General features: G+C 40.6%; 2 protein-coding genes across 2 annotated transcripts; both read left to right on the forward strand.

Moving 5' to 3' along the window:
* Nucleotides 1-5,012: 5,012 nt before the first annotated feature.
* Nucleotides 5,013-88,606, forward strand: PEX7 (peroxisomal biogenesis factor 7). The gene is made up of 10 exons (XM_055433132.2): nt 5,013-5,280; nt 7,320-7,377; nt 8,394-8,544; nt 29,838-29,915; nt 30,302-30,410; nt 38,785-38,891; nt 40,489-40,602; nt 42,839-42,894; nt 68,797-68,896; nt 88,256-88,606. The coding sequence occupies exons 1-10, from the start codon at nt 5,151-5,153 to the stop codon at nt 88,322-88,324; spliced, it is 972 nt and encodes a 323-aa protein (XP_055289107.1). The 5' UTR covers nt 5,013-5,150; the 3' UTR covers nt 88,325-88,606.
* Nucleotides 88,607-95,337: 6,731 nt separating this feature from the next.
* On the forward strand, nt 95,338-99,048 carry SLC35D3 (solute carrier family 35 member D3). Its single transcript, XM_055433315.2, has 2 exons — nt 95,338-96,307; nt 97,307-99,048. Exons 1-2 carry the CDS (start codon nt 95,866-95,868, stop codon nt 98,134-98,136), a joined length of 1,272 nt encoding a protein of 423 aa, XP_055289290.2. The 5' UTR covers nt 95,338-95,865; the 3' UTR covers nt 98,137-99,048.
* Nucleotides 99,049-144,179: the final 45,131 nt, after the last annotated feature.

Consider the following 144,179-nt stretch of genomic DNA (forward strand, 5'->3'; position numbering starts at 1 on the left):
AATCATACAATATGTAGACTTTTCAGATTGTCATTTTTCACTTAATAATATGTATATATAGTCTGTCCATGTCTTTTCAGGGCTTGATAGTTCATTTACTTTTAGTGTTGAATAATATTCCATTGTCTGGATACACCACAGCTCATTTATCCATTCACCTATTGAAAGACATCTGGGTTGCTTTCAGGTTTTGGCAATTATAAATAAAGCTAATATAAACATCCCTGTGCAGGGTTTTGGCTGGACATAAGTTTTCAACTCCTGTGGGTAAATACCAAGGAGCACAACTGCTCGGTTGTACAGTAAGAGTATGTTTAGTTTTGTAAGAAACCACCAAACTGTCTTTCAAAGTACCGGTACAATTTTGCACTCCACCAGCAATGGATGAGAGTTCCTGCTGCTCCACAGTCTCACCAACATTCATTGTTGTCAGAATGAGACACTTTGATCATTCTTATAGGTACGCAGGGGCTTCCCAGGTGGCGCCGGTGGTAAAGAACCCGCCTGCCAATGCACAAGATGCGAGAGATGCGGGTTCGATCCCTGAATCAGGAAGATCCCCTGGAGAAGGAAATGACATCCCACTCCAGTGTTCTTCCCTGGAGAATTCCATAGACAGAGGAGCCTGGTGGGTTACAGTCCATGGGGTCCCAAAGAGTCAGACACAACTGAAGCAACTTAGCACATACATAGGTGTGCTAAGTGTACATACACATAGGTATGTAGTGGTACCCCAGTTCTCTCGACAAATCTCTAAGTCATATGGCTTCCAGATCCCTCATTGCTCTGCTTGCCCTTCTCAAGAAGTTCTATTTTATAAAGAAATTGAGACTCAAAGAGATAAATTATTTGCTTAAAATCATACTGTCAACATCTGCACTAAAATTTGTGTTCATCATTATTTGCAATGAATTGATTCACAATGTAGAGAATTCATCTTCTTCTTCTTCTTTTTTTTTAACTGTGAATAATGCTGTACTTTAAAAAATGTTACAGCGCCTGGGGGCTATGAGAAGAATGCTAGACAAAATCTAAGATTCCTCTTTCACATGAAAGCATGCCTGCCTTTTTGAACAGTTAAAATCAGTGTTGTTTCTACTTCTCAGTTAATGAAAAGTATCACTTTTGAAGAATATGCTATTTTCCTGAGCTAAGAAATCCAAGGCAGGTAATGAAGATATTAAATTTTCAAAGTCTGATATTCACATTTAAGATGATCTGTATATTCCTTTTGTATTTGGTACAAAAGCTGAAGCCCAGGTGGCTAAAGGGTAAACAATTTTCCTGCCAATGCAGGAGATGCAGGAGATGTGGATTCGATCCCTAGATCAGGAAGATTCCCCTGGAGGAGGGCATGGCAACCCATTCCAGTATTCTTGCCTGGAAAACCCCATGGACAGAAGAGCTTAGCAGGCTACAGTCCAGGGGGTCGAAAAGAGTCAGACATAATTTAGCAACAGTGTTGGCATGCACACACAAGCTGTTTCTTTATTTGATCTTATCTTTCTTAAGAATATGTAAACATATACACTGCATATTTGCCTGAGAGAATGAAATATATATAGTTACCTAGGTTTGTGTTCATTGTAAATGGTAAGATTTATGAATTGCTGAATCAACCTTACCAGGAATCCGGGAAATAAGCGATTCTAATCTGTGATTTCTCCCTGAGGTCAGCTCTAGGTCATCATATTCTGAGTCTTTATGCCACTAAGTCATGATGGGAATTACAGTTGACCTGGACTTCCTCACTGACATTTCCATGTGATTAGCTCTGTTTCATTCTAGACTTAAGCAGCAAGAAACCTCTGCTGTTCTTCTCAAATATGCCCTCAAATTTATGGAGTCAGAAGTCCCAGTCAAAAGTCACATCACAGACATTTCTGGCATATGATTCACCTATTGGGACTATGTAGGCACTGCTGCTGCTGCTAAGTCACTTCAGTCGTGTCCGACTCTGTGCGACCCCATAGACGCCAGCCCGCCAGGCTCCCCCGTCCCTGGGACTATTAGTAAAGGAATTTTTCACAGGTTCCCAGGGTGTACTTAACAAATTAGAACCATTTCTTGCTAATTCAAACTCACTGGACACAGAAAAGTCTGAATTAGCAAAATCTTTAATCACATACTTAAGAAAACCTTTCAATTGTAATAACTTCAAACTTATAGAAAAATTACAAAGATAATACATGAAATGCCCATATATCTTTTAACCAGATTATCAAATTTTTCACATCTTAAACCACATTTGTTTTATCTTTCTCGCTATTGCGCCTGACTATATGCTTCATTTTTTTTTTCTGCACCATTTGAAGAGTTATTCCTTTATAATTCCCTTTAACTCTTATTACTACTTAAGTATTTCCTAAGAATAAGGGCATTCTCTTACACAACCATAGAACAGTCATCAAATTTGGGACTCAAACTGATACAACTGTTTTTATCCATCATTTATATATTTCAATTATTCCAATAAGTGGGCACGGCAGACAGCAACTCTATTTACCTCAGTCCTCTTTGCTGTACAGAATCATAGAGATCAACCTGTTTAATACCTATGGGTGTGTACTAAGTCGCTTCAGTCACGTTCAACTTTTTGTGACCCTAGGTACTGCCAGGCTCCTCTGTCCATGAAATTTTTCAGGCAAGAATACTAGAGTGGGTTGCCATTTCCTTCTGCAGGGGATCTTCCCTACCCAGGAACAGAACCCGAGTCTCTTATGTCTCCTGCATTGGCAGGCAGGTTCTTCGCCACTAGCGCCACTTAGGAAGCCTGTTAAATATCTATTAATGTTTTCAGCTTTTTATTCCCTGAGCTCCAGAAACATCATAATTTCATAAGCAGTCAATCAGAAATTAATATCAACTTTAGAGAATGACTGTGACCACACTGCATTCATATAATCCCAGCCTAAAAACAAAGAAAATTAGAATTTCAGGCTGACCTTTCCTGCAGAATTATAAATGTGCAATTCCTGTTTGTTTTTTAAATATTTAGATCAGTTCCTCTAACCCTGTTATAGTTTTCAAGATCACCTAGCTAGAAATGATGATTCAGTTGAAACTTTTCCATTTTACATAGGAAGAAACAAGAATCTAGGCAAAGTTTATTACTGAAAACTAAAGGGCAAATTGAGATCAAATCTCGGTAATTTTTGTCCTATAGCCTACTTGTGGTTAAAAAAGGAATCTTTAAATAATCAATTAAAAAACTCACTGGTATACATTTCTAGCTTTGGAATTTCAGGCGGTTCTTAACAGGAAAACCAGGTCAGCGGTTGATCAGAGGTAGGGGTGGCTTTGCATGAAAAGGGGCAAAAAGGAACTTTCAGGTTAGCTAGACTTGGAAAATACCCTAGTAGATTAGACTTTAGTTACCTAGTTTTCCCTGAAAGCAGGTCTTGTTAAAGCGTATTTCAAAATGGTTCCTTTTCTTTTCCTTCTGCAGAAGATTTTTTTTTCTTTCTTTTTTTCCTTCTGATATTTACTATGAGAACCTGGCTGGCCTCCTAGGAGTAAATCTCACAATATTGTAGAGTGTAACTCTCTCCCATTAGCATAATCTTTGTTTACATTCTTATCTTTTGCTGGAATTATTGCTAAAGTCTTTTAACTGGCCTTGCAATCCTCAATCTCTGTCCTCCAGTTTTGGGCTGCTAGATCTTGTAAAATGAAACTTGGTCGTTTAATTTCTTGCTTAAGAAACGATGGTTCCCCATTGCTTAAATTACAATATTAGTCAAATTCCCTTGATATGACAAACAAGACTCTTCATGACACAACACAGTATTCTAGTCTCTCCACCCAATACTATTCACTATACCCCTTCCACGCGGCCAGGCTGATTCATGGCAGCTATAATCTCCTATAGATCATGCTGTTTTAGGTCTCTTGTTGTTCCTGCTCCTGTAATGACCTCCATCTCCTTGTCCATTTAAAGGAAACCTTATCATCAACCCTCCTGCGAATGCTGGAGATGTAAGAGACTCCGGTTGGATCCCTGGGGCAGTAAGATCCCCTGGAGGAGGAAATGGAAATCCACTCCAATATTCTTGCCTGGAGAATCCCATGGACAGAAGAGCCTGGTGGGCAAAAGTCCACTGGGTCGCAAAGAGTGGGATATGACTGAAGCGACTTAGCACACTATGTTGGTATGTGAAGTGAAAGTCGCTCAGTCATGTCTGACTCTGCGACCCCACCAGGCTCCTTTGTCCATGGGGATTCTCCAGGCCAGAATACTGGAGTGGGTAGCCTTTCCTTTCCTTTCTCCAGGGATTCTTCCCAACCCACGGATCGAACCCAGGTCTCCTGCATTGCGGGCGGATTCTTTACCAGCTGAGCCACAAGGAAAGCCCTATATGGTGTATGCCTGGTAAATATTTGAATGGATGAATGAGCCTTCGTTTTTCTTAATCAGCTCCGACATCTGAGCAGTTAATTCTATACAATAAATACAATGAGAATTAAAAAAAATTTAAGTTAGTTGCTAATGATGTCTCTTTCCTGAGCCTCACACCCGTGGATTTAACTATGCCTTGTTTCCCTGAGCAACAAATCATCTAGTAGCCTTTCGGACTCGTGGCATGTTTTCAGACTTTGCTGTACCTTGTCTCATTTCGTGGACTTCCCTGGTGGCTCAGACGGTAAAGCCTACAATGCGGGAGACCCACGTTCAATCCCTGGGTCGGGAAGATCTCCTGGAGAAGGAAATGGCAACCCATTCCAGAACTCTTGCCTGGAAAATTCCCTGGACGGAGGAACCTGGTAGGCTACAGTCCATGGGTCATTCCCTGATGCCAGTTTTTCAAAAGATCAACGAATTAATAAGAACCAGATAGCCCGCGGTGGAGGCTGAGACGTAAAAACAAAAGGTGTCAGAATCACCACTTAATCCTCGAAAAACTACCTTCAGGTTTAATTCATTACAGCCGGCGCCAAGCGTTTGTTTTGCCCAAAACAAGTATGGCCTCCATCAGAGTCAATTCCCTTTCCCGTGCGGACCAATCGAAATCTAGCATTCAGGGCACCCGGTGCCCTCACTTCCGCCTTGGCTGCTAGAGTCCAGCTGTTTTAGCGAGTCCGGACGGTCCGCCTCCCGTTCGGAACGGCTTCGGCGGCCAAAGCGGCGAGGGCCGGAGGCAGCGGGCGGGATGAGCGCGACGCCCGGCGGAGGGGTCCGGACGCTGCGGGTGCCCGGCCGCCACGGCTACGCCGCCGAGTTCTCCCCGTACCTGCCGGGCCGACTGGCCTGCGCCGCCTCGCAGCACTACGGCATCGCGGGTGAGGCCGCGTCGCGCCGAGCCTCCGGGGCGGGGGCGGGTTCCAGTCCTCCCCGCGGTCGGAAATCGCTTCCGACAGTAGACTGCGCGGCCGAAGAACGCCGCGGGTAGCCAAGGGGTTGGCCGGCTTCCTGGCCGCTGTTGTCCAGTGTGGGGAGTTGGACTAGAGCAGAGTGCTTCACCTTTCCGCTTACTGTGCGGAAGCGGGATGTGCAAGGTGCCTAGTGTCCGCAGTCCTTACTCTTAGAGCGCACCGACTCCTCCCGCACGACACACACCCCGCCGGGTACGCGAGGCTCGGCGGAGAGCTGGCTGCACCCGTGTGGCCCCTCCGACCGGTCCGACCGGACCCACGGCACTTGGAAGACGGTCTGCAGAATCACCGCAGTACCGGCTAATTGGACCACATTCACCACAGGCTGTGCGTCGTAAGGATGCACCCTGTTCAGTTCAGTTCAGTCGCTCAGTCGTGTCGGACTCTGCGACCCCATGGACAGCAGCACTCCAGGCCTCCCTCCACCACCAGCTTCCAGAGCTTGCTCAAACTCATGTCCATCCAGTCGGTGATGCCATCCAACCATCTCATCCTCTGTCATCCCCTTCTCCTTCTGCCTTCAATCTTTGCCAGCATCAGGGTCTTTTCCAAGGAGTCAGTTCTTCGAATCAGGTGGCCAAAGTATTGGAGTTTCAGCTTCAGCATCAGTCCTTCCAATGAACAGACGCTAGGAGTTTCCCCACAAGAAGCAGCGAGAAATTCATGAAACTCTGAGTCCTTTGTTGTCTTGGGAGGAATACAAGACATATACAGGCAGTTAGAGGCTCAAGTTAATTGTCTCTGGTTGAAAGGCAGGATTCCTTTCTTGATTTTGGACTTTCTTTTAATTAATTTCCTTGCTCTTGTTTACACACTGAAATTGTATGAAACAATTCATTGCATAATATCAGATCGCGATAGTTGTTGTTTTTTTTTTGTAGAATCATACAGTTGAAAAAAAACTGATTTCTACAGCTTAGAGGGAGAGAAATATTTGCTTTTTATGTTTTCACTGTTAGCTTTTAGTGGTTGCAAATTCAGATTTGCAAAACTTGCCCACCTTTATAAGGTTGAAGATTCGTGAGTTTGTAATGATATTTTAAATTAAATCCTTAAAAAATCTCCCTAAAAGGAGTTGGTATTTTTTAAAAGTCCATCATGTATAAATAGAGCTTTTTTTTTCTTCCAACCGTGTAACAAATGCAACTTTCTAAAATACACTGATATTCAGTAAAATAATTCCTCTTAGTAGATAATGGTACGGAGAAGGCAATGGCAAGCCACTCCAGTACTCATACCTAGAAAATCCCATGGACGGAGGAGCCTGGTAGGCTGCAGTCCATGGGGTCGCTAAGAGTCAGACATGACTGAGCGACTTCACTTTCCCTTTTCACTTTCACACATTGGAGAAGGAAATGGCAACCCACTCCAGTGTTCTTGCCTGGAGAATCCCAGGGACGGGGGAGCCTGATGGGCTGCCGTCTATGGGGTCACACAGAGTCGGACACGACTGAAGTGATTTAGCAGCAGCAGCAGCAGCAACAGGTAATGGTATATCGTGTTCAGCACTTTACTGCCAAGTATGTGGTAAAATCCACCAGGTATGTGTTTTAAAATCACACACAATGTATTTTAGGTTTTTTGTGGAGGCAGTGTGATGTATTATAGTAGAAGGTGCAGTCCCTGGTGTCTATAAGCCTGAGTTTTCTCACCTGTGAATAGGAATGATCCCACACGTTTGGGAGGTTTGTGTGCATGTCATCCTGGCCATAGAGGATGCACTTAACTATCTCTCCCTTGTTCAGCTGTCTGGAATCCAAGTGTAGGTGAGATAGTAAATTTAATATTTAATTATTGAAGTACCATGTCGGGAGTCAGAAATGGAGAGCACAGTCCTGATCATTTTGTTTATGTGGTCTCAAGGAACTTTAGGGAGAAATTTGTGACTGTAGCGTCCTCAGTTCTTGATACCTCTTTGCCTTGACCTCAACTTTTTTCTCCTTTAGGCAGTGGAACTCTGCTAATAGTGGATCAAAATGAATCTGGGCTTAGGCTTTTTAGAAGGTAAGATGGTTCTTTTAAAATTACATGTATTCTCTGTTGCTTTTGGTTTTGAATCTTTGTGATCAGTAACATGTTCTAATTTGTAATATAAAAAAGCCTTCAGGATTTTCATAGTATAGAACTGATTTTTGCCATTAACTTGTGATTATGTCACTTCTAAATCCCTTGTTCAGCGTTCACTTATAAATTGAAAAACTTGAACATACAAAAATGTGAGCTAGTTGGTATCCTGTTTGACACTCCTATCTTTTCTGTCTTTTTTTAAATTAATTAATTTATTTGGCTGCATCGAGTCTCAGTTGTGACACGCAGGATATTTGTTGTGTCACGTGGAATCTTTTGTTGTGGTGTGTGGCCTTAGTTGCCCAGGGTGTGTGGGCTCTTAGTTCCCAGACCTGCATCCTTTGCATTGCAAGGTGGATGCTTAACCACTGGACCACCGGGAAAGTCACCTTTGTGTCTCACTGTAGGTTAGCTTTACTCATTCAGGAACTAATCATTACCTCTCTCCCTTTCTTCATTATGTACTTTTCTTGTCTATGTGACTATTAAATTCATTAACACCTCCCATCAGAGTTAGTCAAGAGCAGAGAAAGGAAAGGAAATTTCCTCAGAAAATAACTACCTGCTGGTACCTCAGGTGAAAGATTTACGGGAAACACTGAAATTATTGATCTAAATTGATACTTTCAAGTGCCTGCTGATCCCTCCTTTGAACCACAGAAGACAGTGAGCCCTCAAGTGTGGCAGCGTGTTCTCATGTAAATGGTGCCATATTTCTAGTTGGAAGCCCTAATTTGCCGTGCAGCTCTCTGATGACTGGGCTGTTCTTGTAAGGTTCTCTGCACTTGTTTCTGCATCTATCAAGTGGCCTACTCTACGAATCTCCCATATTTGTGAAGACATTGTGAGATACTGTGTTAAAATATGTGATACACTGGAAAAAAAAAAGATTGTTATTGTATGTTCAGCTGCCTATGTAACTAGATTTTTTGGTTTTAATTTTCCTGCTGTAGCTTTGACTGGAATGATGGTTTGTTTGATGTGACCTGGAGTGAGAACAATGAGCATGTGCTGGTCACCTGTAGTGGCGATGGCTCCTTACAGCTCTGGGATACCGCCAGGGCCACAGGGCCACTGCAGGTCTTCAAGGAGCACACTCAGGAGGTAGGAAGGAGGTCTTTCTGGGCTGATTATTTTTCTTTGGTTGAAATCCATTTGGGGGTGGACACATGGGGAAATGTCTTCAGGGGACAAGAAGTTTAAGTTTTAGTGTTTCTTGTACATGTTAGATGTCACTGGTTATTTGATTATCCAACCATCAAGTACCTCTTGGCCTAAGGAGCTGGGAAAGAAGAAAAGGTCAGGCTTCTCATTAGTCAGTAAAAACGCCTCTGGTAGGAAGTATACTGTGGCACTGTTTCCTCCAGAGGCCCATTACTTTCTTTAGGCTTTAGAAAGGCTATGCCTCCATACACTGCCTTAAGATAGAGGTAGGCGGACTTTTCACCCAGACATTGTCAGATTGCCTTTAGGGCTTCACCAAGGATTTTCAAAATATGTTTAAGCAAGAGCATGAAATCCTGACTATAAGGCAGAGCTTACCGAATAAATTTAAAAACTAAATCTCGTTCATGTACTAGATATTGTCTGTGTATGGGTAGCATAGAAAATAGTTTGGCCTTCAGTCATATTAAAATGCATATATACTTTCACTGAACATGATAGTAAAGACTTTCTCCTTGGGTATGTTTTAAAAATTTTCTCAGTAGATCCTTCAAATGAATACTTGCAAATTTACTTTCAGATTTGTGTCCACCACAGTTCCTGGCTTCAGTAAATGCTTATTAGATGCAAGAGTGTTAGTTTTTTGTAATAAGTGAGTAGTTATGTGAAGATTCTAAACATTTTTATAGCTCTAGCTATTAAAAATCATAATTTCTGAGAGTGTGATGAAAATAATAGAAAATTTCAGTTCTTCCATTTTATTGTGAAGGAGGATCTTTGAGTAGATGTAGTTACGAATGATTGTATTTTGATAGAACCACTGAACACTAAGACAGCTTTGATAAAGGAGGAACTTTAGTTTTAGGATGTTCAGTGCAAGAATCCTTACAAAGCAGCATGTCTAGAATTCAGTCGTTTTTGTGGTACCTTCATAATTTTTACCATTTCCATGTATTACTTATAGTTGACTGAATGTTTTTTCCTTCTTTTTTAAAGTTATTTTTTCTCTCAAAAATTTTTCCTTAAATCTTTGGGCCTTGTATAGCTTATCTATATAAATTCTGGGGTTGTAACGAACAAATCATAAAGTAATATATCCAGTTATGTTAAATCAGAGATACTGATTTAATGTTTTCCTTTAGTTGAACTTTACATTGTTATTTCACTTATCCTAAAACAGCATATATTCGTGAAACCATGGAACTGATGGCTAACTTAGTATGTACATTTATTTAATGTATGGTGAAATAAATACATAATATGATTAAATGTAGGTACCAGTTAAAATCATGTCTTGTACAACCAATGATGTGTGTGTACTGCTGCAATTCTGAAAAATACTGTTCTAGAATGTTCTTTGTGTTTGCAACTTCATCTTTACTTCATCTCAGTAAATTTCACTCTCTTGTATTATAACTTATTTGGCTTTGTTTTTTTTTGGCTGTGGTGGCTGCACACAGGCTTTCTCTAGTTGCAGCAGGCAGGGGTTACTCTTTGCGATGTGCGAGCTTCTCATTGCAGTGACTTCTCTTATTGCAGAGCACGGGGCCTAGGCACATGGACTTCAGTAGCTGCAGTGCATGGGCTCAGTAGTTGTGGCATACGGGCTTAGTTGCTCTGTGGCATGCAGGATCTTCCCAAACCAGGGATTGAACTCGTATTGCCTGCGTTGCAAATTGGATTCTTAACCACTGAACCACCAGGGAAGCCCCTATTTGGCTTTTTGATTGCTCTGTTGGTTAGACACTTGCTTTCTTAAAACCAAATCTATCTTCAGTATCAACCCACTGTTGCTTCTGATGCCTTTCTCTGACATGATGAAACCAAGTCCTGTCCCCGCTTCCAAGGAGAACCCTTGGAAGTAGCCATCATGCCCTCTGTAAGTCTTCTCTCTTCCAGACGGTGCATTTGTATTAATAATTCCTTTGGCCTGTTCTCAGGTCATAAAGTCTCTTTATCTTTCACCCTCCTGGTAAACTCCTTTGGGTAATCTCCTGTTTTACAATGTTGCTTTTAACGTTGTAAACCTGATTTATTCCAGAAATATGATTATTAGTGTTGAGCTTTTTATGACTTTGCCACCATGATCTTAAGCCTCTAGTTCTAATAATATTGCTTAGTCCAGTTCAGTCACTCAGTCGTGTCTGACTCTCCGTGACCCCATGAATCACAGCACGCCAGGCCTCCCTGTCCATCACCAACTCCTGGAGTTCACTCAAACTCATGTCCACAGAGTCGGTGATGCCATCCAGCCATCTCATTCTCGGTCGTCCCCTTCTCCTCCCACCCCCAACCTTTCCCAGCATCAGAGTCTTTTCCAGTGAGTCAACTCGTCGCATGAGGTGGCCAAAGTATTGCAGTTTCAGCTTTAGCATCAGTCCTTCCAATGAACACCCAGGATCGATCTCCCTTAGAATGGACTGGTTGGATCTCCTTGCGGTACAAGGGACTCTCAAGAGTCTTCTCCAACACCACAGTTCAAAAGCATCAATTCTTCGGCAATCAGCTTTCTTCACAGTCCAACTCTCACATCCATACATGACCACGGGAAAAACCATTGCCTTGACTAGACGGACCTTGGTTGGCAAAGTAATGTCTCTGCTTTTTAATATACTATCAAGGTTGGTCATAACTTTCCTTCCAAGGAATAAGCGTCTTTTAATTTCATGGCTGCAATCAGCATCTGCAGTGATTTTGGAGCCCAAAAAAATAAAGTCTGACACTGTTTCCACTGTTTTTCCAACTATTTCCCATGAAGTGATGGGACCAGATGCCACGATCTTTGTTTTCTGAATGTTGAGCTTCAAGCCAATCTTTGCACTCTCCTCTTTAACTTTCATCAAGAGGCTTTTTAGTTCTTCTTCGCTTTCTGCCATAAGGGTGGTGTCATCTGCATATCTGAGATTATTGATATTTCTCCCAGCAGTCTTGATTCCAGCTTGTGCTTCTTCCAGCCCAGCGTTCCTCATGATGTACTCTGCATATAAGTTAAATAAGCAAGGTGACAATATACAGCCTTGATGCATTCCTTTTCCTATTTGGAACCAGTCTGTTGTTCCATGTACAGTTCTGACTGTTGCTTCCTGACCTGCATACAGGTTTCTCAAGAGGCAGGTCAGGTGGTCTGGGATTCCCATCTCTTTCAGAATTCTCCACAGTTTGCTGTGATCCACACAGTCAAAGGCTTTGGCATAGTCAATGAATCAGAAATAGATGCTCTTCTGGAACTCTCTTGCTTTCTCCATGATCCAGCGGATGTTGGCAATTTGATCTCTGGTGCCTCTGCCTTTTCTAAAACCTGCTTGAACATCTGCGAGTTCACGGTTCACATATTGCTGAAGCCTGGCTTGGAGAATTTTGAGCATGACTTTACTAGCGTGTGAGATGAGTGCAATTGTGTGGTAGTTTGAGCATTCTTTGGCATTGCCTTTCTTTGGGATTGGAATGAAGACTGACCTTTTCCAGTCCTGTGGCCACTGCTGAGTTTTCCTTTGCTGGCGTATTGAGTGCAGCACTTTCACAGCATCATCTTTCAGGATTTGAAATAGCTCAACTGGAATTCCATCACCTCCACTAGCTTTGTTCTTAGTGATGCTTTCTAAGGCCCACTTGACTTCACATTCCAAGATGTCTGGCTCTAGGTCAGTGATCACGTTATCATGACTATCTTGGTCGTGAAGATCTTTTTTGTACAGTTCTTCTGTGTATTCTTGCCACCTCTTCTTAATATCTTCTGCTTCTGTTAGGTCCATACCATTTCTGTCCTTTATCGAGCCCATCTTTGCATGAAATGTTCCCTTGGAATCTCTAATTTTCTTGAAGAGATCTCTTGTTTTTCCTATTCTGTTGTTTTCCTCTATTTCTTTGCACTGATCACTGAGGAAGGCTTTCTTGTCTCTCCTTGCTATTCTTTGGAACTCTGCATTCAGATGCTTATATCTTTCCTTTTCTCCTTTGCTTTTCGCTTCTCTTCTTTTCACAGCTATTTGTAAGGCCTCCTCAGACAGCCATTTTGCTTTTTTGCATTTCTTTTCCATGGGGATGGTCTTGGCCCCTGTCTTCTGTACAATGTCACGAACCTCCATCCATAGTCCATCAGGCACTCTATCTATCAGATCTAGTCCCTTAAATCTATTCCTCACTTCCACTGTATAATCATAAGGGATTTGATTTAGGTCATACATGAATGGTCTAGTGGTTTTCCCTACTTTCTTCAATTTAAGTCTGAATTTGGCAATAAGGAGTTCATGATCTGAGCCACAGTCAGCTCCTGGTCTTGTTTTTGCTAACTGTATACAGCTTCTTCATCTTTGGCTGCAAAGAATATAATCAGTCTGATTTCGGTGTTGACCAGCTGGTGATGTCCATGTGTAGAGTCTTCTCTTGTGTTGTTGGAAGAGGGTGTTTGCTATGACAGTGCGTTCTCTTGGCAAAACTCTGTTAGCCTTTGCCCTGCTTCATTCCGTGCTCCAAGGCCAAATTTGCGTGTTACTCCAGGTGTTTCTTGACTTCCTACTTTTGCATTCCAGTCCCCTATAATGAAAAGGACATCTTTTTTGGGTGTTAGTTCTAAAAGGTCTTGTAGGTCTTCATAGAACTGTTCAACTTCCACTTCTTCAGAGTTACTGGTTGGGGTATAGGCCTGGATTACTTAACATGGTTGTAATATTTTCCTGAGCCAAGTTGTAGTGCTGGGTTACTTTTAGTCCACTTGTAAAAAGTACCTCGATCTTTGTTATTTGAGTTAACTGTTAAACTAGTAGTTTACAAGTTTTTTTCTATAGTTATAGAACTAATTTTTTTGAACTGAAGACATGTTATTACTTGTTTTTTCAGACTTTTATTCTAGGTTGTCCTTCATCATTTTCTTTTCAAATGCAATTTTTGATAAACCTTTGTATCAGATGCCTTGGCCATTAGAATAAGAGAAAACCTGAGTAAAAATGCATTCAACAATCAGAGTTTATTATTTCACATAAACAGGCATATGGAGGTGGTATCAAGATTGCCGGGAGAAATATCAATAATCTCAGATATGCAGATGACACCACCCTTATGGCAGAAAGTGAAGAGGAACTCAAAGGCCTCTTGATGAGGGTGAAAGAAGAGAGTGAAAAGTTTGGCTTGAAGCTCAACATTCAGAAAACGAAGATCATGGCATCTGGTCCCATCACTTCATGGGAAGTGAATGGGGAAACAGTGGAAACAGTGTTAGACTTTATTTTTTTGGGCTCCAAAATCACTGCAGATGCTGATTGCAGCCATGAAATTAAAAGACGCTTACTCCTTGGAAGGAAAGTTATGACCAACCTAGATAGTATATTATAAAGCAGAGACATTACCTTGCCAACCAAGGTCCGTCTAGTCAAGGCTATGGTTTTTCCCATGGTCATGTATGGATGTGAGAGTTGGACTGTGAAGAAAGCTGATCGCCGAAGAATTGATGCTTTTGAACTGTGGTGCTGGAGAGTCTCTTGAGAGTCCCTTGGACTGCGAGGAGATCCAACCAGTCCATTCTAAGGGAGATCGATCCTGGGTGTTCATTGGAAGGACTGATGCTAAAGCTGAAACTGCAATACTTTGGCCACCTCATGCGACGAGTTGACTTACTGGAAAATACTCTGATGCTGGGAAAGGTTGGGGGTGGGAGGAGAAGGGGACGACAGAGAATGAGATGGCTGGATGGCATCACCAACTCGATGGACATGAGTTTGAGTGAACTCTGGGAGTTGGTGATGGACAGGGAGGCCTGGCGTGCTGTGATTCATGGGGTCGCGGAGAGTCGGACACGACTGAGCGACTGAACTGAACTGAACTGTCCAGGTTTGGTTAATTTAGGCTTGACAGTGTCATCAAATACCCAGGTTTCTGCCACCTTTCCACTCCGCTCTCCTCAGTGGATTTCTTTATTCTTACACTCCCTATGGTTCCAGTTATTAGCTTGCTACAAACGTAATTGTGGTTTTGGCCCATGAGTCTTAAATCATTATAACTAGACTCTAAAAAAAAAAAACAGTTATCAAAATAAGAAGCATTACAATCAATACATTTTTGCCCTGAGAAATAACTTTATTCCTGTAACGTAAAAATCCTTGCTTTGGTGGGATGTAATGAACTCTTGGAAAGCATTTTCTGCCTCCTGCTGGTTGTGGAAGTGTTTTCCCTGCACAAAGTTGTTAGGATGCTTGAAGAAGTGGTAGTCGGTTAGTCCGAGGTCTGGTGAATGTGGTGGGTGAAGTAAAACTTTGTAGCTCAATTTGTTCAACTTTTGAAGCATTGGAAGCATTGGTTGTGCAATGTGCGGTTGGGCATTGTCATAGAGAAGAATTGGGCTCTTGCCGTTGACCAACACCAGTTGCAGTTTTTGGCAGGTCTCATCTGTTTGCTGAGCATACTTCTCAGATGTAATGGAATTCAGAAATCTGTAGTGCATCAGACCAACAGCAAACCATCAAGCAGAGACCATGACCTTTTTTTGGTGCAAGTCTGGCTTTGGGAAGTGCTTTGGAGCTTCTCAGTCCAGCCACTTTGGAGCTTCTCAGTCCAGCTTCTCAGTCCAGCCAATGATCAAGGCTCATTGTCATATAGAATCCACTTTTTGTCACACATCACAATCCGATCAAGAAATGGTTTATTGTTGTGGCATAGAATAAGAGAAGGTGACACTTCAAAACAGTTTCTTTTGATTGACAGTCAGCTCATGAGGCACTTACTTACTGAGTTTTTTCACCTTTCCAATTTGCTTCAAATGCTGAATGACCATGGTCGACATTGAGTTCTTTGGCAGCTTCTTGTGTAGTTGTAAGAGGATCAGCTTCAGTAATGGCTCTCAATTGGTGGTTGTCAATTTCTGATGGCTGGCCACTATGCCCCTCATCTTCAAAGCTCTTATCTCCTTTGCAAAACTTCCTGAACCACCACTGCACTGTCCGTTTGTTAGCAGTTCCTGGGCCAAATGCATTGTTGATATTGCAAGTTGTCTCTGCTGCTTTATGACCCATTTTGAACTTGAATAAGAAAATTTCTTGACTTTGCATTTTGTCTAACATCATTTCCATGGTCTAAAATAATATAAACAGCAAGTAATGTCATTGGCGAAAAAACATAAAGCGAGAAATGTGCATTTAAATGATGTATAACCACATTTATTTAAGAATGGATTTCAATGTCAGATGGCACATTTTGACAATGCAAAAAGCTCAATTACTTTTGCATTAGTGTAGGATCATCTCACCATATGCCCAGTTTCAACTCTGTCACTTGTGAGGGAAACAAGCCACCACTCGTGTGCTTTCACCTTAGTAAGTTCACCCCTGGGACGAGCAAGGAAGGGACTGAACTTTTCCTAAAGGACAGAGCTGTAATTCAGTGAGCAAGGAGAAAGGGAGATTGGTGGTTGGGAAGGTACCCATCAGTGCGTGCTGCAATATTACTTCTTGTCTTTCTCATGATGGTTAGTAAAAGTCAAACCACACCAGGCAGGATGATGAGTGGACTGTCAGGCCCTCAGAAAGATCATCCTCCATGAGATTAAGAGAATTTCTAGTGATCGGCCTAAAAGCCCAGTATTAAAATACCAAGTATCTGGCATTTTTCATTAGAGAGAAATACAGCATTTATTTGAAGTTTGTCTCTTAAACCAAGTATGCAGAAACACTTAAAAGGACTGATTTAAAATCAAACAGTTTTGAGGAGCTACTAAATATTCTTTGAACATTCAGCAAACAGTGTTGAATAAATTAAGTTCAACCATTAGTTTTCTGATAGTCAAATGAATAGTCACTGAAGCAAAAAGGAGCAATCCAAGACTTAGATATATTTTAGGCCTAAAGGAATGAAGGTGAAATGAAAAGAAAGAAAAACATGGACATTTCCCCTTTGCCTGACTTCTAAACTAGCATCAAAGCTGCTGCTGCTGCTAAGTCACTTCAGTCGTGTCCGACTCTGTGTGACCCCATAGACGGAAGCCCACCAGGCTCCCCAGTCCCTGGGATTCTCCAGGCAAGAACACTGGAGTGGGTTGCCATTTCCTTCTCCAATGTGTGAAAGTGAAAAGTGAAAGTGAAGTCGCTCAGCCGTGTCCGACCCTTAGCGACCCCACGGACTGCAGCCTACCAGGCTCCTCCATCCATGGGATTTTCCAAGCAAGAGTACTGGAATGGCTTGCCATTGCCTTCTCCGAGCATCAAAGCAGGAATTGATTTTTCTCTGTATTGTTTAACTGTAGAGGCCATTATGTCTTTTGAGCCCCATAGAATGCCTTTAGCTTAGCATGCTGTTGAATATTGGAGAAGGCAGTGGCACCCCACTCCAGTACTCTTGCCTGGAAAATCCCATGGACGGAGGAGCCTGGTGGGCTGCAGTCCATGGGGTCACGAAGAGTTGGACACGACTGAGTGACTTCACTTTCCCTTTTCACTTTCATGCATTGAAGAAGGAAATGGCAGCCCACTCCAGTGTTCTTGCCTGGAGAATCCCAGGGACGGGGGAGCCTGGTGGGCTGCCCTCTACGGGGTCGCACAGAGTCGGACACGACTGAAGAGACTTAGCAGCAGCAGTAGCAGCAGCTGTTGAATATAAAATTGGAATGGAAGAATGAGAAAATTTTAAAAGATTCAGCAAGAAGAAAAAAGAGTGAATTGAGACTTTTGTTTCTGACTTGATGGCTTATAGCATAGTGCTGTTGAGAGTGAGTTAAAAGTGACTTTAAAGATGACAGATTCAGTTTAATACTTCAACATCTGATTCTCAGTGTGCTTATTACAGTTTTTAAAAATAGTTAAAGTTTGTCTTCATTATCAAATAGTGAGGCGTAACAGTTTGCTGAAAAACTTTATAATTAAGAGACATTTCATCCATTTAAAGTCTTTGATCATGAATTGATAAAGAATCAAGGCATTTATCCTGCTTTTCCTGTATGAATTTCATTGTGGGGTAATTAAATAGTGTGGAAAATTTCTTGTAATAGAATCTTCCCAATACAATAGGAAGCTTAAAAAAAAAAGACTGAACTGAATGGAATCAAGCCTCTAGATCTAAATTCCAATTTAAATAAAATAAGAAGGATAGAAGAAAAAGTTGAACACTAAACCATGAGGAAACAGGTCAAATTCAGAATGTAGAACATTCCGTGGGACCAATAATTTTGTTTCTTCAACAAATAAATGTCGTTGGTGGGGTAAGGCGGCAGGAAAACCAAGGTGGGGAGGGAATTTTCTTAGATTAGAAAAGATTTAAGAGACATAACAGCTGAGTATAAAACATGAGCTTTGTTTGGATCCTCATTCAGATCCGTGTGTGCATGCTCCATTGTGACTGACCCTTTGCAACCCCATGGACCGTAGCCCACCAGGCTCCTCCTTCAGTGGGATTTTCTAAGCAAGAATACTGGAGTGGGTTGCAGTTTCCTCCTCTAGGGGATCTTCCTGACCCCGGGATCTAACTCACATCTGTTGCATCTCCTGCATTGGAGGCAGGGTTTTTTTTTTTGTTTGTTTTTTTTACCAACTGTGCCACCTGGTAAACCAACTAGAAAAGATGTTTTTGATGTAGTTAGGGAAATAGGAATATGGACTAAGTATTAGATGATTTTAAGGAACTGTTGTTAATCTAAGGTGCGAAAATGGCCTTGTGCTCATGTAAAAGGTGAAAACATTCTTACTTCTGAAGTATTTGTGAGTGAAATAGTCTGATGTTAAAATACTCCAACAGTCGTTCAGTCAGTAATGGAACAGATGAAATAGGATGGGTAAAATGTTGATAATTACGGAAGGTGTGTGATGGATACCTGAGGATTTGTTATGCTGTTTTCTCTACTCTTATGTGCATTTAAAAATATCTATAGTGAAAAATACTTTATAATTTGTTTCATATTAAAAAAATGTAGCCCTTTCTAATCGCTCAGTAATTTAAAATTCAGTGTCCCTTTCCTTTGTATTGATAGAGATAAGTATGAACATTCTGGATACAGTTTTTATTTGATGATTTTTAATTAAATAGACCAGCTTGAAAAAGGGCAGTACTGTGCGGTAGATTAAAACTGAGCTCTCTGGGAATTGGATTCAGTAATAGAATTTGTCCTCCTCAAACTGTGGTTTTGATGAGATTCAGATTTCATAAAGCCCCACAAAGTATTGTTCAGTGTTTTTTTTTTTTTCTTTTTGCAATTTCCCAATTAATTATCTTCACCACTACCAAAAGTAATTTCATAAGGTAGGCCTTCAGAGGACCCTGTTTTTAAAGTATAGCTGCATATCACTCTTCTTTTTGTATTTAACTTAACCATTTGCCGTGCCTGCTGTTTGAATGGGAGTGGAGCCGGGAATGGGGACTGGGGAAAAGATAGAAGCGCAGACTAATGTGAGATGTGCTTTCCATCCAGATTGCTTCTCTGCTCTTCATTCATGCCAAAAACTTTGATTAACTCTGTCTGCAAGGAACTGTATGAGGCCTACCAGGGAAGATGAACAAGTCAGGCAAGGTCCTTGCCCTCTCTGGGAAGGAAGGCTTAAGCTCCTGGGTTATCTAATTTGGAATGTAATACATGCTGTGAATGTACAGAGTGCTCTGAGGGAGTAGGGTCTGGCCTGGGGGAAGGGACCGGGAGGACATCCTTGAGTCTGAGGAGACAGTAGGATGAACTATTCAGGTGGAGATGTCAGAAGGCAGGGTTCAAGGCAAAAGAAAGTGCTTGTTTGCAAGGGAAGGGCTGAGCCTGTGTGCCTGGAGCAGTTAGCATTTTGGCTGTTATGCTAAGATCAGTGGAAGAATACTGAAGATATAAAAATTTTCCTATGATACATTTCATGCACATAAAATAAATGTGAGTTTAAAAATATATAATGAGCACTTACATATTCATCATTTGGGTTAAGACATAAAACATTACCTGTACCATTGGAGCCCCTGTTTACTGCTTCTGTCCTTCCTGTAGCTTCTTTTTTCTGAGTCCGTCCTTCATCCTCCTTTTTTCCCAAGAGCAACCATTATCCTGAATTTTCTATTTATATCTTCTTTATTTTTTCTTTTAGTTTTATGCATATACATGCACTCCTCATTCATGCATAGTTTTGCATGATTTTGACCTTTGGCTAAAAATCAACAGCATGAGTGAATCTCAGTGTTGAGTGAAGATGGTAAGCTGTAGGAGCCATGTAGTAACCATGTGGAAACCAAGTGGGCAGCAGAGGATGAGACGGTTAGATAGCATCACCAACTCAATGGACATGAATTTGAGCAAACGCTGGGGGATAGTGGAGGTTAGAGGAGCCTGGCATGCTGCAGCCCATGGGGTCACAGAGTCAGATACCACTTCCAACTGACCAACAGCAAATGGGTAATGGATTGGAGATGAACAAGAATGGAGGAGGGAGCAGTTAGAAGCGTTCTGTAATGTAGGTGGTCGCTTACAGTTGATGGTTGTAGCCTCTTCAGAGAAATTATATACAAACTTATGGCCCTTTGGAGTCTTGTTGCTCTGAACTGTTTGACCTTGCTGGTCTTAAGGTGTGATGAGCTTGTTTCCTTCTTCAGGCTTGCTCTTTGCTTTGGAAACCTTTCCTCTCGAATCTGCAGGGTTCTCTCTTACTGCACTCAGGTCTCTGTTCAGAGATGTCTTCACTGACCACTTTACTGAGCAGTGACCTGCCCCCTCCCCACCCTTGTTATTATTTTCTAGTCTTCTTACTCTGCATTATTTTTCTGAATAGTTTTGTTTTTAATCACAACCTGAAATTATATACTTACAGCTCATCTTCCCTTGCTAAAGTATAAGATCCATGAAGGCTGACACTTTATCTGTCTTGCCTAACACTATACTCTTCATCCCTTGTTCATAGTAAACATTTATTGAATAGATTTGACTTCAGATTGGGATAATGGAATCCAGTCATTTCTTTTTGGCTGTCTCCCAAACATCTCTCTTGCTATAAATTTTTTTCAGGGCTTGAGGTTAGTGCCCAAACCCTGTCCTTCCTAGACATTTCCACTTGACTATCAGGCTGTCACCTCAGACTCACCATGTCTAAAATTACACATTATCACTCTTCCTCCAGTCTCCCAGTGTTTTTAATGCCACCATCGCTGACAGTCCCCAGGCACAAAACCTTGGTGTTATCTTGCAGTGTTCACTAGTTCCCATCCCTAGGGAGCTTTATGTCCCCATTTATGTCTTTGAGGGAGTTTCTGGTCACTGTTTTCACCTCTGCTTTCTGCTATTGACATTTTAGCCAGCCTTCAGGGCCTCGCTAAGATTCTTCTCTTCTGGGCATCAGGCTGAATTTTCCTTCCCACCAGCTTTTGTATTCATGGTCTACAGTTTTTGTGTTTTAAACATAGTATCCTGGCTTTATACTGTTACTTTTCCATGTCCTAGTATTTTAAATACAGTAAAGCAAACAAAAAGTATTTATTGATTGAATCACCTTTATCTCCTTCTTTTTTATCCCATTTCAAACCTCACCACATGTGTTCTATGCTTGGTCTTGTTGTCCTAGACCTTGATGCTTGTCCCTTTGTCCTGTGTCACATAGAAGAGCTGACAGCAGCACCGGCAGCAGCATAGTTTTCATACCTCCTATCTTTTGTTATCTTTGGGGCTGGGTTTTCTGTGAGCCCATGGAGGCTCTTGAAGTTTTAAAAATGAGAAGTCATAAGGTTTCAAGTTCTGTGTCACGTTGGAAATGTGTAGGGGCAGAGGAGTCTGAGCTAATGATGTTAGCAGCTCTTTTTTAATTACTTAGCAACGATGCAGGTTGTGGAGATGAATTTGGTTTTTTAAATCATTATATTGAAATGAGCACAGACTCTTTAGGTCTCAAGATCTTCTCTGATTGCCTCCAAGCTTGTCTTTTTCCATCCGTAACTGACAGATGACTGCAGCACCTCTTTGGATTTTGCTGACCCCACTGTGTACTTTATGAGCTACTCTGTTGCTGGATTGTGATTTCTTTAGTGTTCCAACTGCTCTTCTCTCTTTTGTAAGAATACAGGCTGCAGCTGGGCCAGAACTAGAGTGGAGAAGTGCTTACCTTGGGTATATAATTTAAGTGAAGTGAAAGTGAAGTTGCTCAGTCATGTCCGACTCTCTGTGACCCCATGGAATGTAGCCTACCAGGCTCCTCCGTCCATGGGATTTTCCAGGCAACAATACTGGAGTGGGTTGCCATTTCCTTCTCCGGGAGATCTTCCCGACCCAGGGATTGAACCCAGGTCTCCCGCATTGTAGGCAGATACTTTACTGTCTGAGCCACCCCAAACAACTTCCCAGGTGGCACTAGTGCTAAAGAACTCGCCTGCCAATGCGGGAGACATGAGACATGGGTTTGATCCCTGGTCAGAAAGATCCCCTGGAGGAGGAAATGGCAACCCACTCCAGGATTTTTGCCTGGAAAATTCCATGGACAGAGGAACCTGGCAGGCTACAGTCTATAGGGTTGCAAAGAGTCCAACAGGGCTGAGTGACTGTACACAAAAAGCTCAGTAGTCAAGATAAATAATCTCTTGTGTTCATGCTAAGTTGCTTCAGTTGTGTGTTAGACTCTTGGTGACCCCATGGACTATAGCCAGTCAGGCTCCTCTGTCCTTGGGATTCTCCAGGCAAGAATATTGGAGTGGGTTGCCTCCTCCAGTGGATCTTTCTGACCCAGGGATTGAACCTGTGTGCCTTGAGTCTCTTACAGCTCCTGGATGGGCAGGCGTGTTCTTTACCACTAGCGCCACCTGGGAAGCCCTAAACAATCTCTTAATGCAGTATTTTTGAAATCAAAATTAATGTAAATTTACAATGAGCAAAATATCAAAGTTTTAAGTAAAGGCAGAATCAGTGTTACTAATTTTTTTGGTTTTAATCTCAGGTTCCAATATGGCTAGGCATAGCTTTAGGCAGCAGAGAACAGGGAACCCATACTTTAGCCACCACAAACCCCAGACAGTCGTACTTCCTACGTAAATATGGTAGAGTTTTTAGATTCAAAATAAACCTGCTGGCTGTTCACACTTAATGGCATATTCTTGGGTCTGGGGCAGGACTGCTTTTGTGATGTTTAATTATGCACATAATTTAGTTGAACTTGGCCACTCCAGTACTCTTGCCTGGAAAATCCCATGGACGGAGGAGCCTGGTAGGCTGTAGTCCACGGGGTCGCTATGAGTCAGACATGACTGAGCGACTTCACTTTCACTTTTCACTTTTACACATTGGAGAAGGAAATGGCAACCCACTCCAGTGTTCTTGCCTGGAGAATCCCAGGGACAGGGGAGCCTGGTGGGCTGCCATCTATGGGGTCACACAGAGTCGGACACGACTGAAGTGACTTAGCAGCAGCAGCAGCAGCTTCCAGTAGTGATCTGTATATGACCTGTTGTATCTGATAACAGGATTAAAACTGTTTCCGTAAGTTTTCAAATAATTCGCTTGTAGTGGTTTACTGAGAGTAGCATTAGATAACTGAAGCTGTTTACCAAGAGATCTGAAAGGAAAACCTTGTTCCTATATGCTTATATCAAGAAAGACTAAAAAAGGGATATTAATTGAATTTTATTTTTTTTTTCTTGAGATTTATTACTCAATTCCATTTGTTGCTTTTTTTTTTTTATAAATTTTTTATTTTATTTTATTTTTTTACAGTTAAAAGTATTTTTATTAAAAAAGCACAAATGCAAAGAAATGAACAGAGGAAAATTTATGCGTCGAACCTGGACTGGTCACTTATGATAATATACATGCTACAGTTCCATTCTCCCCAATCATTCCACCTTCACCCTCTCCCACAGAGTCCCAAAGACTGTTCTAAATGCCTATGTCTCTTTTGCAGTCTCTTATACAGGGTTCAGGTTACCATTTTTCTAAATTCCATATATATGCGTTAATATACAGTATTGATGTTCTTCTTTCTAGCTTACTTCACTCTGTATAATTGGCTCCAATTTCATCCACCTCATTAAAACTGATTCAAATGCATTCTTTTTGATGGCTGAGAAATACTCCATTGTGTATATGTACCAAAGCTTTCTTATCCATTCATCTGCAGATGGACATCTAGGTTGCTTCCATGTCCTGGCTATTATAAACAGTGCTGCAATGAACATTGGAGCACATGTGTCTCTTTCAATTCTGGTTTCCTCGGTGTGTATGCCCAGGAGTGCGATCGCTGGATCATATGGCAGTTCTATTTCCAGTTTTCTGAGGAATCTCCACGCTGTTCTCCATAGTGGCTGTACTAGTTTGCATTCCCACCAACAGTGTAAGAGGGTTCCCTTCTCTCCACACCCTCTCCAGCACTTATTGCATGTAGACTTTTGGATAGCAGCCATTCTGACTGGTGTGAAATGGTATCTCATTGTGGTTTTGATTTGCATTTCTCTGATGATGAGGGATGTTGAGCATTTTTTCATGTGTTTGTTAGCCATCTTTATGTCTTCTTTGGAGAAATGTCTGTTTAGTTCTTTGGCCCATTTTTTGATTGGGTCACTTAGTTTTCTGGAATTAAGCTGCAGGAGCTGCTTGTATAATTTGGAGATTAATCCTTTATCAGTTGCTTCATTTGCTATTATTTTCTCCCATTCTGAAGGCTGTCTTTTCACCTTGCTTAGAGTTTCCTTTGCTGTGCAGAAGCTTTTGATTTTAATTAGGTCCCATTTGTTTATTTTTGCTTTTATTTCCAATATTCTGGGAGGTGGGTCTTGGAGGATCCTGCTGTGATTTATGTCAGAGAGTGTTTTGCCTACGTTCTCCTCTAGGAGTTTTATAGTTTCTGGTCTTACATTTAGATCTTTAATCCATTTTGAGTTTATTTTGGTGTATGGTGTTAGGAAGTGTTCTAGTTTCATTCTTTTACAAGTGGCTGACCAGTTTTCCCAGCACCACTTGTTAAAGAGACTGTCTTTTCTCCATTTTATATTCTTGCCTCCTTTGTCGAAGATAAGGTGTCCATAGGAGCGTGGGTTTATCTCTGGGCTTTCTATTTTGTTCCATTGATCTATATTTCTGTCTTTATGCCAGTACCATACTGTCTTGATGACTGTGGCTTTGTAATAGAGCCTGAAGTCCGGCAGGTTAATTCCCCCAGTTCCATTCTTCTTCCTCAAGATTGCTTTGGCTATTCGAGGTTTTTTGTATTTCCATACAAATTGTGAGATTATTTGTTCTAGTTCTGTGAAAAATATCTTTGGTAGCTTGATAGGGATTGCATTGAATGTATAAATTACTTTGGGTAGTATACTCATTTTTACAATATTTATTCTTCCAATCCACGAACACGGTATATTTCTCCATCTATTCGTGTCCTCTTTGATTACTTTCACTAGTGTTTTATAGTTTTCTATGTACAAGTCTTTTGTTTCCTTAGGTAGATATATTCCTAAGTATTTAATTCTTTTCGTTGCAACAGTGAATGGAATAGTTTCCTTAATTTCTCTTTCTATTTTCTCATTATTAGTGTATAGGAATGCAAGGGATTTCTGTGTGTTGATTTTATATCCTGCAACTTTACTGTAATCATTGATTAGCTCTAGTAGTTTTCTGGTAGAGTCTTTAGGGTTTTCTGTGTAGAGGATCATGTCATCAGCGAACAGTGAAAGCTTTACTTCTTCTTTTCCAATTTGTATTCCTTTTATGTCTTTTTCTGCTCTGATTGCTGTAGCCAAAACTTCCAGAACTATGTTGAATAGTAGTGGTGAGAGTGGGCACCCTTGTCTTGTTCCTGACTTTAGGGGAAATGCTTTCAGTTTTTCACCATTGAGGATAATGTTTGCTGTGGGTTTGTCATATATAGCTTTTATTATGTTGAGGTATGTCCCTTCAATTCCCACTTTCTGGAGGGTTTTTATCAAAAATGGATGTTGAATTTTGTCGAAGGCTTTCTCTGCATCTATTGAGATAATCATATGATTTTTATTTTTCAGTTTGTTAATGTGGTGTATTACGTTGATTGATTTGCGGATATTGAAGAATCCTTGCATTCCTGGGATAAAGCCCACTTGGTCATGATGTATGATCTTCTTAATGTGTTGTTGGATTCTGATTGCTAGAATTTTGTTAAGGATTTTTGCATCTATGTTCATCAGTGATATTGGCCTATAGTTTTTTTTGTGGGGTCTTTACCAGATTTTGGGATTAGGGTGATGGTGGCCTCATAGAATGAGTTTGGAAGTTTCCCTTCCTCAGCTATTTTCTGGAAGAGTTTGAGTAGAATAGGTGTTAGCTCTTCTCTAAATTTTTGGTAGAATTCAGCTGTGAAGCCGTCTGGACCTGGGCTTTTGTTTGCTGGGAGATTTTTTATTACAGTTTCAATTTCCGTGCTTGTGATGGGTTTGTTCAGATTTTCTATTTCTTCCTGGTTCAGTTTTGGAAAGTTGTACTTTTCTAGGAATTTGTCCATTTCTTCCAGGTTATTCATTTTATTGCCATATAATTGCTGATAGTATTCTCTAATAATCCTTTGTATTTCTGTGTTGTCAGTTGTGACCTCTCCATTTTCATTTCTAATTTTATTGATTTGGTTCTTCTCCCTTTGTTTCTTGATGAGTCTGGCTAGTGGTTTGTCAATTTTATTCACCTTCTCAAAGAACCAGCTTTTGGCTTTGTTGATTTTTGCTATGGTCTCTTTTGTTTCTTTTGCATTTATCTCTGCCCTAATTTTTATGATTTCTTTCCTTCTACTGACCCTGGGGTTCTTCATTTCTTCCTTTTCTAGTTGCTTTAGATGTAGAGTTAGGTTATTTAGTTGACTTTTTTCTTGTTTCTTGAGGTGTGCCTGTATTGCTATGAACTTCCCCCTTAGCACTGCTTTTACAGTGTCCCAGAGGTTTTGGGTTGTTGTGTTTTCATTTTCATTCATTTCTATGCATATTTTGATGTCTCTTTTGATTTCTTCTATGATTTGTTCATTATTCAGCAGCGTGTTGTTCAGTCTCCATATGTTGGCACTTTTAATAGTTATTCTCCTGTAATTGAGATCTAATCTTACTGCATTGTGGTCAGAAAAGATGCTTGGAATGATTTCAATTTTTTTGAATTTACCTAGGCTAGATTTATGTCCCAGGATGTGATCTATCCTGGAAAAGGTTCCGTGTGCGCTTGAGAAAAAGGTGAAATTCATTGTTTTGGGGTGAAATGTCCTATAGATATCTATTAGGTCTAACTGTTCTATTATATCATTTAAAGATTGTGTTTCCTTGTTAATTTTCTGTTTAGTTGATCTATCCATAGATGTAAGTGGGGTGTTAAAATCTCCCACTATTATTGTGTTATTGTTAATTTCCCCTTTCATACTTGTTAGTAATTGTCTTACATATTGCGGTGCTCCTATGTTAGGTGCATAAATATTTATAATTGTTATATCTTCTTCTTGGATTGATCCCTTTGATCATTATGTAGTTTCCTTCTTTGTCTCGTTTCACAGCCTTTGTTTTAAAGTCTATTTTATCTGATATGAGTATTGCTACTCCTGCTTTCTTTTGGTCTCTATTTGCATGGACTATCTTTTTCCAGCCCTTCACTTTCAGTCTGTATGCATCCCTCGTTTTGAGGTGGGTCTCTTGTAGACAACATATATGGGGGTTTTGTTTTTGTATCCATTCAGCCAGCCTTTGTCTTTTGGTTGGGGCATTCAACCCATTTACGTTTAAGGTAATTATTGAAAAGTACGATCCCGTAGCCATTTTCTTTATTGCTTTGGGTTCAAGTTTATACACTCTTTCTGTGATTCCTGTCTATAGAAGATCCTTTAGCATTTGTTGGAGAGCTGGTTTGGTGATGCTGAATTCCCTCAGCTTTTGCTTGTCTGTAAAACTTTTGATTTCTCCTTCATATTTGAATGAGATCCTTGCTGGGTATAGTAATCTGGGCTGTAGGTTATTTTCTTTCATCACTTTAAGTATATCTTGCCACTCCCTTCTTGCCTGAAGAGTTTCTGTTGAAAGATCAGCTGTTATCCTTATGGGAATCCCCTTGAGTGTTATTTGCTGCTTTTCCCTTGCTGCTTTTAATATTTGTTCTTTGTGTTTGATCTTTGTTAATTTGATTAATATGTGTCTTGGAGTATTTCGCCTTGGGTTTATCCTGTTGGGGACTCTCTGGATTTCTTGGACTTGGGTGATTATTTCTTTCCCTATTTTAGGGAAGTTTTCAACTATTATGTCCTCAAGTATTCTCTCATGGTCTTTCTTTCTGTCTTCTTCTTCTGGGACTCCTATGATTCGAATGTTGGAGCGTTTAACATTGTCCCAGAGGTCTCTAATATTGTCCTCATTTCTTTTAATTCGTTTTTCTTTTTTCCTCTCTGTTTCATTTATTTCTACAATTCTATCTTCTAGTTCGCTTATCCTGTCTTCTGCCTCTGTTATTCTACTGTTTGTTCCCTCCAGAGTGTTTCTGATCTCATCTATTGCATTATTCATTGTATACTGACTCTTTTTTATTTCTTCTAAGTCCTTATTAAATCTTTCTTCCATCTTCTCAATCCTTTTCTCCAGGTTATTTATCTGTAACTCCATTTTACTTTCAAGATTTTGAATCATTTTCACCATCAAAATTCGAAATTCTTTATCAGGTAGATTCCCTATATCTTCTTCTTTTGTTTGTGTTGGTGGGCAATTATCTTGTTCCTTTACTTGCTGGGTATTTCTCTGCCTCTTCATCTTGCTTATATTGCTTTGCTTGGGGTATCCTTTCCCTCTTCTTGCAGTTTGTGGAGTTCTCTTTATTATGTAGTTTTTCTTCGCTGTGTGTGGGGTTGGACAGGTGACTTGTCCGGGTTCCCTGGTTAGGGAAGCATGTGTCAGTGTTCTGGTGGGTGGAGCTGGATTTTTTCTCTTTCCTTTAGAAGACAATGGGCTGCTTTTCTGGGAGCCTGATGTCCTCTGCCAGTATTCAGAAGTTGTTTTGTGGACTTTACTCCACGTTCAAATGTTCTTTTGATAAATTTGTGGGGAAGAAAGTGGTCTCGCCGTCTTGTTCCTTCCTCCCCAGAACACTGGATTCTTATATTCCACTTGGTCGTGGAGTATCTCCTCCCAGCTGCTCCAGCAAGGTGCAGCCGCTGTACCTTACCCTGGGCGAGGGGTATCTCCCCAAGGCCGCCCCTCCTGCTTTGAATGTGGATCAGCTCCTCTCAGCCCTCCGGTGCCCAAGCAGCCACCGCCTCCTGGACGTGGTACATCTCCTCCCGGCCACCGCCCCAACCCTGGGCGCGGGGCAGCTCCTCTCAGCCACGATTCTGCACGTGGTCGGTTGCGCCAGGAGCCGGGCGTCTCTCGCGTCTGCGCCGCCGGGAGCCGGGCGTCTCTCGCGTCTGCGCCGCCGGGAGCCGGGCGTCTCTCGCGTCTGCGCCGCCGGGAGCCGGGCGTCTCTCGCGTCTGCGCCGCCGGGAGCCGGGCGTCTCTCGCGTCTGCGCCGCCGGGAGCCGGGCGTCTCTCGCGTCTGCGCCGCCGGGAGCCGGGCGTCTCTCGCGTCTGCGCCGCCGGGAGCCGGGCGTCTCTCGCGTCTGCGCCGCCGGGAGCCGGGCGTCTCTCGCGTCTGCGCCGCCGGGAGCCGGGCGTCTCTCGCGTCTGCGCCGCCGGGAGCCGGGCGTCTCTCGCGTCTGCGCCGCCGGGAGCCGGGCGTCTCTCGCGTCTGCGCCGCCGGGAGCCGGGCGTCTCTCGCGTCTGCGCCGCCGGGAGCCGGGCGTCTCTCCAAAACTGAAGTCAACAGGGCAGCCACCAGGAAGGGCAGACTAGAGAGACTCTTAGGAAGGGCTATTAATTGAATTTTAATACTTTCTGATAAACATTGACCTGGCAAGTGTTTTTAGATGACTACCTTTCTAATCTCTGATGTTTCTTCAGGGTGCTGCAGACAGTGATTTATTGGGAGGTTTAAACATATGTATAATTTGTTTTAGTGAAAAAGGTGTTGGAAATATTCTGTAGGATTCTCAACTCTGTAGAATGGAGTGTTATCTGTTAGGGGTAACCTTTCTCTGACACCATGTGGAGATTTGTAGAACTTTGATGTTTTAACCTAGTGTTAAACCAGTTAGTTGTTCTGACTATTCTGTTATAAACAGATAAGATGTAATGTTGAACTTGATGATCTGTACCTTTTTTAATTAAATTAATTAATTTATTTTAATTAGAGGATAATTAAAAAATGTGATGGTTTCTGCCACACATCAACATGAATTGGCCACAGGTATACATGTGTCTCCCCCACCCCAGCTCTTTTGCTTTATAAATGATACTTTTAAATGTTTTAGGTGTACAGTGTTGATTGGAGCCAAACCAGAGGTGAACAGCTTGTGGTGTCTGGCTCATGGGATCAAACTGTCAAACTGGTAGGTCAGCATTAATGTATTTAAAACCAAATATTCCCTTCCCCAGAGTGTCCACTGAAGTTTTTTATTTTTTAGAACATACTTCTCTTGCTTTTTAATTAGACAGCTAATCTTCTTTTCAAAAACATTATACTAAAACATTTATTAGAATTTAAAATGTTCTAATCTTTGAGCTATAAATTAATAATTAGCTCAGCATTGATTATTTTAGCCTCTTAAATACTATATTGCTTTATATAAAAATATACATAAATCCTTGAGATATATGTGTATATTGTATGTGTATATACATATTAATATATATATGGTGTATCATATATAGTATATATAAAGCATAAATTTAAATTTACTTCTGTTAAGTAATTGATCTGTTCCTTTATTTGTAGTGGGATCCAACTGTTGGAAAGTCTCTGTGCACTTTTAGAGGCCATGAAAGTGTCATTTATAGCACGATCTGGTCTCCCCACATCCCTGGCTGCTTTGCTTCATCCTCAGGTAAATAATCGGAGAAGGCAATGGCAAGCCACTCCAGTACTCTTGCCTAGAAAATCCCATGGATGAAGGAGCCTGGTAGGCTGCAGTCCGTGGGGTCGCTAAGGGTTGGACACGACTGAGCGACTTCACTTTCACTTTTCACTTTCACACATTGGAGAAGGAAATGGCAACCCACTCCAGTGTTCTTGCCTGGAGAATCCCAGGGACGGGGGAGCTTGGTGGGCTGCCGTCTATGGGGTCTCACAGAGTCGGACACGACTGAAGCGACTTAGCAGCAGCAGCAGCTTGTTTGTGGTGGATGCTGGCCTCACTTTCCCCAGAAGGTGGCGCTGTGTACCTTAGGTTTGGAGAAGAAAGCATTTCTGCTTGAACTCTTGAGACTAATAATTTGTTTCTCAGCCTCTAGACAAGAATGGCAACCCACTCCAGTACTCTTGTCTGGAGAATCCCATGGACAGAGGAGCCTGGTAGGCTACAGTCCACGGGGTCGCAAAGAGTCGGACACGACTGAGCGACTTCAAAAAGACAAGAATTAGCCAAGCCTGCTTCTAACCTTTTGCCTTAACATGTACTCTTTTGGTGAGGTGAGAGGGAAGGGACAAAGTGAGGACTCTGACATCGGGCTTGATTGAATTTGGAAACTCTCTTAAGTGGTCGATTGTGGGACCTCAGGGTGATGCGATGACTTTTCTCATCAGTAAAATGGGGCTAAGAATGTCTTGACTTGTGGAGTTGTTCTCAGGATGACATAAGGAAACACAAAATGTCTCACACATAGTTAACCTCCTTTGCTTGATATTTACCCCCCTTTTAGGGATATTCTCTTTAATTCATTGCCACTAAGCCATAGCAAGACAGTATTTAGTATGATCATTTCTCCTGTTTGCTTTTAATTTATGTTTTCAATTCTAAGATTAAGTAGATACATACATTTATATATCTCTATATTTTTTTATGGAGAGAAGTCATTTTATAGAAGTGTAAAAATTAGACTTTGTACTGTTTGCATGAGGGTTTAGAAATTTGGTTCTTTAGGCCGATTCATAAATCACGTATAATCTGAACAATATACATACATAATTTGTAGAGAAACATCGCACAGCTTGTCTGCAGTCCATTTAAAACAACATGGGCCACCTGCCAAATGGTCATTGAAATAGCTGTCCTCATCTTCACTTGCCCCTGGCTGCTCTAGAGCACCTCTCCTCTGGCTATTTGCCTTTCTCTCACACCCTGCAGCCCTGCCCTCCCAGTTCTTGTACATTCATTCTTTTACCTTTTTTTTCTGCCAGCCTAGCCTGTCATACTTCTGTGGTCCTGGCTTTACATGAACAGTTCAGTGGCAGGATCCTCCCAGAGGGTGATGGGGAGAAGAGGCTTGAGACCGCAAGAACAATTTTCCTTTCTGTCCCTGGTTAGAAGGTAGAGTCATTCCCAGTGGGGAAACAGTATGTTGGAAGTCAGAGTTATATTCATGTGGTTTATATTAATTCTTAGTAATATAATATCTGTCACAGCATGACTTTTCATAATGTAAATTTGACAAGCACAACTATTAATGAACAAATATGGGTTAATTAATGATCAATTCATGATTAATGGTCTGTCTTAGGTAGATCATAACCAGTTATGAATCTTTCCAAGTTGGAAACCAGTCTAGCTCCTTTTATTAGTTACTGAGCTGCTTTGGCTTAGATGGCTTTATCTTTGGTTTGTTTATCAGAATAACACTGCTAAGTCTGAGTAACAGTTACAATAATGTGTAACGTGTTAATTAATCATAAATGTTTGTGGTGACTGACAAGATAATATCATCTCTCTTTATTTCTTGTTTCTTGTATAACTATCAAAAAGTGAATTTATGAAGAGAAAACAGAAATGGTATCCCTGAAAATTTCTATTTGAGCATATACAGAAATTCAGACAACACAGAGACATGCCAAATAAAAGTACGTGCTCATTCCCCCTCTCCTATAGCACTGCTGTTAATAACATTTGCTTGTATTCCTCCATAAAAAGTCTGTGCCCATTCCAAAATATTATTTAAAGTTTTTTATTTTATTGAACATACTTCTCTTGCTTTTCAGTTAGACAGCTAATTTTCTTTTCAAAAAACATTATACTAAAGCATTTATTAGAATTTAAAATTTTCTAATCTTTGAGCTGTAAGTTAATAATTAGCTCAAAAGGAGGGTTTGTGGCATAGTAAAAGTTGGGGTAATCTCTGTGCCTTTGCCATTTCAAGAGAGAGAAGAAAATTTGCTTCCCAAGTTGTGTGCAGTGCACTTCTTTGCATATTTTCTTTGCTTGAATTGTTTCCATATATTTCCTATAGGGCTGTGTCTTCTGCCCTTACACATACATAGCGCCTTACACAAACAAACACTACAGTTTTTCGATTACTATTATATAAGCTATGGAAGTAACCATATTATCAAAATTTTAAAAACATATTTAAGTTTAATTTTGAGTGTCGAAAGGGATATTGTTGGTGAATCATTCGGATCTTTAGTGAATGTCTGCTGTTGTCTGGGCACTGAAGATACACTGAGCATGTAGTCCAGCGGGAAAGAGAGATGCTAAGAAAAAAACCTAGGGACAGCAATGACGAGGAGCGTGAAGTTCTTTGAGAAAGAGCTCACAGCACAGTGGTTAGGGACATGGACTCTGGAGCTGGACTTCCTGCGATCAGATTCTCCTTTCACTGCTCTTACATGGCTTCAGTCATGCTACTTAACCTCTGTCTCTTCATTCCTTGTTTAAAAAAGAAGAGTGATAATAATAACCTGCGTTGTGGAGTTTTGATGAGGATTAATTGAATTAATTCAAATACAAGCTTAAAGGCTCAGGACAGTGCCTGGCACAGAGTAAGGGCTCTCTGAGCGGTGCCTCCTGTCATTAACATGTGCTCAGGATTGCGTGGGAACACAGCAAAGGATTCTTGAGCTTGAGCACTTGGTTCCTGAGCTTGTCAAAATTGGCTGGTCAGAGCAACTTCCCTAAGGAAATAGTGCTTCAGCTGCTACCTTATGAACAAGTAGATGAGGAAATGAGAAGTGGGAAGTAAAGGGATGAATGTGGAGAGTATAGGACATGTTGGAGGAAGATTTGAATGGTCTTTGCATGCGTTATGTGCTGTAAGGATTGAGAGTCAGTGCTTACCTGGGAACTAAAACTCTGGGAACTGAGTTTTAGGTAACTTGGTCCAGGTAGAATCTGAAATGTATGCTTGTAAATAACATGCCTGTCCAGTGATCCTGAAACCTGGCCCACCATCATAGTCTGTTGCTGTTGTTTAGTTGCGGAGTTGACTTTGGCTTTTCTGCAGCCCCACAGACTGTAGCCCACCAGACTCCTCTGTCCATGGGGTTTTCCTGACAAGAATACTGGAGTGGATTGCCATTTCCTTCTCCAGGGGTTCTTTCTGACCCAGGGATCAAACCCGACTCTTCTGCATTGGCAGGTGGATTCTTTACCCCTGAGCCACCAAGGAAGAGGAAGCTTAAAAAACAACAGAATTCTGGACTTCATCTTAGTCCTACTGAATCAGATGCCTCTGAGAGGTATATTTTTTAATCACCCTAGCCGAGTCTAGTGATGAGCCTGATTTGGGAAACACTGTACTGGTCTGTGATGTTGCTCTGTTTAAGATGTCTAATGAATAGCTTATTTCTGTTGATGTAATGGAAATTTTGTGTTTATTTTTAATAGAAATATACTTCTGTCTTAAAAACTCTATAGAATGGTTTCAGTGCTGAATTCAAAGAAGAAGCGGTTTCCTAAGAGTGAGAATTTAATTTTTTTCCTGAGTTTTGTCAGTTATAGTTTGAGTTATATTATAGTCTTTTGTCCATTAATTCTCTTTGTTTTACTGCTTAGAGACAAGAGTTTGCTATGAAACATACTGTAATATTTGCATAAAAATCATTTCAACTGCAAAATTCATGGTTGAGGAACACAAAGTTGTAAAATATTTGTCTTCACAAATATTAAAAATGATAAGCAGCTTATATAATTGGCAGTCAAGACATAGTTTTATGTCTAATCCTGTGGCACACATGTAGCTAATTATGTCATTCAACTGCTTATAACAGTTTATATTTTAAGATAGTATAAATAATATGGGCTTCCCTGGTGGCTCAGATGGCAAAGAATCCACCTGCAGTGCAGGAGATCCGAATTCATTCTCTGGGTTGGGAAGATCACCCGGAGAAAGGAATGGCTACCCACTCCAGTATTCTTGCCTGAAGAATTCCATGGACAGAAGAGCCTGGCAGGCTACAGTCCATGGGGCTGCAAGGTGTCGGACACGACTGAGCAACTAACACTTTCACTTTCATGAGAATATAATATTTACGTTTTTCCAAGAATGTGGTCACCTTCAAAGTTGTAGTACTAAGTTAATCATTAGCTAAGTAAAGACAAACCAAAAGGAAGTAGTGCTTTGATCTTCCTTAGCAGAGTCCTCTAAGGGCATTGGTTTTGTTTAGTTCATTAAAGTTTTATTCTTACATAATTCACATTTCCAAATTATTTGAGATGGAAGGGAAGAATATTTGAGCTGTTTACATGAGGAGGATTAATATGAAGTAAACTTTCTTTTGAACCGAGAAAACTAAATTACTGCTATTACCGACTCCATATAATTGCATAAATCATAGCCATGCCTCAATGTGTGGAGTCCAGCAGTTTGAAAAAAACATCATTCTACTCTAAGAAAAAAGTCATCTGATAGGCATCTGGCATTTCAAATAAATTAAATTATTTGGGCCCAATATGCATCTTTTGCTCTTCATTTCACTTCCTGGTTTCAGATTCACCATTTACACTCATTCTCCTTACCCAGCTTCTTCTTGATGCCACAACTTGAATTAGACATGGTAGTAGCCAGCACTTCCTGTACCATATTATGCACTTAAATTCACTGGTTCTGTTGCCAGTGGCAAGTCTGCAACTGATAAGAGAAGCTGGTAATTCAGGTGGGTCTGTGGCACTGCCCCAGGGCCCTGGTAAACGTCTGGCTGACAATGAAAGGCCAGTTGTCTGGAAAATGCAATTAAAAAAGCAATATAAATATAGATGTCCTGGTGGCTAAAAGAGTTTAATGAGTCATGGTACCAGTTGGCCAGAAGGTCTCTCTCCTACCTGGCAAACGAAATGAGGAGGAGGAAGTGCTGAATATGTGCAGCTGAAGTGGAATTCTTAGCTCCTTCAGAGCACTTCTCACCCTTTTTGTGCTCTTTAAGTTAACTGCCAGAGGGGACAACCTAAACCATGGTCTTTAAAAAAAAAAAACAAAACTTTGCCTGACTACCATGGTGAAGAGCCAGAATATCGTCCCAGAGACATTTGATAGAGGCATCCACCCAGCCTTTGTGGTTGTTATTTGTTTACTCTTTTGTTGAAGTATATAATACACGCAGAGAACAGTGCCTAATTATAGCACGATGAATTTTCACAATGAACACACCTGTGTACTGGGGCTTCGCAGGTGGCACTAGTGGTAAAGAATCTGCCTGCCCGCGAGGAGACTCCGGAGACCTGGGTTCTCAGGACGCAGGTCAAGAAACAGAATGTTCTCAGAGGCCCCACTTAGATTCTTCCAGTCATTACCCACCCCTGTCCATTCGAGGGTGACCTCTGAACTGCCTCCTAATAGCATCGATTAACGTTACCTGTTTGTATGTTGTCCTGCCTTGGTTTCTTTTGCTCAGCATTATGTTTTGTGAGATTCATCCATATTGTTGCTAAAATTACTAGTTACTTCTTAATCTCCTAGTCCACGTTTATTGTAATGTTTTGACACTGTAAAGCATTCCCATACACCCATAGAACGTAATTATTAGGATGAACATGAGCTCATTGAACTTTAAACAATGCATGGTTATATAGCAGACTTTATGGTTTCAGACCTCATGAAGTGTTAGTAACTCAGTCTTGTCCGACTCTTTGCGACACCATGGACTGTAGCCTGCCAGGCTCCTGTGTCCATGGGATTCTCCAGAAAAGAATAGTGGAGTGGGTTGCCATGCCCTACTCCAGGGGATCTTCCTGACGCAGGAATCAAACCCATGTCTCCTACATCTTCTGCATTGCAGGTGGATTCTTTACCACCTGAGCCACCAAGGGAGCCCTTCAGACCTGATCGGTTCAGTTCAGTTCAGTCACTTAGTTGTGTCCGACTCTGCGACCCCATGGACTGCAGCACGCCAGGCCTCCCTGTCCATCACCAACTCCTGCAGTTTACTCAGACTCATGTCCATTGAGTGGGTGATGCTATCCAACCATCTCATCCTCTGCCATCCCCTTCTCCTCTTGCCTTCAATCTTTCCCAGCATCAGGGTCTTCTTAAATGAGTCAGCTTTTCACATCAGGTGGCCAAAGTATTGGAGCTTCAGCTTCAACGTCAGTCCTTCCAATGAACATTCAGGACTGATTTCCTATAGGATGGACTGATTGGATCTCCTTGTAGTCCAAGGGACTCTCAAGAGTCTTCTCCAACACCATAGTTCAAAAACATCAATTCTTCGGTGCTCAGCTTTCTTTATTGTCCAACTCTTACATCCATATGTGACCACTGGAAAAACCATAGCCTTGACTAGATGGACCTTGGTTGGCAAAGTAATGTCTCTGCTTTTTAATATGCTGTCTTGGTTGGTCATAACTTTTATTCCAAGAAGTAAGCGTCATATTATTTCGTGGCTGCAGTCACCATCTGAAGTGATTTTGGAGCCCCCCAAAATAAAGTCTGCCACTGTTTCCATTGTTTCCCCATCTATTTGCCATGAAGTGATGGGACTCGATGCAATGATCTTAGTTTTCTGAATGTTGAGCTTTAATCCAACATTTTCACTCTCTTTCACTTTCATCAAGAGGCTCTTTAGTTCTTTACTTTCTACCATAACGGTTGAGCTGGACTAGAGCTAAGCTCTGAAGTTCCAGAGTCTCTATTCTTAAACTCTACATTTCATTACCACAAGCAGTTTAATTCTTGTCTTTCTTAACTTGCAAAGAAGTCAGAAAAAAATTGTCTGAAATTATTGAACTTAGCTAAATGACAAATAATTTAGAATTGGGATGATAGGAAATTATATGTAGGTAACTAAAGGAAATGTTTGAAAGTCTAATGTTTTTATATACCATTTATTAGCGTATCTGCTATATGCCAGAGACCATGCTAACACTTTACAGAAACTTTACTACACTCAATGTTTTTGTACCATCCTCCATCCAGGCATTCTGAGGAACTAGTCTCAAAGATATTTTACAACTTTGCAGGGTCACACAGCTACTAAATGGAATCAAGACCATTACTGCCATCGCACCTTTTTTTTTACATTAACCTGAACTGGCTTTCTCAGATGATCAGTTATTGTTTGTAATTACTTTTGATGGAGATATACATATATTCAGAATTTTTCATCTGGTCATTTTATTGTTTCCTCATATTTTACAAAACTGAAGGCAAACAGCATCTAAAACGGTTAATCAGGATTGAATCGGTGGAGCTGCTGCTGCTATTGCTGCTGCTGCTAAGTCGCTTCAGTCGTGTCCGACTCTGTGTGACCCCATAGACAGCAACACACTAGGCTCCTCTGTCCCTGGGATTCTCCAGGCAAGAATACTGGAGTGGGTTGCCATTTCCTTCTCCAATGCATGAGAGTGAAAAGAGAAAGTGAAGTTGCTCAGTTGTGCCTGACTCTTAAGCGACCCCATGGACTGCAGCCTACCAGGCTCCTCTGTCCATGGGATTTTCCAGGCAAGAGTACTGGTGTGGGTTGCCATTGCCTTCTCCAGACTCTGCGGAGCTAGGTGGTATAAATCATTTTTGTAGTAATTCAGAGTATAATCCTTACATTTTCTCCACTTGTTTCTTTCAAGGTGAAATCCTTACCTTTGATGGCCCTTTAAAATGTAATAAATGTAAAAGTTAAGATTTGAAATTATCCATTCTGACTTGGTAGACTTTGCACACATTTTACAGTAAAACTGTTACCATTTTGCTTCCTGTAGAATATGCTGGTATAGGGCGCTGACTTTACTTACAAGAAATGAGGGTTTTCAGAGTCTTTTCCTTTCCTGAAGAAAAATGCACTGGGTGTGTGCTTAGTCACTGCTCTGCTTGTGTCAGTGTGAGATTCAGGTTTTCCTGCTTTGAGTAGATCTAAAAACTTAATATGGTGCCTTATTTTTTGTAGTCACTTTTAGTAGTTCTTATATATTATTATAGTGTAAAACAACGTATATGTGTATATGACATACAGATGGCAATGTCCTGATAATGGAAGTGGTGTGTTTTCCCTGACTTGTCATCATGGGTACCAAGCATCCATGTGGTGTGATAAAGAGTGATCAAGTCTTCCTCTCTCACCAGGAGATCAGACTTTGAGAATTTGGGACGTGAAGACAACAGGAGTCAGAATTGTGGTTCCAGCACATCAGGCAGAAATTTTGAGCTGTGACTGGTGTAAATACAATGAGGTACCCTATCTTGTTCTATCCTTTAGCTACTGAGCCCTTCCTAACGTTGAAATGTTCTAGATTTTATCTTTGTTTATGTGGATTTGGATAGTGTTTACGGGCCATTAAGTTAGATTCAGTCCCTTTCGTTTCTAATTGATGATTGTGAGTGACCTGCATTAGCATTAATTGGATTTAAGTGCACATAAAACAGGCTGAATAAGAAACAGAAATTCTCAAAAGTTCAATAGTGCAGGCTTACTTGTTTGTTTGGGAAACTGCTTTACAATTTATGTAATTTTTTACTTTATTGCTCTTAACCCTGCCAGTTTGTATCATCTTTTGCCTTCATTTCTTGTGCACTTTGCTAGTGAGGCTGCTGAACTATTTGTAACTTGATTTTTAATTTGACAGTCCATCGGTTTTAGGAATTTTCTGTTTCATTTTCCCTTACAAGCCTAATCAAGCTTCATGTTTCTGGAAGATAGCAGTGTCCATTTGCAACCTTTTGCAACCTTCAGCTAACCATTTGGGCATATGAATTAGAAATGGATTAAATATGTGTTGATATGCCATTTAAATATATTTATCTACCTGAAGTGGTCTGTTGACTGTGACAGTTAAGTATAACATACACTTTGTTTTTTTCCCAGTTTTAGTCAATGAAAATTAAGGGAACATTGTATTGGCTGAGTTCTTTAATTAGAAAGAAATAAATTAAAAGAAGATATAGAACATAATCAAAATAATACTTGATTTTAATAAAATTTTCAGTGCTGATGACTACAGTTCAAATCTCACCCACGAATTTTCCAAATAAGAAAATGAAATTGTGGACTATATGTTATACTTTCGGGAATTCTAAAAAAGATGCTGATATACACTTGACAGTACTTTAAAAATTTTTTAAAAACAGTCACTGAACATTTTTTAAAATGAGCTTATATTGAAGTCCAAAATGTTCAGACAATGGATTACTGCCCTGGTCGATGTAGAATGGGGCTGAGTGTGGACCCAGCTCTTGGCCTATTCAGCCGTGAACTGGGTTCACCTAGGGTTCTCGGTAGGAGACTACTCACTATTTGCACAAATTCTCACATAGAGTTAGCTATTACATTAAGACATGGTCCTTGAGAGTTAGGAACAATGATTAATTTAGAATTAGGAAAACAACATTTAATTTATACCTTTGCCCTTTCAAATATTTGTGAATTAGCAGTCTCTTGCCTTTTAACGCCTGGTAGAAACCTCAGAGGACGCTGAAGTGACAGGTGGGCTCTTTTGTCCGGTGTAATTTTTAATAACTTGTGTTCTTATTAATATCCCTAACAGTAGATGGGAGAAGCTACAATGTTGTTTGAGACTATGCCTTTTTCTCTTGTGTACTGCGTTCCTTCATATACCTAAGGCATATTGAGTTCCTTTTCTTTCAAGTCATACTAAGTTTTGCTTTTGATGTATATTTTAACTCATTTCTATAATGTTATGTAATTTTTCAAGAGTGACTTCTGGGTTCAGATTAAATAAGTACCAGAAAATAGATACTATTTCCAGTAGGAAAGCTTGGCTACTGCTTAATTGTAAAGAGTCACACTTAACCTTGCTGTGTTGTTTTCAGAATCTGGTGGTGACGGGGGCGGTTGATTGTAGTTTGAGAGGCTGGGACTTGAGGAATGTACGACAACCTGTGTTTGAACTTCTCGGTCACACTTACGCCATTAGGAGAGTGAAAGTAAGTCTTTATCTTTTCTTTTTCTGCACAGAGCAAAAAGATAAATGCAGTCAATGAAGTACATTTAAAAGGTGTAAAGGGATGGGGTTATTGATTCGTTTTGTTTTCACGTTTTGTTACCCAGTGAATGGTAGTAAACGTTGAAAGCTAAAGTTAGGTAAAATACTGGACTGATTACTGAGTGACTTATAACAATATAGTCAGGTGGTACTCAGGAGTGAATAAAAACGTTTTTCTCCTTCTGTCATCCCCATGCTACTATTTCTATAGTAATTTAGTTTTAGTATTATAGTCTTTATAATTTTTCATTCAGTGGAAAAGTTTATTTTGTTGAAACTTGTACAGAGAGGTGGCTAATTCTTTCTTTTCCCTAACATGATTATATATATGAATGTTCACAAAAGTTACAGAGTATGGAAAAATTTCCACTTTGTAAATAGTAGAGATAACTTTTTTCTTCTGCTTCTCCTGGATTTGTCAGGTTATAAACTGACTAATGTTAGTTTCCCAGCTTTTTTTTTTGGTGTGTTGGGTCTCACGGTGGCATTCTCCAGTTACGGCAGGCGGGGAGGTCTCATTGCGGCAGCTTCTCTTTTTATGGACCAGTGGGCTCTAGAGTTTGGGCTCAGTAGTTGTGCATGGGCTTCGTTGCATGTGGGTCGCCCCCTGGACCAGGGATCAAACAAATGTTTCCTGCGTTGGCAAGTGGATTCTTAACCATTGAACAACGAGGGAAGTCCTTCCCAGCTTTTATTTAGGTAAATTTTGCTAAGTCACTGTGGAAAACATCTTATTAAGGGACATCTCCCAATTTCATTTTTGTTTTTTTACATTACAGGTAAGTAAGTACCTTTTTGATCTTTTAATTAAGATAGTTATGTTATTCCTATTTTAAAAATTCTAAATTGCAGTTAATATTTAAAATTTTTCTGGTTATAACTCAAAATATGAGACCCAGTGCCCATTTTTTTTAAAATGGCACACAAGTTTTGGTAGTTAAAAAATGTTTTCTATATATATTTCATAGTTCTTCTGAGAATGAAATAGGGTGAAATAGTGAAAGTGTTTTGCAAACTGTGAAGAACATTCAAATATAAGTATATATGTGCATATAAACATTAAAGTACTGGAAAGAAAAACGCTGAGGAAATAAAATTATAGTGGGCAGCCAGTTACAAGATGTATATTAATACTTGTATATTACCTGTCTTTAAAATTTGCAATTTTTGACCTTGATACCATTTTCATTAGATGTGATATACAAATAGCATAAAAATTATTTTAAAACTTTTAATATTTAAATGTTTGATGCTTGTGCCTAATAGCAGTCATAAAATGTATTCACACGATTGGTAAATTATATAATTATATGTGCGAATCATCATACACTATGTCCGTTAGATTTGTAGAAGTTAATTTTGGATAGCCAATATGAAATTGTGCTTAATTTTTCCAGAATAGCAACTTTTAGGGAATATTTAATTCTAAATAAGATTTAGGAAGCTTGAGAAATGACTTTCTTTTAAGAATGTATAAACAACCATTTTTCCTGTAGGTGGATACTTAAAAGACTAAAAGATTTTTGCCTTGAATTAAAGTGTAATAAGGTTTGGAAAAGCATACTTAAAAAAAGATATTTATTGGAGTATAGTTGAGTTACAATGTTGTGTTAGTTTCATGTGTACAGCAAAGTGAATCAGTTATACATATACAAATATCCATTCTTTTTTTAGATTCTCTTCCCATGTATGCCATTACAGAGTATTGAGTAGAGTTCTCTGTGCCTAATAAGTAGGTCCTTATTAGTTATCTATTTGACATATAGTAGTGTCTGCACCAGAGAAGGCAATGGCAAGCCACTCCAGTACTCTTGCCTAGAAAATCGCATGGATGGAGGAGCCTGGTGGGCTGCAGTCCATGGGGTCGCTACTAGTCGGACACAACTGAGCAACTTCACTTTCACTTTTCACTTTCACACATTGGAGAAGGAAATGGCAACCCACTCCAGTGTTCTTGCCTGGAGAGTCCCAGGGACGGCGGAGCCTGGTGGGCTGCCATCTATGGGGTCGCACAGAGTCGGACACGACTGAAGCGACTTAGCAGCAGCAGCAGTGTCTGCACTTCTGACAGTCCTGTCTATACTTTGTAATAATGTTCATGAGAATGATCTTATGAAGTACCATGTTATAATTACAGTTAACCTCAAAAAGGATTTTTTTTTTGTTTTCTTTTGTAGTTTTCACCATTTCATGCTTCTGTGCTGGCCTCTTGCTCCTATGATTTTACTGTAAGGTACAGTGGTTTTTGATATGTTTCATTGTAGAATACCAAGTACCATTTGCATCTTTATAACTTTTATTAAGGATATGTTTATTTTGCTAATATAAAAATAATCTGAGTTGGAGACATGAGAATATTTTCTACAGGGATTAATATTATATTTTCCTGTTTTTATGATCTAGTCATATGGATGAATGAATTCTTTATTATTTGAAGATTTGCTTGATCTTTCTGTTTAAGTCTTTTTTCCCGACTGTTCTTCCTAATGTAATAACTTCCTATGCCATAGATTGACCAGCTAGTACCTTTTTAAATTTAGATTTCAAAAGTTGTGAAATCTTATTTGCTTAGGTCTAATTATATAAATCTTATGGCTGAAATTGTTATGAAAAAAACAACATGAGTGTATGTATGTTTGTGGATGACTGTATGTATGTGTGTATACATGTGTATATATGTATGAATATGTATATATGTATCTCTAATCATAGCCCCAGTTCTGATCCTACACTACACAGGGTTCATTCTACTTTTTCTCCTTTTCCAGATTTATAACTCCTGATTTTTATTATTTACAACATTTTTTACTTACTTGCTATTCTAGAATTCTAGGAAAGTAGTTTGGAAATCACTTTGTATCAGTTCATAAAAATCTTTTTCATTCTGCATAACTCCTTTATGTACATATACTATAGTTTATTCAGTTATTCTCCTATATATGGATATTTAACTTGTTTCAAGTATTTTATAAATAACAGTGCCACAATGAATAATAACCTTGTATGTGCGTATGTTCACATCACTAGAGAATTAGCTTCAGAATATATTCCCAGTAGTGGGATTGCTAAATTAAAAGGTAATGATATAAATATATATCTTGTTTTGTTATATATATATATTTTTTCGTTGTTGTTGTTATATATTCCTAATCATGAGGATTATTCCAGTTTCCATTCCAAGCAATAGTGTTTGAGAGTGCCTGTTACTCTACCATCTAAGGATCATTGATTCTTTAGGGGTTTCCAAGTTCATGATCATAACATCTATAAACATAGTTTTACATCTTCAGGTTCTGATGCCCCTAATTGATTTATCTGATTGCCTTGACAGATACGTCTATTACAATGTTAAATAGTGTTATCAGTTCAGTTCAGTCGCTCAGTCGTGTCCGACTCTTTGTGACCACATGAATCACAGGCCTCCCTGTCCATCACCAACTCCCAGAGTTCACTCAAACTCATGTCCATCAAATCGGTGATGCCATCCAGCCATCTCATTCTCTGTCATCCCCGTCTCCTCCCACCCCCAATCCATCCCAGCATCAGACTCTTTTCCAGTGAGTCAACTCGTCGCATGAGGTGGCCAAAGTATTGGAGTTTCAGCTTTAGCATCAGTCCTTCCAATGAACACCCAGGATTGATCTCCTTTAGAATGCACTGGTTGGATCTCCTTGCAGTCCAAGGGACTCTCAAGAGTCTTAGTGAAGTGAAATTCAGACGTAAATTGAAGAAAGTAGGGAAAAAAACTAGACCATTCAGGTATGACCTAAATCAAATCCCTTATGATTATACAGTGAAGTGATAAATAGATTCAAGGGATCAGATCTGATAGAGTGCCTAAAGAACTATGGACGGAGGTTCGTGACATTGTATAGGAGGCAGGGATCAAGACCATTCCCAAGGAAAAGAAATGCAAAAAGGCAAAATGGTTGTCTGAGGTGGCCTTACAAATAGCTGTGAATAGAAGAGAAGTAAAAGTCAAAGGAGAAAAGGAAAGATATAACCTCTGAATGCATTCTTTGGAACTCTGAATGCAGAGTTCCAAAGAATACCACGGAGAGATAAGAAAGCCTTCCTCAGTGATCAGTGCAAAGAAATAGAGGAAAACAATAGAATGGGAAAGACTAGAGATCTCTTCAAGAAAATCAGAGATACCAAAGGAGCATTTCATGCAAAGATGGGCACAATAAAGGACAGAAATGGTACTGACCTAACAGAAGCAGGAGATACTAAGAAGAGGTGGCAAGAATACACAGAAGAACTATACAAAAAAGATCTTCATGACCCAGATAGTTACGATGGTGTGATCACTCACCTAGAGCCAGACACCCTGGAATGTGAGGTCAAGAGGGCCTTAGGAAGCATCACTTCAAACAAAGCTAGTAGAAGTGATGGAATTCCAGTTGTGCTACTTCAAATTCTATAAGATGATGCGAAAGTGCTGCACTCAATATACCAGCAAATTTGGAAAACTTGGCAGTGGCCACAGGACTGGAAAAGGTCAGTTTTCATTCCAATCCCAAAGAAAGGCAATGCCAAAGAATGCTCAAACTACTGCGCAATTGAACTCATCTCACACACTAGCTTCCCTGGTGGCTCAGATGGTAAAGCATCTGCCTGCAATGCGGGAGACCTGGGTTCGATCCCTGGGTTGGGAAGATCCCCTGGAGAAGGAAATGGCAACCCACTCCAGTACTCTTGCCTTGAAAATTCCATGGATAGAGGAGCCTTGTAGGCTTTAGTCCATGGGGTCACAAAGAGTCGGACATGACTGAGCGACTTCTCTTCACACGCTAGCAAAGTAATGGTCAAAATTCTTCAAGCCAGGCTTTAACAATATATGAACCATGAATTTCTAGATGTTCAAGCTGGTTTTAGAAAAGGCAGAGGAACCAGAGATCAAATTGCCAACATCCATTGGATCACTGAAAAACAAGAGAGTTCCAGAAAAACATCTACTTCTGTTTTATTGACTATGCCAAAGCCTTTGACTGTGTGGATCACAATAAACTCTGGAAAATTCTGAAAGAGGTGGGAATACCTGACCACCTGACCTGCCTCTTGAGAAATCTGTATGCAGGTCAGGAAGCAACAGTTAGAACTGGACATGGAACAACAGACTGGTTCCAAATAGGAAAAGGAGTATGTCAAGGCTGTATATTGTCACCTTGCTTATTTAACTTATGTGCAGAGTACATCATGAGAAACGCTCATGATGAAGCATTTGGATGGATGAAGCACATGCTGGAATTAAGATTTCCAGGAGAAATATCAATAACCTCAGATATGCAGATGACACCACCCTGATGGCAGAAAGTGAAGAACTAAAGAGCCTCTTGATGAAAGAGGAGAGTGAAAAAGTTGGCTTAAAGCTCAACATTCAGAAAACTAAGATCATGGCATCCGTTCCCATCACTTCATGGCAAATAGATGGAGAAACAATGGAAACAGTGGCAGACTTTATTTTGGGGGGCTCCAAAATTACTGCAGATGGTGACTGCAGCCATAAAACTGAAAGACGTTTGCTCCTTGTAAGAAAAGTTATGACCAACCTAGACAGTATATTAAAAAGCAGAGACATTACTTTGCCAGCAACAGTCCATCTAGTCAAAGCTATGGTTTTTCCAGTAGTCATGTATGGATGTGAGAGTTGGACTGTGAAGAAAGCTGAGCACCGAAGAATTAATGCTTCTGAACTGTAGTGTTGGAGAAGACTCTTGAGAGTCCCTTAGACTGCAAGGAGATCCAATCAGTCCATCCTAAAGGAAATCAGTCCTGAATATTCATTGAAAGGACTGATGCTGAAGCTGAAACTCCAATACTTTGGCCACCTGATGCGAAGAACTGACTCATTGGAAAAGACTGATGCTGGGAAAGATTGAAGGTGGGAGGAGAAGGGGATGACAGAGGATGAGATGGTTGAATGGCATCACCCACTCAATGGACATGAGTTTGAGTACACGCCAGGAGTTGGTGATGGACAGGGAGGCCTGGCGTGCTGCTTGCCGTTCATGGGGTCACAAAGAGTCGAATACGACTGAGTGACTGAACTGAACTGAAGTGAAAGTGAAAGTTGCTCAGTCGTGTCTGACTCATTGCGACCCCATGAATCACAGCACGCCAGGCCTCCCTGTACATCACCAACTCCCGGAGTTCACTCAAACTCATGTCCATCGAGTCGGTGATGCCATCCAGCCATCTCATTCTCTGTCGTCCCCTTCTCCTCCTGACCCCAATCCCTCCCAGCATCAGAGTCTTTTCCAGTGAGTCAGCTCGTCGCATGAGGTGGCCAAAGTCTTGGAGTTTCAACTTTATCATCAGTCCTTCCAATGAACATCCAGGATCGATCTCCTTTAGAATGGACCGGTTGGATCTCCTTGCAGTCCAAGGGACTCTCAAGAGTCTTCTCCAACACCACAGTTCTAAAGCATCAATTCTTTGGCGATCAGCTTTCTTCACAGTCCAACTCTCACATCCATACATGACCACTGGAAAAACCATAGCCTTGACTAGACGGACCTTTGTTGGCAAAGTAATATCTCTGCTTTTTAATATGCTGTCTAGGTTGGTCATAACTTTCCTTCCAAGGAGTAAGCATCTTTTAATTTCATGGCTGCAATCATTATCCGCAGTGATTTTGAAGCCCCCAAAAATAAAGTCTGACACTGTTTCCACATCTATTTCCCATGAAGTGATGGGACCAGATGCCATGATCTTTGTTTTCTGAATGTTGAGCTTCAAGCCAACCTTTTCACTCTCCTCTTTCACTTTCATCAAGGGGCTTTTTAGTTCCTCTTCACTTTCTGCCATAAGGCTGGTGTCATCTGCATATCTGAGGTTATTGATTTCTCCCGGCAATCTTGATTCCAGTTTGTGCTTCTTCCAGCCCAGCGTTCCTCATGATGTACTCTGCATATAAGTTAAATAAGCAGGGTGACAATATACAACCTTGACGTACTCCTTTTCCTATTTGGAACCAGTCTGTTGTTCCATGCTAGTTTTAACTGTTGCTTCCTGACCTGCATACAGGTTTCTCAAGAGGCAGGTCAGGTGGCCTGGTATTCCCATCTCTTTCAGAGTTTGCACAGAGTTTATTGTGATCCACACAGTCAAAGGCTTTGGCATAGTCAATGAAGCAGAAATAGATGTTTTTCTGAAACTCTCTTGCTTTCTCCATGATCCAGCGGATGTTGGCAATTTGATCTCTGGTGCTTCTGCCTTTTCTAAAACCTGCTTGAACATCTGGAAGTTCACGGTTCACATACTGCTGAAGCCTGGCTTGGAGAATTTTGAGCATGACTTTACTAGCGTGTGAGATGAGTGCAATTGTGTGGTAGTTTGAGCATTCTTTAGCATTGCCTTTCTTTGGGATTGGAATGAAGACTGACCTTTTCTAGTCCTGTGGCCACTGCTGAGTTTTCCAAATTTCCTGGCATACTGAGTGCAGCACTTTCACAGCATCATCTTTCAGGATTTGAAATAGCTCAACTGGAATTCCATCACCTCCACTAGCTTTGTTCGTAGTGATGCTTTCTAAGGCCCACTTGACTTCACATTCAAGATGTCTGGCTCTAGGTGAGTGATCACGCCATCGTGATATCTTGGTCGTGAAGATCTTTTTTGTACAGTTCTTCTGTGTATTCTTGCCACCTCTTCTTAGTATCTCCTGCTTCTGTTAGGTCCATACCATTTCTGTCCTTTATCGAGCCCATCTTTGCATGAAATGTTCCCTTGGTATCTCTGATTTTCTTGAAGAGATCTCTTGTTTTTCCTATTCTGTTGTTTTCCTCTATCTACTAAGTAATTATGTTATTTGGATCATCTGTATCCTTTCTTATTCTTAGTTCACTTAATCTGTTTTGTACCAACAGTGGAATATTTAAAAAATCCTATTATCACTGGGCCTCTATCTATGTCTCCCTGAATCTCTTCTAGTTTTGACTTCATAAAGGCATATGCTGTATTATTTGGTACATAGATATTTATAATATACATTTAGTGAACTGAAACTTTTAACATAAAAGTGAGTCTAATTTTGACACAGTTAATTGGTTTTAGTTTTAATTATGCTTTATCTCCTATTGATATCTTTGCTCCTGCTTTCATGTTGTTTCCATCTTCCAGATACCTTTTTCTACACTTTCAGTTTTTTTGATCCATGTTGTGTTTGGTATGGCTCTCATTTAGAGCATATATTTGGGTTTTGCTCAGTGAACTAAATAAAAAATCTTTTTATTGTAATATGCAAGTTTAGTTTGTTGCTTATTCATGTCCAACTCTTTGTGACCCCATAGATTCTAGCCTGCCAGGCTCCTCTGTCCATGGTATCTTCCAGGCAAGAATACTGGAGTGGGTTGCCATTTCCTTCTCCAGGAGATCTTCCCCACTCAGGAATCAAACGGGTTTCCTGCATTGCAGGCAGATTCTTTACCCACTGATCCACCAGGGAAGCTTTAACTTATTCACATTTCTTGATAAAAGTACGTTTGGTAGCAAGTCTGTTGTATTTTGTTATGATTATTATGTCTTATGTTCTGTTTATTGTTCCTGTATGTGATATATTTTATGTTGTATTTTGATTTTTTGCTCTTTTTTTAAAAAAATTTTATTTAGGTAATTTTTTTTGCTTTGTTTTAGTGGTTGCCTTTGGTCTTACTAGTTTTGTAATGCTTTTATTCCCTTTATTTTATTTACATTTAAAGAAAAAAAAACAAAACAGTTCATTCAATTCTCATATCTGCTGCCTCTGACAACCACTAATCTCTGGTCTCTGTGTCTGTAAGCTTGTTTTGTTTTTGTTTATCTATATTGTTGCAGTTCGCACAATTTCATTCTTCTCTTATGGCTGAATAATATTCCATTGTATTCATATGCCACAATTTCTTTATCCATTCATCTGTTGGTGGACACTTTGGTTGTTTCCATATTTTGACTATTGTAAGTAACGCTGTGAGGAACATGGGGATACATATATCTTTTCGTGTTAATGTTTTCGTTTGCCTCAGATAAAAATCCAGAACTGAATTTGTTCGATCATATGGTATTCTATTTTAAAATTTTTGAGGAACCTCTCTGCTGTTTTCCATAGTGGCTGCACCAGTTTCCATTCCCACTAGTGATGCACTATGGTTCCCATCCTTGACTTTCGACAGTAAGCTCATCAAATCTTGTTCAGTAGATTTATAGAACTTTATTTCCAGCCCTTGCTCTTCTCTGGGTATTCAGTGGATGGGGCTGAAAATTCCATCCCTTTAGTCACATGAGACTATGTAAGGACTCCATCTTAAGTCACCTTATTAACACAATCTCAGGTGTGCTCCAGAGGGCGTCCTTATAAGTAACAAATACATTCCTTCATTCGGTCTTTCCTGGTGGCTCAGACGTTAAGGCATCTGCCCACAATGCAGAAGACCTGGGTTCGACCCCTGGGTCGGGAAGATCTGCTGGAGAAGGAAATGGCAGCCCATTCCAGTACTTTTACCTGGAAAATGCCATGGACGGAGGAGTCTGGTAGGCTGCCGTCAGTGGGATCTCAAAGAGTTGTATACAACTGAGCAACTTCACTTCTTCCTTTATTCGGGAATTTCCAGGGGTTTTAGGAGCTCTGTGCCAGGAACTGCAGGTAAAGATCAAATATAATTCTTATCGTGTTTTATTGATCTAGGTCAAGTTTTTCTTTGTGTCTCCAAATGCTTGTTTGGAGTTATTAATTCCATTTAGAATGTTATATTACAGTTTTCTTACACTTTGCTATTTATTTTTTTGAGGTGATCTTTTCTCAGGTGAATTGTTTGAGTTTATGACATCAATTAAAAAAATTTTGTTTACAATAGAGTAAGACTTTATATGTTTTGGCATATCTGTGTACAGGATTGATGCTTTAGGACTGGTAGCTTTCTTTCCTTTTATTCTTCTTTTCCCTTTAAACTGTTAACTTCCTAAAATACCACCTTGTGTCCTGTGCACTTTAAAATCTGTACTCTATTCTATGCTAAGCTTTTTCAGTATTTTCACTCATAGGATGGGCTTTCTCTTTGTGGTGATAGCTTTAAATCAGTTTTTGACCTGATCCTAACTCTTCTCTGTTCTATTCAATTTTTCCTAAATTCCCCTTGCTGTTCAATAAAGCTTAGATCTAGAACATGGGAGAATGCACACTGAGATTCTGTTTTTATTCTTTTTACATGTAATTACAAGTTGGGATTTGTTAAAGGCCTGAGTTTTATTTGTTCTTTTTGCTGTTCTGTATTGGTTTTTGTGAGGATACGCTAAGAGGTTTGGATTTACATGGCCTCATTACTTCAACTACCCAGTATTCCTTTCTCCTTTACTTCTAAGTCAGTATTTGATATGGCAGAAGCTATGTAACTTTGTTTGTGTGGAATGTAATTCTAATAGAATAAATTGCAGCAATGCCTGCGGAGAAATTACATGCCCTAACTCGGTTTTTTTGGACTGATCCAATACAAGCAGGCAGACACACTGGGAAGTATAATCACACTAAATCTTCCAGCTCTCAATTAAAAGGATACCATGACCAATTTTTTTATGTAATAGTCTGTATAAAATAGTATGGAGTGATTACAGAATTTTTAGCATGGGACCCAAAAAAATGGAAACATGGTAGACAGGAGGAAAACCTATCAGTTGTTCAGCACCCACCCTAAGCTTTTCCAGACTGCATCTGTGGAGCTAGATCACTGGCTAGAGGTGAGGGCTGTAAGTATGGATTTGAAGGCCATTAACTTGAGTGTCGGACACGACTGAGTGACTGAACTGAACTGAACTGAACTTAGATGGTTTAGTCCAGAAGAATGCATCAATCAAAGGGAGATAAGATTAGAGAAAGAAGAGCAAGCCAAACAAACAATCTTCAGGAGGGAATTAATGTTGGAATGAAGGAGGGAATTAATGTTGGAATGGAGAAGGGAATAGGTTACCCAAAACAAGAGGAGACCTTGGAGCATGTAGTATGTCAGGGAAACTGCAGGCGAGGATGTCACCCATACGTGGGTGGCCTGCGTAATGTGAGATCCTCCAGGTAGGCTAAACAAGACAAAGAGTGAGCTTGGCGTCTTCTCGATTTCCCTGGTGGCTCAGACGGTAAAGAGTCTACCTACAATGCAGGAGACCCGGGTTCAATCCCTGGGTCAGGAAGATCCTCTGGAGAAGGAAATGGCAACCCACTCCAGTACCCTTGCCTGGAAAATCCCATGGATGGAGGAGTGTGGTAGGGTACAGCCCATTGGGTCGCAAAGAGTTGGACACGACTGAGCTTGGAATCTTCTCTCTTACCTAGTGTCACTTGTGGGCTCAGAATAGATTTCTGAATATAGAATCCAGTTCTTGGATTTCAGAATCTCTTCTGGAGTTTGAAGCTGATTGCCAAAGGCTTGAAAACTGAAGTGGGGGCATTAATCTTTGGACATCTTAAATCCATTTCACTGACCTTTTCTAATTAAAGGGGAAAACCTAGTGACTACTTATTCTTGCTTTTCAGAATTGTCATTATGATCTTAATTTTACTGACCACTCCCTGTTTTATCTATATACTTAAGTATCCCTAAACACACAGTTGGGAGATGCCTCACTTACTTTTGTTGATGTAGGTTGATCTCAGGAATATTTGTCCAGACTGGGCTTTTGAATGCAAACTGCAGTACTCTAAAATCTTTTAGGTACCTAACTATGCTCAGAAATCATTGCAGTTTTGTGGCACAGAGTCTTCCCTCCACTTTTTAATTGAAGTATAGTTGATTTATAATATTGTATTAGTTTCAGGTGTATTTCATAGTGATTCACTACTTTTATAGATTCTTTTTTCTCGCCATTTTTAAGAATTAGGCTTTGCTTTTTTTCTGAATCCCAAGCAGGACTAGAGATTGGGGGATAGATGGTCAGTGCTTATGGGGAGAGAGAGATGGCTAGGTCTTGGTTCTGTGACATACTGCAAGATCAAAAGCATCACCGGTACACATTTGGCGAGATTGTGATCATAATTATGTAATGTGAGATCTTTAACATAGTTGAAAAAGACTTCAAATAGGCAATTTCGTCTATATAACTAGAGTTTAGGTTTCTTTACTATGAAAATGGAATGTCTTCACAAGCTTGCAAAGTGATTGAAGAACTGCATAAAAGGACATACTTGAAAATACTGTGCTAATTCTTTATCTAGGTTTCCAATCTTTACTTCTCTTCTTAAGTCACCTCCCCTGCCCTATTCCCTGCACTTTCAGCAAACCACCTTATCTTTCTCTTTAAAAAAAATAATTGTAGGACTCAAACACAAATTATCTTAATTTTTCCTGTGCTGTGCTTAGTCGTTCAGTCGACTCTTTGTGACCCCATGTGTCTGACTCTTTGTGACACCATGGACTGTAGCCCGCCAGGCTCTTCTGTCCATGGGGATTCTTCAGGCAAGAATTCTGGAGTGGGTTGCCATGCCCTCCTCAGGGGATCTTCCCAACGCAGGGATTGAACCCATATCTCTCATGTCTCCTGTATTGGCAGGCGGGTTCGTTACCATCTGAACCACCAGGGAAGCCCTAATTTTCACTGCAAACCTGTAAATTTGTCTAAATCTGTACCTATCCATTTTCTGTGCTAATCAGAACCTGTGCGCATGAGTGGTTTTAATCCCATACACTTCTATGTCCTTCAGCACTTTTTTCCATTAAATACCTTCTTTTCATCAGTCTGCAACTCTCTACGGACTTTCTCCTCAGCCTGTAACTTCTTCCTGTATCCTATATTTTCCTTTAAGTTCTGTTTCCTTCTTAGCCAAGCTTTGTTGTTGTTTATGGTTGCTAAGTTGTATCCGACTCTTTGCAACTCCATGGACTGTAGCCCTCCCAACTCCTCTGTCTATGGGATTTCCCAGGCAAAAATACTGGTGTTGCTATTTCTTTCTCCAGGGGATCTTCCCAAATCAGGGATCGAGCCCGTGTCTCCTGTCTTGGCAGGCGGATTTTTTTTTTTTTTTTACTACTGAGTTACCTGGGAAGCCCTAGCCAAACTTTAGAGTCCCCTGAAGCTCCATTCACCAAGGCCATAAAAGCTCTGCAGTCCTAGGGTGCTCTGCTTGAAGGTCTTACTTACCCTATCTCATTTGAATCTATAAAATGGATCCACATCACTGATTCAACAGAGTTAATTATCTTGAAAGATTTTTATGCTTTGGCTTTTGAAGTCATCTTGCAATGAGTGGTTTACTTGTGATGAATTATGATTTCTTGTAGTCATTATACTTACTTAGGAATTTCTGTGAAGTAAAAAAAATCCAACTTAAAAATTGTTTTTAAATGGAATGAAATGTTTAAATATAACACTTAACAATTAATAATGTTAAATTTATATGTACTTAATTAAAAATTGATTTTAATTGTCAACTCAGACATTCTTGTAGATCCTTGAAAGCTTATAGTCCTACGCACTTAGAGCAATGTGTCCATTTACTCCTAAGGCTAAAGCTGGCTTAGCCCCACTTCTTTACTGAAATTGCTCTGGCAGAAGCATCAGTGACCTCAATAATACCACATCCAGTCCACTTGTCAGCACTTGTCATACTGGACCTTGTTGCTGTATTTCAAATTGTTGATCAGGCTTTCCTTCTTAAAACTCCTTACCTTAGGGATTCCATAATCCTTTTTTGTTTTTATTTTCTCATCCTCCCCAGCCCTTCCTTTCTGTACTTCATCATGGAATCTCTTTCTCTCCCCTTTAAACTTTGTAAACTCTGGCTCAGTATACTTTTACATACGCATTCTAGCTGATACTGCCCACCCCCCTTGTCCAGCTCTGACCTCTCTTGCCCAGCTCAGGCCTGCTTCTTCAGCTCTCTGCTGGATGCAGGCACCTGAGTGTCCACACAGGCATCTCATTCTTTATTTCTTCACCTCCTTCACTCTGCAAGGTTTGCATGTTTCTCTATGTTATTTGTCTCAGTTATTGAGAATAGTAGCCCTGCTGCTGCTGCTGCTAAGTCGCTTCAGTCATGTCTGACTCTGTGCGACCCCACAGATGGCAGCCCACTAGGCTCACCCATCCATGGGATTCTCCAGGCAAGAATAGTAGCCCTAGTCAGGTCTAAATCCTGGCGTTCTCCTTTTTTTCTATAAAATTGAGAAACACTTTCCCAATATGAAGTGGAGTAAAAAAAAATTTTAACCCAGTTTCTTCACTGGCAGTTTATAGAGACAAAATCATTTTTCTTCCAGAAATAGGATTTTAATTTTAACATATAATTTTAGAGGAACTGGCATCCCACCCAGTATTTTTGCCTGAACACAGGCACCTGGCAGGCTATAGTCCATAGGATCACGAAGAGTCAGACCACGACTGAAGCAGCTTAGCCTGCTTGCATAGCTACTACTGTTCCATCTTCATACAAGATGTAACTAGAGGCTGCTGCTGCTGCTGCTGCTGCTAAGTCACTTCAGTCGTGTCCGACTCTGTGTGACCCCGTAGACGGCAGCCCATCAGGCTCCCCCGTCCCTGGGATTCTCCAGGCAAGAACACTGGAGTGGGTTGCCATTTCCTTCTCCAATGTGTGAAAGTGAAAAGGGAAAGTGAAGTCGCTCAGTCATGTCTGACTCGTAGCGACCACATGGACTGCAGCCTACCAGGCTCCTCCGTCCATGGGATTTTCTAGGCAAGAGTACTGGAGTGGCTTGCCGTTGCCTTCTCCGACTAGAGGCTACTAATCATATATTCCAATATAGGGTTATCAAAGACATTCTTATGCAAAGGAAAATGAATAGAAAAAGAAATCAAAATCATTTGAAAAACTTTTAATTTTTGAATATATGTGTATATGTATGCACATTTGTAACTCTCAACACATGCTGAAAATATAACTTTTAATTGTACTAATTCGTTGTTTGACTTTTGTCTCTCATTGTGAGTGGTGACCACTCATTGGAAAGGTCAGGAAAGGTGCATTTGGGGTAGATTTTTACTCCATGTGGTATTAGTTAAATTTATCCTCTGAAGAATTTTAAATCTCATTGGCTTGATAACATTTTTAGTGACAGAAAAATTATTTTAAAACAAAGATTTTAAACAAAAGATGAGCAGTCACCTGTTTAGTTTTTAGCACTGGTAATTTTACAGATAGCACTGTAGATTCTGTGTGGCTAGTTTCTCTAAATAGACTTTTCAAATATATGTTTTCATTTACTTGTCAATTTATATTTGTTCAGTTTTTAAGCTTTCAAAACAGTTTATATGGTGGGCATTATATCAAAACTGATGCTATGGCAGATATTTTAGTTTTATAAAATTCAAATTCTATATTTTTTATGTGGGCAGATTATCATATCTAACTGGGAAAAGTTTTAAGTCCTTTCTTTACCTGTAGAGTAGCTCATTATGTTTCATCAGTTAAGTAATAAAGATCTAAAAAAGTAATGTATAACATAGATTTGAAATTATTTAGTATAGTTTAGGTTAAATAAAAATTCCAATCTTTTGGAAAAAATATCAGAACTCCCTTCAGCTGAAAGGCAATATATTCTATAGAAATGCACATTGGTTCTTTCTAAACTTCACTCAGAATAGTATTTAATTTAAAAATATTTAATAGTGAACTATTTACATTCTTTAATGAATGTTATCATCATCAATATTAGCGTGTTATCTTTCTTCCGATATACTCTCCATTAGGTTACTGCTTTTTCTGCCAAGACACGTTTGCTGTACCAGCCACACATAAGTATGGTTTGAGTTCTAAATGCTAGTATTTGGTTTTATACCTATAGATCATTTCGTAAACACAGGCAGAAATCAACAAAGTAGATATATATGAATCCAAGCAAAAGTAAAAGCTGCTATAATTATGTTTCTTCATTAGGAAGGACGTTTTGTCTCTTCCATGTATATAACAAATACGTCTCAGATAAAGATGTAACTTTCATAAATTGATAAAGTTAAAATTATTAGTTTAGTCTCAAACAGAGTAACACTTTTCTGTTTCAGGATAGTTTTTTAAATATGCTAACTTTTAAAACATTTTAAAATCAGTGCACTTTGATAACAATAAACCAAACATCAGGTTTTTTTTAAGACATTTTTGGACTTAGATTCTTTTTGCAAGAAAAATTTGAAGTGAATTTTAATTTCAATGTTTTCAAACTGTACTTATCCACAGCTTATATGAAACTGTTTGCCCATACCAGCAATTTTAATGTTTCCAACTGAACTGTTAAGCTCCTTTTTGGATATAAAATGGTACAGCTGTGCTTTTAAAATTTAGGCCTATTTTACAGAATGGCTGTTATTGGCCAGCTATTATAATAAACAATTTGGACTATCTTCCTGAGGAAATGATAAAAGCAAAGACTTAAAGAGAAATAGAAGCTCACAAAGGAACCTGAAGCATGTCAGTTGTATTGGCATAGTGGGAGATAATGTAGTCACAAAAACAGATGTGGGGTAGTGAAAGATATATTTGAATAGACTAACTATACGTTGAATAGTTAGCACATTCCCAGGTAACATAGGAGTTAGGACCACAGACTATGGAGCCAGATTGCTCTTTACTTCCTGTGTAAGTGTGAACATCTGTAAACTGGAGATAGTGATAGTACCTACTACGTTAAGATTGTTGTGAGGATTAGGTGAGTTGATACACACAAATGCTGGCACATAGCAGGCACTACATAAGTTTTGCTACTGTAGTCAGTATTGAATGGATGGTGACAGAAGAGCATCTGTATGGGGTTGAGGTCGATTCCAGGTCTAGTCTTCAAGGGTAAGATAATAATCTTTGTTTTACGGCCACACAAACAGCCTCAACCTGGCCTTTGGTGGTCCTTTGCATCCTTGGAGTTCGGTTTCCAGTGAAACAGTGTGAAACTTGTCAATATGTTCTCTGGTACATAACTTTGAAATTCAGAGTTCTAGCCTTGAGTTCTAAATATGTATATACAAGGTAATAGTATCTTTATAGTATTTTTTATCTGTGCTTCTTTTTTGTGTAAACCTGGTAATAACAGCAATTGAGTTTATTAACAACTTATTATTCGACATAGAACACAGGGAGGGCCGACCAGTGGTGTGGTGATAGATGTTTAACAACCAGCTCTCTCGGTGAGTAGGGGGAGCCTGATTTGTAGTGTTTGAAGTAGGAGTTCAGTGGTGTGAGTACTCCCCACATGGCAGGGTCAAGCTACCAGTATGATATGATGTCAGTAAAATTGGTGTCAAGAAGAGACATGCACACCAGATCTCACAAGCCAGTACACTCCACTGGGGCTGGCCCTAGACCTCCAGGATTGCTGTCTTAATAATTGCTGGCTTTTTAAAACTTCTGTAATTACCGGGTTGGCCAACCCAATGTATATTCATTTTCCTCGAAAAATGTCTGAAAAGGAAAGGTATACACCAGATAAACTTTTACTCAAGCATTCTCTACTCCTTTCCTTTCAGTGCCTTTCTGCCCCCTGGGCAGAACATTTTTTCCCTGCAGTGCATCTTAGATTTCTAGAACTTTCGTATTGTCTCCCTGGACTTTCAGAAAAACATTCTTAACCCTCCCATGGAGGTAATAGGGCCTGAGGCTTACTGTGTATGTTTTCCTAGTTATATTTACACTCTGAAGTTACACCTTTGTTAATTCTTAGTGGGGACATAATTGATTTTGTGGCAGTGGTGGGCGACACTACCAGCATTTGGTTGGCAGTGACCATGCATAAGGTCCTACAGTGGTCATGACAGTCCTTACAGTTATGAATTGATTCCCCTTCTTCCAGTGTCAAAAGTGCTCTGATTTTTGAGTGGGGTAGGACCACTACCCCACTAAGTCTTTATATGCCAAAAATGCATCAGTATCCGTTCTTACATTTTAATTTTAAGTATTTTCACACAACACTACTGTGAGGGTGTGCCCATTTATCCAGAAGACAGTTGACTCAGATGGAAAGACTGATTGATGTCACATAGGTGGCAAGTAATAGACCCAAACTTGAACCTAGACCTTCTGTTTCCAGTCTTTTTATATTACTTGATACCTGAAAATTTCTTGTAAGCCCAGGGTTCTTTTACTTCTGATCAAAATTGCTTAAAACTAGCAGAATCACAGAAACACTCAAATCCTGATGTCTGTGAAAGTCACTCAGTCGTGTCCTTCTCTTTGCGACCCCATGGATTATACAGTCCATGAATTTCTCCAGGCCAGAATACTGGAGTGGGTAGCCTATCCCTTCTCGAGTGCATCTTTCTGACCCAGGAATTGATCCAGGGTCTCCTACATTGCAGGCAGATTCTTTACCAACTGAGCTATAAAGGAAGCCCTCATGATGTCTGTAGTTTATTTTTAGATAGTTCAGCAGAGATATTATTTTATATGCGTATGTGTAGAGGGAGAAAAAGTAAATGTGGCAAAATCTTAAGAACTGGTGAATGTCGATGAAGAGTATATGGATGTTCAATATATATTATTTGACTTTCTGTGGGTTGGTAATTCAAAATAAAAACATTTGAGACAAAAATAAGCAGTGTTTGATCATGTAAAATAAAATGCTGAAAGTGTTTCTTATTATCAATACCTTCTAATAAATACGATAATTATAATGTTTAACTGTAAAATAGGATAAATAGCTTTATTATGTTGCGTAAGTGTGAAAATGGCCTTTAAGTGAATTGTAGTAAATTTAAAAGCCTAACAAAGCAGCAGACACAGAAATACCTTTTATCTTTGTCACATTTACTCACTGGGGATTTGCCTTTATACAGTAGGTGTCTTAACTTTGGTGTGCATGACAGGCTTTTTTTTTTTTTTTGATCCTTATGATTATTAGCACAGAGATTTCCATAAGCAGATACTTCTCTTTCTTCCCCTTCCCCATAAAAAAAAGGTCAGCCAAAGCAAACAGATAGTATAGCTGAATATGTACTCTGTCTCACAAACCTTTCATTTCAACTTTACCCAGTCCCCCTTACTCACACACACACACACACAAAAAAGGTCAGTCAAAGTAAATAGATGAGAAATGTGAGGAGCTGAACGTGAACGCCTGTGCAGCTTCACATGATAATTTTACTCCATCTTCTTCAGACAGTTGCTTTTAGTTCCTCTACATTTGTCCCTCCAACCATAAGAAATCATATGGCTAACCATAGGATGCTAATTGTTAGTTTGTTAGAACAGATTCTTAAAATGATCAGAGTTGTTGAATGTTCCATGCCTTTCAGAGATCTTAGGTATGAATATGTTTGTAACTCTCATCACTCATCACATTTTTTGCTTTGTGACAAAGGTTCACTAAACTTCATCCCTGGTGTTAAGAAAGCATCTTAATGTAGTTGTCACTGGTTTGCTTTTTTAATAATGAGAATATTTGCAGTCGCATGTTTCTTTAATTCTTACAAGGATATTTCAGTATTGAATGTATTTTGTGTTAGTAAAGCACGTTGTCTGATTACAGGATAGGACTCATCTCTTTCTTCATTTTGTCCCTGGCACCTGGGGCGTGGATATACTAACATAATTGTTTATAAATACAAGCCTATTTAAATTATATGAAAATTTATGATATCCTTTGGTCACTCTGACCTTGAGAGCCTGCAAACAGTTGTATATAAATTAGGTTTTCACTTTGTGTTTTAAGTAGTAATTCATAAAACTGAATTTAAAGTAGAAAGTCATACTGTGATTAAAAAAATTATATTTATCAAGAAGAAAACTTGCTGTTCTCTTGTGTTTAACATGTGTGTGTGCTTAGTCACTAATGACTCGATTGCAAAATTTTACTGTTGAACAAATTTGGAATCTTTTAATGGTATCCTGATTGTTCACTGAAGTTACAGAAATATATTTTTGTCTTTTTCTACAGTTAATTATAATATGCACTTTACTGTTATATCTCTTTAAGCTTTATATACCTAATGGTTAAGATATTTGTAGGTATGAACCAGTAACTCTCGAGCTTGTTAGTATGTTCCCAAAGAATTTTTCCATTTGACTTGTTTAAATTAGAAAATTCTTAAGGTAATTATTGTCATACTGGAAAGATCTTTTGATGAAGTGAAGCATAAATTTGCTAGTTAAATGCTGGGTGAAAAAAATGAAAATAATTTCCTATGAAATGAAACAACATATTAATTAGAAAAAAAACTTGTAAAACTTTGGATTTTTAAATACCTTGATTCATAACTGCAGAACATTTTTCAGAGTTATTTATTACTAACATTTTTCTGTAAGAATCACCAAATCCATGTCTAATTCATAACCTAATGCAAGTGCATGTAGAAATAGATCTAAAAGGAGTGAGGAATGTTAAGCCTTAGCTTAATGCAGTAGAAGTCACTGCTTTGAACTTTGAATTGTGCTGATTAGTTCCAACAGAAAATTTATGGATTTTTGTCAGTTAGTTTGCATTATAATTTAAAAATTCTTTTGTGCAGTGTCAGGAAGGCAACTGACTGGATTTTGTTGTGTTTATTTATACAACATCTAATGTAGATGTTGCTTTGCTTCATCTTCCATGGTAGGAAGTCAAAAGATAAAAATCTAAAAATGAAAATAATCAGTGATTTCTGTGTGTATTATTTAGAAATACGGAATAAAATATCAGAAGAAACAGCTAGAAGAATTTAAAGTGATTGCCTCTGAGGTGAAGGGTTGAGGAGGTGCATCAGGAAGCATCTGCTCTTTGTCATGAACCTTGCAGAAGTAATGGACTCTAATCTGTGCAATTATCATTTTTAAGAAAAGGGTTATAGAGCAGAGAACCTCGGTGTTTTCTTCTGTTATTTGCATGCATGCATGCTGCTGCTAAGTCGCTTCAGTCGTGTCCGACTCTGTGCGACCCCACAGATGGCAGCCCACCAGGCTCCGCCGTCCCTGGGATTCTCCAGGCAAGAACGCTGGAGTGGGTTGCCATTTCCTTCTCCAACGCATGAAAGTTAAAAGTGAAAGTGTCGCTCAGTAGTGTCTGACTCTTCGCGACCCCATGGACTGCAGCCTACCGGGCTCCTCCGTCCATGGGATTTTCCAGGCGAGAGTACTGGAGTGGGGTGCCATTGCCTTCTCCATTTGCATGCATAGTAAGTCTTTATTTTGAACAATGGGGTACTACCTGTCAGCTGTTAGTAGTTTCCTCTATTCCCTGAGAACTCGGGGATAAATAATTCACCCTTGAGGTCTGTCCTGAAACCCTAGTCTAGAATGTGCCAGCACTAAATGTTCTAAAATTGAATTCTTAGAGATCTGACCTAATAGATTGAACTATATAGAGAATGCAGAGAAATAGAGGAAGACAATACAGAGAATAAAAACCAATAATTATTAATCTGTTTTCATCTTAAAATTCAGTAGCATCCCTTTTCTTTCTCCACTATTAGATCCTGTGTTTGTGTGTATGTCCACGTGCTTGCATGCGTGTGTGCGTGCATGCAAGTGTGAAACAGAAACCATCTTAAGCTGGCTTCAATAGAAAGGGAATATTTCTCAGAATAACGACTCTCATGAGGTCCTGAGGTTCTCAGTCTATACTGTACATTATAATCACCTGGAGGATGTTTGCACCTTCCAGTGCCTGAGGGGCACCTCAGATGAATTAAGTTTCTCAATTGATTCTGGTAGGCAGGGTTGAGAACCACTGCCCTATCAGCCTCCCTTTCCACCTAAGATCGCTGCTGTTTCTAATGGGAATTTGTCACATTGGTATCTTGAAATAAGTTAAGCTTAAGAAGTACTGCTTTGGATGGTGATTCCCAAACCTAGTTGGTTGAGCATCAGCATTTCCTGGGGAAAGCTTTCTGGGTTCATTTCTGATCTACTCAGAATTTTCAGGAAAAAATTCCTCAGCAAAGCTGGGGAGTGTGTATTTTTTGAATGTCTGGCATACGGAGTTTTTGGTCCATCATTTGGGAACCAGGTCTAAAGGTGATTTAAACGTTACCTTATTTGTGAGGTTGGCCTTTGTTATTTCTCTGTCTTGTCCTTTATATCCTCAATTAATTTTTTTATTCATCCATTCATGAAACATTCTTCAGGTGTCCATGTGTCAAACAGACATTTTTATACATGCAGGAGATACAAACAGGATACTGTCCCTGAATTCAAGGGGCCTACTAGAGGAAAATGTGCTGTGCCTAGTCACATCTGACTCTTTGTGACTCCCTGGGTTGAAGCCTGCCAGGCTCCTCTGTCCATGGGGATTCTCCAGAAAAGAATACTAGAGTGGGTTGCCATGCCATCTTCCAGGGGATCTTCCCAACCCAGGGATAGAACCCAGGTCTCCCGCATTGCGGGCAGATTCTTGACCATCTGAGCTACCAGGGAAGCCCAAGAACACTGGAGTGAGTAGCCCATCCCTTCTCCAGGGGATCTTCCCAACCCAGGAATCTAAGTGGGATCTCCTGCGTTGCAGACGGATTCTTTACCAGCTGAACTACCAGGGAAGCCCCACTAGAGGACAATAGATCTGTAAATAAATGTATAGTGGAAGCATTGTAAGTATTATGCTGGAAGCCAGAAACATGGAAATCAGTCTTGATTTCTTCTGTCCTATTAATTCTGCCTAAATTTATTTCCATCCTACCAGCCTTTCTCCATCATCACTGCTAGCACCTTAAATCCAAATCATGAGGCGTTTGTTTTCTAACTGCTCATAATTTAATTTTTTAGGGATCAGAAGACCACTCTTGGTCTTCTCGTGTTTTTAAAATTTTAAGCAAACTACACCATTATAAGTCCCTCTGTTTGCACTGTTTGGGTCTAGCAGACTCTAGAGTGATGAGCAAAAATGTCACAACAGCTGTGATTCATGGGGCCGCAAAGAGTCGGACACGACTGAGCGACTGAAGTGAACTGAACTGAATGTACATATAAGACATTGAAAAGTTGCCAAAACATTTCCCCATCTTTTTCTTGTAGTTAGGAAAGACAGAGTTGATAACTCTAAAGTTGAAAACAGAAAAGGAAAAGAAGGAACTTTGAAAAATATTTTAAACCTACTGAACTCACCTATAGGCTACATTTCAAAAGCATTAGTATAGAGATTTCAAATTACATTTAAATAAAGTAAAAAGTAATTTCGGCTTAATTTTTGGAATAATTTTGATATTTTGTTTGACACAGTACTACATGTTTGCTGTGTTCATGAATTGTAGAGTCAGAGGCGAAAAGAAACTCAACCCAGACATTGTACTATGATGAATTTTTCTTTGTCCATCTCCAGTTTAAATGAAAAATGTTCCTACAGCTCTGTAATATTTTTAATTGTTGGAGGCCTTTCCAGTATATTTACTTCCCATGAGTCAGTGATTTCATCAGCAAAGAGACAAAAAGGCACCAAGTAGTATAGTGCCAGACCAAAGCAAACATTTCACTGAAAAATAATATGTCTTGCTTGACCACTTAATGATATATGTGGCCTGACTTCTCCCAATTAAAAGGAGCAAATTTTACTGGCATGATAGGCATTTGAAAGTCCTGAGATATATAGAGTTTCTGGAGCCCTAGAGTTCAGAGGAAGACTGCAGGAAGAGAACTTGCCCACTGCCTCCATTGCAATTGCAAGAAAACCTGGAGAAAAGCTCACCTCCTCCTTAGAGGTCACTCCTTCCTGTTGCAACAGGAATGGAGACAGAAGAATTCTGGCAGTGTATACATATCAAACTGTTAACTGTGGTTGCCAATGGAGGGTGGGAATGAAGAAAAATACATTTCTCTTTGTTTATTGAAAGAGCCATTCGCGATTAAAAAACAAATCATAGTGTATAGTCACAATGCTCCGCTTTTGGTTTTTTTAACTGATTTAGCTTATGCAATTTACTGTATTCAACTTGATATTTTTGTCAAGACATTTTAATTTGGTGAAAATTACTACTATTGATTAAATCTGAAGCTTGGATTCTCTCTATTTAGCAGATCCTCTCAAGGCAAAAACTGGCTTCATTGTTCCACATCCATTTCTGGGTTTCAGTGTTCACATGGTTTTTACTTGAGTGTTCCTCACTGATGATTTTATGAAATTTTTCTGGTGTTTGCTTTTCTGTATTATGTAGAGGCTTTTTTCAGTAGGAGTATTGGTCTAGGCACCTAGTCAGCCATTCTGCTAGGAATGAATGTCTCATTGTTTTTGCACTGTAATATACACTTTGTACGTTACATAATTTCATAATTACATTGGAGCTGTGAAATGATGTAATAGTCAATAATGCTATTATGACATTCACTAGACTAGCCCTCCTTTCACCAAATAGTAGCCTTACAGTGTTAGCATGCATTTTGTTTCATGAGGGTTTTGCAAAATGCACAGTAATACTTGATAGTTTCTCGTATGTTAAAATTAGGATGATGTGAATCTGTGGTGTGGAACTGGGTGGGGCCATAACCGCCCATTAAACTGTGTATTAGAGCACATTCAAACTGACTTTTTGAGTAGAATTGCAGCCCTCATGCATGTGTGACTTTCTCTGTCACACTTGTTCAAGCTAAAGTTGATGGTTTCATACATGTGCCCTTATTAGTAAACAGATTTTCTTAAGGCCACCTGTCTTGTCCTCGGTGCTGACTTATCCTTTAACTGGTTTAAAATAACAAAGAACAATAAAAACTGTTTTCCAGAAGTTTGTCAGGAGGGTATAAACAAATCCATGTTCAATTTAGTCGCTCAGTTGTGTCTGTCTCTTTGCGGCCCCGGGAGATCCAACCAGTCCATTCTGGAGGAGATCAATCCTGGGTGTTCATTGGAAGGACTGATGCTAAAGCTGAAACTCCAATACTTTGGCTACCTTATGCAACGAGTTGACTCACTGGAAAAGAGTCTGATGCTAGGAGGGATTGGGGTGGGAGGAGACGGAGACGACAGAGAATGAGATGGCTGGATGGCATCACCGACTCGATGGATATGAGTTTGAATGAATTCTGGGAGCTGGTGATGGACAGGGAGGCCTGGCGTGCTGTGATTCATGGGGTCGCAAAGAGTCAGACACGACTGAGCGTCTGAACTGAACTGAACTGAACTGAACTGAAACCGTAGCATGCCAGGCCTCCCTGTCCATCACCAGCTGCCGGAGTCTACCCAAACCCATGTTCATTGAGTTGGTGATGCCATCCAACCATCTCATCCTCTGTTGTCCCCATCTCCTCCTGCCCTCAATCTTTCCCAGCATCAGGGTCTTTTCAAATGAGTCAGCTCTTCACATCAGGTGGCCTAAGTATTGGGGTTTCAGCTTCAACATCAGTCCTTCCAGTGAACACCTAGGACTGATTTCCTTTAGGATGGACTGGATAGATCTTGCAGTCCAAGGGGCTCTCAAGAGTCTTCTCCAACACCACAGTTCAACAGCATCAATTCTTTAGCACTCAGCTTTCTTTACAGTCCGGCTCTCACATCCATACATGATTACTGGAAAAACCGTGGCCTTGACTAGATAGACCTTTGTAGACAAAATAATGTCTCTGCTTTTTAATATGCTGTCTAGGTTGATCATAACTTTCCTTCCAAGGAGTGTCTTTTAATTTCATGGCTGGAGTCACCATCTGCAGTGATTTTGGAGCCCCCAAAAATAAAGTCAGCCACTGTTTCCCCATCTATTTGCCATGAAGTGATGGGACCGGATGCCATGATCTTAGTTTTCTGAATGTTGAAGTTTAAGCCAACCTTTTCACTCTCCTCTTTCACTTTCATCAAGAGGCTTTTGAGTTCCTCTTCACTTTCTGCCATAAGGGTGGTGTCATCTGCATATCTGAGGTTATTGATATTTCTCCCGGCAATCTTGATTCCAGCTTGTGCTTCCTCCAGCCCAGCGTTCCTCATGATGTACTCTGCATATAAGTTAAATAAGCAGGGTGACAGTATATAGCCTTGACATACTCATTTTCCTATTATCTTAAATTCTAAAACAAACCATTTTTTATGGCTTGTATTTAATTCATTCTACTGAAAAAAAATTAAATCTCAAATGAAGTCAGAGAGCTGATACCTGGATTAAATGACCTTCCCATGGAAGGATTCTGCTAAACCACCGTTTGGTGTGATGCTGTTGACAATCATGAGGAAGAACCCATGAAACAACATCTCTGTGTTTCCTTAAGGAATGTTGAGGATGCTCTTCATTACATAAGTATAGGATTAGGTAATGTGAATTCCCAAGGATGAATTTCCTTCTGAAATTTCCAAGAGCAATTTGGATGTTAACACTATGAATTCAGGGTCTGGTCATGTCTCCTATTCTTCTTTGACTGCTGAAAGGCTTAGCATCTCAGGGTCCTCCCTGTCAAGTATATACAACTTCATGAATATATATTTTTGTTTACCAGTCTCATTACAGGTTTGAATTGACTTTCCTACCCTTCAGTTCAGTTCAGTTCAGTTCAGTCGCTCAGTCGTGTCCAACTCTCCGCGACCCCATGAATCACAGCACGCCAGGCCTCCCTGTCCATCACCAACTCCCGGAGTTCAGTCAAACTCATGTCCACAGAGTCGGTGATGCCACCCAGCCATCTCATTCTCCGTCGTCCCCTTCTCCTCCCGCCCCCAACCTTTCCCAGCATCAGAGTCTTTTCCAGTGAGTCAACTCGTCGCATGAGGTGGCCAAAGTATTGCAGTTTCAGCTTTAGCATCAGTCCCTCCAATGAACACCCAGGATTGATCTCCCTTAGAATGGACTGGTTGGATCTCCTTGCAGTATAAGGGACTCTCAAGAGTCTTCTCCAACACACCACAGTTCAAAAGCATCGATTCTTCGGCCCTTACTTTTCCTTTAACTTATATATTTTTTGCAATATTAAATGCATATTTTTAAAACCATTTTAATATTTTTTGGAACAAAGTGGGTATGTACAAAATCATTTGATTATTGCCTCAAACAATGCAAATCAGTGAATAACCATGTTTCAGGAATGAAATTATACAATTATATATTTACTTTTGTTTATAAACATTATCAAGACCTGGAAAATTAGATTTCAGTACAATTCTGTCTCTAGATCCAAATGAACAATATACAAAAACAGTGGAGACCACTATTGTAATTTCTGAGAAAGACTGCACCCTGTACCCTCATTTGTTTAGACAAGAAATTTTTCAAAAGTAAAATCACTCTCCTTCAATATTGTGTAGATTTCAGGGACCTGATAAATGGGCTGTTTATTCATTGTCTCTGTGGTACCCCACAGTGGATTATCCATAGCAACAGTCCTTTTCAAACTTAATAAGACCAACTCTGTATTTATTAGGGAAATAATACCACTGGGTTAAACAAACTGACTGTTGGTTCTGTGTATTTACTCTCTTTCAAAGAGATCTGCTAAACCTTCAGTGTATCCCATGTTGCAGATGATTAGGCAAGCTGAATTGGTATGACTCTGTGATTCTGAATATGCCATTTTTGTGGTGTGTATAGAGTCAAATAATAAAGATGATGAGCAAATAAAGCTTCAGACATAAAGTACTATTTTGTGTGTTGAGAACAGGACAAAATTCTTCTCTGTATACCAGAAATCAGAGCTATATTATGATAAATATTACCACTCCCAGTCTATAGAGGATAAATAGAATATTTAATTTTGGCGGAGGAAAACATATTTCAGTTTTTCTTGCCTCTAGAAATTACATTGATGTGGAATCTATAAGGCCCTTCCTCAGAAAAAAGATAATTGCAGAATTATAGAGATTTTCATAAGAGAATAGATTCTTTTTAAAGACTTTGAATTGCTGTTGAAATGTAAATTAAACCTTTGATCTGTTCACATCACTTGTTGAGAAATGAAGTAGTATTTAAAAACACAAAATGTTGAGTTCATGTAATCCAATATCCTTATTTTACAGCCACGAATGCTTTTAGAATTGCTAAAAAAGCCTAGTGTCTCTCATCCCAAATGTCCCTGGACAATATTAAAAAAAAATTAACTATAACTTCTGGCCTATAAAGTATACTAATGGAAATACAATAAACTTCTACAGGAGTGCATTTATTAATAATTCCATTTGGTTTTTGTCTTTTTATATACAGTAGAAAGCACATTTTTTTATTAGATTTTTACATAGATTAGTAGTGGGGCTCTGCATTTATGAATTGGTTGAGCCTGTTTTGATAAAATCTTTGCTGTGTTTAATATGTTTTTCTTAAAGTTTTTTTGTAATTTTAATATTTAAATTATTTTTCTTTATATTCACAGATTCTGGAACTTTTCAAAGCCTGACCCTCTTCTTGAAACAGTGGAACATCATACAGAATTTACTTGTGGTTTAGATTTAAGTCTTCAGAGTCCTACTCAGGTAATGGATCAATCTCTTCATATTTTTTCCTACCCATACAGTTTACAAATAGCTCTACATGTGGCATGCATTGCTTTTATGAACAAAATTCTTGCCTTTAGGGCAAGATAAAGTACATTTACTTAAGAAACCTGACCTTTTTCACTATGTAAACTTGAGCATTTGAAATACTAGGGAAGAAGAGGTATCCAGAAACTTGACATACTTTTCTCCTCTCGAAGGGTTAACTTTGCTGAGAGGAAAAGGAAACTTCCCCCAAATTATTGTGCCTAATTTGTAGCCCTCTTCCAATGGAAGGGTAACAGGAGAAGAATGGAGTGAGGAAGGATCGACCCCAGAGGTTGATGGAAGTCAAGAGTGTGTGGTCCTGGATTCAGCTGTCCGCTGAGCAGTCGCGATGACGGGCATGTCATTTCCCTCTCAGAACTGGCACCTCCTCATGTCATGTCGGAAGAGAGGCTCCGCATGGGGAACGAAGTAGAGGAGAATGGTTACTGTTTTAGTTACCAAACTTCATATTTTCCCCTTTTTGTTCTCTTGAGGACTTTTTTGAATTTTAAATATTCTTCAGATTTTTAATAAAGCAGTTTCAGTTTTGGAAATTGTAAACTCAGATCTGAAACACTTGACTACGTTAAGTGATAAGATACTTTAATAATGCAGGCTATGTGAAAATACTATCATATTACTGAAACAAAATAATATGTGGAAATTCTACTGTATGACTAAGAAGTTTTGCATTTATGATAACTTTTAGAAGTTAAACACAAAGCAAATTCTGTTTCTCTTTACTGTGTTCTTAAGTTTAAATGAATACATGGGTTTCTTTTTATCTTAGAAATTCAAGACATAATTCTGAGTTTAAAATATTCTCATTGTATGTTAAAATATTCTCATTAGCATTAGAATAATTGTTTGAAAATGACTTAGTAGCATCTAAGAAGAGAAATTGAAATGGTATGATCCTTAATGTAAACACAATGTGCTTTAAATATACTAGTTCCTTTTCTGAGAAAAACATTTATCATAGAAGCTGTTTTTAATACAATAATCATACCTGTTTGCTATCCCAGTTTATAAAAATGTTGTAATGTGCCTATTGAAGCATGACAATACCCAAAAAGGGACCCTAAATTAGATATTTTCCTTCTCATATGTTTCTGTTGACCCATCTCTACAATCCCCAACCTGTGGCCTGAGGCAGTACTTGTGCATCCATGATGCATGGCAACTCCTCATCCAGATCTTGGAGAGTGCCAGATGTTAAATTGGTGTTTTCACTTTCTTCAGATAAATAAATTCCTGCATCATATAGTAGTTCTATTTTTAAATTTTTGAGGAATCTTCATTTTTTCCCCCATCGTGGCTGTAGCAATTTACATTCCCACCAACAATATATAAAGTTTCACTTTTCTCCACATCCTCGCCAATACTTATTGTTTCTTGTCTTTTTGTTAAGAGCTGATCTCACAGGTGTGAGGTAATAGCTTATTGTGGTTTTGATTTGCATTTCCCTAATAGTTAGTGACGTTGAGCACCATTTCATGTATTATACCTGTTGGCCATCTGTATGACTTCTTTGGAAAAATGTCTATTCATGTCTTCTGCCCATTTCTTCATCAGATTATTTATTTTTTGTGCTAAGTTATATGAGTTATTTACATATTTTGGATAGTAACCTCTTATCAGATATATGGCTTGCAAACATAGTCTCCCACTCAGTAGATTATCTTCCTTTTTGATAATTTCCTTCACTGGACAAAATCTTTAGTCTGATGTAGTCCCACTTGTGGAGAAGGCAATGGCACTCCACTCCAGTACTCTTGCCTGGAAAATCCCATGGGCGGAGGAGCCTAGTAGGCTGCAGTCCATGGGGTCGTGAAGAGTAGGACACCACTGAGTGACTTCACTTTCACTTTTCACTTTCATGCATTGGAGAAGGAAATGGCAGCCCACTCCAGTGTTCTTGCCTGGAGAATCCTAGGGACGGGGGAGCCTGGTGGGCTGCCATCTCTGGGGTCGCACAGAGTCAGACGCGACTGAAGCGACTTAGCAGCAGCAGCAGTCCCACTTGATTTTTTTTCGCTTTTATTGCCTTTGCTTTTGGAGTTAGAGCCAAAAAATTATTACTAGGATCAGTTTCAAGGAGCTTACTGCCTATGTTTTCTTCTAGGAGTTTTATAGTTTCAGGTCTTACATTCAAATCTTTAATCCATTTTCATTTTTGTTTATGCTGTAAGATAGTGGTCCAGTTTCATTCTTACTGCACGTGGCTGTCCAGTGATTTGTGTTTTTAAAGATCATTCTGGCTATTGTGGGAGAACAAACCATAGGTATGACTAGAGATGTAAAGATGGAAAGATTCAGAATAAATTGCTAGGTGTTTCATATGATTTAACATCTTCATTGATTAGTTTATACTTTTCTTCTCCCTATAAATTTATCTTTTTCGCTTTATTTTATTTATATTCTGTCTTGGACTTTAAACTTTCCTTTCAAACTCAGTTTTTTTAAAACCAACTTTTTTTTTAAAAGAGCATATCTAAAATCATCACATTTTAATGCAAGCATTTGTTTTATTTATATTATTCCGTTCCGTTTCCGTTCTGTCGCTCAGTCGTGTCCAACTCTTTGCGACCCCGTGGACTGTAGCCTACCAGACTTCTCTGTCCATGGGATTCTCCAGGCCAAGAATACTGGAGTGGGTTACCGTTTCCTTCTCCAGGGGATCTTCGTGACCCAGGGATCGATCCCAGGTCTCCCGCATTGGAGGCAGATGCTTTAACCTCTGAGCCACCAGGGAAGCCCTATTTATATTATTAATGCATAGTTTTACCAAGTAACATTAAACTCCTTTCTAGGGGAAATAACGGAGAAGGCAATGGCAAGCCACTCCAGTACTCTTGCCTAGAAAATCCCATGGATGGAGGAGCCTGGTAGGCTGCAGTCCGTGGGGTCACTAAGGGTCAGACACGACTGAGCGACTTCACTTTCACTTTTCACTTTCACACACTGGAGAAAGAAATGGCAACCCACTCCAGTGTTCTTGCCTGGAGAATCCCAGGGACGGGGGAGCCTGGTGGGCTTCTGTCTATGGGGTCACACAGTGTCGGACACGACTGAAGTGACTTAGCAGCAGCAGCAGCAGCAGGGGAAATAAACATCAAGTTCTTAGTTCATCTCCCTGTCTTTCTCTCACTTATCTCAGTTATCTTTTGCTATATAACAACAATTTTCTTTGCTTACAATTAATTCTGTGATTCAACAATTTACACCAGACTCAGCCAAGTAGTTCCTTTATTGATCTCACCTGGGGTCACTCATGTGACTCCAGTCATCTAGTGATTTAACCAGGGCTCTGTGATCTAGGATGCCCTCACACAAATACATAGAGCATAGCACTGGTTTTCTTCTGAGCCATGTGTCTCCAGGTGAGTCCAGGCTTCTTTACCGAACAGTTGTAGATTTCCAGAAGGGTGATAGCCAGGTGTCTTCAGGACTAGAGTTCAAAGTCACACAACATTCTTTCTGTTGCAAAGTAAGTTACAAGGCCAGGTCAGATTCAGAGTGACAGAGAGACTCCACCTCTTGTTGGGAGTAGATGCAAAGAATTTGTAACCATTTTGAATCTACCACATTAACATTTTGTTGGTAGTTTGAGTTATTTTTAACATATCAGTTCAGTTCAGTCGGTCAGTCGTGTCCGACTCTTTGCGACCCCATGAATCACAGCATGCCAGGCCTCCCTGTCCATATTCTCATATATATGTTTTTGAGATTACTGATTGCATGTTAATTTAATTTCACTCTTTGTTCATAGTTTATTCTCTTAGAAAGTAGTTTTCTCTCACCTCTTAGAGAGTACCTTTCAATCTTCTTTCAAAAACTTGTCATCTCTTGTGTTGATTCTAACAGCTATGAGACTTTGCTGACGTACTTTTGGGCTTCTATGCTTTAATATATTCCCTGTTTTAAAAGAGATTTTTCTTGTATTTGTAATTTTCTTTTTAGCTTCTCCCTTCATAGAGATCTGAAAAATGAGATCCAAAGACATTCTTGTATTATAACCTCCTTTCTTTTTGACTGAGTGTAAGGTCTTGTCTTTAAAAGTTTAAAACTTGACAAATAAGTGTCTGGGGTCATTCTCTAAGGATAATTGCTAAGAAATACTCCATGCCCTCTTGTTAACCAGGCTGAAATCATCTTTCACTTCAGAACATTTTTCTTTGAATTTTTTCCCTCTGATCTTGATTTGTATAGTCCTGGCATTTTCTCTTTTCTGTCTTACCCTTATTATTTCTAAATTGGAAACCTTTTTTCTGTTTTTAGGCTGTGATTCTAGACCTGTAAGGTATGTCCATTGGTATAATTGGAATTTTCTGTATTAGTGTATTTTTAGAATCCCTGACTGTCTCTTCGGTATCAGTTCTGCTCACTGATGTTTAGTTTAGTATTTATAAGCTGTGTATAGGTTTATGTATCGTTACGCATTTGGGAAATAGTTATTTCTGTTTTAAAAAGCAGACATTACTAGTTCATTCCAAGATACCTCATCTGTGTGTTTAATAAATATATTATTTTTCCTTTGATGAAATTGAGAAGTTATATTTAGAAGAAAGGATAAAGATGATCCATGGTTTTGCCACTCTAGAAAGAATCTGTGTTATACCATATTAACTTGTTTCTTTTCAGCCTTTTTCCAGGAATTTTTATTTGAAGTGTAATACATACATTGGAAAACACACGTATTTTAAGTGTGTAATTCAGTAAGTTACCAAGAAGTAGCTACACTTGTATAGCAACCATTTAGGTTAAGTATGGAACACACTACCAGCATCCCAAAAAGCCTAGTCATGCTTCCTTCCAAATCTCACCCCCTCTCTCCTTCCCAAAGGTAAATACTCTTCCGGTCATTTTGTGTACATGTTTTTCATTGTCGTGATTTTATCACATTTATGCATTTATCTTCTGGGACTCCAAAATATCAGTACTTGGTAATCATAATCTTTAATGAGTGAATTTTCTAATCTATCCATGAGAGGAACATGTAGGTACTATAAAGTGTAAAAGTGAAAGCATTAGTCGCTCAGATGTGTCCCACTCTTTGTGACCCCAGGGACTGTAGCCACCAGGCTCTGTCCATGGGATTGCAGGCAGACTCTTTACTGTCTGAACCACCAGGGAAGCAAGATTTTTCCTTAAAGCAGAAGAAATTTTGTGTATTTTCATTTGGTGTCAGTGAAAGATGCTTAGATTTGGTTCTCTGTGTGTGTGTATATATATGTATAAGATATATATATATATATAGGTGTGTATATATATATATATATAATCATTATGCTGTATACCTGCAACTGATGTTAACATGTCAGTTCTATCTCAGTTAAAATAAAATAATAAAAAAAACAGAAATATTAGGCTATCATTAAAACATTCAGCTCATGTTTTGATTGAGATCCCTATTCCTACAATCATAGATACTAAGTTTAAAGGTTGACAGTAGATAAAACATTTTAAAATTCTCAGTATGAGATTGGAAAATCAGATTTTAGAAGACAACTGGCATTATTGGTAGATGGGATATACATGTCCTGTTCAGCTTTAGTCTGAGGTGGTATTTTGTGCTTCTGTCATAGACTGGCTTTAGAGTTGAAAAGAACAGGTGCCAGAAGCACCCAGTGTTCTCAGGCATTAGACTCTGTTGTTGCCTCTTTGAGGCTTTCATAACTGTGTAACATTTAACTTAAAATTGTATAACAAGTGCTTGTTTTCCCCCAGCCACAGAACCTTCCCCTGGCCCAGCTCTGCCGGATCTTGCTGTAATCCTGTTTCTCTTGCCCCCTGCACTCCATGAACAGGCCTTGCAATGAGAGGTTCTGCAGTCGTTCCCACTTTAGCCTCTGCTGTTTCTGGGTTCCCTTCCTGAATCAGTCATTCACTCTCTTACTCATTTTTCTTTCTCTAGACTATGGTGCATTGCTTCTTAAAAAACAAACAAAAATGCTGACAACACACAGCTAATTACTTTTTCAGAAGTACTTCATTTAGGCTCTTGGTCCTACTCAACTTGCCTCTGAAGTCTTTTTGATTTTCCAGCCCATTCTCCACAATATCTTCCTTCAGCCGTCTGCAACATCATTAACACTCTGAACATTTGTCCTTACCTCCTACCTTATTGTATAAATAGACAAGAATGAATGTCTTCTTTCAGTTTTATGACCTCAAAATATTTATGTTCAGCTCTGTTTTTACCCCCTTTCCATTAGGTTCCTAATTTTCTCAGTGGCTTTTTCATTCAGATCTTTGCTTCCTCAATAATCCACCGTGGGATTTTGTTTTTGTTTTAGATTTCCAGTCAGTTCTTTTCTCTATTTTCAAAACTCACTTGACCCCACTGTCTTACCTCCCTACCAGTAAATTTAGTTTCTCTTCTATTATTAGACATCAAGAATTAGTAGCTTTACTGTTGCTTTTACTTTCTCAAAGTCAACACTCTCTTTTTAGCCCCTGTACCTGTCTCCCTTTCATCATTCAATTGAAGTTAAGCCCCAAAAGGTCACCAGTAAAAGCTTCTGAAAACCAAGTTAGCCTTTTCTTGCACTTTTCTTTTTTTAGCTATATAATTTTTATAAAAGAAAAATCTTCCCCTCCTGTTGCTTTAATGTAAACCATGCTAACCAGTTGTTCCTTACTTCTTTGCTGAATATCTCCATCTCCTATGCCAGTTTCTTCCTTACCATCCTTCCAAAAGCAGATGTTCTCCAACATACAAGTGTTAGTCCTCTTCCACACCTTCTTCTTTAAGCTGGCCTTTAATTATACATCAGTGATGCTTGACCTATTTATCCAATTGCTTTTGCTGTGTGATCTCAACAGATGTTTCATTACTTTTCTTTCAATATTCCTAATATTGTATCTTGGAGCCAGACTCAAGACATGGGAAACAATCCTAGTTTTCTTGTTTCTCTTTTCACGTCTAAAATTCAGTGGGCATCAAGCTTATGGATTTTTCCTTAGCAATATTTCTGAAATGTGGGCCATACATACTCTTCTAACTCTGCTGCCTTAGATAAGCATTTATTAGTATCTCTGCCATGGATGACTGCAGTCATCTCCTAACCGGTCTCTAAGTTCTTTCCATCTTTCCATTGATTTCTCAGTGCTGCTCATTGGCAGAGCTCTGCATTATGCAAATCTGATTTTTCTTGATCCTTGACCTTAAGTATATCAATGGCCCCACTGAAGGCAAGAACAAGATGAGATTTGCCACCATTATTACTGTTAATCAACATGGTTCTAAAATTGTCACCAGTTAGTAATAGGAGAAAACAAAATGGAATGTAAAAGGTAGAAAATTTTGTCTTTGTACTTCATACAATTGTCAAGTGTTATAATCTAAGAACCTCAATTTTAAACCCATTAAAAATAATAAGAGTTCAATAAAAAGCAATAAAATATATAAAAAATGAATGCTATGTGGATACACATAATCATCAGTTAAAGAGTAAAATAGGAAAATTACTTTTACATGGCAACAACTGTGTATGTGGTATGTATGATACATAGAAGAATAAAAGTTTTTAAATGTGCAAGACTCTAGATAAAGAAAATTGTATACCTTTACTGCTGCTGCTGCTGCTGCTGCTGCTAAGTCGCTTCAGTCGTGTCCGACTCTGTGCGACCCCATAGACGGCCTCCTACCAGGCTCTGCTGTCCCTGGGATTCTCCAGGCAAGAACACTGGAGTGGGTTGCCGTTTCCTTCTCCAATATGTGAAAGTGAAAGTGAAGTTGCTCAGTCGTGTCCGACTAGTAGCGACCCCATGGACTGCAGCCCACCAGGCTCCTCTGTCTATGTGATTTTCTGGGCAAGAGTACTGGAGTGGCTTGCCATTGCCTTCTCCGATACCTTTACTAGGGGACCTTAAAAAAATGACTGGATAAAATGAACAGATACATCATGTTCTTGCAGCAGAATATCCTCTTTTTTTCTTTCGGCTATCTTTCTCATCTTATAAAAGATACTACATTTGCCTCCTAATAGGTCTTTCTCTTCTGGAACACATGGTCGTTCCTGTGACTGCTCTTTAAGGACTCTGACCATTAACTGTCTGCCATACTAGTTACGTACTAGTTTTAATTTACAAATCAACATAGTTAAATTGTCCTTTTCATCACGTCCTCTCAGAAACCTTTCAACAGGCAGCCTATTACCTCCAGAATAGTCTGAACTATTAATCTTACTTTCAAGATTCAATGTAATCTGTATTGCTCTCTGATTTAACTTCCCACTATCCTATGTAATCTCCCTATTTTATACCAATTATATTTTATTATTTGCCATCTCCATGTGTTTGCCACTTTTCCCTCTCTGTCCTCCACTTCTGCTTGTGCAAAGTATTTCTGCCTTTCCAAGTCCTGGCCAAGGTCTTCTCTCCCTTCTCTCCTTTCCCTTTTTTTGCTTCAGTAAATATTTGAGTGCCAGCCCATTGCCAGAAGTTACATAAACCGCCTGATATGTAGGTACTGAATAAATGTTGAATGAGTGAACAAGTGGAAGAGTGAAAAGACCCTTTTTTGGTATACTAGTCAACACTTTTCTCACCTTTACTTAAACCCCATACTGATTAGCATAATAAACCACATTCTTCTCTGCAGTCACTGCCTTTGGGAAGCTGATTGAGTAAATAAGACATGTTTTCTTCAGTCTGTCGTTTAATACGTTGCAACTGCGCTGCTTTTTAAAATTTAGAGTTGACTCTTTGTGATTTCTTTCATTTTCTTTACATCCTTCTGCTTATTTCTCTTGTCCATTTTTGTTAAAGAGACATAATTATCTGTATATGTCATACAGATAATTATAATGGATTAAACAAATTTCCCAAGGGCAAAAACAACTGTGCACAAAATTGAGAGGAAAGAGTATAATGATAAATAAGAAATGGAAAACTTGTCAGTAAAGTATACCTTTTATTGGGTCTTTGTTATATTAACAGCTGTATTAAATCAGTTGAAATAAATTACCTTATCAATGGCATGTGTAAACATTTTAATAAAATGGAGAACATTGATAAACTAGAAATATAGATCATTTCTAAATTACACATGTATATAAAGTCTGATATTTTTATTATAATGTTTTCCAAAATTTGCATTTATAGGATCATTATTACTGATGATGCTTTATAACGAGTCTCGCTTGATCCATCAGTGATAAATATTTATTATAAACTCCTTATTGACTGAATTTGTTTCTCTAATATCCTTGGGTCTACTGTGGAACTTAGCCCAGTACTTTCCACATAGAAAATGGTAAAATATTTAATACAGTTGCTCTTAAGCATTCCACATATGATGTCATGATGTATATGCTATAGCTGAATTCAGAAATTAATAGGCTTTTTTGATAGATAATAAGTTTCTATTCTGTTTTTCAAGAATGCTTCCTTATATGTTTTAAAGAAATTGACATGCTAGGATAGTATCAAGAAATTTATATTTCTAATTAATGTGCTTACTCTTAAAATTGGAAATATCAAATGCACTGTTCAAAGTAAAATTGAAGTAACAAAAAGTAGACGTTTGTATGGGCTCTTACCTTACTGGTTATTTTTCACTACCCTAGAAGATAGGAGCTTTTAAAAATAATAATGAAAAGGATTAATCTTTTCTTCCAATTTTACATTAAACAAATATAAAATATTCTAACAAACCATTTTTCTTGTAATGTTGATAATTTTCATTCTGAGTTTTATTGAAAAGGTTGGTGTTTTGATCTCAGATTAAAGGAAGTTTAGAGGACATAGGGATGAAATGTACAACCATGGGAGCTTGCAAGGTAAGAAATAGTTTTCCACTTGAATATCCTTGGGCAGAAGATGCAGAGCCTGGAGGGTCAGCCTACGCTCTGGTGTCCACATGCACACTCACCTTCAGAGGAGAGGGTCAAACAAGGTAGGCCTTGGCAGCCAGCCTTCAGAAACCCTAGACGGGAGTCAGGAGTCAGAAAAAGCCTCTCTTAAAAGATTAAGGGTTTTATCAGAGGACTTATAATGCAGTTTAGTTGCCTTTAAGCTAGAACTTTTTAGTTCCTCATTTATTCTTTCTTTGTTGCTGATGTATAGTTGATTTACAACATTGTGTTAGTTTCAGGTGTATAGCATAGTGGTTCAGTATTTTTGCAGATTATATCCTCTTATAGGTTATTATAAGATAGTGGGTATAATTCCCAGATTCTGCCAAGACACATAATCAATGACTCTAAAAAAAAATCCTGTTTAGGTGTACTTGTACAAAAGTGTTTCCATCCATGTGTGAATGTTGTTAGAAAACAGAAGCTATATTACCTAGAATACTTTCATTTTTTCCATAGTTATTGTAAAGCAAAGAGCCCAATTTATTATGCAGGTGTCGTAATATGATTAGGTTTGACACCTGAAAGATTTTGCTCCATTTGTTCCCTTTAGAACAGATATTTTAAAGTCTGTATTTACTTTATTTGGCCCTGTGTATTTATCTGTAAACTGTTCTAACCCATTTAGAACTCACCAGGGTATAAATCTAAAATAAAATAAGTAACATAAAAATACTGTTATTTACCATAGTTTAAATGAGTAATAGAATTTTCTAATGTGTTCAAGTAGAAATTCTGGATTCTTGCTTATGGAGAATCAGGTCTGGAAGCTACATAAGCTTTTGGTTAAGAATGCTTCAGGTGTAAGACTAGTGATTTTCTTTAAAGATAGTTCAGTGTTTCTTCTTCCTTAGTTCTCCTCACAACTCACTGTCTTCCCATCACATATCAACCTACCAGATTTGAAACTTAGATTCTAAATAAAAATGGAAAAATATGGCACAAGGTGTTCTCCACTTTATTAGTGGCAAATTAACCTCTTCTTTTTCCTCAAGATCGGAAGAGAAATCTTCCTTTAAAAGATTTTTTTCAATAATGCTAAGTTTCCTTTTAGTTGATAACCAAAAATTTTTGCATGTAAAGTACTTCCTCAGAGCTCCAGGTTAGTGCACAGGACAAAAGCCCAGTTAATTGATAGAGAGTAAACCTTCTGTGGTGTTGGAGAAGACTCTTGAGAGTCCCTTGGACTGCAAGGAGATCCAACCAGTCTGTTCTAAAGGAGATCAATCCTGGGTGTTCATTGGAAGGACTGATGCTAAAGCTGAAACTCCAATACTTTGGCCACCTCATGCGAAGAGTTGACTTACTGGAAAAGACTCTGATGCTGGGAAAGGTTGGGGGCGGGAGGAGACGGGGACGGCAGAGAATGAGATGGCTGGATGGCATCACCGACTCTGCGGACATGAGTTTGAGTGAACTCCGGGAGTTGGTGATGGACAGGGAGGCCTGGCGTGCTGTGATTCATGGGGTCGCGGAGAGTCGGACACAACTGAGCGACTGAACTGAACTGAACTGAAACCTTCTGTACCATGGGTTCCCCATCCACAGATTTTCAGTTCAGTTCAGTCGTTCAGTTGTGTCTGACTCTATGTGACCCCATGGACTGTAGCCTGCCAGCCTTCTCTATGGGATTTTCCAGGAAGAATACTGGAGTGAGTTGCTGTTTCCTACTCCAGGGGATCTTCCTGACCCAGGGATTGAACCCACGTCTCTTGCATCTCTTGCCCTGGCAGGCGGATTCTTCACCTGGGAAGCTATTCTAATGTACGCCAAAGCTTGAGACCACTGCCCAGTAGAAATGCCTCTAGGAAACTAAAGTTTAACAGTGTGCTTTTCTCTCATTTGAGGGTTGAGATGTTTATTTTTAAAAGAGCTGTATGAAGAATGACTTTTTATCTCTTTTAAATCTACTCTTTGGGCATTATATTGCTTTTTGTAACAGGGGTCTATTATAGATTTCTCTTATCATCAAGTTCTAGAAAAAAACTTTATCTCCCCTGATGAAGTGGTAAATTCATCATATTTGTGTATCTTATATTATTGTTTGCCTTTTTCACCTTTGCTGCCAGAATGTGTAGATAGAGCTCAATTTCATGCCCCATTTTAGCAATTATTCTTAGCCTCCTTTTTCTAGATAATTATCAGCTCCTTATTCCCATTTCATGTTTGTTCTTTTAATGAAATGGCTTTTCTGTGGCCATATTCAAGGATAATTTTCAATATGGAAGCCATGGCTCTTGTACAAGTATATTACGAATGTGTGTCAGAGTCCTTTTGTAACTTGTGAAGAATTTTGCAGCTAGCTCAAAGGAACCAAAGATCAAACACATATAGGCAGCTGATGAATGTGAAAATGAATCTACTAATAGGTGCAGAACTAGTCAGTATCCATGGGCAGTAACACTTACTGATTAGCATCATCTCTCAGGAGACAGGACAAGGCATCGATTGTGTCTCTATAGGACAGCCTTCATTTGCAATTTTAATGGCTGAGAATCATTTGATTACTATCAGTTTTCTATAACTTTAGAGTTGTAAAATAATCCAGTCAGAGCCAGTGGAAGGCATAAGACCCCTATAGATTCCAGTAATCCTGTGAGGCTCTAGAACAATGCCAGCATTCCACTGAAAGAACACCTAGCAGTCTATCTGCTGATTGCAATCTTTCACAGTTTTTCCTGACAGCAAGGTAATGGGCAAAGAAATGAGTCCTTATATAGGAGCCTGAACCAGAGAAAGAGGATCTTCAGTAGATGAGAAAGGAGATATCCTGTTATTGTCTTCTTATTCTCTGTCGTGAGTCTGGCCTTGAAGGAGTCTTCATGTCCAGGAGTGAATTCCTGGGGATGGGAGGGAAAGATGGCTTTGCCATGGAGAAGCGGGATGGGGGCTGGAAAAGATTCCTTGCTGTATTTGACAAGCTACTGCAATGGGTGCATCTCATCCAGTAAAAAAGAGTATTTATTACCATGTCATCTGGTTTACTTATTTTTTGGTCTTTCTGTTAACCCTAATTTTTAGCAAAGTCTTTTAGGCTGGCTTCAGATAGGTAGCATGGGACATTAAGAAAAAGCCCTGTTTACCCTAATTTATAGAACTAAGGGGAAAGCAGTCCCTTCAAGGCCATTGGGGTTGTGATGGTAATTAATGAGCGCCCCACTGCGGACCCCCAGCGACCTCATGGTCACCTTTCTTTATCAGGAAGTCTCGTCTCTACATTGCCTCTCTTAGAGAAACTGGAGCCTTGTTGTTAGTTTAGTAAAGTGCTTTTCTTTCTTACCTTATTATTTTTTTTTTACTTGTTAGCCTTTTAAAGTTCACAGCACTTGATGTTGTTTTATTTAGTCACTCAGTTCTATCTCTTTTGTGACCCCATGTAGGCCACCAGGCTTCTTTGTCCCATGGATTTTCCAGGGAAGAATACCGGGATGGGTTGCCATTTTCCTCTGCAGGGGATCCTCCAGACCCAGGGATTGAACTTGTGTCTCCTGCATTAGCAAGGAGGAGGATTCTTTACCACTGCAGTCAGTTCAGTTCAGTCGCTCAGTCATGTCCGACTCTTTGCGACCCCATGAATTACAGCACGCCAGGCCTCCCTGTCCATCACCAACTCCCGGGGTTCACTCAAACTCATGTTCATCGTGTCGGTGATGCCATCCAGCCATCTCATTCTCTGTCGTCCCCTTCTCCTCCCGACCCCAATCCCTCCCAGCATCAGAGTCTTTTCCAGTGAGTCAGCTCGTTGCATGAGGTGGCCAAAGTATTGGAGTTTCAGCTTTAGCATCAGTCCTTCCAATGAACACCCAGGATTGATCTGTAGAATGGACTGGTTGGATCTCCTTGCAGTCCAAGGGACTCTCAAGAGTCTTCTCCAGCACCACAGTTCAAAAGCATCAATTCTTCGATGATCAGCTTTCTTCACAGTCCAACTCTCACATCCATACATGACCATGGGAAAAACCATAGCCTTGACTAGACAGACCTTTGTTGGCAAAGTAATGTCTCTGCTTTTTAATATGCTATCTAGGTTGGTCATAACTTTCCTTCCAAGGAGTAAGCGTCTTTTAATTTCATGGCTGCAGTCAGCATCCGCAGTGATTTTGGAGCCCAAAAAAATAAAGTCTGACACTGTTTCCACTGTTTCTCCATCTGTTTCCCATGAAGTGATGGGACCAGATGCCATGATCTTTGTTTTCTGAATGTTGAGCTTCAAGCCAACCTTTTCACTCTCCTCTGCACTAGATGGGGTTTAATGAAATAGTTAATTTTAATTAATTAATTAGTTAATGGGTAAAGAGTGTTTGCATTAATTTGAATCAGTCTATTCATGTGTCAATGTATGGATGTGAGAGTTGTACTGTGAAGAAGGCTGATCGCCGAAGAATTGATACTTTTGAACTGTGGTGTTGGAGAAGACTCTTGAGAGTCCCTTGGACTGCAAGGAGATCCAACCAGTCCATTCTAAAGGAGATCAGTCCTGGTTGTTCATTGGAAGGACTGATGCTAAAGCTAAAACTCCAATATTTTGGCCACCTCATGTGAAGAGTTGACTCATTGGAAAAGACCCTGATGCTGGGAGGGATTGGGGGCAGGAGGAGAAGGGGATGACAGAGAATGAGATGGCTAGATGGCATCACCGACTCGATGGACATGAGTTTGCATGAACTCTGGGAGTTGGTGATGGACAAGGAGGCCTGGCGTGCTGTGATTCATGGGGTCGCAAAGAGTCGGACACAACTGAGTGACTGAACTGAACTGAACTGATTCATGTGTGCTCAGTCATGTCCAACTCTTTGCAACCCCTTGGACTGTAGCCCCTAGGCCCCTCTGTCCATGGGATTTTCCAGGCAGGGATACTGGCTGTGCGTGCATGCTCACTCATGTCCAACTCTTTGCAAACCATAGACTATAGTCTACCAGGCCCCTCTGTCCATGGGATTTTCTAGGCAACAATACTGGAATGTGTTGCCATTTCCTTCTCCAGAGGATCTTCCCGACCCAGGGCTCAAACCCATGTCTCGTGCATCTCTTGCATTGGGAAATGAATTCTTTAACACTCATGCAACCTGGGAAGCCCTTAATCTAGTCATGATTCTGTATCCTTGCGATTTTAGGTCTTTCTCATGTTATCAATTAGTTTAGTTTATAGAGTTATGAACATTTGCTGATTCAGTGGTCTTGGCTTTTATATATATATATAAAAGTTCTCAGTAGGTAAGAAGCTGGATTGAAGAGTGCTGAATAAGGATTCAGAAACATAAGTTCTAAGATACGTTATGTTAGAAACTTAAGTCTCATTTCTCTGATTCTCTTTTCTGTAGCAGTTAACACAACATACATAAATGAGACAAATAAATTTATGTAATTGTTGTGTTTTGGGGTATAAAAATTTACAGTTGCAGGATTAGGCAGATAATGAGTATTGATCAGCCTTTTGTGAGGCTACGGCTTTCAGTGGACAGACTCAGCAGTGTGAGGTTCTGGTTCCACTTCTGCTGCTGTAGTGTGAGTATGAGAAAAAGTTAAGCTCTGCAGTCTTAATCTATAAAACTCATTCTTTGAGCTAATCTTTATTGAATCATTGTTAAGTTATAGCACAACATGGTCCATGCCCTCAAAGAGCTGGAAACACTTGTTAATAAATAAGCACAGCTAATATAGGAACAGTGAATGACTGCACAGAGGAGGTAATGCTTAAATGGATTCTTCTGCAGAGAGGTGTCATCTCCAGGAAAAGCAAGATAAGGGCCAGAGAGGAAGGGAGGGAGAAAGGTTATTCAGGGGAGGGGATCAGTGAGAGGACACGAGCACCAAGGCATGAACAAGATGCCAGGATTTGAGTGTGTGAGCCTGGTGCACTGAGAAAAGAAGTAGGTAGCAACCAAATTTTGAAGAGTCTGGTTTTTAATGCTTAAATTTAAAAAGTTTGACTAACAGGTCTCTAATGCTTTCTCTAGCTTGGATTCTGAGCTGAGATATTGTTAGTGAATGATAAGGAGTTAATATGTCCTGATTGGGCTTACCTTGTGACTCAGCTGGAAAAATCCGCCTGCAATGCAGAAGACCTATGTTCAATCCCTGGGTTGGGACGATCCCCTGGAGAAGGGAAAGGCTACCCACTCCAGCATTCTGGCCTGGAGAATTCCATGGACTGTATAGTCCATTGGGATTCCAAAGAGTCGGACACGACTGAGCAACTTTCACTTTACTTCATGTTCTGATTAATCTGCAGTTCCTGTATTCTATAGTGACAGCCAGGTAATTTGATTGACCAAGACTTTGAGTTCCCTTGTGTAACTTTCAGCCTTTGCAACCATTAAAGGATGGGAAATACAGTGCAAGTAACTTTGGTCAAATCCCTCTCTTGCTGCTTCATCCTTAACGTTACTGTCTACATTTTTTCATTTCCTTCTCTTCTGGAAAATTTCCAATGTATAGAAAGTAAACAATAGGATAATACAATTCCATTATCCAGATTTGACAATTACCAACATTCTTGCTTTGTTTATTCTTCTACTCATGTCCTCATTCAATTTTTATTATTGTCATTATTATTCTTACTGTTTCTAGGTGTCGTTTTTGTACATTGAAATGTACAAATCTTATATATAGGTTTTTGACAAACAGATACACTTGTGTAATCTACATTTCATCTCAATACAAAATAATTGCATCTTCCTTTCAAATTTCCTTGTACTCCTTTCTGGACTCTCCCTAGCCCCGTATCTCCCTCCAGTTGAAAAGACGAAACAACCGTTTCCTTAATTTTTTACTTTGCTTTAGATTAGTTTTGCCTGTTTCAGAACCTAGATGACAGCGTCTCCTGTATGTGCTCTTGTGTCTTTCACTCGCTCACCGTCAGTGAGATTCATCCATGTTGCTGGCTCCACCACCAGTAGTTCCCTCCGTCGTGTTGCTTAGCATCATTCTGCTATTTGAATTTACTAGTTTGTCAGCTATTCTTTTGTATGTGTTATGCTTGTTTCCAGTTGTGTGCTATTGTGAATGAGGTTGCTAAGGACATCCTTATATACACTGTTTTGTAAAAATGTTTTCAGTTCTGTTGGGAAGCCCCTCTAGGAGTGAAATCACTCGGTGTATGTTTAACTTTATAAGAAACAGCCAGTTTTCCACAGTGGTTATACCAACACAGACTTCCCAGGTGGCACTAGTGGTAAAGAACAACCGGTGTGCCAGGGCAGGAAACATAAGAGACACAGGTTCCATCCCTGGGTTGGGAAGATCCCCTGGAGGAGGGCATGGCAATCTACTCCAGTATTCTTGCCTGGAGAATCCCATGGACAGAGGAGCCTTGCGGGCTACAGTCCATAGGGTTGCAAAGAGTTGGACACACATGTGAGAGTTACAGCTCCTCTGCATCCCTTCTAACATTTGTTGTTGTCTGTCTATAATTTGGGGCCTTCCCTGGTAGTTCAGCTGGTAAAGAATCTGCCTGCAATGCAGGAGACCCCAGTTTGATTCCTGGGTCGGGAGAAGGGATAGGCTGCCGACTCCAGTATTCTTGGGCTTCCGTGGTGGCTCAGATGGTAAAGAATCCATCTGCAGTGTGAGAGACCTGGGTTCGATCCCTGGGTTGGGAAGATCCCCTGGAGGAGGGCATAACAACACACTCAAGTATTCTTGCCTGGAGAATCCACATGGACAGAGGATCCTGGCAGGCTACAGTCCATGGGGTCACAAAGAGTCAGACACAACTGAATGACTAAGCACAGCACAGCACATCTTTAATTTTAGCCTTTTTTGTGTGTATGTAGTGGTATCTCACTGTGGTTTTATTTGCATTTCCATGATGCCTAATGATATTGGAATGTTTTTATGTGCTTATTGATCATTTATATATTTTTTATCTGTTAACAAAGTCTATTGTTCATTTTTAATTGGGTTGTCTTTATTACTGAGTTACAGTAATTCTTAATATATTCTGGATACAGATTCTTTGCCAGATGTCTATTTTGTGAATATTTTCTCCCACTCTGTGTTTTGCTTATTCAGTTTCTTAGCGGTGTCTTTGAACGATCAAAAGTTTTATTTGATTGAGTCTATTATCTAATCTTTGTGGTTATTACTTCTTGTTTAAGAAATCTTTGCTTGCCCTCAGATTGAGACTATATGTCTCCTGTGTTTTCTTCTAAAAGCTTTATACCATTAGCTTTTATATTTCAGTCTGTGATCCATCCATCTTAAATGAACTTTTGTTTTATGGTGTGAAGTTGGGGTTTAATTCTTATTTTTTCCATCTGGCCATCCAGTTCTGGCATCATTTGTTGAAGAGACTTTTCTTTCCCTATTGGATTGTTTTGGAACATTTGTTAAAAAGTAGCTGTCCAAGTGTTGGGTCTGTACCAGAGCTGTGTTCTGTTCCTTTGATCTGTTTGTATATTCTTATTCCAGTATTGCACTGTCTTGACTGCTTTTGTTTTATGATTAGTCTCGACTCCAGTAGTGTAAACAGTACAACTCTGTTGTTCTTTTTCAAAATTTTGGTGGCTATTCTAGAGCCTCTGTCTTTCTACATAAACTAAAAGTCATCTTCTACATTTTTATTAAAAACCTTGCTGGGATTATGAATTTTTTATAAATCATTTAGGGGGAAAATTAACTTTCTAATAAATATCGAACCCATGAACATGGTATCTTTTCCGTTTATTTGGGCCATCTTTAATTTCTCTCAGCTGCATTTTAGGGTGGATGTTTTGCATACCTTTTGTTAAATGTGTTTCTAAGTATTTTGTTATTTGATGCTATTCTAAGTGAATTTTTAATTTGCAGTTTAAAATTTTTCTCTTGTTGGTATACAGAAATACAGTTGATTTTATACCCTGAGATATTGCTATACTTACCAATTTTTTAACACACATTTTTGAGCAACCTGAACTATCTTCCTTCGTGTTTTTATGTGACTTTTTAGACTTGAATGTCTATGTCTACCCGATATCTGCCCCTCAAGAGGGCCAGTGTGAATGCAATGGCATTTGTGAAATCTTCTGACACTTTCCCAGCTAGAGTCAAAGAATTGCTTCCCTGAGAGTCTATTAGAGCACTTTCCACTTTTGGTTTTGAATGAGCCATTCTTTGAAGGCAAGCACTATGCTTTTCCTTCTTTTTTATCCCCATAATAGCTGGTATAGTGTCTTGGTTCACAGTTTAGGAATGTACCTTTTCAACATTTATCTCAGGACCCGTAGGGAATTATGTAGCTCTGGTGGGAAACCCTTACAGGCAACTTCAGTCAGTTGGAAACAAGCCCCAAAGTGTATCTTAAAAAGGAAAAATAGACTTTTTTCCAGAAACGCGTTCCTCTGTTCCTCCTATTTAAAGATCTGTTCGGTGGTGGATGATCTACTTACACTCCAAGTGACTTAGGCTTTTTTCTCCCAATTTTGAACGTTTGTGGATTGTTTCTTCTCACTTCCTTTTTGTTTTCCAGGTGGCTGACTGTGCTTGGGATGAAACAATAAAGATATATGATCCTGTTTGTCTTACCATGCTGACTTGAGACAAACTTCTCCATTCAGAAACAAAGAAGACTGACTGAAGAACTGCTTAGCAGGAAATAAATTATTGATACTATAGATTTTATGTTTTATATACTATTCAAATTTAAATTTTAAAAATTCATTTTGAAATCAATTTTGAGGCAGCTGATAGACTTTGGCTCACTATTTAAAGCCTGCTACATAAGCCATATTTCTTAAAATCTTAAGAATAATTAAGTTATGGTGTATGGTGTATCTTGTATTATCTACTAAAATATAACCTATTATAAAATGGATTAAAATATGGGAGCTCTGTAGATTATATTGATAGTGATATATTTCACTTTTAATTTGTGATTTTTGATTTAAAATATAATGCTATTGATAAAAATCACAGTAAATGGTATCTCTTGATCATTTATGATTTTATGACACCCCTACCAAGGTTACTTTTTCTAATACAGTATATATATATATATATATATAAAACACTATATAATATAGGTACATTTATGGTTATAGTAACAGGGCTCTAATACCTGCAGATTTATTCAGCAATTATTTATTGAGCATCTGCTATGTGCTTGACACAACAAATGAGATTCTCTCAAGGACTGGTGTCCATCATACATAAGAGCGTGGGAGATTTCCTGGTGGCTCAGTGGTGAAGTATCTGCCTGCCAATGCTGGAGACTCGGGTTCAGTCCCTGGTCCAGGAAGATCCCATATGCTGCGGAGCAACTAAGTCCGTGTGCCACAACTTTTGAGCCCGTGCTCTAGAGCCTGGGAGCTACAGCTACTGAGCCCACATGCCTAGAGCCTGCGCTCTGCAACAAGAGAAGCCACCATAATTAAAAAAACCTGCACACAACTAGAGAATACCCCTACTTGCTGCAACTTTAGAGAAAAGCCTGCACAGCAACAGGACCCAGCAAGCCAAAAATAAATAAATAAAATTATTTAAAAAAAAAAAAAAGATGCTGAGAGTTAAGAGCTTACATGTATTTTACTTTTATTCAAATATTTTTAGATATACCCATGACCCTATATCTCTCTCTTCCTATTTCTCTGTAATCAGATTTTTGAAAAACTGGTCACTGGGCAAAAAGTCTTAGGTCCTACCAAGGTTTCAGGAAATTACCTTAAAACTAAGTAATGAAATACTTAGTTAATTCATAATAATAATGAAATTATTAACAATAATAATGAAATATCCTAATTAATGCCATAAACCCTCCTCACTACCTCCTTAAGTCTTGAAAAACTTTAAGATGTGATGATCCATAAAAAATTAGGTTGAAAGAGAAAAAGTAGTAGAATAGACAACTTTGTTCAAGAACAAGGGGATATATGTATACCTATGACTGATTCCCTTGTGACTCAGCTGGTAAAGAATCCGTCTGCAATGTGAGAGAGCTAGGTTCGATCCCTGGGTTGGGAAGATCCCCTGGAGAAGGTTGAAGGTTCCAGTATTCTGGCCTGGAGAATTCCATGGACTGTATAGTCCATGGGGTCGCAGAGTCAGACATGAGTGAGCAACTTTCACTTTCACATGGCTGATTCACGTTGAGGTTTGACTGAAAACAACAAAATTCTGTAAAGCAATTGTCCTTCAATTAAAAAATGAATAAATTTTTTAAAATGTTACAAATAGCCTAAGTTGTCATTAAATTTTTAACAAGTTTTTGAGAATTTTTAAAGAGAAAAATACACTTGTAGTTATCAGAACAAAAATAAAATATATGTACATTGTCTAATTTATATATTTCCCAGTTTCTGCAGAAAAACAAGACACCTTACACGACACAAAGATAAAAAAACGAAAGGAAACAAAGTGGAGCAAAGCATGGGCTTGAAAATAATATGTTTTCTAAAAATAAGTTTTAGAAAGTCTGGAAGCATAAATGGGAAGTCTGGTCAAGTACAGGATGCAGTGGCCAAGGCCTGAGGGCAAGGACTTTATCTTGACTTGGCCCTAGCACCATGCCCAGCACATTGAAAGTGTTCAGTGAATATCTGTCGAATGAATGAATGGTCTCACAGAAAGTATTAACTCTTTTTGGTCCTTAGACCAATCAGTGCTGTTTTTGAGAGGCCCCCATAGAGAGGACACTGCTTCACGTGACTGTCTTGTAAGGTGCAAGGTGCTCAAGCACATCCTTAGAGCTGGCACGATGATGAGGTCAGTTCATAAACTGCTTTTGTGTTGCTTCCCTCCGTGAGAAAGACAACTGATGCACCAAGTGTTTGCAGCTCAGTAAAAGCAGGTTCACAGTTGGTATTCTCTGTATGGGCAGAATTTATAATAGACCTTCTAAAATACCTAACCCAGATCATGTTTACAATGAAAGGAAATGACTTATTTTCCTTTTAGAATGCAAGAGATTTTATTAAAATAATTTACCATGTATCATTTGAAACAGACACTGGTAATTGAAAAACTAATATCCCTCTCGATTTTTTTCCCCCTCTGTTTTGGGGATGTTAGAGCTGTTTAGAACACTACTTCATAATACTTAGCTCAGGTGCTTGGGGCCTGTTAATCTGAAGGAGGGTGGAGGAACATTTATTCAGTGAGTTCCTTGAGCTAGGATTGTCAAGCTAGAGGGAAAGGAGCTGGATTCTATCCTGGAAGAGAATGCACAGGATTTTTGAATTCTTAGTAATTCACAAACCAAGCAGCCTCTGGACTTTGAGAGGACAGCCAGTCCTTCCCTCTAGGTCGGGAAAATCAGAATTTGTCTCCTGGCGGGTGAGTTCTTGAGTTGCATCCCCGTCTGCCTCTCCCAAGTTCCTCCTGTACCTGCAGTGAGAGCACAGCACTGAGGAGTGACTGCAGGAAAGGGGAACTCAGGTCACTGGGTATCTTCTGTGACCTGGGCATCACATGAGATGCTTTCTGTATCTTATTCCCTTTAATCTTTATGATATCCCTGTAAGGAAGCCCTCCCGTTTTCCAGACACGGAAACGCTCTCAGGGGCCATAATTGCCAGGAAGTATGGAGCTGGAATTTGACATCAGCTATGACTGGATCTGGTCCTGCCATGTAGCTTTTTTCTTAGGAATAACAGAAATTGGCCTACTGAGAAATAGGAAGTTGTGGGACTCTCTGGTAACTAGATCCTCTTCATTCCTAAGAGAATTGTTTCCAAGTCTAAACTGACAAGATTGTGTTTCCAAGTTCAAAGAGCTAAGAAACACCGTGGTCCTGGGGTTGCCCTCCTAAAGCATCTCTCATCTGGGAAGACCCAGGGTGAGGGTCAGCTATCCCTTCTGCTTTTGGCAGTGAGCACTCTCTGTGTATCTTAGCTATAATTTGGCTCGTCCAGAAATGAATTCATTAATTTCTTACTTAATAGGTCTCTTTTTTGAAAGACATAACCTTCTTTTATGTTCTTGACTTCCATACTGACTACTCCTGAATCTCCTGCTTTCCCCACCTGGGTCTCCCAATTTGACCAAATTCATCTTGCTCACTACATGGGCTCCTCCTGCATGTGCGTTTTTCATTTGTTGTCAGTACAGTCCACCCAGGAGCTCAAGCTAAAGATCCAATGCCATCCTTGCTCCTTTCCTTGTTCCCACATCTCCACTCCAAGACACATCAGATAAGTCACTAAATCTTATCCCTTTTACCCCCTAAATACTTCTCCATTCCGTCTCTTCTCCTCAATCCAAACACCACTGCCCTAGTTCAAGCCCTCATTAGCTTTTCTCTGGACAATCGCTGCAGTTTCCTAAATGATGTGTCTGTTTCAAGTTGTGTACCCTCAGAGCCATCCTTCTCAACACAGCTGCCGGAGGCTGATCTAAAATGCAATCTGATTACATCAATTTGAGTGTAAAACCTTTCTCTGCTTATAGGATTGCCTACAGGAAAAAGTTCAAGCTCACTAACCAGGCGGCCAAGGTCCTCTGGGGCTAGCCCTTGCCTCTATCTGCAGCGTTGCTTCTCTCCACACTGTCACAATTTTGTGCCCCAGGAACACTAGCGTGCTCACAAACTCCCCGTGTAAATAATGCTTCCAAAGTCACTCAGGTGATTGTTAGCCAGCTTTAGATACCATGTAGAACCCTCCACTGGCTGAGTATCCCTGAAACATGGCATCTGGCTTTCCCTGAGACTGACTGATAGAAGAGAAAGAAAATTCAACATGGAAGCCTCGGTGTTTTACACACTAATCTCCGGAGTGACGCCATCACCTCTGCTGCATCGTGTCAGTCACGGTCACTCAGACCAACTATGATATGGGAGGGGGCTCACAGGGTGTAAAGATGAGGAAGCCAGCCATCTTTGGGGACTGTCATAGAGGCTGGTTACCACAATGTGCTTTTATAGGTGGGTGTGTATGATACCCTAAGTTTATTTTTTTTGAAGGCAGGCTTATGTATGCAACCATATATGCACAAGAAAAACTGAAATGTTCATGTCAAACTCTTTTAACAGTAGCCATCTCTCTGTAGTGGGACTGGGGGTGGGAAATATTGAAGATAGCAAGTTTGCTTATTTATAAATTTCGTTTTCCTCTTATATAGTATAATGAGCATGCCTTATTTTTGCAATTAAAATAATGAAATAAGACCTCATTTCCTTCTCCAGGAAGCCTTCTCTGATGCACTTCTCAGGCTGATGTTGCTGCCCTCCTTGGCACACCCCTGTTTCTGGCACAAGCCCGCACTGTTGTATAAGTGTTACTGTGTTACTTTATTTCCTCCTGTGAATCCCTTAAGGACTAAGATGGGAGTTTATCTTTGAATCCTCTGTGGCTAAGAGAAGACAACCTGATACAAAACACTAGCTGGATATATTCACCAAATAAATGAACTAAAGGATTTACTTAACACTGTAAAAATTTATTGTGTGGCTCCAAAGAAAATGGAGGTTGAGTCTAGACCCTAGATACCAGTAGGTCAAATAAGTTTTTTGACTTTCAGATTGACATTCATGTTCAATTAACCTTGCTAAAAATGGTATTCTTATTCCCACTCACCCCCCATTTTTCTTCAGAAGATTTCCCATTTTTTCTTGTAGGAGCTTATCTAGTAACTGGTGTGGGAGATGGTATTAACTTTTTAGAAAATGAAAGCCCTAATGGAAAAGAATTATCTGCAGTAAAGTGGAGAAAATGTACTGTTCCATGCCAATGCAGGTTTCAGATTAAGCTAAATATTCTTGCCTAAATGAGAAGAGTAAGATAGCTGAATCAGCCTCAAATCTTTTACTTAATGTTAGCATCACAAATGGAAGCAATTATAATTGCTGGCAGAAATGAATCATTCCAAAACTAGGTCTGTGCAGACAATTCTTTATATTCACTTAATATGGCTTAAAACCACCATTCTTTGATTGGAACAGCCCCCAGAAGTAGAACAGTGGTATTTGCTGATGCTGTCTTTAAAAAATTAATTTTCAAAGTTTTTATGTAAAAATAGGCTTATACCACACACATAAATTTCAGCTGTTGCTTCAAACCTCATTTTCTAAAGAAATAACATCAACAGTTGAAGAACAGAGTACCTGAAATAGCCAGTGGTGTGTAACCATAGATTGTAGCTCAAAAAAAAAAAAAAAAAACCAAAAAAACCCCAAACCCACGAATTCCCCAGGGAACCGTAAGCTCGTGTGTAAGTATACTATCCAGTGTTGTTCCTGGAAAGTTGGCACAGGGGCCGTTCTGAAAACATTTTCCTGAATACTCAACTATGGTCGGGGGGCAGGGAGGTGGCCCTACTAGGCCCTGGGCATCCCAGCTAGAGACAGGTCGATACCTGTTTCTCCCACCCACGTGAGCTCCCAGCACACACAAAGCTGGCTAAGATGAAAGATCGCTATGATGGTACCTATCTCCCACGTAAACTGCTCTTTTCCTTCTGGCACCAGCAATAATCACGGCTTCAACATCTGGACTGGAAATGACTTGGTGGAAGTGTGGAGGACAGAAAAAAATTGCTGGGGAAATGTATCGTGTGTATTAGGTCTTTGTCGTGGTTAGAAGAGTGAGACCCTGGTGGGTAACAGAAGTGAAGGAAACGGAGAGGGGGGCGCCGCGATCTCGAGCCCTCTTCCTTGCTCCCAAGCCCTGGTCAAGTAGCACGAAAACTAAACTGTGCTCACTCTTAGCGGTGACCTCGGCTGGGCGAACCCCTCTGATGCTGAGTTTACAGGTCCGGACGTTACTTTACAGAAAACGAAATTCAGATCAATGGAACACACAAGTCTTGCACCTGCAGAAATTAAGAATTTCATTATTTTTACTCTGAGTCAAATAAGAAGTACACAGTCCACCAGTCCTGTGGGAGGCGGACATCTCCTGGGCCGGGGGTTGTCCTGCTTCCCAAAGCGGCTGGCTCTCGATCTAGAGAAAGCTGTATCAAGTCTCATCCCGGGTTCCCGCCCCCGGGGACTGTGCCCTCCCCTGCCTCCACGCCCGCACCCCCCAGAGCCTCCGGTCGCTCCCGGCTCACCCCTGGGAACCGGCGTCCAGGCGATCCTCCGGAACCATTAGACGCGACTTGGACTCAGATTCCGCTTTTTGGCTTATTTCACACCTTTGCCTCGCTTGCAATAGACGTCCATGCCCCCCACCCCCCAGGCTTTGCAGCCCCGGGAGGCCACGTCGCCCCGGGAACATCCCTGCGCTCCTAGCAGCGAGCGTAACCCCGGGTCCCTCCGTGGAAGGCGCAAGGACTGGAGAGCACGTCGCCTGAGGCTGGAAGGGACAGGCTCGCACCCTAAGTGAAGCGCGCCCCGGTGGCGCCCCTGGGGGGGCTCTGGGTTCCTTCAACGCTGGGGCCTTGGCACCCGAGCATCCGGGGGCCCCGAAACCCGCGGGCACCGAAGTTTCTCTCTTCCCTGGCCGGCAGCTGAACAGGGTTCCGGGGCTGCGCCGGGAGAAACCGTGGGTGGAAAAGCCGCTGCATCTCGCGGGCAAGGGGGCTGAGGGCGCTGTCACTTGTTGCGGCTGATAAACGCGGCGCGACCCCGGAACGCTGTTGTTTTCTAAAATTTTTAGCTGTGCCCGCGATCCCCCAGCCCGGATCCGGGAAGGAGGCACGGGCGCGAGCGGCTGGCAATGCAGGAGAAGAGGGGCCCGCGCCCCGACAGCCGACCCGGGTGGGTGCTGGGGCGCCTGAGGGGAGCAGGTCGGGTCCCCCTCGCGGCAGCTGCCGAGGTTTCCAGCCGCAGAGCGTCCTCCCTGCCGGTGAAACCGCGTGGGACACAACCCATCGCCGCTCGTCACCTACTTACAAGTCGCTGTCGCTAGGATTCCCGCCACTCCTCTCAGACCAGCCCCCCACCTCTGCCACTTTTCGGAGTCCCCCGCCCCCGTCCCTGCCTCCCCGGAGCTGCGGGGCAGTCGGACTCGGAACCGCCGAGCCGCGAGGACGCCTGCCTGGAGCTGCCTTCTCTCCGCAGCCGAGCCGGCGCCCCCTGCCCTTCGCCGCGGTGTTGGGCGGGCGCCCCTGCCGCCCTCGCTCCGCTCATCCCGGCCTTCTTCCGCGCTCTCCTCCCGCCGGTCCCGGAGCTTCGCCACCGCCGGGTGCCGCGGGGCAGGCGCGATGCGGCAGCTGTGCCGCCGGGGCCGCGTGCTGGGCATCGCGGTGGCCATCGCGCACGGGGTCTTCTCCGGCTCCCTCAACATCCTGCTTAAGTTCCTCATCAGCCGCTACCAGTTCTCCTTCTTGACCCTGGTGCAGTGCCTGACCAGCTCCACCGCGGCGCTGAGCCTGGAGCTGCTGCGGCGCCTGGGGTTCATCGCGGTGCCCCCCTTCGGCCTGAACCTGGCTCGCTCCTTCGCGGGGGTCGCCGTGCTCTCCACGCTGCAGTCCAGCCTCACGCTCTGGTCGCTGCGCGGCCTCAGCCTACCCATGTACGTGGTCTTCAAGCGCTGCCTGCCCCTGGTCACCATGCTCATCGGCGTCCTGGTGCTCAAGAACGGAGCGCCCTCGCCGGGGGTGCTCGCGGCCGTGCTCATCACCACCTGCGGCGCGGCTCTGGCAGGTGAGCTGGACCCGCGCGGACCCCCGGCCCACCCCGCCCCACCAGCCGGAGACCTCGGGGATCACTCAGTGCAAAGCCCTCACTTCCAGATGGGGAGACTGAGGCAGAGAGCTTTGAACGCGGTGGCTCCGCTAGCAGATAGGACCCCTGAGACCCAGCCGAGTCTTCCTCTGAGCTCTCCGGCCTCCTCCTTTAGAGCCCCCACTCCCACTGCTAGTCCGGGTTTCCGACCCCCGCCCCTGTCTCGCTCCGTAACGCCCTTCCCTCCTCGCCCTCCCCCTTCCGTCATCCCCCTTTACTTCTTCCTTCCTCCGGGAGGGGGTGGGCGAGCCGCCCTAGCCTGGGAGCTGGAGCCCCCAGACCGAGACGGAAGGAGGGGGCCGAGAACTTCCCTGGGTCACGCGGGCCGGAGTGGGCAGGGACGACGCGAGCCAAGCTTGAGCCCCGAGGCTAGCTTGGGATCTTCGGCGCCGCCCGGGGGGCTGCAGACGCTAGGCAGAGGTGGGCGGATTGAAATTCGGGCAGGTTGGGCGTGGAGGACTGAGCGAGATGGGCGCCGGCGGAGCGGGCAACCTTCTTTCGAGGGTCGCCCCATGCCCAGCCTGCCCGGGGAAAAGCCACGAGCCAGGACCCCCCCGCCTTCTGTGCCCCAAGGAGGCGGCAGTCGTACCACGTGCCCAGGCGACACCCGTGCCAGCTCAGGGAAGCCACAGCACCTACCCCGAGGGCATCGGTGCTGTCCTGAGCCTCTGTCTTGGAGAGGGGTAGACGGGACGCCCCCGAGGATAAGGAAGGGACGGCGCGCCTCTCCTGCCTCGAACTGGGCAACTGACTGTACTTGGCTTTTCCTTTCGATACGCGAGGGTAGAGCTAGGGCGCACACCCTACTTTCTTCCAACCTACGCCGTTGCCCCCAGTGGATACCAACTCCCGCCAACCCAGTGTCTTCTCTGTTTCCTTCCTGCCCCCGTTCCTCCGACCTCTCTCGATGCGCTCCAGGAGCCGGTGACCTGACCGGCGACCCCATCGGGTACGTCACCGGCGTGCTGGCTGTGCTGGTGCACGCCGCCTATTTGGTGCTCATCCAGAAGGCGAGCGCAGACACGGAGCACGGGCCGCTCACCGCGCAGTACGTCATCGCCGTGTCCGCCACCCCGCTGCTGATCGTCTTATCCTTCGCCAGCACCGACTCGATCCACGCCTGGACCTTCCCCGGCTGGAAGGACCCGGCCATGGTGACCATCTTCGTGGCGTGCATCCTGATCGGCTGTGCCATGAACTTCACCACGCTGCACTGCACCTACATCAACTCGGCGGTGACCACCAGCTTCGTGGGGGTGGTGAAGAGCATCGCTACCATCACGGTGGGTATGGTGGCCTTCAGCGACGTGGAGCCCACCTCTCTATTCATTGCTGGCGTCGTGGTGAACACCCTGGGCTCCATCATTTACTGTGCGGCCAAATTTTTGGAAACTCGAAAGCAGAGCACCTACGAGGACCTGGAAACGCAGCCGCGGGGAGAGGAGGCGCAGCTAAGTGGAGATCAGCTGCCGTTCGTCATGGAGGAGCTGCCCGCAGAGGGTGGAAATGGCGGGTCAGAAGGTGGGAAGGCAGCAGGTGGCTCCACTCAGCGGGGTGGGCCAGAGGTCAGGGGCAGCCCCAGAGGGGTCTCGCTGATGGCTGGGAGCTCGCAGATCTCAGACAGCCCTGAAGAAGTGGGCAGGAGTTCATTAAAGGATGCTTACCTCGAAGTGTGGAGGTTAGTTAGGGGAGCCAAGTATGTAAAGAAGGATTATTTGATAGAAAATGAGGAGTTACCCAGTCCTTGAAAAGGAAATGCACGTATGTATATATGTACATACACTTATTTTGTATGTGAAAGATGACATATTTTAATGAGGAGCCGCCCGGTTTCATTCTTGGAGGAGTGGGGAAGGGGAGCAAAGAAAGAAGCTGAAAGGCCTGACTGAAACAAAATTAGTACCCGTGTGAATTATTTAGCCTGAGAATACCAGAGGCATCACAGAGGCAAAAGAATGTGAAGGTGACTGACAAACTAAGGAAGGGTTTCAGCTGCAGACTCCTGGCACAGTTTTGGTCATTATGACCATAACCAAATATCTGCGTGTATGGAGATCCTTCAACCACCCTCTCCAAAGATGGAGCATAGAGATGATGGCAGCACTTAATTAAGTTCAAAGATTACATGCAGGGGCACCTTTTTGACTATAGTTTCAACTATAGTTTTTATGGCCACTTCGGAAGAATATATTATTGAAATGACATATTTAAATACACTGAATTGATGTTTACTGTTTAAAGTCACCTGAAATATGTTTACTCTAATTTTCTTCACTTTTAAAAAATACGTAAGTGCTCTACTCTTCTATTGGTAGAAAATGTTAAAACTATTTTGAAACTGAATTCTTAGCTTTAATCATGAAGTTTAAAGTTGGCTTTTAGTAATTAAAAATATTTGAAAGGTTGTTTTAGTTCATTGCTTTGTAATATTTGTTATTGAATGCCATAACCTTTTTAAAAAACAGTTTTACTGTGTCCAGTATTCTGCAATGGCTGATGTATAATTCAGTGTTAACTGAAACCCAAACAGAAATGAGACCATTCAGTTAAGCTAGGCCTTTCAAGTCGCACTGCACATCCTAAACCGTGTTACAGAAAGAGCAACTGCTATATTCACTTTATGATATTTTTCTATCTTAAATTTGTCAAAATAAAGTATGAGTCTCTGCTAAAAGGTATATTGTTAGACACATCTGTGTTCTGTTATCGCTGTGTGGCTTGTGTTTGCCCCCTATGAATGGTGTTTAGTATCTGGGGCACAGGACCCACCCCCTATCAGGAACTTCCTAAGTTAGCATGGCAGTTTGGTTTCAAACAACAACATCAAAAACGCTGTCATTTTCCAGTCAAGGAAAAGTAAAGTAAAATAAAGTCCTGCCTTATGATGCCTTGTGAGAGCCATCCACAACTCACTTCAGTTAAGATGGAGTTTGGAACCTAATAAAAGCGGGAAGCCAGGGGAAGTCTTCCTGTCAGCCCCCTCCCAGAGTGGTACTTGGAGGGTGAAGACAATCATTATTTGCCAGCATGTTTCTGAGACTTTATGTTTCTTTATTTTCCAAAGATCAAAACCAAGCAAAAAGCAGAGGCATCAGTTTGTTTCTACAAGCTGGTAAGTGTCATTGTGATGGTTTGTGATTGGTTCTGGCTTGCTTGTTTTCATCAGCAATTGATGTTTCCATAGGTACTTCTAGAAGCCATTTAAGTGGTAGGAGCTGTCATATGGCTGCAGTTAGAAATGGTTGACTAGAGTTATAATGACTTCTTTCAAAATAAGCACTAAAGGTAATGCCAGCATGCCAGAAGGCAACATCCTGTCGCTACTCTATGAAGCTGAGAATTCGTGAAAAGCAGCAAAACCGAACAAAGTATATATTCTTTAAGTCCACTATCAGACAAATCAATAAAATGATTGTTTTTCACTGAAAAAATTCCCTTTTGGTTAAAACTATGGGTTTGCATTTATTACAAGAAGATTAACTCTTTTCTGTCAATAGACTTGTAGAAACATTTGTAAAGACACTCCAACCAATCCAATGGAAGCATTTCCTTTACTTGGATGGATGAACTCCATTCATTCAGGGATGGTCATGGGACCTGTCAGAGCCAAGGAGGTGCAAAGGAACTTTTGGTAAGACTTAAGTTCCTATTTTTCTTTTTTGGGCTTGCCTGGTGGCTCAGCAGTAAAGACTCTGCCTGCTGGTGCAGGAGATGCAAGTTTGATCCCTGGGTTGGGAAGATCCCCTGGAGAAGGAAATGACAACACACTCCAGCATTCTTGCCTGGGAAATCCCACGACTGGAGGAGTCTGGTGGGCTACAGTCCATGGGGTCATAAAGAGTCAGATGCACCTGAGCGACTAAACAACATTTTTCCTTTCACTGGACTTGAACCTAGGAGGATGTGGTGGGGGTGGGGCAGACATACTGTTGTCATCTTACCACCAGGAACAGATACAACAGGAAAAAATCAACACAGAGAGGTAGACCAGGGCGGGAGAGAGACAGAGAGAGAAACTGAGTCCTGAGTCCTGATTCCACAGGGCCCTGGAGTTCAGATGACCTTCCTGTAAGTTAGCACTGGACCTCAGCTTGTCAGATATAAAACAAGGTCTTTTTTTTTCAATTGTTTTTACTTGCTTTAGTCATTAAGTTGAGATTTCTGCCACTTTCAACAACAAAGAATCCCAAGTGACACAAATATAAATGACTGGTTCTTAGCAACAAGCTGCTGCTGCTAAGTCGCTTCAGTCGTGTCCGACTCTGTGCGACCCCACAGATGGCAGCCCACCAGGCTCCCCCTTCCCTGGGATTCTCCAGGCAAGAACACTGGAGTGGGTTGCCATTTCCTTTTCCAATGTGTGAAAGTGAAAAGTGAAAGTGAAGTCTCTCAGTCGTGTCCAACCCTCAGCGACCCCACGGACTGCACCCTTCCAGGCTCCTCCATCCAAGGCGGGGCGGTAAAAGGACCAAAAGAGGTGTTTTTGTTTTTTGCTTGTTTGTTTGCTTTTCATTTTTCACCGCACAAGCTTTTACCCCTACCCCTGACTAGGGATTAGGTATGCCACTCTGGTCTCTTAAAAATTGCCGTCTACTCTGTATCATCCGTGGTTTTACCTATCATCCTTGTCTTCAGTTTACAATTCAGTTGAATCCTACATTCATGCTTCTCAAATTCACTGAATGTTGGAGCAATGTTTTGTATTGCACACTATCATAAATAATATCTGAGGTTTATTATTATAATCCTTGCTAGGTGCTACGTGCAGTTCTGTGTTTTCCATGGACTAATTCATGTAATTCTTACAATATTTCTACATGTTGGCATTAATATTATCCCAACCATACAAGGAGTAAACTGAGGTGTGGAGGGCTAAGTAACTTTCCCTGACCTCTTAGCTGGCAACCTGTAGATGTGGGAGCTGATTCGAACCCAGGCAGTCTTACTCCAGCGCCCATCTGTCTCACCATTATGCTATCCTGCATCTTGGTGAGATACATTCAACCTGACATCATAAAGCTTGAAAATGTGGGAGTGCTGGTGGGTAGTTCCAGTGCTTGTTCATTGCGACTTAGTGAGGACCATAGAGTCTGCTGTCCTCAGAAAGAAAAAGGATACAACCTACATGTGTGTGTGTATGAACAGTTTCCTGTTTGTGAGCACTAAGGGACCCAGAGAGCAGTTGAGGTACCATGAAAACAGAATCAAGAAAGGGCTTCTATTGCTATTATAACCAAGTACCCAAGATCTCCAGACTTTCCAGTCCATCACTTATTTAATATTCAAACAAGTCAACTTAATCCTTCACTTTAAATAACCCTGAGAAGTACAGACCTTCAGACTAGTGTTTCTGAGGCTTCACTGAGCATGCTCAGTGTTGCTGATTACTTCCTGTTCCTAGTTGCTGTGTTTTAAAAAAACACTTTATTGAAATATAATTTACATACCGTAAAATTTGCTCATTTCAAGTGCATGATAGTCATTAACATGTTTATAGAATGGTACAACTGTTCAGTTCAGTTCAGTTGCTCAGTCGTGTCCGACTCTGCAACCCCATGAATCACAGCACGCCAGGCCTCCTTGTCTCTATCACTGTCTAATTCCAAAACATTTTCATTGTCCCAAAAAGAAATCCTGTACCCGTTAGAAGTCACTATCCATTTTCCCTGAATCTCCCCAGCCCCCGGCATCGCTAACCAACTTTCAGCCTCTATGGGTTTGCTTCTTCTGGTTAAATGCTTTCTGCTGTCCTGAAATTGCTCTTTCAAGCTGTTCTTCCTAACCTGCTCCTGTGCTCCATTCTCTTTTTTAACACCAGGTACTTTTTTAATAATAAAAAGTTGATGTTGGGATGCAGTTGATAAGATTTACGGAATGTTTACAACTACTTATCCTGAGGACATTTAAGTGCAGGAAAGGAAAACTTGAAAGTCAGTATCAGAAGTCTCTGCTTTTGGGGTCTCTGAGTGGTCCTCTGTCACCTGGGCCCTGCCTGCTCTTCTGTGGGGCCACTCCTGCCCAGAACAGTGCCTTCCCCACAGTCACACTTACCCTAGGTAGGCTCAAGCCCCCAAGATGCTTATTTTCTTACTATTTTTCTGAAGAACTGCCTGGAAGAGCTGTAACGCTAAAACAAAAGAGAAATCATTTGACAATATAATTCTTTTCTTCCAAGAATGTGGAAAAGCCATAGTTATCAAAAAATATCATCCCTGGGACTTCCCTGGTGGTCCAGTGGTTAAGACTCTACTTCCACTGCAGGGGACAGGGGTTCCATCCTTGGTAGCAGGGAAGATCCTACATGCCATGCAGCGTGGCCAAAAAAATAAACAGGCTTTAAAGTGTTTTTACACAAAACGCACACATATAGGAGGTTTAGATAGATAGAGAAAGTTATTCTGGACAAGTTTGTAACATGCAAAGTTGGCTAACTGCCCACCTGTTGGCTCCCAGCCCCTCGCACATTCTTCCTTGCACAGAGAACTCTAAACTTATTCGAGTACAAGCAGCAATGTGCTCAGGGAAGGAGGGTCAACCCCCTGTTGGATTAATCATCATTTTTCTAAAGCCTTCATGGAGAACCCACAGCTCTTTGCCAATGATTGGCTTAGCAGAGGGCCTGTGATGCAGCTAGAGAGGGAGACGAATGAGTACATATGCTAGGAAAGGCATTCTGGGCAAGTTCTCTGTGATAAGAAGATGCTCTTAACCCTTTATTCTGCCTTTATATGCAGTTGGTAGGGATGTGGTTTCTGAAGCTATGGAAGTTATTTTGCAGCCTTAAGTGGACAACCCTAAGTGTGAACAGCGATGTGTTCAGGGCAAATAAGAAAATGAGGGAAAGAGCCTGTTTCTTGATGCCTTCATTGTGCTGCTCATTTAGCAGCACTGGAACTGCCTACTTCGGGCATCTTGTTACAGGAGAGGATAAATTCCTATTATAAAGTCATTTGTAGCTAGGCATTCTTTTTCTCTAAGCCAAATTTTCCCAACTGATATTAAATTGAAATTTGATAGTTAATTTTGCATGAAAAAGAAAATGCAGTTGAAAAACAAAATGTTTTTTCATTGCAACATCAATTTAATCCATCCACCCACAATTTATTCCTTGATTCAACGAACACTTAATAAGTAAATATTATATACCAACTTCTGAACAGTTTATTTCCTTTTTAAAACTATTTCTTTATAGTCAATGTAATTGGTGATTTCTTTATACGTGAAGGATTACTTCCAAAAGGGCTAATTTGAGGATGAAGACTAGCCAAACATTCTTTGAAAGGGCAATAAAAACTCTAAGGTTTATCTCATAAAGTTTATCTGAAAGACATAACTGGACAATGTTTCCCATAGTCACCAAGAGTTAAAAAAAAAAAAGATCCAGAAATGGGATGAAAAAGGGGCAAAAAGTATCAACAAAAAGTGTTTAGCAAAGGAGATCAAATTGCTTTTATACAATGAAAGGGTCCTTGTGTGTTTAATCACTCAGTTATGTCTATCTTTTTGCTACCCAGTGGACTGAGTAGCCGGCCAGACTCCCTGTTCATGGGGTTTCCCAGGCAAGAATACTGGAGTGTGTTGCCATTTTCTCCTCCAGAGGATCTTTCTGACCCTGGGATTGAACCTGCATCTCTTGAGTCTCCTGCACTGCAGGTGGATTCTTTACTCGCTGAGCCATCAGAGAACTCAAACCTCATTTAAATAGGAAAAAAGCAAATTAACCCACAGTGAAAATATATGTGTCAATGAGGCTGCTTGAATGGAAGTTTGTTCAGGAGCAAGCACATTAGTATCACCTCTGCAGAAAAGAAAATAGATAATAAACAATGCACATTATTATGGGCTGAATGTTAATGTCTCCCTCTTTCACCCCCAATTCATATGTTGAAATCCTAACCCTCAAGGCATTGGTATTAGGATATGGGGCCTTTGGGGTGATTAAGTCATGAGGGTGTGGCTCTCTTACCTGGGATTGGTGCCCTTATAAGAAAAGACAGGTGAATGTGCCTCCTGTCTCTGCTCTTTACCAGGTGAGCATAAAGAGGAGCTGGCCATGTGCAATCCAGGTATCAGGCCCTCACCAGACACTGGATCTCCCGATGGCTTCATCTCATATGTTCCCAGCCTCCAGAATTGTGAGAAATAAATATTGATTGTTTAAGCCACTCAGTCTATAGTATGCTGTTATGGCATCTTAAGAAGAAAACTGAGAAACTCAATGCTCCTGTGAGTGAGGGTTTCTACCATTACAACCCCACCCCTACTTTCAGACTATTATGAGAAATGCACTTTTGTTGAGCTTTTGTATTCAGGCTCCTTTTTAGTTCAGCAGTTTAGCCAGTATTCTCACCAAAACCCTGTCATCTCACTTGTCACAATGAGAAAGAATGATTTTGAATAAAAGAGGCAGGGAATGAGGGCTTCCTCACACTCCTTTTCCTTCTATTCCTTCTCACTGTCATCCTGACCAACACTCCATGTATAATGTCCCAGGACTCCACACTTCCTATACTCGCTACATCATTTTAATTTACAGAACTACTGAAGGCATCAGTACTGTATATAACAGTGTGGCTGGTTTAGTCACAAAGTCGTGCCTGACTCTTTTGACTCTATGAACTGTAGCCCAGTAGGCTCCTCTGTCCATGGGATTCTACAGGCAAGAATACTGGAGTGGGTTGCCATTTCCTTCTCCAAGGGATCTTCCTGACCCAGGGATCGAACTCAGGGCTACTGTATTGCAGGCAGTCTTCTGCATTGCAAGCGGATTCTTTCCTGACTGAGCCACAGGGATGGCCATATATATATAGAGTAAGTTACTACTATCCATTTTTCCCATTGATTTTATTAACAGTGGATAGAATTCAATGAGTACAATAGTCTTTGCATGTTTCAGTTCAGTTCAGTTGCTCAGTCGTGTCCAACTCTTTGCGACCCCATGAATCACAGCAGGCCAGGCCTCCCTGTCCATCACCAACTCCTGGAATTCACTCAAAGTCATGTTCATCGAGTCGGTGATGCCATCCAGCCATCTCATTCTCTGTCGTCCCCTTCTCATCCTGCCCCCAATCCCTCCCAGCATGTTTAGTCATGTCCAATTCTTTGCGACATTTTGGACTGTAGTCAACCAGGCTCCTCTGTCCATGGGATTTTCCAGGTAAGAATATTGGAGTGGGTTGCCATGCCCTCCTCCAGGGGATCTTCCTGAACCAGGGATTGAACCCACGTCTCCTGAGTCTCCTGCATTGCAGGTGGATTCTTCACTGCTGAACCATCAGAGAAGCACACTATTCTTCAGTAGAACTTAAATAAGAACTAGTTCATGGTTTATACCAACAGAATCAATTGAATATATCGAGTGCGTTCAAATGAACAAAATCATTTTTTCCTTAGCTATCTGAGTAATGTCTATTTGTCATTTCTTTCTTTGATTTCACTACAGAAAAGATTTTGGAACTCAAAAGCAAGTGAGTAGAACCATCACTTTTCTGAAATCCATCCTTTATGGCAAACTAATCTGATGGATCTTCAGAAATTGCCAGAATGTAGAAATGGATTAACTTCAATGATATATTCTGAAAATAATTGATAAAATACACTTGATGCAACAGAAAGAACAATTACCTATTATCAAGGACAAGAGTTTGATTTTATCTCTTCACATGCTGTAACATGTTTGGTTCTTTTCTGCCTCTGGATCAGCCTTTTCCTGTGGTGTGATGGGACAAAGAAAATTTGATTTTAATTATTTGATACCAAAATGCCAAAACACTTGTTGAAAAATTGAAAAACCTGATAATCTTCATTTTTTTCTATCTTGATGCAGAAGACCTAATTCAGAGAGGTCTGGACAATGGACCAAACTTCTTGCTTTTTGCTTGGCTATTTGGCATCATGCATACCATATGCACGTATGTGTCCTTGCATCAAATGTCTCTCATTGGGTGAGAGATGCTAGTGGTCTTGGACTGGCTTTCTGTTCAATTATGATGAATCTAGAGTGCTAATCTATGGTGTGATTTAATAAAATAATACCAGTTATAAATCTCTGCTGTATAGCACCCCTGCCTTGGATTATTGGGAGTTAACACAGGTCATGTGTGAATTTCAAAAGTCCTAACTGTATGTGGAGTGCTTCCACACTGATTGCCCAGTTCTCTGGAGGGCTACCATTCTTTCTCATCAATAATTGCTGTGTACAGTTGCCCTTAAAGAAGCCCACTGCAAGCAGCCCAGTTCAAAAGACTAGATTCCTGTTTTTCTTTCAAGAGGAATGTTCAATTTTCAAATGAATTGGATAGGCAAATAGGGAAAAGTTTTACATTTTGTAATTTGCCTAGTGGCTGTCTTCCAAAATCAGGAATATATTTTGTAAACGTTATTACCGACTTGGTAAGCGGCCATTTCTGTAGGCACTTACTGTCATTGTGATAGTATAAAGGGAAATTCACTTTACCTAATATTCCCTAAGCCTTCCAGAGCACTGCTGTAATCATAGGATGGCACTACCTCTTCCATGTGATAAATGTGAATGGCTTTGTAAGTAAACACCGACCCCTTTAATTCCATCACCATATGGAAAGATGATTGTGGAAAGGGGGCCAGTAGGCCAGACAGTTCACCACACAAAGGCAGGTATTCCACTGTCTTATCTGCCCTCCTCTTTCCCACTGCCCAGCACTCTGCCTAGAACACAGTCTAGCACTCAATATTTGTTGACTGACAAATGAAAGCCAAGTCAGGAAAAGTCAAAGCACAACTTCAGTTTTCTCATTCAATTATAAGCTCTTTTAAGATGGCCCAATTGGTAAGCCTGATTTCCCTAAAGTGCCATTCTTGGAAAATAAAATGCTGTAAATTGAATCTGCTGGATAAGGAATTGGCTGTGTAGTCTCTGCATAAAGGCAGAGGCAGGAAGGTTTGGTGCACTGTTTGGAAATCTGCTTTGCAAAGAAGGAGCTCTTGCCCAGCACTTTTGGCGCCCCGGGGCTCCATGCAGTCAGGTTTTAGGAGACTTGTTGCGGCTCAATCCAATAAAAAATGTTCATAAAGAAACTTTTTTTTGGGGTAGGATGCTTGTCTTGAAAAATAATATAGAACATTGTTAACAATTCAGCCAGGGAAGATAGAAATAGGTCACACAAAAAAATGAAGAGTGAAGTCGTCCTGGCCTTTCTTTAATCTTTTGAACAGTGTTTGAAAGAGCTCTTGGCTGATGAACAAATGTGTTCTGTACTGTGGAGTTAATATCTGTGCCAGGGTTTCTGTCATCCCTCTGGGGGTAGTGATCAATATAACTAATAAATAGGAAATGACTAGACTGAGCCCATTGGAGGCCAGCAATCTCCCTAATGGGACCACAGAAGAAGACATCCTGAGAAACCAGTCCCGCTGAATTTGGAGAAGTGTGGGTCTTAACAGAACAGTTAGTGGCTACTCAGTTAGCACTGTTATCTTAAGGAAGCCAGGTAACATCCAAGGATAAAACTAAAAAAGAGCAAGAGAATGAGTTTAGTGGACTTCCCTGGTGGTCCAGTGGCTAAGACTCCAAGCTCCCAATGCAGGCGGCCTGGGTTTGATTCTGATCCCAGAACTAGATCCCACATACTGCAACTAAGACCCAGTGCAGCCAAATATTAATAAATAAATAAATATATATATTAGTAAGAGAATGTAACTAGTAAGGGAAGAAGGAACCATGGAAGAGAGTGAACAAGCAGAAAACAAAGAAGCTTTTTTGCAAAACTGTTATTTTCTTAGAGCATTTTTAGGTTCACAGTGAAACTGAAAGCAGAGATTTCCCACTTATCCTCTGCCCCACACTTGCATGGCCTCTCCTATTGTTAGCATCCTCCCCTACAGAGCAATACATTTGCTGCTGCTGCTGCTGCTGCTAAGTCACTTCAGTCGTGTCCGACTCTGTGTGACCCCATAGACGGAAGCCCACCAGGCTCCCCCGTCCCTGGGATTCTCCAGGCAAGAACACTGGAGTGGGTTGCCATTTCCTTCTCCAATGTGTGAAAGTGAAAAGCAAAAGTGAAGTTGCTCAGTCGTGTCCGACCCTTAGCAACCCCACGGACTGCAGCCTACCAGGCTCCTCCATCCATGGGATTTTCTAGGCAAGAGTACTGGAGTGGCTTGCCATTGCCTTCTCCGAATACATTTACTACAATTGATTAATCAGATTGACACACCATTATCAACCCAAGTCTGTAGTTTACATTACAGTTCACTCTTGGTATTGTATATTCTATGGGTCTCAACAAATGTATAATGACATGCATCCATCATTATAATATCATAGGGTATTTTCATGCCCTAAAAATCTTCTGTGGTCTGCCTATTCATTCCTCTCACACACTCCCAGTCCCTGGCAAACATTGATCCTTTGGTTGTTTCCAGTGTTATATAGTTGGAATGATATAATACTTAGCCTTTTCAGACTGATTTCTTTCACTTAATAATATGCGTTTTAGTTTCCATGGCCTTTTTTGGCTTGATATTCATATTTTTTTAGTGCTGAATAATATTCCATTTTTGGATACAGCATGGTTTACTTACCCACTTACCTACTGAAAGATATTTTGGTTGCTTCAAAATTTGAGCAATTATGAATAAAGCTGCAAAAACACCCATGTGCAGGTTTTTGTGTGGACTCAAGTTTTCAACTGCTTGGGTAAATACCAAGGAATATGATCACTGGATAGTATGGTAAGGATATGTTTCGTTAAGAAAGAAACTGCCAAGCTGTCTTCCGACGTGGCCGTATCATTTTGTATTCCAGCAGAAATGGATGAGAGTTCCTGCTGCTCCATATCTTCACTAGCATTTGGTGTTCAGTGTTCCAGGAACTGGCCATTGTAATTCTGTATAGTGGTATCTTACTGTTGTTTTAACTTGTATTTCCCTGATGATATATGATGTGGGATTTCTTTCCATATGCTTATTTGCCAGCTGTATACCTTCTTTGGTTAAGGTCTTTGGTCCCATTTTCTCAATGGGATTGTTCTCTTAGTGTTGACAAAGGATCCTTTTTAAAGGACAACAGAAGGGTTTGCTGATGTTGGGAGTAAACCAGTGACCCCAAAGGTGTCTCAGATATATATATATACCCCTGGCTTCCCAGATGGTGGTAGTGGTAAAGAATTTGCTTGCTAACGCAGGAGATGCAAGAGATGCAGGTTTGATCTCTGGGCCAGAAGATCCCCTGGAGTAGGGAATGGCGACCCACCCCAGTATTCTTGCCTGGAGAATTCCATGGACAGAGGAACCTAACAGGCTGCAGTCCATGGGGCCACAAAGAGTGGGACATGACTGAGCATACATAGGTATTACAACCAGTGCTAACACAATCTAAGTCACATCCAAGAGAACCTTTGATTAAAATAACAATGATAAATAGAGAAATGTGTAGTCACCAACTCAAGTGCAAGGAAGAAGGTGCATATTGTCAGAGGTATTGTTTCAGAATCCAATAGAAATTCTGGTTTCAGTAGAATTTTAAGGTTTAATAGTTCAATAAGAGAAGTTAAGGAGGTCTTTCCCTTTAGAAGACAATTGACTAATTCCTGAAATAGAAATCACATCTAGTTACCAAGTCTTCATTCAACATTAGGAAGACGTTAAAGAGGTGTGTGAAGAATTAACTGCAAGGCAGGAGCCCATGCTTTATACCAGGCTCCTATTACTACCCAGGGTGGCCTCAGATTTCCTCTCTGAAAACTGGGATAATCAAAGAGATTCAGTAATAAGTTTTACGTTTCTTTGTTTTTGTTGTTTTAAGAGCTATGTATACACCTTGGTTATTTTTAAGGGCTTAATATGCTAAAGCTGAAACTCCAATACTTTGGCCACCTCATGCGTCAAGTTGACTCACTGGAAAAGAGTCTGATGCTAGGAAGGATTGGGGGTGAGAGGAGACGGGGACGACAGAGAATGAGATGGCTGGATGGCATCACCGACTCGATGGACATGAGTTTGAGTGAACTCCGGGAGTTGGTGATGTACAGGGAGGCCTGGCGTGCTGTGATTCATGGGGTCGCAAAGAGTTGGACACGACTGAGCGACTGAACTGAACTGAACTGAATATGTCAAAATCTGATTAAAAACGAAATCAATGATTTGCTTTACAAATTCTAAAATGGTTTGTTTAGGTTAGAAAGTTACCACGTTGGGGAGTTCCCTGGTGGTCCAGTGGCTAAGATTTTTTGCTCCCAACACAGCGGGCTAGGTTTGATCCCATGTTAGCCGCAACTAAGAGCTAGCAACTAAAAAGCCCACATGCCACAACTAAGACCCAGCACAGTCAAATCAACAAACATTTTTTAAAAAAAGAAAGTTACCACATCTACACTGGAAGAACCTATTCAATTTCCTCAAGCCTCCCCTAGTAAGATCCATATCAACATCTGTTAGAGGACACTCCCCTTGCATCTTCCACCGGTTACATTCTTATTTATGTTTTTGTATTTGTGTCTCCAATATTCTGAGCTTCCACAGAGCAAGGTTTGGGTTTGTTCATTTTGTATTTCTAGTGGCCATGTTATTTCTAGCACTTAGTATGTGTTTAATAAGTGCCTGCTCAATGCATGAATTCCTTCTGTGTTGAAAATGTGTTTCAGCCAAAGAAACACTTGTTACAGGCCCTTCAAAGGCAGACATTGAAAAACACTGATGCAATGAAAATCCCCCTTCAATTTCCTGCTATGGCATTGTTGTCACAATATTAAAAACCAAATTATGCCACAGACATTTAGTTAATTATTCTTCCTTTTTTTTTACAAATTTGGTCATGCATTTCTTAATTGCAAATTTTGTTGTCCTCAAATCTGTGCAAGTCATTGTTACTCAAGCTGGACGTTCACAGACAAAGAGTTTGGTTTTTGTTGCTTTGTTTGCAGATTCAAAATGGAAAAAGATCCTCTGGGAAACTAGGAAAGCAGAATGAGTAAGAAGGGTCCAGCTATGGAAAGATAGAAAAGGTGGCTTTCTAAAAGTGGCTTAATCAATGGAACTAAGGCTGAGGATACATTCAAATGCCTGCCAGAGCCTATTAGTTCTGGATGAATAATGCAAGCTCTAATTTTTGTTGGCTTAACTTTGAGGATTTTTCCAAAGCCAGAGGTACTCTGATTAAATCTCCAAATTTGTTAATTAACAAACATTCTTACGCAGGCTAGAATTTCTCCTGATTGAACACTTTTAATATACAACACAGAAGCACAGGGTACCTCAGTAGATAATTATTTAAATGAGGTGCCAAATACTTGTGTTAAACAGACATCTTAATTAGCAAAACAGATATATTCATATTTTTGCATATGAAATACTTAATAATACCACTATTCAAGATTTATAAAGACTGTCTTCTCTTGGAAGGTCAATGAAGTCCCTACATTTTTCATTTCCATGCATCCCAAAGCACCTTTCTTATTTCCTGCTATTAATGTCATTCTCATGGAGTTTCTTAAGAGGTGTTGCACTTGGTTGAGAGAATAATTTTCATCGTCAGATATGTAAAATGATGTTTTCCTGAAACTGTACATGTACATAAGAATATGACCTAAAATATTTTGTGGAGCAGCATTTAGCTTATTTGTGATGCTTTTGTTGGCTGCTTATGGGAGAAAAGGCTTATCTTTTCTGAGATGGATTATGATGGATCCTTGGTGGCTCAGATGGTAAAGAATCTGCCTGCAGTGTGGAAGACCCAGGTTTGGTCCCTGGGTTGGGAAGATCCCCTGGAGAAGGGAATGGCTACCCACTCAAGTATTCTTGCCTGGAGAATTCCATAAACAGAGAAGCTTGGTGGGCTATAGTTCATGGGGTCACAAAGAGTCGGACATGACTGAGCGACTCTCACTTTCATCTGAAGTGATTATTAGAAATATTAAAGGAAAGGTATTAATCTCTCTGAGTGATATTCAACCTTATTTTATGGTTGAATTGTTTAATGTCTGGAACAGTAGTTTAAATTTGAAAAAGACTGGATTATACAACTACTATGACAGATCAAAATTAGAGAGTATATTTCTAAGTTTAAAAAATATGAATATGATCTCTTAGGCTTTTTCTTTGACCAATCATCCAGTTAACAAATATTTCTTAGGCACTATGTTGAGTAAGACACTTTGGGCACACAAAAAAATGTAAGTAAGACTTAGTTCCTGCTCTCAAGGAACTAACATTCTCCTTGGAAAGATAAGACATATGTACATGGCGAGTGACCTAACAGTCCAAAATAGTACATAAATCAGTACCAAAAGCAAAGCAAAGCAACAGACTATTCACTTGCCAATGATAGATGTTTACTCCAAGGCAGAATAAAGTTGGTAACTACCAAAGCTGGATTAAATTTTACTCTCTTGGTAAGTCTGATCTTCAGTGGCCTCAGCCTGCAAGTCTTGAAGTAGAGCTTGGATTGCCAGAGATAGGGCCTGGGTCACAGCATGAAAACACCAAATCCTAGCTACGAGACCAGTGGTCAGTGACAAGGGCCCTGGACCTTAGGTTTTCAGAAAAGAATTTCCACAAAGACAGAAAGTATTGATGAAAATAAGTATTTGTTAAGAGGGAAAATAATATAGTGCATGTAGATAGACATATGGGCAGACTCAGAGGGATAGTCCTTGAGTTGCCCCTTCATGGCAGTTTAAATCACTGATACGGGGCACGCCTTCTGGATTTCCTTTTGGCCAATAATTTTGATTTGTCTAATTCACAGTCCACATTTGGTATATCTCAGTATCTTCCCATGTGTGTGCATGCATCTCTTAGCCAAGATGGATTCTACCGCTAAGACCTATGGGTAGCCTGGCATTAGTTAACATCACTCCACTTTGACCTCTAAGGAGACTTTCTTTGCTTGTGTGGTCAGGGAGGTCTCCTGACTTCAAGAATGAGAAATACGTAGTTTGACCCAGCCTCTTCCCTTAATTGTTCTGCTATTCCTGTCTTGAAGTTTCAATCCTCAGGGTATGAATCTTCAATCTCCTTATCCTGGTGATCTCTTTATACCAGGTTTCTTAATATACATATATTTAAAATTTTTGACTTGTCTTTAATATGTACCATACATTCACAATGGTACACACACCCGAAGTATGCAGCTTTATCAATTTTCACAAGATGGACATATCCTTGAAGCCAGCACCCAAATGGCTGCCTCTTTTTGAGAATTATTTATTCTTTGTTTCCACAGTTATAAATCTTCCTTGGTATTTCAACTCTCTACTTCACAGTGAATTTAGAAGGGCTAGCTAAATGGCAACCCACTCCAATGTTCTTGCCTGGAGAATCCCAGAGACGGGGGAACCTGGTGGGCTGCCATCTATGGGGTCGCACAGAGTCGGACACGACTGAAGTGACTTAGCAGCAGCAGCAGCAGCTAATTATAGCTTTAACTGTAAAAGATTAGAGGTGTACGGACTGGCAATGAGAACTATTGGTCTATAGATATTTCAAGTTTAGATTGTGAGCTTGATCTTTCAGACAGGTTGGCAAGTGGAAGAAAAATGAATTTATTAGAGGTAATGTGAAATGACTAGATTTATCAAAAGAACTAGTAGAAAGGGGACCAATCATTCTAGCAATTCCCAGTCAGGCTGGAATGATTAGACACCAAACATCAGTAAATAGAAATAATATTAAGGAGATTCCTTCTTATGTGCCACAAAAAGCGTTTTTCTTCCTCCATTCATATCATTGTGGAATATCTACAATAGCTAGTGCACTATTTATCGACTTTCTGGGACCAAAGTCTTGTGCAGCTAACTTATCCTTTCTTCTTGCTGCTCACTCTGAAATTCTCTAGATTTTACTGTCAGAGTCTTTGTCACATAGGGGGTTCTCCCTCCCCCATTCCCCTTGAGAAGGTAGAAGCATCATCCTCAAAAGAGACCAGTTGCTTTTCTGCTCACTTGTCCCACATTGAGATGAGTCCTCCTGAGTGGTTTCAAACCATGCCCCTCCAGATTAGAAATGACCTAGAATTCCCTGTTGGTTCAGATGGTAAAGAATCTGCCTGCAATGCGGGAGACCTAGGTTTGATACCTGGGTGGGGAAGATGTCCTGGAGGAGGGCATGGCCACCCACTCCAATATTCTTGCCTGGAGAATCCCCATGGACAGAGGAGACTGGTGGGCTACCGTCCCTGGGGTCGCAAAGATACCGTCCATGGGGTCCCAAAGAGTCAAACACAACTGGATGACTAAGCACAGCACAGCACAGATTGAGATCAGACTCTGAAAGGTGGCCCATGCCTGGAGAAGGTTAAAATCTGAATGTGGCTTTGTACAAAATATTATTAACAATGCCTGAAAACCAATAGTTGAAGCCAAGGACCGGTGATAACAAACCATATGACCAACTTGTAATACATGAAGGTTTTGGGAAAACATTATCACTTTCAAACACAAGATTTCCCATAGCTACAGAAAAAGGAATGTAGACAGAGTTCTGAGAAGGGAAGGAGACTGACTCAAAACTCAAACAGGAATATTTCAGGTCACAAGCTGCCTCACAATAGTTTAAAAAATTCACAAGTCTCCATTAAAATGAATTTCAAACACATCTCTTTTGTGATCTGTTAATGAGGACAATTTGACATTTTCCCAGGTGAAATAATTTAAGTAGAAACCATGTGACATTATAATCAATTTAAGCAGCTCTCTAGCTACTTCAAGTTTGTCAAAGTGTTTTACAGTTAAAGCTATAATTAGCTAGCCCTTCTAAATCACTGTGAGGTAGAGAGTTGAATTACCAAGGAAGCTTTATAACTGTGGAAATGAATAAATAATTTTCAAAAAGAGGCAGCCATTTGGGTTCTGGTTTCAAGGATATGTTCATCCTGTGAAAACTGATAAAGCTGCCTTCGGGTATGTGCATCTTTGTGAACGTATAGTACATATCAATGACAAGTCAATATTTTAAAAATATATGTATATTAGGAAACCTAGTATAAAGAGAAAGAAGAAAGATCTCCTTCCAGACTAACTTTTCTGAAACAACCCAGGAAAAGTTTTTGTGTTTAGTATAATGGGCCTTCATCTTGCCGAGCCAGGCGCTTAGGTTGCAGCAAAGTCAATTCCTCCTAGACTCAAATTGGTATTTGAAAAGAATAGAATTGTGTGCTCAGGTGTGTGTAGATGGGAGTTAAAGTGGTAAGAAGATAAATAGATGGATTTTCACATCGTTTGTTTACTGTGACTTTTGTTTCTTGGACGGAACTCTTGGGTCTTGACTACCTAGTGCACCAGAAGCAAGACATGATTGTGACCTTCTGGTCCAAAGCTTTCATTTCACAGAGAAGGAACCAGGCTCCTAGAGGTGAAACTGCTAGAGAAGGGCTGACCCTCTCACTCCCAGGGCCTTGGTGCCTTAGATTCACACAGAAATGGAACCAAATTCCAGCTCAATTGTTTACATACCCTGGGCTGTGGGCAAACCAGGGGACCTTGCTGATTCAGTTCCCTGAGAAGTTTAAAGAGAGAATATAATAATGCTCATGCTGTAGAACTGCTGGGATGATAAAGGGGAGAAAACAAAGCTCTGATGGCAGCGAGTGGTCTATAAATTCCTGCACCACATATACTATTCTTCTTTCATTTAAAACCTGAGTATTGGATTAGATTAGTCCCAGAGTTCTCAAACATGTTCCTTCCTTGGCTTTTACATTATTCTTGTGTTTTCGTTCTGTCCGTCTGCCCTCTCCGTCTCAGTCGCTTTTTTAGGGTTCCTGAAATGCAGGTGATCTCTGGGCTCTCTGTTTCTCCTTGGCCTTCTCCTACCTGCCACGTGGTACCTGAATGCGCCTTTCTATCCTGCCCTGTCTCCTGAGTTCTGCATCTCTGTATTAGTCGCCTGTGGGATGTTTCATTGAGTAAAATCATCTCAACTGTATCCACTCTCTTCGCTTCCTCCTCCTCTGTGGTTTTCCATATTTCTGAGCCCTGAATTGTACCACCAATTCTCTCTCTACCAGCAGCCAATCCATCAACAGCTTTGGTACCCTTCTTTCCTATAAATCCTCTTGAAATATATGTTGTTTCTTGGTCCTCACACTCACTGCTCTAGCCCTGCCTTTTATCCTGGTTAGTTTTCCTGATTGGTGTCATTTAGAGAGGAGGTGACAGGCTAAGCACTGCACCGATGCTGTGAACGCTAATCAGGGTAATCCTTTCTTAAAAATACTAGTCATCGCTTCCCATCAACTTCAGAATGAAGTTCAAACTCGTAGTGTAGGCTTCAAGATCCTCCATGATTGCCCCAGTTCCTTTTACCAAATTTAACTTTTTCAGTTCATATCTTATATCCTGGTATTGTACAACTGGGATTGCTAGCAATATCTTTCCTTTTTCTTGAACAACACCTGTCCATCTTTCAAAACAGTCAACTTCAGGAAGAAATCCCTCTCCTTCACCTTCTGCACTCCATCCCCAGCTGTGTTGGATGCCTGGCACATAGTGTCCATCTCATAACAGGAGACTTCCTCTCTGTATTGTGGTCATCTGGCTCCTTGTCTGACTTTCCCATTAGAGGCAGGAAATGTGTCCTTTCAGCTGTTTTGCCAGGGTATAACATGATGCCCATAGGTACCAGTCCGTCCATAAATGCAATTTGAGTGAGTGATGAGTTGGCTACAGTAAGTCTGTGGGAAACTTTGGTGAGGCTGTAGAGGAAGGGGGAGGTGTGAGTGTGTATGAATCGGGGTAGCTTATCGACTCCTCCACAGTCTAGAACTAGCTCAAAAGTAATTTAAATACAAAATGAGAAGTTCATTTTTTTCCCCCGATCCACCCACATTATCATTTCAATGTTACCTGAAGACTAAAAACCATATAACTTTCTATTGCTTGCATGACCGTGTCAAGTGATCTGAAACATGTCATTCGTGAGCAGTGTCTCTGGCGGGGCTGACACCCACAGGAGCAGAATCTTCCCAATCTTTGCTTTTCCCCTCCTTCTTCTGAAACACATCATATATTCCTGTGAGCTTTTTCATCCAGGAACAATCCTCCTCTAATGAAAACATCCTCTTTATCTTGTTCCAACCTCCCTCTCCCTTCGAAAACCTCTATGGATAGAACAAAGGTGATGGCTCATTAAAAATTTTAATGAGGCATCCAGAGGGGTGGCATAGAAGGAGATTTTAATATTATATTTGAAAAAAAAGAAACAGACAATTTGTCTGAATCTTCTTTCAGGAATGTATCAAAGGGAAATACTTGGAATTCAAATGTAAATTATAAAACAGAAAACAGAGTGCCCATTAGAATGAAATTGATGCTGATCAGGGGCCCAATAATCAATCCCACAGAAACAAAGATGTTTGTTCCTTTGAAGTTAAAAAAATGCTAATTATACTGTTTTTGACCTCATCCATTTTTCCTTAGAAATGCTAGTATAGAAGATAAAAATCCAAAGGCAAATGATTACACTCAATCTTATCTTTATTAATAAGTGTCTTTATTGTTATTTTACTTCAAAGTTTATATCATCTTAATTCATAAGGAAAATAATCTTTATTCCATGACCCTGTGATTAAGGAAAATTGTTGAGCTTAAAAAATTATTGGGCAGACAGAGAATGCAATATTGAGGAAATTTGTTATCTTTTGTGGACATCAGTATCTGTAAATAGCTACCTTACAGTTATAAAAATTCATTCTGCTTAGGTGAGAGACTTAGTATTATTATTTAGTCACAGACTTCTTCCATTTTTTTGTAGGTGTTTGCTTATAAAATGGGAATATAAGAGTGATTGTTTGAGCAGTGTGTTTTATGGCTGATGACCGAGTCTATTTTTCTCTACAGAGTTAAGATCTCTTCAAATTCCCTCTCAATTGCTCTTTTCCTCTCTTTCTCTCTATTTTGTTTTGTTTTGAGTAAACACAGCCATTAATGCCTCAGTTACTCTAACCAAGCCCCCTGCCCCTCATTACCTGTTGCTGTATCTGCTGCTCTGGAAATAATTTCCTAAGATTTAGTCACTAAGTCATGTCTGACTCTTTTGCAACTCCATGGACTGTAGCCCACCAGGCTCCTCTGTCCATGGGATTTCCCAGGCAAGAATACTGGAGTGGGTTGCCACTTCCTTCTCCAGGAGATCTTCCCGACCCAGGCATAAAGCCCACATCTCTTGCACTGGCAGGTGGATTCTTTACCACTGTGCCACTGGGGAAGCCTTGATATAATTTACCAGGGAGGAAAATAACGTAGAGGAGAAGTTGGAAGGGGGCAACATGTAGCAGAGGGACTGTTAGTAACACAGATCTTCCTTGTCTGGTCTTATCCTTCATTTATCCAAATTTCATCCCTCCAGAGGTCTTTCTTGCCTCTCCCTCCAGTTCTTCTGGTTTCATACCCTTCAGCAACTACATTCATATCTAAGCTTATTTACAGATTTTTCTCATGTCCTTTTCAGATTATTGGCCATCAGTAAGTTTGATTACCTCCAGTAATTTATATATTCTCTAGGAGATCTGGTCTCTTAAGTTGGGAATAAAGAAATAGAGCCATCTCTTTACTGACCCTCATTGGGATATAGAATTTACCGTGAGTTTTTAGACTGTTGGTTTTGTTGTCTAAACAACACACTTGCCTGAAGGATGAGGTCTCTGACTAGGTCAGTCATTTGAGGAAGATCTGCAGCACTTAGATGCTTATGGAAATTGGGGGGATCTATTGGGGTTTTGGTCATAACTTTCCTCCCAAGGAGTAAGCGTCTTTTAATTTCATGGCTGCAATCAGCATCTGCAGTGATTTTGGAGCCCCCCAAAATAAAGTCTGACACTGTTTCTACTGTTTCCCCATCTATTTCCCATGAAGTGATGGGACCGGATGCCATGATCTTCGTTTTCTGAATATTGAGCTTCAAGCCAAACTTTTCACTCTCCTCTTTCACTTTCATCAAGAGGCTTTTGAGTTCCTCTTCACTTTCTGCCATAAGGGTGGTGTCATCTGCATATCTGAGGTTATTGATATTTCTCCCAGCAATCTTGATTCCAGCTTGTGCTTCTTCCAGCCCAGCGGTCCTCATGATATACTCTGCATATATGTTAAATAAGCAGGGTGACAATATACAACCTTGACGTACTCCTTTTCCTATTTGGAACCAGTCTGTTCCATGACCAGTTCTAACTGTTGCTTCCTGACCTGCATACAGGTTTCTCAAGAGGCAGGTCAGGTGGTCTGGGATTCCCATCTCTTTCAGAATGTTCCACAGTTTATTGTGATCCACACAGTCAAAGGCTTTGGCATAGTCAATGAAGCAGAAATAGATGTTTTTCTGGAACTAAGCAGAAATAGATGTTTTTCTGGAACTCTCTTGCTTTCTCCATGATCCAGCGGATGTTGGCTATTTGATCTCTGTTTCCTCTGTCTTTTCTAAAACCTCCTTGAACATCTGGAAGTTCACGGTTCACATATTGCTGAAGCCTGGCTTGGAGAATTTTGAGCATGACTTTACTAGCGTGTGAGATGAGTGCAATTGTGTGGTAGTCTGAGCATTCTTTGGCTTTGCCTTTCTTTGGGATTGGAATGAAGACTGACCTTTTCGAGTCCTGTGGCCACTGCTGAGTTTTCCAAATTTGCTAGCATATTGAGTGCAGCACTTTCACAGCATCATCTTTCAGGATTTGAAATAGCTGAATTGGAATTCCATCACCTCCACTAGCTTTGTTCATAGTGATGCTCTCTAAGGCCCACTTGACTTCACATTCCAAGATGTCTGGTTCCAGGTGAGTGATCACACCATCGTGAAGATCTTTTTTGTACAGTTCTTCTGTGTATTCTTGCCACCTCTTCTTAATATCTTCTGCTTCTGTTAGGTCCATACCATTTCTGTCCTTTATTGCACTGACATTACTTTGCCGACCAAGGTCGTTCTAGTCAAGGCTATGGTTTTTCCCGTGGTCGTGTATGGATGTGAGAGTTGGACTGTGAAGAAAGCTGATCGCCAAAGAATTGATGCTTTTGAACTGTGGTGCTGGAGAAGACTCTTGAGAGTCCCTTGGACTGCAAGGAGATCCAACCGGTCCATTCGAGAGGAGATCAATCCTGGGTGTTCATTGGAAGGACTGATGCTAAAGCTGAAACTGCAATACTTTGGCCACCTCATGCGACGAGTTGACTCACTGGAAAAGACTCTGATGCTAAGAGGGATTGGGGGTGGGAGGAGACGGGGACGACAGAGAATGAGATGGCTGGATGGCATCACAGACTCGATGGACATGAGTTTGGGTGAACTCCGGGAGTTGGTGATGGACAGGGAGGCCTGGCGTGCTGTGATTCATGGGGTCACAAAGAGTCGGACACGACTGAGCGACTGAACTGAACTGAACTGATTGGGGTTTTGACCAGAGGGTCTCAAGAGGTCTGGGAATTAGCTCCCAAATGTTGGATCATAAGGTGGCAATGTCCACCAAGAACTAGGCTGAGAGTAGAAGAGGCCAGGAGTCTTCAGCTTGCCTTTGGGGCTGGATTAGTTGGCAGAGACTAGACGTGCTATGCTGAGTCATCTGTGGCAGGGTCAGATATTGAAGTCCAGTGTCAGAATATTTGTTGCTTATTTTATTCTCTGTATTCCTTTCTATTTTGTTTTCTGAAAATATTTAGTAAAATCCCTTTGAAAGTTTGAGCTTTTTTTTTCTCTTCAGATATGTTAAGGGGAACTAAAGGAAAAGATATAGACTTGGGTTACACTCTAGACTAGGAGTTGGTCTTTATTCCCTAAAGGATCAGATAGTAAATATTTTAGGTTTTATGGGCCAGTGGTGACTGTCACAACTACTCAGCTCTGCTACTCTAGTGTGGAAACAGCCATAGGCAACACATAAATAAATGAGCATGACGGGGATCCAATAAAACTTTATTTACAAAAAATAGGCAGCAAGCTGTCATTGGCCCACTGACCTTAGTATGCTGTAGATAAGAAAAGGGGGTATGACCCATCCCTGAAGGCCAGAGTAATGGTGGCAGAAGGAGCCAAGTAAGAGATGCAGAAGGCAAAGGTGGCTCAGGAGACAGGCTGAGATCTCCCTGGCTGCCAAAGCCTTGAGTGTTTGGGTTTTAATTTACTAAGAGAGATACTTCCCTACTTTACCCCTCTCAAAGGAGTCTTGAGAGCAGGGATTTTTTTCTATTTGCTTCTGCTGTATCCTCTGCACCTACACAGTTGCCTGGCACTCCAAAACACTTGTTGATGAGTACATATTTGAGTGAATAAAATTATCTTACATAAAAGGGGTGAATGAACATTTTGTATCTCTTTGACTCTGGGCATGACTCAACATATTAACAGACAAGCACACATACTAGTTTTGATATTGTGGGGCTAGAGTTGCAAAGAAAGGAAATCAAATATACCCTTTCAATTTAAATCTAACTGAGGCTGAGTGTTGTGTCTATTCATCTCTGTATCCAGCACAGAACTGTACCCTCTGTAATCCACACTTAGTGTTGGTAATGAGATGCTTATAGGTAGAACTAAGTCTTACAAGCAGACTCAAAGGGAATGAGTGTTTCTGTTCCCTTCCTTCTCCCCCAAACTACCCTGGGATTTATGTTGATTTATGTTGCAACATAATGCCCAATATGATGGTATTAGGAGATGGGGGCTTTAGGGCATGAGGTTGGAGCCCTCATGAATGGGATTAGTGCTCTTAGGAAAGAGACCCCAGACAGCTTCCTTGACCCCTCCACTGTGCAAAGAGACAGTGAGAAGATTCTGTCTGTGAATTAGGAAGCAGGCTCTCAGTTCAGTTCAGTTCAGTCTCTCAGTCATGTCCGACTTTCTGTGATCCCATGGACCACAGCATGCCAGGCCTCCCTGTCCGTCACCAACTCCTGGAGTCTACTCAAACTCATTCACATTGAGTCGGTGATTCAATTCAGCCATCTCACCCTCTGTCATCCCCTTCTCCTCCTGCCTTCAATCTTTTCCAGCATCAGGGTCTTTTCAAATGAGTCAGCTCTTTGTATCAGGTGGCCAAAATATTGGCGTTTCAGCTTCAACATCAGTCCTTCCAATGAACACTCAGGACTGATCTCCTTTAGGATGGACTGGTTGGATCTCCTTGCAGTCCAAGGGGCTCTCAAGAGTCTTCTCCAACACCACAGTTCAAAAGCATCAATTCTTCGGTGCTTAACTTTCTTTATAGTCCAACTCTCACATCCATACATGACTACTGGAAAAACCATAGCCTTGACTAGACGGACCTTTGTTGACAAAGTAATATCTCTGCTTTTTAATATGCTGTCTAGGTTGGTCATAACTTTCCTTCCAAGGAGTAAGCATCTTTTAATTTCATGGCTGAACCATCTGCAGTGATTTTGGAGCCCCCCAAAATAAAGTCTGACACTGTTTCGACTGTTTCCCCATCTATTTCCCATGAAGTGATGGGATCGGACGCCATAATCTCAGTTTTCTGAATGTTGAGCTTTAAGCCAACTTTTTCACTCTCCTCTTTCACTTTCATCAAGAGGCTCTTTAGCTCTTCTTCACTTTCTGCCATAAGGGTGGTGTCATCTGCATATCTGAGGTTATTGATATTTCTCCCGGCAATCTTGATTCCAGCTTGTGCTTCCTCCAGCCCAGTGTTTCTCATGATATACTCTGCATATACGTTAAATAAGCAGGGTGACAATATACAGCCTTGATGTACTCCTTTTCCTATTTGGAACCAGTGTGTTGTTCCATGTCTGGTTCTAACTGTTGCTTCCTGACCTGCATATAGGTTTCTCAAGAGGCAGGTCAGGTGGTCTGGTATTCCCATCTCTTTCAGAATGTTCCACAGTTTATTGTGATCCACAAAGTCAAAGGCTTTGGCATAGTCAATAAAGCAGAAATAGATGTTTTTCTGAAACTCTCTTGCTTTTTCAATGATCCAGCGGATGTTGGCAATTTGATCTCTGGTTCCTCTGCCTTTTCTAAAACCAGTTTGAACATCTGGAAGTTCATGGTTCACGTATTGCTGAAGACTGGCTTGGAGAATTTTAAGCATTACTTTACTAGCGTGTGAAATGAGTGCAATTGTGCAGTAGTTTGAGCATTTGGCATTGCCTTTCTTTGGGATTGAAATGAAAACTGACCTTTTCCAGTTCTGTGGCCACTGCTGAGTTTTCTAAATTTGCTGGCATATTGAGTGCAGCACTTTCACAGCATCATCTTTCAGGATTTGAAATAACTCAACTGGAATTCTGACACCTCCACCAGCTTTGTTCGTAGTGATGCTTCCTAAGGCCCACTTGACTTCACATTCCAGGATGTCTGGCTCTTAGGTGAGTGATCACACTATTGTGATTTTCTGGGTCGTGAAGATCTGTTTTGTACAGTTCTTCTGTGTATTCTTGCCACCTCTTCTTAATATCTTCTGCTTCTGTTAGGTCCCTACCATTTCTGTCCTTTATTGAGCCCATTTTTGCATAAAATGTTCCCTTAGTATCTCTAATTTTCTTGAAGGGATCTCTAGTCTTTACCATTCTATTTTTTTCCTCTGTTTCTTTGCACTGATTGCTGAGGAAAGCTTTCTTATCTCTCCTTGCTATTCTTTGGAACTCTGCATTCAAATGGGTATATCTTTCCTTTTCTCTTTTGCTGTTCGCGTCCCTTCTTTTCACAGCTATTTGTAAAGCCTCCTCAGACAGCCACTTTGCTTTTTGCATTTCTTTTTCTTGGGGATGGTCTTGATTCCTGTCTCCTGTAGAATGTTACCAACCTCCGTCCAGAGTTCATCAGGCACTCTGTCTATCAGATCTACTCCCTTAAATCTATTTCTCACTTTCACTGTATAGTCATAAGAGATTTGATTTAGGTCATACCTGGTCTAGTGGTTTTCCCTACTTTCTTCAATTTAAGTCTGAATTTGGCAATAAGGAGTTCATGATCTGAGCCACAGTCATCTCCTGGTCTTGTTTTTGCTGACTGTATAGAGCCTCTCCATCTTTGACTTCAAAGAATATAATCAATCTGATTTCGGTGTTGACCATCTGGTGATGTCCATGTGTACAGTCTTCCCTTGTGTTGTGGAAGAGGGTGTTTGCTATGACCAGTGCGTTCTCTTGGCAGAACTCTATTAGCCTTTGCCCTGCTTCAGTCCATGCTCCAAGGCCAAATTTGCCTGTTACTCCAGGTGTTACTTGACTTCCTACTTTTGCATTCCAGTCCCCTATAATGAAAGGACATCTTTTTTGGGTGTTAATTCTAGAAGGTCTCGTAGGTCTTCATAGAACCGTTCAACTTCAGCTTCTTCATCATTATTGGATGGGGCATAGACTTGGTTTAATGTGATGTTGAATGGTTTGCCTTGGAAATGAACAGAGATCATTCTGTTGTTTTTGAGACTGTGTCCAAGCACTGCATTTTGGACTCTTTTGTTGACTACGATGGCTACTCCATTTCTTCTAAGGGATTCTTGCCCACAGTAGTAGATATAATGGTCATCTGAGTTAAATTCACCCATTCCAGTCTATCTTTGTTTGCTGATTCCTAGAATGTGGACATTCACTTTTGTCATCTCCTTTTGACCACTTCCAATTTGCCTTGATTCATGGACCTAACATTCCAGGTTCCTATGCAATATTGCTCTTTACAGCATCGGACCTTGCTTCTATCACCAGTCACATCCACAACTAGGTGTTGTTTTTGCTTTGGCTCCATCCCGTCATTCTTTCTGGAGTTACTTCTCCACTGATCTCCAGTAGTATATTGGGCACCTACCGACCTGGGGAGTTCATCTTTCATCGTCCTATCTTTTTGCCTTTTCATACTGTTCATGGGGTTCTCAAGGTAAAAATGAATAAATAAATATTATTTTTAAACAGTAAATGACAGGGACATTCCTGAGCAGGGAATGTAAGCACAGTTTAGACAGAGGTCAGAGGGCAGTGGGAGAGGACAGACGGATGGACCGGGGGTAAACCTCTACCTGTGAGCACCTGGCTCTCTGTGTGCATATGTATGTGTCTGCTACTGGGCACATGTGCACATGTGTGACAATACTGCCTTTCCAAGAGCCTGCTAGAATCAAGCCTTCTGAGAATAATAATCCTTTAAATCTTTGAGTGATTATTGCCTCATTATGAATTGTTTTATAAGATACTCTCCTTGGAGACAGAAAATAGCTGCTGCTTATTGATTAGTGACCACAGACAGGCACTTGGCTAAATACTCTGCATATTCCCTACTTTAACCCTCTATGGTGTAGTGGTCCAGAGTATACACAAAGCATTCTGGATGGTAATGCTACAAAGGGAGAGATGTAGAGTAGAATAAGTTTAAAAAGCTATGCCTTCTTTGCGTCTATTTAAGTTGATATCTAGAAGTTTTCAAATTTATGTAGTTGCAAAGGATTTTATTTCCACTTTCATTTAAAATAAAATTGAGGGATTTCCCTGGTGGTCCAGTGGTTAAAACTCTGAGTGGGCACAGGTTTGATCACTGGTTGGGGAACTAAGATCCTGCATGCCTCTCAGCATGGCCAATAAATAAAAAAAAATAATAAAATTGATATGTAATTTTTAATGTAGTCAACAAAGCTTAAATCTCATAATGATAAGGAAGACATGGGCATAGACAAGGGGAAACTTGATATTCTCTTTTTGCTTCAACCTTTTGACATTGCATTTTCATTCTACTTTCTAATAGAAATTTTATCCTAGTGTCTTCTGTGTTTGAAAGTCTTTAATATTTTTCTTAAACAAAAGTATGTATGTAATTGAAACTAATTTTTTGATCAACAGTATCTTAACTGTAAGGATTGTCTTCTAGAATTGAGTTATCAATATGATTACTATCAGGACTCAGTGGGTTCTCAACAGAAATATATTACAAACATTGATAGTTGCTAATTATAAAAATAAAGTTCTATTAGAACTCCATCTCTTAATGAGATAAATGGGGTGTTAAAAATTCATTTCATGAATTCATGAGTGAGTGTTACTTATGGTCAGAAAAAGACAGGGCTCAGCTCTAATTTTCATTATGCTATTTTTATAGGTGTGTTGAGGAGTTTTGTTCACTGAATAAGTGGGTGGTAATGGAAAGAGTTTTGTTGTTAGGAAAGCCACTCACTTCTCCAAGATGTATCCTGACAAAATCACATAGTGATCTATTGTGGAAAATTATTTCTAATGATTTATTAGCCCATTTTTCAAAAGAATAAGAAAGTACTTGACTTGCAAAAGGATTTGTTAGCCAGTCATTAGAGTTACAACACCAACAGTACTACCTTTTTTTCTCAAATTGGTTTACAATGGATTATATAGTGGATTTACGTTTCAGGTGTGCAGCAAAATGATTCAATTATACACTTTTTTAGATCCACATATAAGTGGAATATTAAGTGAATATCATATATTTGCCTTTCTCTGACTTACTTCACTTAGTATGATAATCTCCAGATCCATCCATGTTGCTGCAAATGGCATTATTTCATTCTTCTTTTGGCTGAGTAACATGCCATTGTATACATGTACCACAGCTTCCTTGTCCATTCATCTGTCGATGGACATATAAGTTGCTTCTTGGTTATTGTACATAGTACTGCTATGAACATTGGGGTGCATGGATCTTTTTGAATTAGAGTTTTCATCTTTTCCAGACATATGCCCAAGGGTAGGATTGCCAGATCACATGGTAACTTGATTTTTAGTTTTTTAAGGACCCTCCAAACTGTTTTCCATCCAACACTACTATTTTAAATTGATTTTATTTTTGAGTGCCTCAGAGAGTTTTAAGCTTTCTGGTAATGCACTGAATTGAGTCCTGATAGATGAGAGGTATACCTTCTTCGTCTTTTTTTTAGGTGAGAAAAGGGTGACTATGAAAGAGGAGACGGGAACAGAGAACCAGAAGGACACTTTGATCACAAGCTGTTTCTCAGGGAGAATGGTTTTAATAACAAGCTTATATGGACGCTAAGGATCTCAGAATTGATTCCTATAATACTACCTGTGCCCATTTTGTGGACCACTGGGAAAGAGCATGATGCACGTTCATGAAAGAGTTGATAAGAACTATTTTTGGAGATAGGATGACAAAGGTGGAGAAGGGTGTGCAGAGGGCAGTGGGGAAGAGGAGGCAGCGCCAGCCCAGCAGGAAAATGGGGAAGAACTGAAAGGGTAGAGAAGGGCCAATCCCCCTTTTCCTGTCCCCCACCCCCTGTGTCACATATTGGGCACAATGACTCACCCTAGCCAGCACAAGATTTAGAACCTGGTATTTTTGTCTTGTGTGTGTCGGATGAGCTGATTTTTATTCACAGTTTCAATCAAGAAAGGAATTGATATTAGAATAAGTGGTTTACAAAATGGGTCAAGATTAGAAGATAGAGTACAATTGGGAAAGAGAAGAGAGGACTTAAGATAAAGACTGGGCAGGCTGATTCTGTGTCCCTGGTTTGTGTCATTAGCACTGTTAGCAGCAGATGTTGCTTACTCTTTTCAAATTAAATTTTAATGTCCTTTGAGCTGGAATAGTGCAGTTCAGTTATCTTTCAACCAGAGTATACCATCTCTCGGTACTTTCAAAACTGCTAAGTATCTTTATTTGTGTATAACCTTTATTTTGTGCGTAACCTTTACTTTGTGTGTAATATACATGGATGTTGTTGAGCGTCATTCAGAAACAGGTTGGCATCAGTTCTGAGAAATGTTCGCTATCAGGTTTACATTGTTAATCCAAAATCACCTATGTTAAGATTACGCTTTTTAAGTGGAAAACTCATTAAGCTAAGTTTTTAAAACTATTTTTGAATGAACAGATGAAAAGAAGATTAATTTTTAAAATCTTTGCTTGAATTCAAAATTCATGAGACTCTTTTGTGAAGTTATATTTAACACATAAGGTTAAAATTGAAGAAAATATTTGAAAATGTTTCAAATTATTTTTTAGCACTGTTTTTAACTGGAATTGTAAAACTTACCTGTTTATTTGTAGAAATTGTACTTTCTAAATATGATTCAAGTATATGTATTTGTTTCATTGTTAAAATATATCTTTACAAGATAAAAGCAAATGTTACAGTCACACAGGTATAAAAATATCCTGTGTACCTGTGTACAGGTATAAAAATATCCTGTGTACATGATTTCTGTTTTTATAAGTCAAAAAAGACTTGTGAGATAGAATTTTCCTTATTAAATGTTTTGTATAACACTCTCCTGCCTAATGCCAACTAGATCATATTTCCAACTAATGATCCGGCTGTTAATCCACAAAATAAAGTAGATGAGGTCTCTATTTCACCTTTAACTTTCATTATTTTAACTTTTTTTTTCTTTCTCTCTTCAAATATTGAACACAACTCATTAGCAAATGCCACCTAAATGGTACTTCCTTTGTGACTTTGCAGCTGTCATTGTTATGCTTTCAGCAGGCCTAAAGGGCTGCTCTTCTGTGTATTTCTGGAAAGCTATTCCACTGTTTAAACTAAACAAATGGAGCTCTTTAAGCTGTTAAAATACAGTGCTAGTTTTTTCTTTTCTTTTCTTGCATCTTCAAGTTGCATCTAAATGAAAGGTCTGACTAATTGTTTCCAGGAATAGTATCGTAGAGAATTTCTCCTGGTATTTAAGTAGGATGCATTTCCGGTGTTCTCCCAGACCTCACACAGAAAGAAGGGTGTCCTGGTTTCCCCCGGTTGTGCTTATCGCAACCAGCTTAGTGGTGGTGGTCTGGGGCAGTGGGGACAGGAGGAAAAAAGATAAATGTGGCACACTGCAGGCAGACCCGTGCTCGGGAAGGAAGGCAGTGCTCCCAGCCAGAGAGGAGCTGGGGCAGGGCTGTCCACGTGGGCGAACGACCAGTGCGGTCACTGAGGGTCCCGCGCCCAGAAGCCCCATCCCGCACCCGCACTCCCAATTTCTGCTATCGCTATTTTGCCATTCTGCTTTATCTTGGAATCTGTGCTCTGAAGTGGAGACGACAGAGAAGGGGATGACGGAGAACGAGATGGGTGGATGGCATCACTAACTCAATGGACATGAGTTTGAGCAAACTCTGGGAGATAGCAAAGGACTGGGGGCTGCAGAGTCGGACACGACTGAGCGACTGAACGACAAGAAGAAGTGAAGTCCCCTGGGACAATGAAGTTTGGACCGGAAACCCTGAAGCCTCCCTCCTCCCCTTCTCCCGCCCCCGGCTGGGCAAGGGCTGAGGAGGGCATGGGCGTGCGTGCGTGGAGTCTCTGCTGTAAAATGAAAGGAGGGCACGAAGTGAAATACGGACCATGAAGGGATCAACTTCTTCCACACCCAAGGCCCTCTCCTCTTGAAGGCTGCTTGAAAGATTTATTAGTGGTTCCTGGTTCTGTTTCCCATAGGGTTGGAGCAATGCCCTGAGGGCTTGTCACGTAGGCTTTCACCCTTCTAATCAGCCAGATGGCAGCTGCAGGAAGCGGCTGGGAGAGCCACAGTCACCGGGCAGTGTTGACAGGCAGGTCTTCAGCTGAATGGGGAGCAGGAGGGAGCATCTGCGCCTGGGATGGTAGTGTTCGCTTGATTCTGTTCATTTACTGAGCCAAGATAGAAAAGTGCTTTGAAAAAAGTCCTTCTAGATGAAAATTTCATCCCAGAAACATTGATAATTTGTCACTGCTCTTCTTTTTTCTTTCAAGTATTGAAAACATCTTTTAGTTGTAGGCAACCATGTTAACTGATAAATATGAACAAGGTAAATTACATGCTTATAAACTTATTTGGAGTACAATGAAAAAAGACAAGCTGTTTCTCCAAATAGAGATTTTCTAACACATTTCTATCATATAATGTATTGTGGATTACTTCATATTGATCAGGTAAATACATGTACTTTCTAATAAGTTGCTTTATAAGTTTATCTTTGATTATTGACTCTGTTTAACTCTTCTTGACTTTCAAGGTGTAGAATTAAAAACATTCCCTTATTGTGGTAATTTATTTACAGATTTCTCCTCTTTATAAACTCATATATCCTAAAACTTAGTTTCAAAACAGGCTATTGTAGTTGGGAAATTGACTTGATTATTAAATGCATCACTGCTCTTAATCTAAAAATTCTCCTGACTTTGGAAGTGGTTCAAGGTGTGTGGTGTTTGTATATTTATTTTTAAATTTTTATATGAGAAATTGTATAAGAAGAAAAGTCACTCTGACTCTTTAGTAGCAACCTATAAATCTCATAATTCTTAAGGGAAAGGGACCTGAAAAAGGGAGCTAGAAGGAGAGATGTTGCCTGCCTTTGCAGACCTAGTGTAGTCGTTGGCTTCTCTCAGCAAGGGCAACAAAGCGTGCAGATGTGTAATAGAAAGAAGGTGGACAGTCTAGTGAAAATGCCAGTAAGCTCTTTGGGAAGCTGGCAGAGTGTGTGACAGACATGGACACAAGCTCCATTCATAGACCTATTCTTAGAATGGGGACAATGTCTGGCATCCTGAATTGTAGAAGGACATACACCTGCCATTTAATTGGCTCAATATCACCTGTGACTTATACCTCATCTTAGACTGCAAGATCATTTGTTCATTCAATTGTCTGTGTTTGTCCATCAACTCAACCATCCATCCAAAAGACTGAACGTGGTCATTTAAAATTGTGCACAATAGGCTTCTTCTGTAGGTACAAATATTCCCTCTTGGAAATCGTAAGGTGACATGATTTATGGTTAAATGGATGATATTTTCCTATCAAAATGTCATTATAATGGAGAGCTTGCTTCTGTTCAAATACCAAAAAAAAAAAAAAAAATGTAAACAGGACTCAAACTACTTGGCAAAAGCACTTATAAAAGTAAAACTACACAAACCTCTATAATCTGTAATATAGTAGAAGCATATTCCAAGACACAGACCCTTAGGGATGGCAGAGACTATGATAATCTTTTGTTTATTTCACAAGTGAGTAAACCAAAGCTATGAGAGAGGGAAGGACTTCCTTGATGTCATCCACTTAACTCAAAAAAGTTAAGCTGAAATAGTTAATATATACTGAAATTGTTACAGGTTGTTATTCAACTAAAACTTTAAGTCAACTATACTTCTGTTAAAAAATAAAGGTTGTTTGCTGTGTTAAGAGCTACTAAAATACGGCAGGAACATGGTAGAAACCCATTTCTCTTAATAAAACTGCTCAGGAACATCTGAGCCAGTAACTCAGTGGACTCTATTGTTTCCCCAACCAGGCTCCACCTGATTCTTCTTCCTTCCCTACAGACCCCAGTGGCATTTGAATTCCTGCTACTTCTCTGCCCCTTTGTGCCTCAGTAGACCAGACCCTTTCCTGGCTCCAGAGCTTGTCCCTGCAGGTCTAAGAAGGGGTCCATACCCTCCTTGTCCTTGATTAGTTTTGGGAAAGTCATGTGACAGTCAAATGGGACCCGAGGGGAAGACTGTTGGAGGCTCTGGGGCAAACTTTCAGGAGATGCTCTCTGTCTGAGATTATTTTATCAGGACTGAGATTTGCAGCGGCATCTCACTACCTACCCAGGAGCTAACAACGAAGCGAGCCAGTGGTGTATCGTTTAAGTCCACTGTTTGTAGCCCAGGAGTGCCTCCCTCCACCTCCCCTCCCTCCCTGGCCCCCCTTTATTATATTGTTATTAGTCTTTGATATCCACAGGTGTCCTTCTCAACGTGGAGGATGAATGTGAATTCAGAATCCCAGCCCCCAGAGCGCTGAGAGCAGGCTTCCCAACTTTTCCCCATATCATTCCCCTAAAGAGACTTTTATAGATACACTTTTCAAATGCCCTATGTGTGTGTAATACCTATCTGTCTCTGAGCTTTATACATTAAAACAACAAGTTTTCTTTGTCCTCCACCCCCACCCCCGACACACTCCCGAGAAGCAGTTTTTGCCTCCTTGGGAGTGATATTACCTCCGTTGAGAATGGTTCAGAGGCCGAGATGGAAGCAGGCAGTCATTCCTAGGACTGTTAGGATGAGACCATCCTCAGGGTGGGAGCACCCATGCACTCACAGAAAGCAGGGACACAGCAAATTCTTTCACAAAATACTCATTGCAACACACACATTTTTAACAATATGACCATGGACTGTCAGTTCAGTTCAGTCGCTCAGTCGTGTCTGACTCTTTGTGACCCCATGAATCGCAGCACACCAGGCCTCCCTGTTCATCACCAATTGCTGGAGTCTACCCAAACCCATATCCCTTGAGTCGGTGATGCCATCCAACCATCTCATTCTCTGTCGTCCCCGTCTCCTCCTGCCCTCAATCCTTCCCAGCATCAGAGTCTTTTCCAATGAGTCACCTCTTCACATCAGATGGCCAAAGTTTTGGAGTTTCAGCTTCAGCATCAGTCCTTCCAATGAACACCCAGGACTGATCTCCTTTAGGATGGACTGATTGGATCTCCTTGCAGTCCAAGGGATTTTCAAGAGTCTTCTCCAGCACCACAGTTCAAAAGCATCAATTCTTATGCACTCAGCTTTCTTTATAGTCCAATTCTCACATCCATACATGACTACTGGAAAAACCATAGCCTTGACTAGATGGACCTTTGTTGACAAAGTAATGTCTCTGCTTTATAATATGCTGTCTAGGTTGGTCATAACTTTCCTTCCAAGGAGTAAGCATCTTTTAATTTCATGGCTGCAATCACCATCTTCAGTGATCTTGGAGCCCCAAAAAATAAAGTCTCTCACTGTTTCCTCTGTTTCCCCATCTATTTGCCATGAAGTGATGGGACCAGATGCCATGATCTTTGTTTTCTGGATGTTGAGTTTCAAGCCAACCTTTTCATTCTCCTCTTTCACTTTCATCAAGAGGCTTTTGAGTTCCTCTTCACTTTCTGCCATAAGGGTGGTGTCATCTGCATATCTAAGGTTATTGACATTTCTCCCGGCAATCTTGATTCCAGCTTGTGCTTCTTCCAGCCCAGCATTTCTCATGATGTACTCTGCATAGAAGTTAAATAAGCAGGGTGACAATATACAGCCTTGCTGTACTCCTTTTCCTATTTGGAACCAGTGTGTTGTTCCATGTCCAGTTCTAACTTTTGCTTCCTGACCTGCACACAGGATTCTCAAGAAGCAGGTCAGGTAGTCTGGTATTCCCATCTCTTTCAGAATTCTCCACAGTTTATTGTGATCCACACAGTATAGTCAATAAAGCAGAAATAGATGTTTTTCTGGAACTCTCTTGGACTGTATCAGCTCTTAAATTCATCCTGTTCCTTTTTTTTTTTCTCCTCTTTCTTCTTCATATTCTCCCACCACAGCCACCTTCTGGCCTGAAAGAAGAAAAGCAGAACCCAAGGACAGCCAGGGATGGGGAGCGGGTATAGGAAACAGGCTTTGAGTCAGAAGTCCCAGTTTTGTTGGCAAATCATCTTCTTTTCTGCCATGTTTCTGAAATCTCTCTCTCATTTTTGTCTTCTTTTTTGTTTTCTTTGCCTCGTAAGCCTGTGTTCCCTCTGGTCTGGGCAATCATCTCTCTCTTCTTAAAGATTATTTGCTTAGGACCAACTGTATTTTAAATACTTCCTATTTCAGTCTCAAGCAGCACAACAGCTATGTGGATTACATATTAATGCCTCCGTTTTACAGACAAGGAAACTAAGGTTCAGGAGTTTCAGTGATTGGCCCAAAGTTAGACACCAGTTAGATATAGATAGAGCTGGCACTTAAACCCAATTTGCCACCTATGTTCACGCTCCTTTGACTGGATTTTTGTAATATATTTTAATGTATTTTTAAAATTATACATGTGATAAACAGTTCCTTCTTTTTGCCAAAAAATAAAAAAGATATTACAACTTAATATTCCTACTAATCCCCTTTATTCCTATTCTTCTTGTCTTGACCCCGACATGTAACCACAGTCACAGTTTGGCGTGGATCTTTCCAGGTCTTATTCTAAATGTTTCATAGGTGTGATGACTATTTGTTCACCTCTGCACTGGAGGGATCGACACAATGCCCTCAGTCGTGGGCCCCAGTGCCTGGATGACCTCCCGTGACACAAACCAGCATCTTGTTTGTAGCTCAGCAGCTCCACTTGGTAACTGGCTGGCTTGCAAATCCTTCTGATAAATTGCAGGTTGCCAACGTGCAGGAGGTTTTCTGCAGTGAATATTCACCATATTCCTTTTGGCTTATGTTTCCACCCCTTCCCCTCTTTACATCATCTCTCCTCATCCTCTTTTAACTGGATCACTCGGGTCCCTTTCTCGCTTTAGGGTAGCAACGGTTCTTTTTGTCACAGCCTGGGAAAAGTATTTAGGTAAATATCAGCATGTGCTGTAAAATAAGCTTAAGAGAGCAGTTTTCTATTACAGATGTATTGACTGCCTCCTCCCTTTTTGCACCTTTTTCGTCAGTAATAGAACTTGTGAGCTAGTGATGGAGAAAATAAGTTATTTTAAGGTTGACAAACTCCCTGAAGTCAGCTCCGGGGATTATTAGTAGACTAGATATGCACTGTCCTCCCACTCCATGTACATTGGTTCTGCCACCCTTTCATGGCCCAGTAGTAGGACATTTGGGAGGAAAGGGGGACATATTTGTTGGGGGAGAAGCTGGTGGTGTTGACTGTAATGGAGACAGGCACATGGGGACTTGGAGTCTGGAGGAACCAACCTTGGCATCTGTGCCAGTGTCCCCATCCAGCCTGGAGTCCTGGCTGTGTGCCCCAGACTCCACTGCTCAGGCATGCAGATCTCTAGGTAGAAGATGGAGACCATGCACCTATCATATGGCCATGATGCTAAAAGGGGGAGGAGGCTCATCTTCCCTAGGGAATTCCCTGTGGCTTAGCAGGAAATAATCCACCTGCAATGCAGGAGATGCAGGAGACATGGGTTCGATCCCTGGGTCAGGAAGATCCCATGGAGGAGGGCTTGGCAACCCACTTCAGTATTCTTGCCTGGGAAATCTCATGGACAGAGAAGCCTACCAGTTGATAAGTTCGCAAAGAATCAGACACCACTGAAGCAACTGTGCACACACTCACTCATCTTCCCTGCAGGGACTGAGGTCAGAACTCAGAGCCACACTTAGCGGACTGTGGACATTTGTTCCTCGTTGTTATTATCTGAGGCACCAGTCAGGGGGTTAAACAAGCTGGGAGGAATTTGGAGAATGTTGAAGGAATCAGCTATTGCCTATATCACTTTTAGGCAGGGGCAAGGAGATGAGAGAGTGCCAGCCACTGTGGTCCAGAAACTGCCCAGCCTCTGGGAGTCCCATGTGGGCGGTCACAGATATGCTGTCCTCCACCTAGGAGTGGACACCATGCTGCAGGGGTCTTGTCAAAGTTCACCTGGTTACTGATGCAGGAGGGATGGGAGGAAGCTGATTGGTCTGGAAAGATGAAAAGAATGGAGAGAGGGGAAGGAATCTGGGTGATGTTTTGATCGTTTATCATTTCTATTCATCTCTATTCATCTTCTCTGTCTCAGGATTCCTAATATGAAAGCCAGCGGACATGCATGTTGCTCAGTGATTCATCCCTAAGTCCTGCTGATGGACAGAGAAGCAATGTAATAACTGCTGCCACAAGGTGGCAGCAGCATCTTCTTGGCTATGCTCTACTAGCCTAGTGGACACATTTTCTTTAGCTGCAGAAGAAATGGCTGTCTCTCTGCTTGTCCTTTCAGAAACAAATTGCCCTTTGAGAACCCAAGGAGCTTCATTTGTACTTATCACAAGGAGTTTTCTGAATGTTTCTCTTTTCTTAAATTAATGTCTTGGAAAAAATGAGGTTATGCCTTAGCAGATGACTCTTCCGTCTTTTCCTAACAGCCAGTATTTAAAATCTAACTTCTTGTATTAGTGAAGCCAGTGGGTTTGCAATGGGATTAGGGGGACAAGGGAAGGTGACCAGATGTTCTAATTGAGGCAGACAGTCTTGGTTCTGGCAATGAGCAGGTGCTCTGGAAGAAGTCCCAGGCAGGCTCTGCTGTGCCCCTTATCTGAACCGAGCTGATGAGCTGGCCTCCTTCCAGAGGAGGATGACCAGAGCAGAGAGGGATCCAGAGACCAGGCATGACAGGGACACGTGGAGGGGAAAGGGAATGTTTGCTGAGGAAGAGATGACATGGATGCTGCAGTTAGATATTTGAAGGGCTGTCATGGGGAAGAGAGGTGGTTGGAATCAGATCAGTCAAATAATAGTTATGGAAACAACCTTAGAAATCCTATCAGACATACTCCCCAGTTTAAAAGGAGGAAAACGGGGCTGAGAGGGTGACACTTTTCTGCTGTCACACAACTGGCTAGTAATTGAGCCAGGACAGGACAAGAACACTGACCTTGAACTATACCCAAATATGGCCACCCAGCAGGTTGTAAAGCTGTACTGGATGTGGGGAGGGAGCACGGGTGGTAGCCTCTGTGTAGGGTTGAAGCAGAAACTGAATGTCTGTAGACAGAGATCCTGAATTGCACAGAGGGCTGACCATAGCCCAGCCGCTAGAAAACCTCTGCGTTTACTTCTAAGATCCTCTGCTTCTGTGCAGTTGCTGTGGGACTCTTTCAATAATTGGCATGGTACCAGAAAGTTTGTGTATAGTTGGGTGAAATGAGAGTTGGAAAGGCAGGCCCCAGGAAAAGTTTGGCCTTTAGAAAAGACCAGTTTTATGTGCTTCTCTATAATAGGAGGCTAGGGAGGTCTCCGGCCTGGGATCCCCTCACTTGAGACCCTGCTTGCCTTTGTAGAATCCCCAGGCTTTGACTCGGAGGGTGGGTGGGGACAATGGAGCCAGGAGAAAGGGAGCATTGCAGGGTTCCCTACGCGGCAGCCAGACCTTTGAAAAGGCAGTGGGACTACTTGTGATCTGAACTTGAAGCTCCCATTGCCAGCTTCACAGGACCCTACTCTTGTCTTTAACCCTGAAAAGTCCTTCTAAAGCACTATATGATATTTGTGTTCCATCAGCTTTCCATGTATTGGTTTATTCTTTGTCAAAGTACCAGCCTGACTGGGCAAGTGGTTTCATCACACCTTGGGTGCCTTTTTATCTTTTTAAAAATTGAAGTATAGTTGATTTACAATAATGTGTTAGTTTCAAGTGTTCAGCAAAGTAATTGTAGATATAATATTATTTTTCAGATTCTTTGTCTTTGTAGGTTATTACAAGATATTATATATAGTTCTCTGTGTTATACATTAGATCCTTCTTGTTTATTTAATACACAGTAGTGTGTATATGTTAACCCCGGACCCCTAGTTTATCCCTCCCCTCTTTGCTTTAACCATAAGTTTGTTTTCTTGTCTGTGAGTCTATCTCTATTTCATTAATAAGTTCATTTGTATTGTTTTTTTAGGCTTCTACATATAAACAGTATCATGTGATATTTGTCTTTTTCTAACTGGCTTACTTCACATAGTATGATAATCTCTAGGTTCATCTATGTTTGTGGCAAATGACATTATTTCATTCTTTTTATGGCTGAGTAATATTCCATCATGGGCTTCTCTGTTGGCTCAGATGGTAAAGAATCCTCCTGCAGTGTGGGAGACCTGGGTTTGATCCCTGGGTTGGGAAGACCCCCTGGAGAAGGGAACAGCTACCCATTCTAATATCCTGGCCTAGAGAATTCCATGGACAGAGGAGCCTGGCAGGCTATAGTCCATGGAGTTGCAAAGAGTTGGACACGACTGAACGACTTTCACTAATATTCCATTGTATATATACCACATCTAAAAGACAACATACAAAATGGTAGAAAATATTTACAAACAATGCAACTGACAAGGGCTTGATTTCCAAAATATGCAAACAGCTCATACAGCTTAACATTAAAAAACACACACACAAATTAACAACAAAAAATGAGCAGAAGACCTAAATAGACATTTTCCCAAAGAAGACATGCAAACCAACAGACACATGAAAAGATACTCAATATCCCTAATTATTAAAGAAATACAAATCAAAACTACAATGAGTTATCACCTCACACCAATCAGAATGGCCATCTTCAGATGTCTGCAAATAATAAGTGCTAGAGAGGATGTGGAGAAAAAAGAACTCTCCTACACTTGGTGGGAATATAAACTGGTGAAGCCACTATGGAGAAAAGTATGAAGATTCCTTAAAAAACTACAAAGAGAGCTATCATATGATCCAGCAATCCCACTCCTGGGCATAAATCTGGAGAAAACTCTATTCAAAAAGATATATGCATCCCAATGTTCATAGCAGCGATATTTACCGTAGCCAAGACATGAAAGCAGCCTAAATATCCATCAACAGAGGAATGGATCAAGATGTGGTACCTACACGTGCCTTTGATGATCATCTGGATGATGAAGAAATGAGTGCAGGCCATTCCTTAGATATGAGACACTGCAGCAATTAAGCACTTGATGACTATTTTCTGAAGACAGATAGTAATGACGACATTATACAGAGGAAAATTATATCCTTCCACTGCATCTGATCAGAGCATGGGCTGGTCATGCTAGAAGAAATGAAGGCAATTATGTTTACCAAATGTGTCCCATATACTATATGGAGGTGTGAAGAGGAACATTTCCAAATGGAATTGTTGTGTACATATTTTCAAATATGCTAGAAATACATAGCTGATGTTCTATACTAGATTTATTTGCTCAGAATGAGGCTAAGGAAATTACTTAAGCTAAACAAGTTGGGTAGGTTAGAAAGATAACATCTGATCTAAGTGTAATGTACTTCAATCCTTGTTGAATGGATGAATGAAGAAGAAGTAGCACGTGGTAGCTGCTGATTCAGGCAAAAATCATAGGTTGGTACGTGGATGTCTGAAGCTTAGGAAACCCTGACCTAATTTAATGGTTTCAAAGTGTGTTCTCAGGAACCACCCTGGCGTTCAGGCCACAGAGGAGCCTCCAAGGCTGCTGGGAGATGTGGGGAAGGTCAAGAGACAGGTTTCCAGCCATTCTCCCAGCTCCCACCAGGGAGGTTCTTTTTTTTTTTTTAATCAATTATTGCCCCTGCTCCCACTTTAACGTTTGAAAGCCTTTACTGTTGCCACAATCAAAACAAAACAAAGCAAAAATCAACCAAACGACAAAGCCACTTTGCAACAATAACCTCCCACTTCCCAGTGATCCCCTTGCAATAACATCATGATACAGAAGAAGAAACAAACAGGCCCAGAGAAGGTAAGATGAGAACAAAGCCAGAACTTGAATCCAGTCCTCTGACCCTTTGCCCAATGCTGATCCCATCACATTGAGAAAGTGGTGTATGAAGTTTTGTTGGAGAACATCATTGTAGCACTGATGTCTGAGAGATAGCTATAGGGGCCAACACTGACCTACATAGAGATGCCTTGTAGATGCTGGGCATTCCCCTCCACAAAAAACGTCTTAGATGAGGCCAGTTCTCTCAGTTTCTTACATAAAGAACAGGTAATTTAGAAGCACAAATTTAGGAGTACATGGAATTAGCCAATCTAATTTTTCAAAAAGGGTTTAGTATACATTGTAACAAAATATATTGCTCAAACAAGGTGACTTAATAAATCATAGTTCAAACCCTACTCAAAGATAAAAGATAACATTGTTACACAATACACAGTGTGTAAGATGAACTATAGACAGAAAGTGACTAGTTAAGCAATAGGAAGAAAGTGATTCCAACTACGGTGATTTCAAGGCTCTAAGATACTGGCAACTCCTGAGGGCGACTTGAAGGATTGATAGAATCTAAGCATTCAGGATATAGGGAGGGGGAAGATTTCGGGGAAGGTGGGTAAGTGTTTTAGAAAAACATTTATAATTGGAGTTGAGACATTAGGCTGGGTAGGTGGTGAATGTGGTAACATCCTTGAGGTAGAATGTCTGTTATATTGTTCACTGAACTAAATGATGGCAAAGAATTTTTAAACATTAAAATAACGTGAAAATCAAAAGGCAGGCTTTATTATCATAATAATAAAGTTATTATTTAAAAATACAGTTTCCTTCAACTGTATGCAATGGAAGACTTTTATTCTTTAAGATCTATAATTGTTTTATGATCACATATTGGTCCAATTTTCTGGAATAAATGTAGATTGTTAAATGTAAATCAATTTTAAAAATTGAAATCCTATTTCAAAGAAACTGGAGATTTTGTTACTTAATGTAATCAGAGTGTGAATTTTTATTGTTGTTAAGTGATGAATCACTGTACATAAAAAACTATCAGGTTTGTATTTTGGAAGAAATAGGACTTGACACTTTCATTCTAAAAATAAAACTTACTATGAAAAATAATTTGTAAGATTAGTAAGAAAGCTCAGAAAAGATGAAGTAGTGAGGGGAAAGATATAGAATGTTAAATAAAAAACCTTAATAAAATAGCATTATATTCATACAGTAATAGACATAAATCAATGGGACCAAAGAAAAAATTACTAGTTTATAAGAGGTTTATATCTGTTGAAGAGGGTGCATTCATTTCCAAGGGCTGCTGTAATGAAGCACCACAAACTGGGTGGTTTAAAACAACAGAAATTTATGGTCTAACAGTTCTGGACACTTGAAGTTCAAGTTCAAGGTATCTGTAGAACAGTGCTCCCTCTGGAATTGCTGAGCAAGTATCCTTCCTTGCCTCTTCCTAGCTTCTGCTGTCTGGTGGCCAGGCTTGGCGCTCCTTGGCTTGTGCACCATGATTCCGGTCTCTGGTGCCACCTTTGCGTTTCTCTTAGTCTTCACGTGGTGCTCTCTCTGTGTCTAGTCTTTTCTTCAGATTGCATTAAGGGCCCACCCTACTCCAGCGTGACCTTATCCTAACTTACTAGGTTTTCAATGGCCTTATTTTTAAAAATAATGTCATTTTAAAATACTGAGGCTTAGGACTTTCAACATATCTTTCTGGAGGAAACATTTCAATCCATAAAAGATGGTATCATAAAACTGTAGGGAAAGAATCCATCACTCAAGAAATGACAATTTATTTAACTCTTAAAAAGAAAATAAAGTTGGTTGGATCCTGTACGTCTTAGCCCCAGATAAATTTCAAATCGATTAAAATTAAATGTAAAATATGAAAAGTAAAATAGAAAAATAAAAGAAAAATGACTACATCCTAGGAGATCAAAGACTCTAACTATAGAAGTAGTAGTAGATATTTGTCTAAATTTGTTAAAAACCTTTAAAATTTAAAAAAATTCTAAACAGCGAAAAATGAAATAAAAATGAAAATTGCAATAAAAATGAAAAACATATGCAGAATTCTTCAATATCAAGAAAAAAGCAGGTGGGAGGGGGTTCAAGAACGGGAACACATGTACACCCGGGGCGAATTCGTGTCAATGTATGCCAAAATCAACCAATGTATTAATGTAAGGTAATTTGCCTCCAATAAAATAAAAAATAAATAAATAAATAAATAAAAAAGGTAAAAAAAAAAGAAAAAAGCACTAAAGAAACAATAGGAAAAAGGTACAAAATTCTGAACAGTTAGTGTATTTCAATCAGACTTTAATGCCAGATGTATGTTTTACACATTCAAAAATAAATTTAAATGTAAAACCTGCAAAAACAATAGGATAACTGGACATATATGAGTAGATATATGAGCAGAAATGAGTTGAAGATAAATGCCTCAAAATGTCAACGTGGGTTTTCCCTTGCTGCTGTAATTACTGTTGATTTCTATTTTCTACCATTTATTTTCTGTATCTACCCAGTACACATGTATTATTTTTACAGATAAAACATTTCTTTTAAAGGCTACCCATTCCAATTTATTTTTCTGCAAATATAGATTCTTAAAATTAAATTGCTTAATGTAGAATATTAGCCCTAGTATACTAAATTAGTTTTCCAAACTGATGTAACATAAATCCAAAAATGATAAAGTTGGCTCAAGAGACTGCTAGTATGTTGGCAATATATGTGTGTAATATTATTTGTTTTATTGCATATCTGAATGTTCTGAATTTCTTTTTCAGAGCAAACAGTACACACCAGCCTTAGTTTTGATGCTTTAAATGGACCCTTTAAGTGGCTTGGCTTCCCAAGAGTTCTTTGAGAATCTCAGATTGAGGGAACCAGGGTCAGGAATACGCAGACTGAGACTCCAGGCAGAATTTGGATGTCTTTAGATGTCTTCCCCCATCTTGGGGGGCTTTTTAATACTCCAAGGTGCTCTTTTTCTCTTCTCTTCAATAAGATCCAATAATGGAATCTTATTGCCTCTTCTTGCCTCTCCAGTACATCTGGCTGGAGTATAAAAGCAAACCAATTAGTCACCTAATCACTGGTGTGTATCTCTGGTAGCATCTTAAATGAAGGCCCAAGGAATTTTTGCTTGTAAGATGCTGTGTGTGTGTAAGTTGTATAGAGGGTGGGGAGATGATTTTTTTTTTCTTTTTGACTGGAAAAAAGTTTCTGGTAATCTTCATTGCCATTGTTCTAATTTCTCTTTACTCCTCAAAAAAGGTCAATGGTTCTTTGATTGAAGTTGCCCCAATTCACTGTGCCTGCCATCTGGGAAGTGACCAAAGACAGTAGGGAAACTATTCCTGTATATTAGAGGGTGACCAAGTTTGGAGTAAGTTGGCCACCATCCCTTTTGATCTGTAAAATAGACTACACTCAGGGTTTCAGTGTCTTTAATCTACTGTTTCTGATTTGTGACTGAGTTGGGGTAGATTTGCATTTTATTTGCAAATAGTCTACTTACTATTTGTCTCACGAGTTTCATAGTTCTTGCCTTGATGGGATATACTTAATATAGTCAAATGGCATCACTAGGCTAGTTGACCATATATAAATTGTTAAATATAAGTCCATAAGCAGAGGCTCGTTTTTTCCAACTGGCTCTACCTGATAGCAAGGGACATAGGACAGCAAAAAGCTAAGCCTATGTTCCAAAATCAAGTAATTAATCTGGGTGGAGAAACGGAGACAAGAGGGTAAAGTGGCAAGCCAAGTAGACCCCAGACTAATGGGGGGTGTGACATGTTAAACTGCCTTAAATTCCCTTAATTGGTCAGTCTCTGGCAGGCTGAAAGTAAAAGTCAGGAAAGTACTCAGTCAAAATACACTGACTATCTCTGCAGCACAATCTGTATACATGCCCCTAGAAGACTTGTTACTGACCAGAGTTATTGGCCTCCTTGTGTGTGTATGAGCTCAATCGTGTTCAACTCTTTGTGACACCATGGACTGTAGCCTACCAGGCTCCTCTGTCCATTTGATTTTCCAGGCAAGAATACTGGAGTGGGTTGTCCTGCTCCAAGGGATCCTCCTGACCCAGGGATCAAACCTGTATCTCTTTCATCTCCTGCATTGGAAAGTGAGTTCTTTACCACTGTGCCACCTGGGAAACCTAGTTGGCCTCCTTAATCAATAGGAAGTGATCAGAGGCCAGACAAGAAATTCAGGCTTTACTGGGGTCCCTGCTACAGTAAGGAGGAGGGAGAACAAGCACAGTTCCCTTGCTTGCTCACTACTTGAGCAGAGGTGAGCTTGTTACTTTTATGGGGTGAGGATAGGGGTGTGTCCAGAGGTCCGGCCAGGGGGGTGACTTAGATGATCTGCCCACCCCTTGTTGCTGTTGTTGTGTCCGACTCTGCGATCCCATGGACTGTAGACCACCAGGCTTCTCTGTCCATGGGATTCTCCAGGCAAGAATACTAGAGTGGATTGCCATTTCCTCCTCCAGGGGGTCTTCCTGACCCAGGGATCGAATCTGAGTCCCTTACGTCCCCTGCATTGGCAGGTGGAATCTTTACCACTCTCTCCACCCGGGAAGCCCCTTAGGTAGTGTTGCATGTTGGGGGTGTGTGCAGTACCCTCCTTTTGCTCCTGACTCTACAGAAGTGGCAGTTGTGTTTTCTTAAAACCTGAAGGAGCATTTTGCTTCTTAGTCA

The sequence above is a fragment of the Moschus berezovskii genome, chromosome 10 (genome assembly GCF_049115385.1).
Source record: "Moschus berezovskii isolate FMDL1 chromosome 10, NW_MosBer_1.0, whole genome shotgun sequence".
Taxonomy (NCBI): domain Eukaryota; kingdom Metazoa; phylum Chordata; class Mammalia; order Artiodactyla; family Moschidae; genus Moschus; species Moschus berezovskii.

Excerpts from the sequence above, each read along its gene's own strand:
- SLC35D3 (XM_055433315.2), top strand. The coding sequence starts at position 95,866 with ATGCGGCAGCTGTGCCGCCGGGGCCGCGTGCTGGGCATCGCGGTGGCC. Across the intron at positions 96,308-97,306 it reads CTGCGGCGCGGCTCTGGCAG|GAGCCGGTGACCTGACCGGC; the intron begins GTGAGCTGGACC and ends GATGCGCTCCAG.
- PEX7 (XM_055433132.2), top strand. The coding sequence starts at position 5,151 with ATGAGCGCGACGCCCGGCGGAGGGGTCCGGACGCTGCGGGTGCCCGGC. Across the intron at positions 7,378-8,393 it reads GGGCTTAGGCTTTTTAGAAG|CTTTGACTGGAATGATGGTT; the intron begins GTAAGATGGTTC and ends TTCCTGCTGTAG. Across the intron at positions 30,411-38,784 it reads CTGCTTTGCTTCATCCTCAG|GAGATCAGACTTTGAGAATT; the intron begins GTAAATAATCGG and ends CTCTCTCACCAG.